The 144,179-nt window shown below is 39.4% G+C and overlaps 2 protein-coding genes and 1 long non-coding RNA gene across 7 annotated transcripts in view; 1 reads left to right on the top strand and 2 right to left on the bottom strand.

Moving 5' to 3' along the window:
- The window catches only part of POPDC3 (popeye domain containing 3), a 14,840-nt gene extending 2,126 nt beyond the window's left edge, over window positions 1-12,714 (bottom strand). Inside the window, exons 1-4 of one of the 4 annotated variants that reach the window (XM_053939004.1) lie at window positions 11,027-11,179; window positions 10,367-10,543; window positions 1,846-2,587; window positions 54-162 (exon numbers count right to left, since the gene is read on the bottom strand). In XM_053939004.1, the coding sequence (XP_053794979.1) occupies window positions 54-162; window positions 1,846-2,336 (600 nt within the window). In that variant the 5' untranslated portion in view covers window positions 2,337-2,587; window positions 10,367-10,543; window positions 11,027-11,179. Of the gene's footprint in view, window positions 1-53; window positions 163-1,845; window positions 2,588-2,694; window positions 2,736-10,366; window positions 10,544-11,026; window positions 11,180-11,637 lie in introns of those variants that run through there. The other 3 variants (XM_053939006.1, XM_053939005.1, XM_053939007.1) reach the window with 3 other exon arrangements.
- A 22,835-nt stretch (window positions 12,715-35,549) lies between these two features.
- PREP (prolyl endopeptidase) lies at window positions 35,550-123,685 on the bottom strand. Of its 2 annotated transcripts, none has more exons than XM_053937916.1 (15): window positions 123,476-123,685; window positions 122,123-122,197; window positions 118,125-118,258; window positions 115,234-115,364; window positions 112,708-112,917; window positions 111,329-111,450; window positions 101,304-101,409; window positions 85,428-85,619; window positions 76,308-76,505; window positions 72,615-72,718; window positions 52,741-52,877; window positions 47,008-47,102; window positions 43,875-44,006; window positions 39,484-39,640; window positions 35,550-38,697 (listed from the first exon to the last, which is right to left on the bottom strand). In XM_053937916.1, exons 1-15 carry the CDS (start codon window positions 123,518-123,520, stop codon window positions 38,403-38,405), a joined length of 2,133 nt encoding a protein of 710 aa, XP_053793891.1. In that variant the 5' UTR covers window positions 123,521-123,685; the 3' UTR covers window positions 35,550-38,402. The 2 variants fall into 2 exon arrangements, with proteins under 2 accessions (XP_053793891.1, XP_053793892.1); XM_053937917.1 differs by lacking the exon at window positions 123,476-123,685 and adding an exon at window positions 122,974-123,037.
- A 312-nt stretch (window positions 123,686-123,997) lies between these two features.
- On the top strand, window positions 123,998-131,442 carry LOC128785985 (uncharacterized). Its single transcript, XR_008430128.1, has 4 exons — window positions 123,998-125,041; window positions 129,871-130,006; window positions 130,525-130,763; window positions 131,241-131,442. It is a non-coding gene; the product is annotated as an uncharacterized LOC128785985 (long non-coding RNA).
- Window positions 131,443-144,179: the final 12,737 nt, after the last annotated feature.

The raw sequence follows: 144,179 nt of genomic DNA, 5'->3' as shown, positions 1-144,179 counted from the left end.
AAAACCCAACCAACCAACCAAACAAACAAAAAAAAACAACCTTTAACTTTTACCTGAAAAATTCCTTCTTCTGTGGGCCTCAGTGAATCCCATTCAGGAGAGTCCAGAAATTGAAGAGGAAAAATATAATGCAGAAACTCCCCATCAACTGTCACTCTGATCCTACCAAGATAAGATGTGTCAATTTGTTAGCACTACCAGCAATGCTATTTCTGTCTGAGGAATTTAAATATAACTCTGAAAGCATGAAAAAGCAATCAATGGCCAACATTATCCTAATTATATTTTTGAACCCAACTTGCTCAGGCCAGTTGAAGGAGAATACAAGACAATCATGCAACTGAAAGGGAAATCTTTCCAGGCCTTATTCAAATCACATTATTCTCTCTGTGGTAGGGCTGTGCAGTGATGCACAAGCTTTGCCGTTAAAAGGCCATCATGCACTGGGGAGGTGAAAGACCAATGCCGAGAACAGCATTATCTGCTTCTCCTGAAAACCATGGGATTTATTTCTAGTTTTGGCAAATACACATTTTAGAGAGAACAAAGTGGCAAAAACTGGGAGTGGGAAGCAGGAGTGCCCCATGGCAGCGGTCAGGTTGGCCTCTCTCCATGTTTAACAGGAATTAAATGGCCACAGGACTATGTCTGGAGCCAGAAGAACAGCCTGGTGTTATGGGATCTCTGTGTAAATGCTGTGGCCTTCTGAAGATGCCAAAGAAAAACTTAATTTCCTTGCTACTTTTTAAATAACATAAAAAATTTGAAGGCACACAAGCAGCCCTGTACCACATGGTGATGGGCAGCAGGAACTCTGGGTGATCACTAACTGGCTGGGCATGTAGAAGGATGGATACCTCTCCTGGAGAGCTCCCAAGAGTGCTGTGAACCAGGGTGTCACTACGGAAAATTGCCCACAATCCATATTATTCATTGCAGGTAGTCCTAAATCAAGTGAGTGTCAAGCTGCCTAGGTTCCATCTATCCATGCAGCAGGCTATCAAAAAACACCCATCAAGCATTCCATCAAGGACAGTCCATGTCCATCACCTCTGGGTGTCCAACCTACTCTTGTGGTGGTCTGGGACTGCATCCTGCTTTGCATACAGTACAAAAGCTCATGTTTCCCTCCAGGAAAGCATCAGCAAGGCTGCCAGAAGGTTCTCCTGGAAGCAGGGAGTACAGGCAGGTGGATTTACTGCCTCAGAATCTAACACAGGGCTACAGTATACAGAAACTGTAGACCCAGGTATGCAAGTCTTGATAAAGCTCAACTGCATCCTCTTGTAATGAAAGGGCACTTTTAAGTCTTCCCTGTTCCTTATCGATACCCTTCTCCCACCCCCTTGAAAGCAACTGAATACAATCTATATCAAAGTCAAGATCTCTATTAAACAGAGTTTATCTCAGTATATTCAGTTTTGTAACTAACATTTTGTCCCATTTCAGATGATACTAGTAAAGAAAAATAGGACAGATGCTATGCTCATCAGCTAGGCAGCAGATAGAAAGCAAGCCATAACCTGAACACTGAAAATCCACATTTATTCCCTTTATCTGCATAACCTGTTAAATTATATGATACAGCAGCCTGCAAAAGAATGACTTCAAATTTTTTCTTTATACTATTACAGATTCTGTGCTTAGTGGTTTTATGCTAGTACTATCCTAGACAAGTGTATTTAACCTATTAATATTTATATTACTTGCATTAATATTTAATCTGTTGTTCTGGAAAATAAACAAACAATACAAAAACCAGGCTTTATCCTTTTTTTCTTTCATTTTCAATAAGGAGAGGAAAATAAAGACATTTGCAGAAAACCTGAACAAAGCAACACCAACCTGCCTGACACAAGCAAGGACAGTTTGTCAATGGGTGTTTTGCCCTGCATGGCGTAACAATGCTCCTTCTCCAGGGTAATCACTTCTGCATCACAGCACAAGACGATCTTCCTGTACACAGTCAAGGAAATTCCCAGAGGCTGGAAGAGAGCACTGTAGAGTTCCTGGAATTCTCTGTCAAAGGCAACACTCCGGACTTGGTAGGTAACGTAAACGAACTGGACGAAGCATATAGCAAACAGTACAAAATTCCAGGAGAATATGTCAGCAGCACACACATCCAGCCAAGCCCAAACAGAAGAGCAGAGAAAGCCCAGTCCAAGCAAGCTGAAGACGTAGAGGAGACCAAAGAATCCACTTCCACCCATGAAGCCCACAACAAAGAAAATGCTGGCTAGGTGGTAGATAGATCCCTCTGCCTCCTGCTTCCAGGTCGTACATGTAGGATGTGCATATATCAAACTTTCCCAAAAACTTGCATTTTCTCCCATGGCTGGAGTAATTTTTTGATTCAGCTGAATCTTAAAAATTTTTATTTATGAGATGCAAATAGTTTTGGTTTTCCTTTGGTTTTCCATTCTTGCAAACTCTGCTCAATGGTCACATAACATCAGGGTTTCTTTTAGTAGTGAAGTTGCACTTAGGATTTCCAGCGTCTAAGCAGCTAACATTCTCAGCGCTGTTTCTCATCAGTTCATGCATTGTTTTGACTTTGGTCATGTCATCTGTAGCTTCATCTGATCTGGACAAGTGAAGAAGAGATTAATTACTTATAAAATGATTTTCATAAATTAAATTTTATCAAAGTTTTATTGCCTAAAACCACAGACTACATTACGATCCAATTACCTTTGAAGCTCTGTGATTCCAGGATCAAACTTTAATATTAATTCAGCTGAAGATCATGTTTTCTATATCTGTGATCTGAGTAGCAACCACTGAACTGCCACTGAATCCATGTAAAGCTGTGTGTTGCATTCACAACATCCTGTGACAAGCCTTTGTACAGCCTCACTGCTGACAAGGTAGTTGGATTTGCTGGTCCAGTCCCTGCTCCCTGAGAGGCTTTTTAAATGTCCTACCCAGCTCTTTAACAAGAAGAGACAGTGAACTCTTCTTCCTTGTTCACCTCCTCCATCTCTCTGGATTTCAGTCAAATCATTCTCATGAATGGGTTGAGCATTCTCTCAACTCTCTGCTCTCTGTTCCTGGGGACAATAAACTCCATCCCCAAACACCACAACAAGGGAAACCCAAGTGTCACAGAGGATGGTCTTTTCTACTCCAAGGGTAACAGGCAAAAAAAAACCCTGTCATATATAAGGAAGAATACAGAGCTTAAAGGCATCCTGATAGAGATTATGTTATTAGAACATGAAGTGAGTAGTCCTGCAAAATACAACTCAAGGGACATTTACAAAGCAATTTTATAACATTCAAAGTTCTACATCATAGAATGTCATGCCATGGATCACATAATTTTATTGTTCAACACTCTAAAATGTGAAACATGCTATTCATTTTCATATGGTGATGTATTCCTAAGAGTTTTCAAAGGAAAACAAAGAACCAAGAAGTATGAAAGAAACTCCAAAATAAATCTAAAAACAAAAAATCAAAACCAGCTTTCCATATCTGTCTTTTAAAATAAAAATACATACTTCAATGTGAGAATATACACAGTAGAAATTGCAAAGCCAGAATATATTAGTGGTATAATCAGTATTGAAACCTTCCAAAGCCTTACTGTCTGGTTCTTTTCCTGGTAGAACAGCATGGAAACTAAGAACTATCTTGTTATCAAAATTATTAGATTCTTTAGAATATCAAAGTAGTTTGGGTTTTTTTCCCCCTCACAAGAGCCACAGAAGTCAATACTTTAAAAGCACTGCTGTTGCATTGAAGCATCCAACATCATTCATCAGAGCTTTCAGTGGTGCTTCTTTTACAGCGACAGGTCTAAGAAATTAATAAAGAAAATTTGTATCGTATTTCCTAGCCACCACAGCATTACTTCTTTTAAGTTTATTCAAACCCCAACATTAATTCTATGACTGAGTAACACTGGTGCCAAATAAAGACATAAAATCCCACATAACTGAGCAGCAAAGCTCAGAAGAACAAGTTAGGAGGAGACTCTCACTCTCTGGGACTGGTGATAGGAAAGTCACTGGCCCATAAAAATACCACAGCTAAAGAGCACAGAATCTCTCCAAATTACAGTGCTCAAAGTCCTCCCACAGTGTAAGAACCAGCATTACAAGAATAAGGTAGTTTACAACGAAAACCTTTGCAGTTTGTTTCTTTATCCAAATACTCTCCTCTGGTACAGGATTCCCCTCAGATGTAGGATTTGTCCCTTGGAGACTGGGAGATGGAAGCTGCATCAGTTATAAAGAACTTACCTAGCTATGGTAACAGTCATGAGGAATTTTAGGTGGTGCTTCTGTGATCAGAGGGTAAGATTTTTGAATCAAAAGAAAATAAAACTGACACATGCAGTTTCCAGACCTTGTGAATCCAGTCAGTATTTCCATTACAGAGTCAGAAATCAGTGGCAGAAGTCTTTTGTTTGACTGATTGTTTGTTTAAAACAGAATCACTGATAATAGTGATTTTGGATTATTGTCAATACTTCTGCTCTGCTGACAACATTTTGCTCTAAGCAGTTTTACTGAAGACCCTAATTTCTAAATGAAAACAATAAAAATCGGTGTTTTTAAGGGAACCATGACTGAGGAGATACACTGGAAACTGTATGCATGCCACAAACAAAACCATGGTGGAGCAGTAATTTGCTTTACATTACCAACATCTTTTCATCATGTAATGCCACACATTGCAATAATTTGACACAACATAATAGTAATTTCACAGAATGTATGCACAATTTTTAATTCACTTACTGCTTTCTCAGTCTGCCCACACTACAGCTCACAGCATTTCTGTAAAACATCTATTATGACAAGATGGGCCAAATGATTTGGAAAGAACAGCATATCACTAGGACATGGATATAGGCTCATCATACACAAAAACAAAGTCCTGAGAAAACTGTTCTGCATTTGTTCATTTTCAGAATGGGACCTGTCTTCCAAAACCAGTGTGGAAAATTCCCACTTATTCCATTAGTTCTACACAATGAGAACTTTTACTGTGCTGCAGCATCTCCCAGACTGAAGAGGGACTCTCTCCTTCCAGGCAAGAGGAAGGACAAAGGAGGGAGGCCAGTGCTAGCCCAAAGCACAGCCTTACTAACACAACACTCTCCTGAGCTACACAAGGTGTGCAGGCAAAACCAAACCCTCTGGAAATACTGGCAAAACCCACTCCTAAATGGGACTGATTTCTCAGGGCTATGGCAAAGAGCAGGCATGCTTGCTACCAGTGAACTGCAGGTGGAAAGAGAGGATGCAGGTCTTCTCAAATAAGAAATTATTCTAATGTTTGGGAGCAAAAAATCGTTGGCAATTGTAAATAGAGCACAGGCAATAATAGTAAAAGGCCTAAGTATAGTAAAATTTCCAAATTTGAAGGGTATTTAATGCTAGATGAGGCCTTTCACATTTTTCTTTATAGTTCCTGCAAGTCCAAAATTTAAACTCTTGAAGGTTTCAGAACAGTCACTCTAATTAAGCCATTCATCTACTGCAAGTGAGGTTGTGGGGGAGAAAAATCCCCCAAACCAAAAAACCAAACAGGTGTGATTCCAACTGAGTCATCCTCCACAGCAGAAAACATTACCATTTGTAAAGCACCTGGAGGAGACATCATCCTGTCACTGAGGTGCTTTGGCCTTCTGCTTTGTTTGATGTCCTGCTTCAATTGCCCTGGCTGTGGTGAACAGCTATTGCTACAAGTTCATCTGATGGTGATGATCCAGCAGGCAGGAAAGTGCATTTAAAACACGTGCCTTGGCTGATAAAGCTGAAGAACTGTGCCTTCCCAAGCAAACATTGAGTACTTTCTACTCCACCCCCTGCCCATGGAGAAGGAGCACCGTGCACGGCACACTCCCTGCCAGGGACTGCCGTAATCAGAATGACACACATGGACATCTGTAGGGTGCCAAAACCCGAGCTTCATGCAAGATGAGTCCTCCCAGCTCGGGAAGATGTGCCCTGCCAACACAGCCTGAATTACCAACATGCTTCAGAGTGTCTTGCCCCACCATGCATCCCACCTTCTCCAGCAGGAGCAGATGAAGCGATGTGAAAAATCAGCGCACGCTAGAGATGTGAGCAATATACAGTGGCATGCACTCATTTAAAATAAACAGCAGTGCTGAGAAGACAAAGTTGCCATCAGAAAGTGTTGAAATCACAGAGTTTGCTGGAGTTTCAAAGCAGAAAATGGAGTATTTAATGTATATGCTACCAAAGAAATACCTGCTGGCAACTTAAAATGTCATATAAACAGTACACTGAACCAGTCAAAACAGAAAGAATTTGAATCATACAAATGCACATTACAACTTTCCCCCTCCTCAAATGGGTGTTTCCCCCCTACACTGCAGTGTTCGCACGAAGAATTACCTATTATGTACATTTTTAATTTGCTCCATGTACTTTACCCCATTTTTGTCACTGATGATTCAAATTCAACTCTGAGAAGCTCTGAGCGTTAGTTACTGTGTCTGGATCACAATAATTCCTGCAAAAAAAGAAACCCTAAAAGCCCAGAGGCCACCAGCAGTTCTCTCTTTGGTCTTTTTTAATTAAATCAAAAGTAAAGCTATTCAGAGTTTGAATAGTCCATTCTTTAGCTGCCTTACCCCAAGCACTCTGAAAGCACTTTCACATGGTACATGTGGACATATAGAGTTGTACATGCTAGTCATGTAACCAGCCTGGGTGAATTGTTTGCTACTGGTTTGGAAGCAAAAGGAAAGATTTTCCTTTATAGCATATGCACATCTTAGCACAAAATGAGATATGATGGATTTAGCACACTACAGTGTGTATGTTTACACATGAGCTAGGAGTCATAGCCTGGCTTGACACTCCAGCTACTCCAGGGGCAAGGCAGTCCCTCCAGCTGGGGGGGGGGGGTCCTCCTGGCCTAGACACCCCCCACTTCCAGAGGAATGAGCTCCAAGCATCCCCTCTAGGCTTACAAATTACATCTGGTCTAACATCATTTAGATTATAAAAAGAAATTGCTCTTTAATTTCACCAAGTAGTTTCACATGCAATGTAAAGGCATATGTCAGTTGAGATGCCCCTTCCTTCCATTGCCCCTACATCCCTGGAATCCCCTCTGTGGCCCCTTCTGACACCTATGGCTCCCAATCCCTGTTTATGCTGCATACTTTCCCCGAGCTACTTTCCTTCTGCAGAGGGGCTAGACAGCCCAGGGATCAAGAGAACCAAACTCTTAATTGCAATGCAGCATCTAACTCAGGACACAGAGGAGCTCTGCACCTACAGAGAGCTATGGCTACGTGCCTCCAGGCAAGTATGGGCAGGTAAACCAGCTATTTTCAGTGATCAGCTGTCCCCAGACCCACTTCAGGCTGAGAACATGCATGCAGCAATAAGGACAGTAACTAACAACACAAGCTACATTACCTTAAACTTCTTGAGACTATATCCTAGAGAAAGCTGTAATTACAATACTGGAAAACACAAGGTTTCCCCAACAAAAAGCAGCCTGCAGGAAGGTGGAACGAAGGTGAGTAAGAAAAGGACTATCCAATCTAAAAGACAATGGTATCAAGAAATCAGTCACTATCAAACTAGAAATATTCATATTTCAAAGACACACAAGCATACACAGCAAAGGTAATTAATTAGTAGAATGGCTTTAAAAATTTCCTTTGCCAGGAATTAAAGAAGTTAAGATGCTGCCTGGTCCCTAAAAGAAATCTGGGTACACTATTATTAAAAAAAAATATTTACTACGATTCTATTTTTTATGCTACAGGAAATCACATTAGATGATTGCAACAATGTCTCCTGGAGTTTTGTCTTGAGTTACTTGATATAAAAAAGTTGTATATACCGAGAAAGTTTTGGAGCTGGTCTTCCCAGAGAAATCCAGAAGCCTATCTCAGATACCAACTTAAGAACTACTTTAGACAACAGAAAACACTGAAGACACATATATCTCTGAAATTATTCCTCCTGTACACATTATAGATGAAATCTTCATCTGTGTGGAGCCAGCATCCCTTCCTGTGAATGTGTTCAAAGAAAGGGATGTGAATGCTTTACTGTGGAGCCTGTCTGCAACCCAAGCAACCAAGCCTCAGGATCCCACTCCCTGGGTGGGCAGAGTGAAGAGGGACTGCAGTGCAGTTCTGTGTCCCTTCTGCACAACAGCACAGCTGCAACAAGAAGGGCAGCAAGGGACCCACCCACACGAGTCAAAATGAGCCACTGGGAGCACGCTCGTGGGAAGAGAGAAGATGGATTAGCACTCCCTTGGGTTGAGGCAGGCATTCCGTGTCCCATTCATGTCTCATCGCTGCCTCACCCACTGGATCAGCGCTCTGAGCGGAGGCTGTCACATGGAAGGTGAAGTGCCTCAGGCCTTAGGAAGAGCAGTCAGAGCACACTTCCAATCCTTCCAGTACCCGCCTGGGCTGCAATTCCCAAACTGGACCCGCCACGCCGAGACCCTCCCTGTGACGTGCTACCTCCCCAGACAGTAATCCTTCTGGGAATGCTCAGAGCTGCAAAAGAGGCAGCTGGGGCACGTCCAGCCACCAGTGGTGCTTCACTGCCTTCAGGGCAGCTCTGAGACACGACCACCAGCCAAGCAGGACTTTCCAGGACCAAAGCCCTGCTCTCGTCAGGCAGAATTTAGGCTACCATGCTTAAGGTTGTTCAACCAAGCAGCCCCTTCAGCCAGCTGCTGCCCAGCCCTGGAGACACCCCAATGCCACCTCTACACTGAAGTCAACACTCCACACAAAGAACCCACCCAATTTCTAATCACTGTATGCAGTGCTTCTATTGAACCTTAAACCCGAGTTTAAGGCGCATTAGGAGCACTGCATAGAGTGAAGCTGGTATTATTTAATCTTGAATTATTTAAAGACCAGCTAACTATACACAACTTCCAGTACTCCAACAATTCCTCATTTATCACTGTAAAATATACAATGCAGCCCTCTGTGTTTGCAAAGCCAATGTTGAAGATGCTATTTTATCACCTAGACAGTGGCTGAAATGAAAAGAAAATACATATTTCTTTCAAATTGAATCAGAATTAATGAACCATAAGTAGATGTAATAGTCCCGCCAAATTAAGAAGTATAATTCTTTTGGTTTTTTTTTTTGCTCCTAGAAATGGAATGATAGACTTTTTTTAAGATCACCAGCACTTGAATAAATTTGAGCAAGGCTCTTAAATATTGAATGGCATTACCAAAAACAATTCAAGAGGTCTGTCTTCTTGTGTTTTAGAATAAAACTTGAAAGAAAATACAAGTTCAAGCTTCTCCCCAGTTCAACTTTTAAATTAATAGTGGAGAAAGCAGCCACAAGGCACGTTTCAAAAGTGCTTTAAAAGTGGGTTAATGAACTACAGCTGAACTCTGCAGAATTCTGCTTAATTGAGTTTGTATGGTGCAGTAGTGCCTTTCAATGGGAATGCAGTCCCATGAAACCAGCCATCTGACATGAACTTTATTTCCCAAAAAGGAGGCTTGGTGCACCATACCTGCAACTGGCTTACAGAGATGTGCCATGATCCAAGAGTCTAAACACATAAACCCAGGTTGTCTGTCATCATCTGGACACACTGACCAGAGCTCTTCTTTGCAAAGTAGGGGAACACACTAAAAGTGTGGATAAAATCTCCCCTCTAAAGAATCCAGACACTTAATAAAAAGATCAAACATAACTTCAGTTAACAACACTTTTTTTTTAATCCTTAATAAACTGTTCTCAACTTTTGTCATAAAAGCTTTAAGATATCTGTGAAGGCAAAGTTTGTGTCAGGAACCACAACTGACCACAGTTACAATTTTCTTCTGTTTCACTAGAGGACTTGCAGTGTACTTACTATTTTGCAGGCAAGGCATTTCTTTAAAACTTGACATTTTAAGCTACTTTATTATTTGGCACCACACAGAACTTTGTGGAAAGCCTGTACAGGACCAGTTCTGCAGAAGTGGAAACCATCCCTTGTTTTGCTGTGGTCAGTGAAGACATTTTAACTGTATGTGTACAATCATATTCCCATTAAACAACAAAGTTAGCAAGAAGCCCTAGCTCTGGAACCCAGGTTTCATCAATGACATCTCTGTAACGCTATCAGGTAGTCCGTGATTCAGTATTTAACTAGAGATCTACGACATAAAATATTTGTCCATAAAGTGACAGTCTAAAGACAGTCTAAAGACAAAGATTTACAGAACAGATTAAGAAAATGTGATAAAATATTAGAGTTTGGAAGAATGTGTTTGGCAAAAACGAATTGTAGTTTGGGGAAGGGAAGTGCTTTGTGTGGTTCGTTCTATCTTCGGAAAGGAGCAACTGCAAATGAGATTTCAGAGTTCATCTGCTCTTACCATTAGTTGATGGAGAGGGAGAAGAACCAAATAACGCCAGCCTACGAGGCAAACCTCCAGCCGGAGGAAGAAATCCCCGGATCCCGAGGTGGTTTTGTGACAGTGGAGTTAACTCCCCGAGCCAGCTCTTCTGTCAATGAGCGGCAGCACCCAGGCAGAATCATAAACTCCGCCGTCCTAAGGGACAAACCCTAACCTGAGACACACAGCGAAGGGTCCCACTTAGACAGAGCCCTGGCGAGGAGCAGCGCCGGGCACCGTGTCGCGCTCCTCTCTAGAGGGGACACGGCAGAGCTCTCCAACTTCCAGACAGGGCTGACTCGGGAGCTCCGGTTACCCCCGCCGGGCACGCAGGGAGGGAGGGCTTCCCTCCCGGGACAGTGACCCCTTGTAACCCTGCTCAGGACGCTGCCGAATCCTCGGGACGGGCAGCGCTCCCGGGACCGCCGCTCCCGCCGCCGCCGCCCCTGCCCCGGCGCGGGTGTCCCGGAGCGCGGCGCTGCCGGAGGCGTCCCCGGCCCCGCTCGCCCCCGGCCCCGGGCAGAGCGGGCGGCGCTCCGAGCGCTGCCTGGCTGGACAGCGCCGGCGGGGGGCGGGCGGAGGCAGCGCCGAGGCTTCTGCCCGCCCCGGCTCGGCCCTCGCCCTGCCCGCGCCCCTTACCTGCCCCGCGCCCCGGAAAGTTTCTGGGCCGCCCGGACAGGACGGACTCGGGCTGCCGCTCGTCGCCGCTGGCGGCCCCGCGTCCCGCGGCGGGCACGGAGCCGCGGCTGTGACTAAAATAGGCAGAGGAGCCGCGGGAGCTGCGGGCGGCGCCAGCGGGGCCGGCACCGAGCGGCCGCAGCGCGCAGGCGCCTCCGCCGGGCCCGGGGCTGCGGGCGCGGGGCAGCCCCGGGGGAGCCCCGGGGAGCCGGGCCGGGCCGGGCCGGGCTGGGCCGGGCCGGGGGAGCCGCGGCGGCGGGAGCCGCCGCCCGTCCCGCAGAGCCCCTCCTGCAGCGGCGGCCGCGCTCCCCCGGCCCAGCCCCGCTCCCCGGGGCTCCCGCGCCGCCGGTGGGCGCCGAAGCCGTCGGGGGAGGGGGTGACGGGGGAGGCCGGGGGACGGCAGAACCCTGAACTTGGGCACCCCAAAACCCGCTGCGGGCGCAGCCCAGGTGCCGGGCTGGACGGGCACGGAAAACCTGCTGCTCCTGGCACGGCTGTCTGGGGTTAAACTGCCTGCAGCTGCTGCTTTGGAATAAATGAAATTACAAATCTCTTCTCTTTCACCTACTCACCCCAGCAAGGTGTTTTTCAGAAGGGAGATGGACGCCTTCAGGGACGCCTTCATCACCAGGCTGGCGCACCATTCATACCCGGTTTTCAGTTCGTTTCGGAGGAAGCAAATGCCTCCCCAAGAGCACAGAGGTGTCGGTGCGTGGGCCTTTCAGTGTGCTACCTACGCACTTGTTCTGGTCACTACTTCGTGTCTCGCGGGGAGAGAGTTTATTGACGGGGGCGGAGGAGGAGGCAGATTTACAAGTTGTTAAGACAGAAAAACCCACAGCCTATTAAATGCGCGATTCCTGTTACTACAGAAGCTATTTGTCAGTAACTGGAGCATAAGCAGTAACATGTTCTAAGTAGCAAGAGTGGAGCAGCCTGTGTGTGTGCCGGTGGCCAGCTCTGAGGTCCCACGGCAGGCTGGCACGCTCGTCTCGTCGTGCAGCAGGGCGAAGCAGGGCAGGGCACTGGCGGCACCTTCTCCAGAAGTTAAAGGACAGAGCAACCTCTCCTGCTCTAGGTAAAGGGATCAACACTTCTGAGAACTTGCTTTCCCAAGGGGGTTCTTTATTTTCAAAGATTTTTTTAGCTCCATGTTTGCCAGGGAAGAAGATACATGCATTTTTGGAATAATTGATTCTCTTAAAACTTGAGAAAGCAAGGAACCAGAGCACTCTAAGCCATCCTGAGTTACATATATTCAAATCTTCGTTATCTGATAGCAATACTTATTTTTGTATTTATTATTTCTGAGGAAAAAAAGTATTTTTATATATCTATTAGAGTACATATTAAGGTTCTTGTAATTAATGAAGCATTTAAAAGGGTTTGCGGTGTAGCTCCAATACTTACCTTCCAGGCATGCTTTTTCATAACTAGTTTATGCTATTTCACAACTAGTTTAATTTTAGTAGTATAAGTTGAGAGACTTCTATACTGGCAAAACGGAAGCAATACTGATTCATTGTTTTCCCCCTTTTTGTTCTTTATACTTGGGTGGAGTTGAAAGCACTTACTCAGATTTATACCCAGTTGCATTAGGCATAAATTTGCTCATTATATTTACTCTTCACTGGAATGATAACAAAGGGATGGGGAAATACATAATAAAAAAAAGAAGCCTAAAGTGTTTTATTCAATCTGTGTATCTACTGAGATTACATTATTCCAATAAACCATCAATTAAATTATGTTCCCTCTAATCACCATAAAAGAAGCAAGGAAATACTGATGGCATATCTGTAAGGTACTTTTTGAGTTGTACTTAGTTAGGCCATCATAATCTTCCACAGATATATAGATCACCAAGGAACAAGAACCACTATCATATTTTTGATTTTAAATCAGTCAACTCCACATCAATATTATCTAGTGCTGTAAGACTGAGACTACAAATGATCTTCTCAATCTAGCCTTGGAAATCAAACCTGGATGAGAGACCCAAGGCAATAATAAGATGGCAAAGCTACCATGTGGTTCAAACAGACTAGCTCTGCCCAGTGTGCTTTGAACCAACCACTTGAGTCATCAGACTACACTGGTATTTTTTAAACTGCTGGTTGTACTTATATAAAAAGTCTATTTCTAAAAGGTCAGATAATCTAGTTAGTGTAAAGCCAAATTATAACCATTATTATTCTTTGCAGCAGTATGGCAAGATATAAAGGTCATACTTAGAGGTAGACTTACAAGGGAGCCTGTGGTAAAGACTCAGAAATCCAATATTGGACTCAAGAAGCTGTAGCAGACTTTGTAGCCCTGGATCAAGAGAGAGGCTCAGCTGTGGCAAATGCTCTGCACAGAGGGTGGGAAGGCAGCTGGCCAAGGGGCCTCAAGGGCCAGCTGGGAATGCATAGCAGAAAGAGCAAGATTAGTTCCAGTTGTGCTGGACAGGAACCTGAACACTTGAACAGGCATCTTTGGGCCAGTCCCACTGCTTAGCCATGAGACTGGGCATCGTGAGCTTCTGACTGTTTGTAAATAGCTCCCTCTTCTCACACCTGCTCTTGGATTTTTGGACCTGAGACACAGCAATACCTGGACATGATTCATCCTATGAGAAGCTCGGCAGCCCTATAAAACGTGCAGAAAGCCTTGCTGTTTGTTGGCTTCTCTGCTGCCCTGTCTCCAGATGCCTCTTGTGCTGTTGCTGCAGCCAAGGCAGGATTACCCAAGCAGGCATCCAAAAGTGCCCCCTTAGAGCTGGCGCCAGACCTTCCCTTGGGTGTGCTGGCAACTTCCCCTAGAGAGAGGGAAAAGAAAGTTCAGTCTATGATTTCACTGCCTAGAAAACAGGCCCATCTATTTCCTCAGCAAGTGCTTAAGGAGGGTCTGACTTACAGCATCAGATGGCTGCCTTCTGCATTATCTCTGAAGTAAAGTAATGGTGTTCCCTACATCATGCTGTCCTCCAAGAGGAGAAGTTATCAATAACTGTTTAATGGGAAGATTTTTTCTATTTTCTTAGACTTTTTAAATGTTTAATACATCTCTACTGCATTTTTCTTTCCCCGCATTGTCCTTGGTCAATAAAAATAGGTTATGAAGAATGGGGACATGGTAGCAGGTGGCATGATGAATTACCTCTTTAAGAAGCGATGTTCTTTTCCACTATGGATGTAATGTTCTTCTCAGGTAGTCGTAAGAGGGCTCTTCTGTAGGAGCTCTTAGTCGTTTTGGAAAGAGAATTAAACTCTCTGTGTACTTTGAAAAGGTTTTGGCAGACTTATGTATAGTTAAGTTCTAATGAAACTCCTCCCTTTATTTGTGAGTAATGAAGTAAATAGAATCAGGTTTGCATTTTTATAGTGAACTAGTTTTTCTGGCTAACACTTACAAGCAAGACATCATCAAGTTGTGCCATAACACAATGTAATACTGTCATTGCAATCATATCCAGCCTGCAGAACTGAAAAAAATTCAAACTGGAAACCTTTTCTGAAATGTTGTTCAACTAACAGCATTCCCTTCCAGGTAAAGATAAAAAAGTTTTAATTTACAGTTTAAATGTAGGGAAAAGGCACTTTTTTTTTTTTAACACATCAGTAAAATAAAATGCTAAATAGTACATTTAAGTTTTTATCTTTCCACGTGTAAAGGCTCTCAGATAATAGATTTGGAATTGAGTATCTCAGTACCTTCAGCTTAAGTGTGGAGTTAAGGTGGAGAGCCTTAGCTGCTCCTTCACCCAGTTTTCCATAAGGAAGAGTCTGGGGGACATAGCTCACTGTCCAAGTGGCCTCATGCCTTGAAGCAGCCTGACCTGAGATTTCTCCTTCTGGAAACTGGCTCTTCCCACCCTGATCTCATTTCAAACACTACCATCTGTAAGAGGTGGAAGAAGTATCCAATGTAGGATTTAGCTGTAACAATCCCAGTCAGTGGCTGCTGCTGGAGGAGGTGTTTAAATTCACTTAGTGAGTGCTTTGTTGTGTTTAGGTTTGTAAATGGCCTTTTCTGGTTTCTGTATGTGGCCAGAGTTACTCTGCTCAGGGCACTTTCCACAACCCTTGCTGGGCTGGACCACGGCAGAACCAGGGTTTAGCTCAGAGCCTTCTTCTCTTGCCCTCAAAAATTAGAGCCGTGCAAAAATTTCATCTGATGTCAAATGCAGGAACAAGAGAAGGCTCTAAGAATTCTCCGGGACAAAAAGAAGGGTGCAAAAACCAGGGATGTGTTGAAAGCCCAGAGTACTCAGTGTGGGAAAGACCTACATTTTTTCAAGATTCTCTCCACTTTGCAGCTAATATAGTTTAATGCCAAGTTACAGAATCAAATTAGGAAGCTAGCACGAAAGCTGGACTGTGTGCCAAAGCCACTGCCCCATGGCATCCCTGCCTCATTCAGGTACATCCCACAGACACTGGCTGTGTCCAGGTCAGGGTTAGGGTGTGCAGAAGCTGGCAAATAGGGCACAGTAAGTGCTTGTATGGTGAAAAAGTGATTTAGATTTTAATTGTTCTAGACCTCCAGCTTCTTGGATAGGTGCTTTAACCATGAGTCTGTTGGGGATGTGGCTGAATCATGGCTCTGTGAGACGAGCTGCTTCACTGGGCTGATGTTTGTTGGCATCGCTGCAGAGCTGCAGTTTAGTTCATCCCCCGAGTAAGGTGTCTGCTCAGGAGTGAGAATGTAAAGTTAAAAATACAGAGTGTAAACCTAAAAGCTGTTCAAAGCATTATGTAACTGTGGAAGATATCAACTGTGAAAGTGAAAAAGTTATATTATAGTCAGGCAAATAAAGCAGGTACTTTCCATCACAAATGTTTAAAGACTTCAGGAGTGGAGATTATTTCTGTTTCTGGTACTCTCTCTTGCTGAAGTTCTGAGCTGTCATCAGCCTCCTACTAGATGTTGCTGGAAAAAGGAAGGAAACCTTTAATTCCCAGCCTAAGCTTGCATGTCAAATATTTCAGTAGTTACATAAAGTTTTCAATAGTTGTTAGATTTACACATTTTATTTTTAACTCTACGCTCTCACTCTTCATTTTGCTTTTTCACCTTCTTCTGGCTCACCCTTCATCTGTTCCCAGAAGCCTTCTGCCTCAGTCCTTACCAGTCAAGCTACTTTCACAAGCCCTGTCATTAACAATAGATAAAGAACTTTTAAATAAATTATTATCTTTACTTCGAAAGATCCAGATGACCAGATGTGCTAATGCAAGAGATCTGTTTGCCTGAGGGAGCCTGTATTCTTGTTAAAACCAAGTTGGACTAGCTTAGAGTCACACCAATTTTAGCTGCCACACACACAAATGTCATTTACCTCTTGTTTCATCCACTGTAGCACTCTGTTCTGATGGTGCATCTACAAAAACGTGTCAGATTAATTGCAGGGGGAAAGTCTGGGTAACATCAGTCACTGAGCCCTAGCAGTGAACTGAACCAAGGTGAGCCTTAGTGGGCAGACTTGTCATGAAAGCTTATGAAGTTTAAGAAATGCCACTCAAATATTTGTCAAAAAGCCTCCTCTTCAAACCAAACTTTTTATCTTGAAGTATTCAAAGAGAGAAAAATCATGTAGCATACCAAGCTCCATGTAGGTACAGAAGAGTGACATGGTACATGGAGAATTCTGCCCATATCTGGACCCATTGAAGTGCAGCTGGAGTATAGAAAAATCATTGCAAATATCTGTTCTTGCACTAGTTTAGTTTTAGACTTACCTGCCAAGGGGTTATCAGTAATACTGAGATGTGGGACTGAATTCCACCATAAATTCCATATTTCTGATCTGAATGGTTGAACTCAATAATCTTGAAGGTCTTTTCCAACCTAAATATTCCAATGGTTCTGTGAATTGTGGTCATCAATACAAAGAAGACTCCAACCCTGTAAACACGTTCCCCACACGATTAACTATCTCCATCATGATCACTGTTCTTACATTTTGCTTCAGACACAAAGCTTTGCCAAGAGCCACAGATAGCAAGGATGCAGTTGTATTTAATTCAAAGGTATAAAAATAGGAAGTGAGCATTCACTTCATTATGTTTCTAATTAATTATAAAGTGTGTATCATCAAAATAAATATTCTTGAAATTGCTTCCTAATGAATCACTTACACAATGTGCCTACTCAGTTGTGTCAATGATTAATTACATTCTTGCCTCCTTCCTGGAATACAAATGCTTTTATTAAAGCAATCCAACATCAGTAAGACAACAGACTCATTCTTATGGTCATTCATTTGGTTGTGGATTGATAGAGTATTCCTTTCAGCGTCTTTAGAGCGCATCTGAACAGCTGCAAGTGGCTGTGACATAAATGAAAGTTCATGTCACCTTAAGCAGAATGAGATGAAAGACAGTCTATTCATCCAGTTTCAGCTTATCAGTGCACAGTCATTAAATACTAATATTATCTGGAGCACTGTGATAAATACAGAGCGTACTGTGCCAGCTGCGGGTGTCATCAGATGAGAGCCTTTTTACAACATTCTGATGCACAGAGGTGAATTATTCCAGATTATTAAACATTTCATTAGTTCTCAGCTTCAAGATACAGCTTTAAAAGTGGCCAGTCTCACAGAAAAAATCATTATCACAGAATGCAATACTTACAAATTGGTATTTGTGAAGTTCAGCGACTGCCACTATGAAAGAGCCTCAGAAACCTTTGTGTAGGTGAGTGACATCGTTCTGCAAGGCTGAAAAGCAGTTGCTTATTTGCATAATGGCATTCACATCATTGTTGAAAGATTAGGATTCATTTAATGAAAGTGGTCATGGGCAGAGAAAAATGCTTTTGTACTGAATTTAAATAAGCCACTCTTGAGCTTAGGTATTCCACTTTGGCTTCCTAGCACAAGTCACATGGAAAACCTTGACTGCCAGCTGTCCTTGACACTGATGGGCTTCATGTCAGTGAAGATAGTTAATAATGTTGTTTCTTATGCCCAACTACTTAGATGTCAGTAAGCAGGTTACTTTTATCTAGTAAGTCAACATCTGTAATTAGATGGAAAGAAAGGAGCACTGGAGAATTCATTTAGCACAGTCTGTCTTGCACAGTGCAAAGTGACCAATTTACAATGGCAGGAAATGAGGAAGGGTGGTATTAACTAGAAATATAGCACATGTAATGGCTGTGGGGTGCAATACTTTCAAGGTATATGGTTTAGCTAAAATTGATGAAAGATAAAAGAAAAAACAAAATACAATTAGGCCAATTTGAAGAATACCCAACCATAAAGAATCCATCTTTTATGTACTCTCTGTATTAAAAACTTTTGATTCAAGTGAAATTTTAGTAAAATATGCTCAGAGTTACCTTGTACATAGGCTGCGGCAAAACAAAATCGGTAACTTACAGAAGAAGAAAGGAAAGGTTTTTAAAAGATGAATATTTTGTAAATGCTTTGGATGACAAAGAAAAAGCAGAGTGCCTGAACCACAGCTGACTGCATTTGATAGTGCTCTTTTTCTTCAAAGTCCAACAATTACATGTAGGGAAAATGGCATTTAAAAGAAAAAAATACAGCAGAGAAGAACACAATTTCCTTCACCTATTAACATTCTTCTTTCTTGGTTCAATACTGCCTTTGTTTTTGCACCTTCCTCTCACTGAATTTAGTTAGCAGCCCTCTGGATGACCCCTCTCCAAATCTATTATGGAAAAGGAGACTCTTGCTGAGTTCAGGGGAGTTTAGGGGTAGTTCTGGACGAGGAAGAATTTGGCGTAGGTCCTACTGTTGAAAATCACAGGGGGCAGAACCATGTCCTGTTTGCACTGACTTTGTCCCTTTCAGCAGTGAGGTCCCAGACAAGGCAGGCTCTCACCATGGAGGTGGCAGGACAGTGGTGCCTCCCAGGACTGTGCATGGTGGGGAGCAAGTCCTGCAGCATGTGTGGCAGGCAGGGAGGGAAGAAAAAGCCAAGTAAAGGCTCTGTCCTTGCAGTCTGCTGGGCAGAGCTGCGGCCGGTGCCTCCGTACTGCGTATGGAGCCACGAGAGGGAGGGGAGAGGTGCTGAAAGCAGGGGAGCAGCCTTGTCCTGGTGCCATGCCCTGACTCGGTACCATCTCCCCAGTTTGCTTGGGCAGAGAAGCCCTTGCAAGAGCTACTCGGCTATTTCTGTCAAAATCTGTTTTTCCCTGATACTGCCAGGAAGTGCCTGGCTAGCCGGGCTCATTAGCATGAAGTAGCATCTGTGACCAGCTTCCTGACACATGAATTTGCTCGTGTCTTCCTCATTTATTCAGGTACAGTTGAAGAAAGATACAAGCACTGGGGAGCCAGCCCATTGTCTGTGTGGTGTGGCATCAGGACAGCTGCTATTTCCTCAGAAAAACTCACCCAGGGCTTCCGTGGCACCAGAGACCATCTGGCTCCTGGACCATTCCCACAGATCTCTGTCTCCTCCTCACCTCCAGATGCTTGCCCAGACTCTGCCCATATTCAGGACCAGACTGACCACAGGAAGCAGCCAGAGAAGAAGCAATTACTGGGTTAATGATCTCTGTTGTGACTACAGAAGCAGAATTCTGGTCGTGGAAATCAGCAGGAAGGTACAAGTGCAACAGGATATGAAAATTAGTGAGTACTGGTATGTCAAGGCTTGGGGACTTCTTTTCCTCAAACAGGAAGGTGCTGCTGTTCTCACTGCCAGCATGTCCGTGAAGCACCTCTGCTGGCAGTGTATTAGCTGTACAAATATATTACCAGGAGAGCACAGTGGGGGAGAAAATGGATGCATTAAGGGAGGATGGAGTTCAGAATATATATACTCATACCAGGCACACATACACAGGCTGAGATAAGAAAACGGATAACAACTGAAATTCAATTAGGGACTTCATGGCTTATTTTTTCTGGAAAGTGTCATCCACTTCAACATATTCCTTTATCTTGTTCTTCCTTAATAAGGATATTGTCTTTCAATTGAGTTAACTCTCCTTGTTGCTTACTTTAAAAGAGGATCTCAATTAATCTTTTCATGATCTGTGGTCAGACATGTTTGCCTCCACTTATTTATAGCAACTGAGAAATTTTTTTCTTTAGTCTTTTCTGGCATTATCTTTACAATTTGCAGTGTATGCTTTGGCTAAACACATTCAGCCAAAAGAGTAGCACAGACAGATCTAATTGTAGACATATATGTTAAAATGTAGCTTCATTGGGATTGCTCTCAAAAATGAAGCTGTTCAGAAGTATTTATGAAAGTGTCAACTGACTTGTGTTCCTGAAGGCTGGAAATTTGGGAAGGTCATTCTGCTTACTAATGTGGATTGTCTGCCATAATGCCAACAGGCTGTGCATCACTGTACACGTAAAATTAATAAATGCTGCTAAAACCTGTACTGTGCTTTTCTGCTACATGCACAGAAAACTATATCTGTAAGAGTACCTGGGCATGGATGACATGCTCAAATACTATAGTGATTGGCTGCATATAGAAATCAAAGGGGAATAAAGAAAAAATACTGTGCTATTATTTTTCTTCCTGCTTCAGAGCTTTACTTTCTGAAGTAAACATGTGTGGACAGATACATATCAGAGATTTATCCAAGTTAATTTTCACATCACAGCCCTCTGAGCATGCTAATTTACTGTGCCTAATTTACCATTTCTGTCCAACAGCTGTAAAGCAGACGTACCTGGTTTACTGTGAAGCCAGCTCAGAGCTGTCTGTGCTTGCTTAGTCCTGCAGGCACATAGATGCACTACAAATCATGTCCAGCAGTTTTCAAGAAGCAAGATGGAACCTAGGAGGTTAATATTTTACTTTTTTTTTTTTGTTTTGTTTTGTTATTATTTGCACTGGTTACAAAGTATTACACAGGAAAAAATAAGACATAGAAACATGATTTACTATACTGCATTATACCAAATGGTCTGTGGAGTAAAGCAACAACAAACTAAAAAACAACCTCGAGAGACTGATATGGCAGCAGAGCTCCAAAATATTTCCCAGTGTGCTGATCAGCTGATGTTTATCATTAAACAATACTGTAGCACTAACTGTAATACACTGAATAACACAAGATTCAACTTGAACAGAGTGAGAATCTCATCCTGCTGCAAATTGCTAGGAAGGGAAGAGAAAGGAAGGGAAGAGCAAACTAATGTGAAAAACATGCAAAGCACAAACATTAGGCTAGATTTAGAGAGCTGCAAGTTATTTTACCAGCATAATAAACTGGATATTTTGTCATTTAAATGAAGATTTTGAGATCTCAGATAGCTTACATTATAACCCGAGCATCAGCATTAAAATGAAGTTCAGTAAGTGCTTGAAAACATTTGCAGATAATCTAGTCTCAGTCTTTACCCTCATGTGCAGGCCAAGTGCTGCTGGCCGGTGATGAGCAGGAAGCGGCTCCTCCGTTCGGCTCCACAGCCTGCAGCTCCTCCTGCGGAGCGGCCGATTCTCCTGCTAACGCACCCTGCAAGCTTCGTGCTTCTCTTTGTCAGATGAGGCTCAAATTAAGGAGCATCCAGAAATAACGGGATCACCTACTACATTAGATTTCATCCTGGTCTTTTATACAGAGATAATAATTTATTGCCTCATTCATGAGCTTCAATATCCCTTCCTATACTAGTGGAAAACAAGGAGAAGAACTTCAATTGTGGTTGCCAAACCTTTGGAGTCTTGCTGACTTCTTGATGTGGGTGATTTCCTCTGGAAATGAGTTCAGGATAATAAGTCATGTAGAAAATCATCTGTTTCCTCAGTGATAGATTCCCTGCATTGTCATTTCACCAAGGAAATTTTCTTGGCTGGAATAACAGCAATCCTTTTTACTAGAGAATAATTGTTATAGCTTTTATAGATGAGCATCACCTTCTCAGACCTTCAGTTCTTTGAAAATGTCAACAACAATTGAATAAGAAAAAGCTGGCTGTGCTGTCTACTGTTATCTCCAAAAGGCTTTCAGCAAGGTCTTTCACCAGAAGCTTTTAAGGAAGCAAAGCAGCTGTGGGGCAAAAGGAAAAGTTAATGTGTGAATAAATAATTTATGAGAAGAAAGAAACCAAAGAGTGGGAGGAAATGGTCATTCTTCATGGTGAAGTGAGATTGTAAGGGGAGTCTTGCAAAGAAATTCTTACTGGCACTTGTGCTTTTCAACACTGTCATACAGGACATGGAAGCTGGGTGAGGATTTGCTGAGAATATGAAGTTAATAATTTATTCTGGACAGCAAAGATGATTATGCAGACTTGCAGAAGGAACCTGCTAGATTGAGTGGGCAATAAAATGACAGATGAAATTTGATGTAGACAAATACGAAGGTGGGGGAAAACCAAAACCAATCCTGTTTTCAAATATAAAAAGATGGTTTGACTGCTTCCCTCAACAGCAAAAGCTCTGGGCTACGATAGATAATGCCGCAAAAACTATTCATGCGTGTTATCAGTATGCAATCTAACAAAAAGCAAGTATTAACACCTGACAGAAAAGAAAGAAAGAGAAAACTGGACATCATCATCATGACACTTCATATGTCCATGATTTCTCATTCCTTATATTCTGCATGCAGTTCTGATCTTTCTTCCTCAAAAAGGTGTAGAGATGCTGAAAAAGTTTCAGAAAAGAGCAACAAGGATGATCAAAAGTATGAAACTGCTTTTGTATGAGGAACAACAAGAGGAAGGGAGCAAAACAGTCTAAAAAAGAGTCAATGAAATAGGACGGAAGGGAGCCAGCTCAAAAGTTAATGAAGTCATGAAAAGCATTGAAAGAGAGGATCAACAGAACACTCCTGGTAGAGGAATGGGGCACTGGCAGATGGAAGTAGTAGGAAACAGGTTCACCTGACAGCACCAGAGATTGTTCCACCCTCAGGGTGTCCCTGGGCTGTGAACTCCTGCTCACAGTCATGGATGTCCAAAGTTTGCATGTACTCAAGGGGCAGAGGACAAACTTATGGAAAAGAGCTTTTCTGAGGATTACAGCATGTTGTCACTTGCAGTCACTGCTGGAGACAAGGCACCACCTTAAGAACCCTTCTGGTCTTACATTGCAATCAGCAGCTTTAAATGTTGAAAAAACAAAAACCGATTTTTTTTTTTTTTTTTTTTTTTTTTTTTTTTTTTTTTTTTTTGCTTAGGAGGAGTGATTCCTGATCTGAAATTTGAAAACAGAAACCTACAGTGAAAAGACAAATGCTGTTTGACCCTTAACATTTGAGCCTGCTGTTGCACCCTTCCAACTTATTTTCCTTCCTCGTCTGTACCAGATGTGAGCACTCATGGGGAATCCCTTATTTGAATAAAAGCCATTTTTGTGGCCACTGTGGTCCCTGAACTTGTTTCCACCACTTGACTGTAGTACAATGCAATGTTACTAAAAGCATTTGGTTTTTCAATAATGGTGGGATTCCTTTGGCCAAAGCCACATTAAACATGACACTGAATCAGCCTGGGAGCTATCAAAATATCCCTATCATTTTAGCACTCCTGCCCAGCTCAGTGCACAGTGCTACCTATCCTTAAGAAATTAGCCAAGAAAATGCAATTGTGTAAAAACTACTGAGCATGATTTTAAGCTGCACATGAAAACAGATAACACTATGAATTGGAGTAAAGCCGTGCTTTTACTTAGAACTAAAAGCAACCTAATGCTAACCATGAGTTGGTTAGACTAAGTGCTAGGCTGTGTTTAATGTTGTGTTTTAGCTGCCATTTGTTATCCCACTACATTTCCTTTGTGAAGGAGAAACTTCAGTCTGATCAATTCCTTTGCTGCTAATGATGGACAAGGGATTTTAGAAGGCATCCCCAGGGTACAGAGAGCCCTGCTGGGCTGTTTGCCTTCCTCCCAGAATTTTCCTGTGGAAGGGTACAGTATAATTCTTCGGATTTAGCAGTTAATTCACATCTGTTGCTGTCTCTCATTTGTTATTCCTACTCCCCACGCCTGAGACTGTCGTACTTTGTCCTTGGCATAATGGGTTTCAGTGAGTGTATATAAAGTCATGAAGAGGATTATTAGCTTCTAAATTATGACAAGTGAGAGCAAACGAAGACTTAAAGCAAAGATATCAGTTCTCTGAGAAAACTACTAGAATGAAATTAAATCAGATAAGAAATTTCAGAAATTTGGAATAGGAGATAGAGACAAAATTGTTTATAATTAGCTCATTGTTTAGGGTTTTTTTTTCCTGTATAGACTACATGTACTTTGCACTATTTATAAAAGAAACTAATTACTCCTCTGTGAAGCAATCTCTTTGAAAGCAGTCAGAAAGCCTTCTTTGGGATCACTGTTGTATATACCATGCTGGCAAACCTGGCATGCTGCCTGGGAAGCTGCCTTCACCCATGTTACACCTGGGACGGGGCAGGTGTCCACTCTGGTACCACACCCCAGGTGTGTTTTCATGCAAGGGTTTGTGAGTCAGTCTTGTAAGACACAGCTGTTTAGGTATGGGCTAAACTCAGAAGCTGCATTTGCAAAAGATGACATTTGAGAAATTTGTGCATTTAAATCTGCATGCTTGTATGATAGAATTGGAAATAACCCAAGATTTCCAGTCTATCTAAGCATTGCACCTGGGGGGTCTGCATCGACAAAGCTTGGTGCCCAAATGCCTTTCGTGGATCTCTGTGGCACATCAAAGCAGGTGTGGAGTACACAAGACTTTTAACCAGGTGTAGGATGAGATCTCTAGTTCTGATCCAGTGAAGTATATTTTCTTTATTCAACAGATGAATGTAAAAAACATGAGTTCAAAAACTCAAGCCAGTTATCACTTGGAAGCCAATATACAGCAGCTTCAGTTTTCAGGTCTTCAAAGCATTCATTGATGATTTGTACTGAAAAATGGGCATATGAAATAAACTCTGATAGCAGAGGCAGCATCTGAATAGTTGAACTAAGCTGCCAATCTTTGAAGTAAGTCCTAAACCACCATGAAGTCCATACTCACACCAGTAACCAGAAAGCTTTGCCCTACAAAACTTCAGATGCTGAGACCTTGCCCTTGAAAAGAGTTAAGTTGGTATCCCACTATAATCCATTGTCATCTCAGGAGAAAAAGCATTTGAAAATAACAAAATGCCACCTGATAAAGACTATATCAATATTTGTAGTTGCTGGATGGTTTCTATTTTTGAAGCCAATTGAGTGAGTAGAGTGTAACTTCTGTATTTGTGGCGGCACAGTAGTACCAAGACATATTTAAACACTTGGACTGTAAAGTTATGAGTAATCTCCTCAGAACAGGGATATTGGTGTCAGAGATGTGACTGGGCATCCTCTTTCAAGCCCTGCTCTGGCAAAGAAGGTAAAAATAACTAAGTTTTTTTTGGAGGGTGGCTAATTCTTGGGTGACTCAAGACTTTCCTTCCAGAGTGTATCAGTCTTACTATCCACGTTGTGGAAATAAAGTGCACTTACATGAGCTTAGATAAGGCTCCCATTACAGTCCCAATGTAAGAAGGTTGTTCAGTTTGGGATGCCCAAGGGTTGTCTGTGATATCTCAGCAGGGCTGGCACATATTTCCCAAGGCCTGGGAAACTGTCCCCTTTGGGAGAGCCCCTGGAGGCTGAGGCAATGCTCAGGAGAATCTCAAGTGCCATCAGATATGTGTGGGCAACTGAACCACTCCGCTGGTGACACACCATTGATCAGGCACTTCTTAGTAATCACACATGAGCTCATCTGACACAAGGGCTATGCCAGACTTAATAGGTTACTTTTCTAACGATCTTTTAAAGATGTGTATTTGTGGAGTTTTTTGTTGTTTTCTCTTTTTTTTTTCTTAATTTTTTTTGTGCATCACAGAACTATAAAGCACACACGCTTGCTAGCTGAATTACATTTTAACAGGGTTCCCTAGCAGACTTCATGAAGTCTCCATTCTCTGATTTGTTTATCCATAATCCTACCTTTTACTATTCCCATTCCCTGTTCTATTTATGAAAGAAAGTGTGCTGAAAACACTCTGGAGAAGTGTAAATCATTGTAGCTTGCTTGAATTTAATGAAATTAGAAGAATTTTTGTTAGGGAAGGATTTTGCCTTTTCATCTTCAGTTGTCATGGGTTTCTTCAGCTATCTCTGCGGTAAAACCCAAGGGGTACAAACTTATATGATGAAACAGTATTGTGTAGTTCACTGAGATGGTTGTGATTTATCTGTTCATTATAAATCACAGATTTCTGTTCAGAATTTATTAGGTTTAAAGATTTTGAGAAAAAAAAATTCTTTGTGATATTTTGATTAAGTCTGCTGTGATATGAAAGTCCTCATGTGTCTTCCATAGAACACACTCCCATATTAGATGAAATAAAAACCTGGAGGGCAGTAATGGATGTGTGGTCCAAGAGTAACTGTACTGAAGTGGAAAAATATTCTTTGTGCAACAGAGGCATCATAGCCTTTAAGACATCATTTTTTTGGGTACATAAAATTGAAGAAAACTTTTTCCTTTCAGCATAATGGAATCTTGTCAGGAATTATAAAACACATTTTTTCTTTTTCTGGTTTTAACACATTGCTAAAGAAACGGAATTTTTTGCTTTTGACAGAGACAATAGCTAATAATTCACTGTGCAAGAAAATAATACCAAGATTGGACAAATCTGCAAAAAACATTGTTAACAGTGCTGACAATTGCCATTCATCTTAACTTTTTTTTTTTTTTGCAGCTGGCAAACGAAAAGATATTTTCCATTTCCCTCTGAAGATGTGTCTATGAGATTCATTGTAACACTATAATAAGTGGGCAAGAAGAAACTAAAAATGGGATGGTATAACCTGAATTGTCCAAAGGGCTTAAGACAAGCTTTCCAGTAAGTTCCTCATAATTTTGTGCTGAGCATCTTTAAACTGAGCTCAATGCACACGTGGCTCCCAGTAAAGTTACTGGGAAATACAGCATGACAGTGACAGCATCCCATTGTCCATGTTACTGCTGGAAACATTCCTGCCTTTCCCTGCACATTCATGGCACCTGCAGCATCCTTGGTGTTCCCGAGAGGAAAGGCAGCCCTTGCTTGATGAGGCTGGGTGGCCACTGTTGGGAAGTGAAGGTGAGGCAGCCAGGCCTGGATGGACGATGCCTGGGCACGGCGGGGCTCAGCTGCCGCAGAGGACCACAGAGCCCTGGCGGGGCTGGTGGCTCCTGTGCCGCTGCTGCTGTGTCGCTGTGAGCCAGGCTTCGTTTCCTGAAAAATGCAAACGATGAAGGAGGCTGAAACCCACAGCTCACTACTGTTTCAGACTTGTCCTCGAGGATCAGAGTTTTCCCTGCTGCCTCTGTCTGAGACTGTGAGAGAAAGAGAAAGCAAAGCACGCAGAAAGGGGAAATGGAGAAAGACCATTCACTGGGCAGAACCATTTGAAGATGAGACTTACAGTGGAGCAAAATCTTGCACCTAAATATGAATTTAGGAATACTAAAATGTAACTGCTACAAATCTAACAGAAGACACAAGGGGAAGTCTCTCGATCCAGGAGAACTGTCACTGCAGTTAAAATAATAAGCAAGAGGTCATTGATTTTGAATTGAGGCTGAGGAATAATCCCCCAAGTGCTGTTTTGAACTGGCAAGAATTTGGCAGGAGGCACTGATTAATGCTATTATGCTCTAGCTCCTTTTGAGAGCTTATGTGTTTTCAGCAACAATCTGGCAGAAAAAACAGAGGAGCAGCAGCAGACCTGTTCTTTGAAGAAACCTTATAAAAGTAAAGGTGGAACCACACCAAAAATCTCTCCCATGCATAAATGCTTTAGAAACAGCACGAGAGTTTTATGACAATGTAGGATTATTTAGAGCATGAAGGACAGTGAACAACAATTTGCTCAAACAGGACTCCATATTTTAGGACCACACAGTGATGTGTTCATGACACATTCAGTGGAGTGTTGGAAAAGAGGCTCACAAAACATTGGCAAAATCAAGTAATTTAATTTTCAAATTTCCTCCCTTTTGTGATAGATGTGCTTAATTTTTTTTTCCTGGACAAATGACAATTTTTCTGCAATTAAATAAGAATTTTAGGACATGCGTTTCAGTGAGGGGAAAAAACCAAACAGCAAGACATTAAACCCATTATATATGAGTTTGACCAGAAAACTGAAAACCACATTTTGCACCACAAATAGCAGAGGTGAAAAGTTGAAGTGAAAAGGCCGAGACTGCTGGCATCAATGTCAGTATCTACAGCACAGTCAGTTAAATAAGAAGAGAGAAGAAAAAAGAATGAAAAGATCTCAGGTTAATTGTCAGTTGTCAATCCAGCTTGAGTAGTGTGAGTAGAGCAAAGCTTGAGTAGTGTGAGTAGAGCAAAGGATGATTAAAGGCATTTCTAGTAACGAGCTGGCACCAGAAGCTTGATTTTGTTTTGATCAGAAAGCAAAGAGCTCAGGAAACTCCTTAATAACCCTTGCATGAATCCAAGTAGTAAGGGAGTAGTAGTAATGAGCAGGTACATACATATTCCTTTGCATAAAACCATCTCTGATCATTTTACCTGTGTCTCTCTTTCAAAACACTCTGCTGCTCAACCTTTCTATGGGCCAGCAAAGATCATCACAGGAGATGAAGACACACAAGGACTGAGTACAGAAGTGCATTCCCTTGGTTGAAAAATCCCAGCAGTGGTAGGGTGTCACATTCAGAAAACATGTGGTCTTAGTCTTTATAATCTTATTCCTTTTTATATCTTAAATGGCTTCAGACTGCAAGAGCTGGAAAGGGTTTAAGAATGAATGAAAATATTTCCTTTTTACAACCATTTCCTCACTTTTCTCCCACCATCTTTCTAGTGTGAACAATCTTCAGGATGTGTCATGGAGACCTGAGAACCATGATGTTTGGACGTTTTTTTCCCCTTCAATTTCAACAGTAAATTGTACATAAAACTGATTTGTTCCAGTTTAGAGGGGATTGTCCATACTTTTATGGTAAGGTTCAGACTTCCCAGGACTTGAAGTGAGCAGGTGCAGCAGGGTCTCAGGCTGCCACTTCTCTGATGCTGTGCCTGCCCCAGGAGCAGGGCTGAGAGGGAGATGTTGTTAGGAATGCTGCAGGGCTCCCTAGGATGAGCTTCTGGCTTGGAGCCAGGTGGGGAGCTTCCTGGGGATAGGGCACAGCTCTCTGGTCTCATCCCTTTGCTTCGTCCCTAACACGTGTTCTCACCCACCCTGTCACTGAGGGTGACTGTGATAATTAATGACCAGCAGTTCCCAGACTGTTCAAGGACTCAGTTAAAATTTGCAGTGGCAGAACTACCCTAGTGAGGTATACTGAAATATCTCAACAGGTATTTGAGGGCTCTTTCAAACCATCTATGCTGCAGCTTCACAATTACACTAGTGTGAAAATTTCCCTGCTGTTTTTGGATCTGATCTGAAAGTTCATTGCCAAAATGGGAAGATTCACACGGATTGTTGTGCTTTGGATGAGGACTGCCTTCTGCTGCCAGCCATTTTTCAGCTTCCAGTACCAAAAATCTTGTGTTGGGGGGATGGTGTTTCACTTTGAGGAATCCCCAAACTCCTCCATTCTGTTGGATTTTGTTTGATTTAGACCCTGCTGGCTGTGTTTTCCTGAAATGAGAATAGGGAAATGCCAGACATATTATTTGTGTGTCTGCAGGAGATGCTGTAATGAAAACAGCACGGAATTTGCAGCAGGAGAAGCCCACACTGTCCTGGGGGCCTGTGTCTCTGAGACAATTACTGGGACAAGTGACTGCTGTAGAGGTGCAATCATCATCAGGGCCGAAACCTCTGCAAGCTGCCCATCTTCCAGTGTGGAAAGCATGCACAGGCAACATCTCTTCATTAGCAATTTCAAGGAATGAGATGGAGGAGATGCACAAGAGGTGGCAGCAGTCTGTGGGGACAGCTTGCCCTGGTGAAATAATGAGGGAAAGGAAAAAACAACAGAAGCTAAACCACAGCTAGTTCCAGCTAGAGGAGCTGATTAAACAGACCAGGAGGAAGTTCAGAGCAGCGGTATGTCTTGGACATTACTTGTTTGTTAAGTAAGGACATCCAATTATCACAGAAGCAACTGGAGAGGTTTTTCAGAGAGCCGCAACTTATGTTCCAAAAGTGTTTCTTTAAAAATCAACAGCTGGAGTTTGCAACAGATGGTGAAAGCACAGTAAAAGCAGGGATTACAACCAGAGGGCAAAACGGGAATTTCAATGCTAGTACCAAACATTCCTGACAGGAAAGATTCAGTTGTCTGTGGATAATAAGCATGCTGTCGCAGTCCCTGCTGCATCCCAGAACTAAGATTTGAGTGACACTGTCCTTAGGAGGGCCATATTTGTGGCATCCATATGTCACCCAAGGAGAACAGCTATTCTTCAGAAACTGGCTCAAGGGATTTCTGAATTGCTAAAAAGTGATCTGGAACAAAGAAGAAAGAAAATGAAGCAAAACCCCAAGGAAAGGTCTCTCTCTGCATCTGTGTTAGCCAGCAGCTTGTTTGTTTTGCCATAAGCTTTGCAGACATTCTCACAAGCTGAAGCTCCAGATAATTCAGAGAGCAGACAAAGTTGAAAAGCAAGAAGGCCAAAGAATGAAAAATGATCAGATGTAATGTGATTAGGAAAGATGAGAACACCTTTTGGAGCTCAAAGGTGAAGAAAATTATGTATGCCTGTAACATGCAAAACTATAGAGAGAATGGGATGGGAGAATGAGAAGGGCAAAGCTTGTTGCTGTAACATATGGGCTCAGAGTCAATAGGAGGATCTATGTCAGACAGGCTTTAGGTTTTTAAGTCTAAAGCTGTCATTCAGAAAACCCTGTCAATTCATTGCTTCCCTCCAAAAATATCTCTCATGCAGGCCTGAAATCTCTCTTGGTAGCTGGAGGTCTCTGCTGTGCCAAAGGCCTGACCTGAGCAGGACTTCTCCTGTACACTGAATGACAGGCCAGGCTTAGTTTCCTGCCAGCTTCATGCTTTACAGGACAGCAGGACAGCTGAAACAAATGAGCCAGTGGTAGAATTTTGGTAAGCCCTGTAGAAACTGGGGCTCCCCAGCCTTCCTTGCCTTGGCTGCTCTTGCTGGTCCAAGGAGTCTCCTGCTTATGGCATCTCCCTTATCCATAGGTCTGTGTGGGTCCTGGGTTGGCAAGCCACAGAGACCAGCTCCATGTTTCTCTTGCAGGGAGGAAAACCCCTGGGAAGCTGGCTTCTAAGCTAAACTGGTATTTTCATCAAAATCTGTGCTGGAGATAAAGATGACATGTTCTCCCAGAAGGTTTGTGCAGCCTTCGAGGGCTTGACAGAAGAGTAATTAGCTTCCCTAGATGTCTGCTGTCATCCTGAACAGTGGAGAAAATGCACAAATGAGATGAGCAGGCTAAAAAACTTGGAAAAAACCAGCTTTGATTGCAGATGTTTCAAGGAAGAGAAAGGCAGCCTCTGTAATTTGGCAGCATTCAGGTCCTCTACTGAGGCAGGGCCTCCGGTGGTCCTGGAGACCTCAAATTCCAAATTTATTTCCCGAGTTCCTATGTAAACCCATTTTTCTCCACAGACAAAACCCAGATCACAGAATCAAGCATCCAGAATCACTTGGGTTGGAAAAGACCTCTAACCTTTGACCTTGTCAGCTACACCATAGCACTGAGTCCAGCTATTTCTTGAACACCTCCAGGGATAGTGACTCCAACACTCCCCTGGGCAGGCCATTCCAATGCTTAACAACCCTTTCTGTGGAGAAATTATTTCCCATGTCCAATTTGAAACTCCCCTGGCACAGACTGAGGTAACAACCTCTGAATTTTACCATGGCAGCCAAGCAAAAATGATTAACACCAGACTTCTTTCTTGAACTTTAATTCAGGAGAGGCATCTCCCACTAATCAGATCTAACAGGGAACAAGTATCAAAAATAATGAAAGCAATCCAAAATCTCCAATGAAATGTTCTTAATAACTGTCTAACTCATTAGTAGGAAGCAATGTTGTAAATTTGGTACTCCTCCCCCTCATTTGACTTCCTCTGGCAATCAGAGTGGCCCTGGAAGGCTCCACCAGGCAGGAAGAATGGGCAGCAGGCCCATGGCAGCAATCTATTTAATGACTGGGTTGTTGTGCGAGTGACTGTCATCTGTGAGAGGAGGATGTTTTCCAGTTTGTCCTTGGCAGCCGAAGCTTTGCTAAAGGATAACCACATTGCAGAGACAGGGAATTTCAAGAGCTGCTTTTGCTTTTAGGCATTTTGAGTGATGTGTACTCTTATGAAGTTCAGATTTGGATCTGTACTTCCTTGAAGCTCAAGGAGGGCTGAGCATCTCTAATTAGGAAAAGTAATCCCTTTAATTTCAAATAACAGTGGGAGGCTTGTTTACATACAGTCAACCATAGAGGTTTCTCAAGACCTTCAATTTACAGGCAGTGCTCATCTACAGTTATTTTACTGTTATGTGAACTTTTTCTAGTTCTGTGTGGAAAAAAGCAGCTTTGGGCTGACCTGATTATAGCCTTTCACAGGTAGGAAGCCTACAGGAAAGATGGAGAGATAGTTTTTACAAGGGCATGTAGTGACAGGACAAAGGGGAATGGCTTCAAACCAAAAGAGGGTAGGTTTAGATTAGATATTAGGAATAAACTCTTCAGTCTCACAAGGTGGTGAGGCACGGGAACAGGTCATGCAGAGAAGCTCTGAATGCCTCATTCTTTAAGTGTTCAAGACAGTGTTGGATGGGATCCTGAGCACCCTGGTCTAGTGGAAGGTGGCCCTGCCCAGAGCAGGGTGGTTGGAACTAGATTATCTTTAAAGTCCCTTCTAATCAAAACCATTTTATGATTCTACCTGTGTCTACTCAGTGACACAAAATGAAAGGTTTTCATTCAGGAGCTGAAGCTTGGGTCCCCTGTCAATGGTCTTACATCTACAGCTTTACAGCCCTTATGATGAAAACATGGTTTTAATGCTGAGAAGCTTTAAACTAAACCAAAAAGCAGTTTCAGTGGCAGAATGTTAATTATGGACACTAAATATATGAAGTATTTAACGGCTTGGCCCAGCTTCTGAAAGAAGTATCTGCACACCTACATCACAAAGCTTGTTCTATTACAGCAGAGCTTCCTCTGAAACAGCAGTACTACCAGAAAACAACATAGTTTTTTGTTTTGAAATGACACTGTTTCATTTGAAATAATCAGAAGACAATAAGTATTGTTTATCTGCTTCTGTTACTGTTCCAAAGGAAACTGAAGAGTGCAATGCCCAAGCCCTTTATTCATTTTCTTCCTCAGGAAGGAAACAACAGTCCAAGTCACAGCATTTTGTCACTTGGTGCCACAATGACATGCTCTTTTTGCACACCAGAAATGGTCTAAAAGAATAAATCAGCATGGATAACAGTTTTTCACCAGCTAAGCACTCCCCAAACTTCGAAAAATTTGCCTAAACTGGTGTAAAACTAACTAATGAATAAACTCCTCTGTTATTTAGTATGTTCATGGTTGTTCAGTAACTGCTAGGTGGCAGGTTTTTTTTTTTTCTGCTGCTCTTGTCTTCTGACACTTTCAATGTCCCACAGCAGAATATATTTGATGGCATCACTGAAATGCAATGTGTCTTCAGGTTCATCTGTTCTGCTGAGGAGATGTCAGAGGTTAAATACAGCTCTTCATGGAGAAAGAAAAGCACCATAAAAATCATGGTGCTAGGAACTAAATGAAATTATCACCTCCTGTTAGTTCAGGTGCTACTGCTGAACTTCTCCTTTTCTGATTATTTCCCCACTACTTTAAGAGTAAGGCTAAGATAAAAATTACAGATAATATTTTGGGCCTAGTAATGCCCTGTATAGGTTATAGAGAAGTATCAAAATTACTGCTTAGTTAGCACTAACAGATACCTACCTAGGACACATTTTGCTTATAACAGCATGTCCCCCCACCTTAGGGACTTCAAGAATAGTAGCTCCTTCCTTTTTGCACACAAAAGGCCTGGGAGGCATTGAAAGTAGTGCACAAACACAAGTAACAGTTTTCAGAGCAGCATGTGGCCAGCTGGTAATGTCACCTTTGCAGGGATGTCATCCATCTACTGACTTCAGCTGCCATACTGCATCAACTGTGGGAGCTGGAAATGTTTAGTGAAGTCACCACACACTGACTCTTGCTATTCAGACTTTCAGCATTAAACTTCCACTGCAATGGGTAAGGGCATGAACACCAAGTTTGTTCCTTGCCTGTCTTACTCCTGGTTACAAGGCAGAGGGATGTCTTCAGAAAAGAGATTCTCACTAATACATTATTGCTTAGCTTTGGTTTTAAATGTTGAATTTTCAGTTATTCTTATGAAAAATTAGAAGAAACAAATTAGAAGAAAATTAGATTAGAAAGTCAAATCACAGCCCTTCTAGTCCAGAATTTCAGTAAATTTCTGTGCCAGTACCTAGTCCAGCTTCCCCTGAAGGACTCCGTCACAAGGATTGCTCTCCCATGAATACAATGAGGATATGAGCTTATTCAGAATTTTCTATTCATGGATAAAGTTATCTTGAGGACACACTATAGTTATCTTCAGGGACATGAGAATTGGAAGGCTACCCTACATCACTCTTCTGCAAGAGTAAGCTAAAAAAAGCCTGAGCAGTTTTTTTTTTTGTTTTGTTTTTTTTTTTTCCTCCTGGCATGCCATATCTGAAGGCAGAAGTAATTAACACAAGGAAAAATGAACAAACTTGCCAAACCTGGCTGTTCAAATCAATAGGACCTATCCATAATCTGAGAGGTCTGGACAAAGAGACAATTACACAACAAAAGTGGTCTACTAAAGATTTTAGAAGTAGAAGAGCTTGGCAGAAAATTGTGTGATTATTTATTAGTCTGGCTTCCAAGTCCCTCTCTTGGCCTTCCCCCTAAATCCTACTCAGCTTGGGAAACCCCTTTCACAAGAGACTGTCAGGAAGTCTATAAGCAGATCTTTAGGCAATCCTGAGGGGCAACCTCAGGCTAAAAATAAATAAATGACCTGGCAACATTAATCTTTGAATGCTGCTGCTTGCCATACTGAATCCAGAAGTACTGCTGCTCATGTTTCTGCCTTCCTACAGACAGATGGCAAAGTAGAGCCAAGTCAAGAAAATCCTGGTCCAGAAGCTCTAGGTGCCAGGTACAGGTATCTATCTCCAAAATCTGTCTTGAGCACCCTTTATTCTTACATACCCACAGGCTAGCTGTTCTCTTCCATCTCTAGGGTATAGAGTGCAGCTCCCAGCTGAAATCAGCACATACATACACACATATCTATCTATCTATCTATCTATCTATCTATCTATCTATCTATCTATCTATCTTTTTTTGCAGCTACCAAAATGTAAATTAACTCCAATGCAAAGGAATTCAAATCTCTCTCTCTGTAAAGAAGATCAGCTTTTAAAAATACTTCTGACCTTTTTCACATAAATCAAATCTAATGCAAATGTACATTCATGGGAGGAAAGACAACGAAGTTATCTTTACATGAGTTGTGAAGACTATTAGGAGAATTATATAAAAAGTTCATTTATTTCCAAATAAACCCATATTTTTCTTCATGTAACATAAGCCTCTTCCAGGGCTTTTTTGGGGGGTTGGATCTTGCTGCAAAACATCAGTATTTATTTTTCTAAGGTGGTTTTGAAAAAGCAAGGTATCTGGGAGGTTACCTTGCCCAGCTTGTGAATTTTGCTTCACATACTGGAAACAGACACCATAAAACACAATAGTATCTTCATAAAATAGCGTTTCCACTATAGAGAAAATAACCTTGAAACTAGACTAACAGAAATTTCATTATGTTTTATACAGCAGGAATGGTTTGGCTCCAGGTCTATTTAATCAAAACCCTGAAGGTTGAAATCCCACTATATTACAAGAGCATTACTCGCTTAGACTTAATTACAGATTCCACTTGGAATATGACCCTGTCTGCCTCAAAAGCAGCAACTCAGATAACAGGACAGCTTTGCAACATCATTTTTTTGGCACCTGAATCCTGAACTTGGCACAGCTGATTAATATCAAATAAATGTTGACATGATGACCCTGTTACAGAAACACAATGCCTTTCCAATACTTACCCCAGCATGCCACAATAGATACTCTGGAACATTTACTTTGTGTGTGGTGTCTCCAGCAACTAGCTCCACTTTCAGTACTACTGATTGCCACTCAGAGAAATGTTTGTTTCCAAAGTCCCCAGATTATGGGTCTTAATCTGTCATGACACTGAGTCATTCAGGGAACTTAGCTTCGACAGAAGGCTTCAGGAGGAAAAAGAGTTACTTTTAACCTGTGCCAGAACTTTTGTGCTTGAGCAACTGGAGAACAAGGAAAAGCATTTTTAGGAACAGACCTAGAGGTGACTGAGCTGGCTGTACTCAGGCATTTGCAATTCAATGCACCAACATAGTTCAGCTCTATTTCTTGAATGTCTGAGGACGATGTTTCCACACACCCTATCCTGCAAAACTCTGTGTCAGAGGTGAGCTGGGTACTGCCATCTTGACAGAAACTGTAAGTTCAATAGAAGGCTACATGCCACAACTATGAATATTTCAAACGGAGATGGCACAGCTTTATATGCTTTGTTTCTGCCACGTGGGAAAGCTGTTGAAAATTTCTAGATGAGCAAAGAAAACAGTTCATATACCTCTGGGAAAAGGGGCTGAATCTGCGGAATCTGTACCTCATTTTCATAGCCTGAAAGGAAAAAAAAAAATCAACCCTCCCTCAACTCTCTATTCTGATTGTTTAACTTAATGATGTGATCAGAGTGTAGAAGTTTACAGAGTATCTTGTAAAGAACTCTAATGCCTGTGGATCCTAAATAAACCCCAGATCACATACAGGTTTTAGGTGTGGTATTTCATATGAAAGCAGAAATAATTTTTTATTTTCTCCTAAAGTCAAATTAGCCCTACATAATAAGCATGATCACTCCTGGACTCCAGAGAGAATCAAAAGAAGTCCAGATCATGAGGGAAACACAGAGTGACTCTGGTACAAATTTATTTTTATTTTTGCCGCTCTTTAGAGCATCTCCCTCTCTTTTAAATACCACTCCCTCCTCTTCCTGCACCAAGACATTGTTTGTTTAGAGATAAAACTCCTGAGCCCAGAGTTAAAATACAGTCCTTAGGGTCTAAGTATAAATGCAATGACAAGCATGAGTCTGTAAAATTACATCAGTTCATCCAAAAATGAGAAACACTGATATCTTCTGGAGGGGCAACGAGACTAATATAGTTGATAGAATACTTTTTTCCCCTGCAAAATCAAACTGTAATTCCTGCAGTGCATCAGAGATTAAACAGCAGGCAAACACTCACATCTACTTTACAGCCCTACAGCCTAGATGGGAAAAATGGCAGTTCAAATAATGTGCTTGTGTCAAATCATAGGGGAGTCTGACTATGAGCTCTTGCTGTTTTGCAGCCAAAACTAGGTTATATATGCATGTTCAGATTTTGCCTTGTTAGAGAATGTCCTGTGAGAAGCATCAGAAAAAACCTGAACCTGAATAATCTGGACAAAGCTGTGCCTTTGGGTTGGGGTGGGTTTTTTTATTCTGTTTTGTGTTATATCTTGTTCATTTATTTAAATCAGTGCCTGGTCTACTCTTCAGAAACAGTCAAAGAAATAATTTCACATGGGTTGTTGGAGAATATCTGTGTAGCTTGACTGAGATTACGGTGAGAATCTAAGATTTCATCAAGTTTTTCAGCCTCCAGTCTTCTGTGCGGAAATAAATGGCAGAAGAGAACACTGGTGACATTTTGAAGTCTCTTTGGAAAGAAAGAACAATTTAGCAAAATCATTATTATAGACTGTAACGCAGTTATGAACAGAATGTAATATAAGCTTTTTAATAATATTTGACATAACTGGATTACTGTCTCTTCAGTTTTTCGTGGTTATCACTGAACACCTTCAGTTTACATTCTTAAATAAATTACTGTGTAAATAAAATATGCTCAGAGATCTTGTATGTGAACAGTACTTACATTTAATTACAAACGATCTGGATATGTTTATAGGTGAAATACATTAAAATTGTTTACAGGAAATAAGCTCAAATAGCACTAATTTTGAAATCTACATTTTCACAACAGTACTGAGAGTAGCTCAGCTATTTTTTTGAACATGCTTTTCAAAATGGAGTTTGGAATGCAGTAGAAAAAAAATCAAAGAAATGCCAAAAAGAGGGAAGCACAGAAGATCAAAACTCCGTAACAGGTTGGATCAATAAAATATTAAACTGCAGTTCTTAAATGTAAGTACTACACCAAGTAGTAGTGTGGCTGTTCTTAAATGTTAAAGCCCTTGTTTTCTAAAGGAGACAGTAATAAGCATTTTTCCTATTCAATCCACTCAAGATTTAGACATCGTGCTACAAAAGCGAACATATCTGACACTTCTTCTATAACTTTAGCAGTTGGCTTTCCTGCTCCATGCCCCGCCTTGGTGTCAACATGGATGAGAAGTGGATTGGTTTGTTTACTGCTTCGGCCCACAATGTACTGCAGGGTAGCGATGAACTTCAGAGAATGCAGAGGGACCACACGGTCATCGTGGTCTGCTGTGAGAAGTAGTGTGGAGGGATACTGGATGCCATCTTCTTCTGGTAGTTTGACATTATGAAGTGGAGAGTACCTGAGAAAAACACACAAATGTTTCCATATCTTCTTTCTCAAGACCCAACAAGAAGGTCCTTTCCTACTGAAACCATCACAGTGGCATTTGTTAGCACTCAGAATAGAACAGTTCTCAGTTACATTAATCAGAATTGTGCTAATGGCAACTGACACACGGTAGTGGCCACAGATCTCTGGCTCTGAAATGTGAAGCAAGTACATTTCTTTATTTTCAAGAGAGATGTATGTGTACATCTCACAGGAATGTCCAAAATATCAGGAGAAGCCAGCAGGGGAAGTGCAGCAAAATCTGTCAAGTCCATAGCAAGATCCATCCTGCTGGCAACAGGGAAATTGAGACTCTCAACAGAAGCTGAGAAATTAATTAAGATCTTACTACGGTCTAGCGCCATTCAATTCCTACAAATAAATCCAACCCGCATTGTATAATACAATTCACAATGGTGACTGTATCTCCCTCATGGTAAAATGCAATTTATGTAGTGGTCCACTTGAGAATATTCTGTTGTAATGGCCTAAAAGAGTCATTATTCAGAAAGAAAACCTTATGAACTGTTAAAAGCTGCTAGGAGAACAAGGTCTTTGAAAACAGGACCATTTGATTCAACAGAGCTTTGAAGATAGTCTTTGATTCAAAACTGACTTGTAAGGAAATGCTGAACTCCCCAAATACAGTGTGGGAAAGGATGAAGTAATCACTAGAATAGATATTGATCATGACAACAGAAACTGTTGAGCAGACTACGCGTTTTAACGACCACAGAAAGTATTTAGAGGCACTTACTTGCGCAGCCATTCAAACTGCTCCTTACAGTCGGAGCAACCATAGTCAGTGGTCCAAGCGTGGCCAATGGTGTACTTGTGGAATTTGAGCATGTCCATCACTCCCACTTGGGCAATAGCACAACCAAACAGGTCAGGGCGCTGATTAGCACAGGCAGCTTCAGCAGGAAAACAATTCCATTAGTATTCAAATCTCAAAGAATTTAGTTCAACAGTAAAAGCTTCACTACCAACTTGTACTGGGAGTAGGCTGTCAGTGAAAATGAAGTCAAATAGACTTTCAAGCAGAACTGTAAGCAAATACACAAATGGATAAAAACCGTAACTCTGAAATATGGTATGTTCAAAAGAACTTAAGAGCCATTTCTGTGCTCTTCAGACACCAAACGTCGTTCTATGAAAACTGCCTTTCAAACCACCAAATTGGGACTGAAGGAGAAATGAACTTTTAAAGCATGTGAGATTTTGAACTACTGCACTGAAGGTACCTAAACCATTCACTGTTTAAACTTTTAATACTAGTCTCAAGAAAGAAAAGGGCATTAAGGATCAAAAGCCCTCCATTTACTGATGAAAATTGTCTTCCATAATTACTATGTAAACTCATAAGAAAAGAATTTTGATAAAAGCAGACTGTTACAAAACAGTGGAATAACTTTAAATTAACGAAGTGAATTGCTGCTGTATTTTCTTGTTTTATGTTTTTTATCTTCCTACCATTGGAAGGGACAATTTCTTTAAGAATAATGCTTGCCTCATATATTTTAAAAACAACTGCAGTAGGCCCATCAAGCTCAGTGTTCAATGTATAAGAGTGGCAACTGGGAGATCTCTCCTGTAAATTATTATCTGATGAACTACTTATTTCAGTTTTCTCCGAGTTGGAGTAATCTTCAGCCATCCTATTAAAAAGCCATCAAAACACATATCCTCTGTAAATACAACTGTTTCCTCTCTTACTGTTTATTCATCCACTGTTCATCATATCTTGTAAGTAAGTTCTTCAATTCCAATTACTGTTTCTTGATTTAAACCTTTTCCCTGGTGATTTTACAAATTCCCCTGCCTTTTTTGAATTTTAAGAAATAAGAGCACTGAAATTATCACATAACTACTACAACAGATCCCAGAATCTCCCTTAATTAATTCAGAACTATTCACTGTGCATCCCCATGTAGGTATAATCTCTCCCAAATTCTTATCTCCTCATTTTTGTCCATTGTGAAAACAGATTGATTATCGCCACTCTTTGCCTCCTGCTAACCATGACATTGCCATGACGTGACTTTGCTTCCAGCTCAGCAAGGACTTTCTTTCACAGCTTTTGAAAATCCAAGAATAGCTCCTCACCTAGATCACTGTTACAAGCCCCATATGCAGCCTGACTCCTTCAGATAGCTCTAACACATTTGAAAGCTGCAACTTCAGCCTGCAGAATTCTTTCTTTTATGTCAGCTATTATTTATTGGTTTCAACTAGCTTGCCCATTAGATAAGTCAGATTTACTCAGCTGCAGCTTGTGGATCACCATGAACCATTTAAAACTTGGCATTACACTTGCCCCCTTCTGTTCCTCAGACATTCAGGCTTAGTAGCCTGCGATTTCAAATCGGAGTTCACTTAGGATCCTGCATGTGCACCATCTGGTCCTAGCAACACGCTACTTTTCATTAGATTGATTCATTCTGAAACCTTTCCTGCTGATGCTTCAACTGGAGCTCCCCAGAATATTCCCCATGAAGACAGACTGGTGCAGGGAACCCCCAACCCTCTCCTCAGGAGGGAACATCAATACAAACAGACCATTTAGTTGTTCTGATTTGCAATTAATTTTCTTTAATGCTCATTTTACATCTCACTAACCTGCAAGCCCCACAGATCATCTCGCCAGCTTCCTGCCTCTGACGTACATAGAAAAATGTCATTGCTAATCTTAATATTGGAAGCAATTTTCTCATCATTCTCCTGTGGTCTGTCTGTCCCTGCCAAGAGTTTACACTATACCCTATTTTCTTGATTTAAACATGATTTTTATTTTCTGAAAAATGAAATTTTACTTCTGGTCATCTCTGATATGCAATTATGCTAACTGTTCCTTATTTATGAGTCATTTCCGTAAGGTACATATTAAAGAGATGCTATGTAAAAGATCTCTAGGTTTTAACATAAAAATCAGATCCCTCCTCTTCAAGCTATCTTCTTTTATGAACATAAATGGTATTGTGGTAGGAACAAAAGTCAAAACAACTAATATAACATTTTGTTTTAATATTCTTTATTTCAGAGTGTCTCTTGAAGCACTGTCTGTTGCTCAGGATTTTGGAAGAAATTGCTCCTTAAGTAGTTACTTCAGTGAGAAATCACCTACGGAGACACTCATCCATGCACACTGCACCTTTTCAATTAGCCATAATAATTATCTGCATTAATAAAGTGTAATCTGGAACAACAATTTATTTGTGAATTTTATGCCCCTACACATAACTTTGAGCTTTATAATTCAGTACAAAAGTAAGCCTTCAAAACGTCAGACCTGGTTTTGTCTAGGCAAACATGAGAGGTCAAGCGCTGCATTTGCACAGAGGTTTTCAGCTCACAGCTGTGCTGCTCTGCTCAGCTTGGGGATCACACTGCAGGACAAGGAAGTCTTGTTTTGCAGTTGAATGAGGCAAGATGAGCTCAGGGCTCTGCAGTCCTCAGAGTCACCTCCTGCTAGTCTGACTGAAAGGAAGCAGTATTTTGGAGGAGTGACAATACTCTTCCTTGTCAGCTTTTTCTTCAGTAAATAAGAACAAAGAAAATCTGGCAGTGGGTCCTTGAACCTACAGGATGAGTTATGATCTCTAATGTAGCATCAGCAACTATTGCAAAATTTACTTTTGCGTTGATAAAAAAGACCTTTTAAGAATTTCCTGAATTCACCTAGTTCTACTCAGTCAAGGAAAATCCCTATCTGGTTCATCAAGAGCATGGAAATCCTGCTTGACTGTAATCTACCAGTAAATTCAAGGGAAGGATTCTAACAAGATTTTTTAGAGCAGGGAGGTCTAGATTCCTACCACCTGTCTCCTACCAGAATGATGTACTTCCTGCAGTTGTCACTTGCTTCCCTTTATTGACTCAAGGAGCCCAGCTGAACAGTTCAGCCAGTAACCCAGGGGGTTTTCTTACTGAAGCTGGGTAGGATGAATCTCATCCTGACTGAAGTCCCCATAACGATAAAGAAGTATTTTCAGAAGAAATGTAAAATATTCAAAGTTTAATTGCATTTCCAACTATTTCCAACATAAAACTGACTTGTACAATGCTTGCATTCCAAATGGAGTACAAACCCTTTAATCCTTTATCATATTCACCCATTTCTATTTTAAATGGAGAAACACCTTCTGCCAATTGTTATTGAGAAGCATATAAGCAAAACCCAAAATAGAGCTTTACAAGTACTCGTTACTTCATCTTTAAAACAATTGCTTTTTAAAAATAATAATGCAGGTCTAAGATGGCTTAGACCAAAGATCTGTGTAATTCCAAATCCTTTTTCTCATGCTGGATGCCAATTCACTGAAAAGTAGAATAAAGTCAATAGAGTCAGTATAGAGCAGCAGATAAATGCAAAAAGAAGAGTAAGCAGAGTGGGCCTAGGAAAACTGCTTGTTTTCTATCATTCAGTGGTTTATGAACTTGTGGTGCCTTTTTTACCTCCTTTTCACAGAAGTAGCTCAAATCTATCATACTGTCTGTCACCTTTCATGCTGCTTAAAAAAGGCAAACAGAACCTGATACTATTACTTTGTGTCTCCTTTTCCTTTCAAAATTGTAAAAAAAAACCCTTCTTTTTTCTTCTGTTACTTTCAGATGCCTTCAGATAGGGATCTTATCAGAAATATATTTTGTAACTCTCAGACTGCTCAGAATGAAATCTTTCTGTGACAAGACTTCTGTTTAAGTGGAGGCTATTAATTTCCTTGAATTTAAGAATACAGCAGTGAATCTGAAGTGAACATGATGCATTTGTAACAGACCACACACATTTTCCCAGTGCTATATGAATTAATAGTTCAGTGCTAACTTTGTAATGGTTAACCTGAAAAAAGAAAGATACCCTCCCCCCCGTCTTTTAAACCATCCTTACTTTTTGTGTGATTCTACCACAGGGTTAGCTCTTACCACTCAAGACTGTGTGGTTTTTAACAGTCAGCCTTTGCCAGAGACTGCAGAATTCCAATCTTCTATGCAAATAGCAAATGAAGTCCTACTGTACATATTTAACACCTGGTATACATTAATGCACTGACATACTGGCAACTTTTGACAGGCTGATCTCATCAATTTTTGTCTGGTTACTTTAATAAGCCCAGCACCAAATCTGGGAAATAGACAAGCAGTTCTTACCAACTAAGAGGCCCCCATTTGAGCCTCCATTAATAGTCAGCTTCTTTGGGGATGTGTAGCCTTCCTTGATGAGGTATTTGGCAGCACACTGAAAGTCATCAAAGCAATTTTGTTTGTTGGCCAAGATACCACCTAGTACGGAAACAAAATAAATCAATTGATACCATAAAAATCCTTTTGATACCATCTCTTCAGAACAACATGTGTCCAAAAATACCTGGGAACAATTCCAATTTCATGAATATTTTAATAATTGATGCAGCTCAGAAAAACAGCAAAAATGAAAGATTCTGTCAACACAGAGAGGCTATAAGATGGTTCTGTCAATAACTCTGATGCTTTCAGAAACTCTGAATAATACATACCTATACTGTGGAGTAAGTGCCAGGTAATGTTCCTAACCAGTGAAAGGAAAGCTAAATGCTTTGCACAGCAAAATATATACAAAATGACCACATACAACACACTTGAGGTTTGAGTTAATGGGACTTTAAATCCTTAAACTAAGTGACAGTTTCTTAAGGCAATAAAGATTCAACTTATAAAATAGGCTATGTAAAATAAGCACTTCTAATTTCCTGGATATATAATATGCGGCTGGTAATTTATTCTTTTTTTCTATTAGTTGTTTTCAAACCAGATGATATAAAGCTATGGTCAAAAAGGGACTTCACAGTTGCTTCTTGCTTTGAAATTTTATTAATTAACTTTCAATATGAAAATGCTTAAGATACTGTCATCATGTTGAATGAAATTCCAAAAGTCATCAGATGTACAAGGGAACAAATAATGACAGAAAATGTTGGCTCTGATGACATTATTGGTAAGATCTCCAGGTCTAAAAAAAAAAAATTGCAGAGTGGGATAGGGAAGGAAAAGGATGGTTTTTCCCTACAATCTTTCAATTATTTTAATAGAAGAGTATCAGCTTCGAGAACTCATAGTTGTTCAAATCTTGGTTGTTTGGCAAGAGACTGAAACTAGATCCTCAAATGTTATCATACCTAAAGACCATGGTAATCTCAGGCAATTAAATGCTAGTGAGAAATGGGAACTAGGAAGAAAATCCTTGCATTCCTGTAGCAAAGGCAGTGGCCCAGCCAGGCAAACAGGGCTTATAGGATGCAGAAATGAAGTCCAATTTCTTCTACTTTCTTTGAAAGCTGGATGTTTATTTCAAGCTGATTACCTAAGGTTCCCCCTATGATCCAGGAACCTCCAGGACAATTACTTTTACCCTAAATTGAGACAAGCTACAGTCTGGAGGTGTCTCTTTATCTCCATTCTCCATCAAGTGATCCTAGACAACCAGTTTACAATGGTTGCTTTGCTTCTATGTCACAGATGTTTAGCAAGATAAGTCTGACATTTAGTCATAAAGAACTTGTAGAACTGAAACCAGTACATTTGTAATTTTTTGTGTTTTTTTTTTTAACAAATACACATCATTCTTGTATTAACAAGACTGTTGAAGAGAGACATACTGGGATGACAAAAAAGTCTTCAAGCAGGTGGCAATAAGGGAGAAATAAATCTTACTCCTTGCTCAAAACACCAGGCTGGTGTAAGGTCAGAATCCTATTTAAAATTAAACCTAAGGGAAAAAACTTTTGGAATTGCTTCTGGAATTAAAAAGGAACAGATATATATTTTATTTCAAACTGCAATAAAAGACTTGGGTCAAAATCAAGCAGGAAAGAGGTGGATCAAAGAAGCATTATCATATTAAGATAAATTTTATTAAAATCTACTGCAAATCAATCTGCAAATTAAAATTAATGAAGAATATTTCATCTTTAGCAATAATATCCTGTATCTGCAAGCAAATACAGCTTCTATTTATGAAACTATTATGTAATTAACTCAATTTTGAGGAAATGACCCAGACAAGTTACCATAGATGAAATACTAAAATCAAGATGCAATGATCTGGAAATACCATTTTGTCTGATAAAAAGATATTATGGATTACTGCCATGGCAAATTGCTAGATCATAAGCACCACTGTTTTGGTACATTTGCCTTGCTGACAACATTCCCAGCAACTTATGCATCAGATTCTTGGAATATGAGTAGAGGGTCATGATTAAATAAGGATAGGTATGTTCCTGAGATAAGAAGGACTTTTTCAAGCTTCTTCCGCTGGTGGAAGAATGTGGACAGTTGTCAACAATAAGGCAAGTAGACAAAGACAATGAAATGATTAAGACAAGAACTTAATGGGAAAAACCATGGACAGAAATACATCAAAAGTGTTAAGAAAAGGGGAAAAGAGATTGACAGAGCTTTTCAGTGTTTGACTGAGTTTCCCTGTGGCATGACAGTCAGCTTAAAAAAAAAACCTAGAAAGACAAATGGTTGCCTACAAGTTGGATACCCCAAGAGTTTGGAGGGGATGATGTGAATGCACTTCTGGAGCTGACAGTTTTCATATGAACTTCAATCACAGAATCACAGAACCATTTAGGTTGGAAAAGACCTTTAAGATTACCAAGTTCAGCTGTTAACTCAGCAGTGTCACGTCCCTAAGACACATCTATGTGTCTTTTAAATACCTCCAGAGATGGTGACTCAACCACTTCCATGGGCAGCCTGTTCCAGTGCTTGAAAATACTTTTGTTGAACACGTTTTTCCAGTCACATTCATCAAATATTAAAAAAAAAAGTCTATTCATAAATTATGCAAAAACAATATAGAAAATTTATACTCTGAACTCAAGAGTTCACACCTTCCATGTTCTGCAATTTTTTTTGTTTTTGTGTGTGTGTGTATGTGATACCAAGAGAGCCTAAATAGTTAGTTTTGTTGTCTTGGGGATTTAGAATTGGGCACCTGCAATAATGAAAGAGGTATGTGAAAGCAAGCCAGGTATTTTACAAAAGACAGACATTTTTTTAAGATCAGTTCAATATAAATAGCTGCATTTTCCAGTGTTTAAGTCCAGGGAACGTGATATTGCTTAAAAAACCACAATGATTTTCTTGGGAAATACTGTCTTCGTACAAAATCCAATTTTTGCAGAATAAGTAAAATGCAAAAGGAGATGTGAGCACAGGAGAAGGAGTGAAAAGAAAATGTTGCAATTTTCATTGCTAAGCCTGCACCTTTGTTCCTGTGCTTTGACTGACTTACCTTTGTGCCAGGTCTCCCCATATTCGCCCCCGCCCCTGATGTTCGCCACTGCTAGAACACCTCCCAGGTGTCGCACAAAAATAAGCCTTGACACGCTGAAAAAGCAAACAGATACGAGGATTATTTTTATTTTCCAATTTTTATACACCTACCACTTCTGCAAAAATACTTTGAGGGAAAGATCTCTCCCAAAATCAATGATGAAATTGTGAATTAAGTCCCTCTTGATAGCGAATCTGAGTAGTTAGGCTTTTTTTGGTGGTTATCCATGGAAATAAAACTCCCAGCAGCTTTAGGAGAGGAAGGAGCCAGTGCTGGTCTGTTCTTCCTCCCTTAGCTCTTTGGAGGAGAGTGGTCAGTGGTTTGGCCTAACAGACGACCATTCAGAATGTGTCACCATTTACAAAAATTATCTTCAAAGCCATTAGTCTGCAGACTAGAGTTATGCAGTACCACTGGTCCTCCATAGCTTTCCGAATTGTTCCTCCATCATGGGACCTCCACTTCTTCAGAGAGGAAAGGAAGATTTAGCCCAAAGGAAGAAATCAAAGAATTAAGACTTAAGATCAGCACTTGGTCTTTGTTTATGAGCAGGTATTTTCAACCTAACTTCTGCTTAATATACTTCTTTTGGACCTTTGCAATACTCTGTTTACAAATAAAAATTCTGCATCTACCATTCTTTTGTGCCATGGTCAGCAGTCACATCAGCAGGTGGCCAATCTCATTCTTATTCAGTTTTCTCTCATATTGCTAAATACATAACAAACAGTGTAACATAAAATTACAGGTTCTGCTTCCCCTATCATCTCCTGAACCTGTCTGAAAGCCAAAATAGCATATTTTTTAAAAATGCCAAATTGCAAAAGCATCAAAGATATTACTATCTTTTTCAAATAGATTGAAGTAATTAAAATTATATTTAACAATTAAAAAATATTAATTGTTGATCTGCAGTTGACACAGTAGCTTAATATAGCAGAAGCTGCAGAAGGCCAACCACACATATGCTAAGGAGACAAGTAAAATATTAAAATTTAACCTCAACAAGTCTTTTTTTCCCCCTATAGTATGTTTAAATTTCTAATTTACTTAAATTTTTTGCTCATCCAGAAACCACTGTCTGCAGAAAATACATTTGTTCAACCACAAGGGCAAGGATTGGGTCTTTTTACCTTAAAGTCCCACTAATCAGAAATGGCTTGAAAAATGGTATTCTTACAGTGTGTCTCATGTGGATGTAGTATCCCAACAGGTGAAGTTTTCATACCTCCCAAAGAAATTACCTATGTACTGGCACAAGTTCTTGAAAGTATATATCAAGGAGTAAGGAAATGAAAAGAAAAGCACAAGGATAACTGGTAAGAGATTTCTGTATTTTTATAACCATCAAAGGAAAACCTTCCATCTAGGCTGGTTATCTGGCCCATCAGATGGCTCAGGAGCCATGAATTATCTCAGCTTCTGTAAAATGAATTTTTAAGACCATCACTGTGAATTACATGTCCTTTAGACTGCTGTGACATACTGATCAAATTCAAGATTGATATTCTATAAGCACATTGTGCAAAGGTCAGAGAGTATTACTCTGTCAAACTCCAGGACTCTTAATTTCAACAGGTTGCTACACAGATAATGTGGAGTAACCTAACAGAAGGTTGCTTTATGAGACTGGCTTCTTAATTTTTGGTATATAATTTTTGGTACAAACCCTCCCAAAATATTCTGCACTTCTTTTCCCTGTCTGCCTCAAACTTTGGATCTCTTGGGCCAAAGTTCTTTGATTCCCTAATAACCAGAAGTAACAAGTAACAATTAGAAGTAAGATAAGAGCTTGCTTCCGAAACACACTGCCTGAGAATACTTTAAAAAAGAAGATATTCCACAACAGAATCCATCCTCTTCCATCTACTGAAAGAAACTGTGCCTGTCTGAAGGATCATGGTGAGTCAGGACCCTAACTTGACCAATGTTTTCAGTATTTGTAACAGACTTTCTCAAAGCTTTTCTCTTGAACTTTACTTTAAAGTTCAAGAAACCAGGTTTTACAAGTATAGAATCCAAACTCATTACTTTTTTAAAAAGTGAAAATTCTAAGTAATCAGACAGCACAAAGCTCAAGTTTTACACACAACCCTATTACTGCCTCCTGTATTTTTCCAGGTGGATTCTTGCTTCCAGATTTGATTTCAAGTCAGCTTGGCATCTGAGTCACAACAAACTGCCCAGTCAACCTGCATGGCTATGAAATGTCTTATTCTGCAAAACGAAGTCTGGCTCCCTGCTCTTTCCAACAGTCTGTAGCCTTTTGCTCATTGTCCCTGTTCTTCCTTCTCTCCTGGAAGCAGGGTAAAGGAAAGGGCAACAGGATCAAGATGGAGTCAGTGGAAGGATCAGAAGATAGTTCCTGCTGTGGAGAGTTCCTTCCAGACCCTCTAATCACTCTTAAGGAGCATAAAACAAAAAATAATAAATCAGATACTGTTTTTTACAGTAGAGAAAAATGTGAGGAGCTGTGCTTCTCAGAGCAAGAACATTTCCCCAGAATTACTGATCTTTGTGAGGTATTAGAGTTGACAGAAAAATGCAGGCTAGTGCACAGGTGATGGGGAAGAAGTCCTGAGCCACTGGACTTGGTTGCTTTTTAGGCTTTTGTGGACCTGAAGAGAGCAGTAACAGAACAAGCAAAAGGCATAATCCTCCACTCTGCACTGAGGGCTGCTCTTTTGCCTGACCTTTCTCCAGGCTCACAATCTCTCTTCCCTGCACCACCTCTTTGCTTAAAGGCTGGGAACAACGTGGCAGTGATGTGCAATTTCACAGTCTGCTGCACAACCAGCTGTATTCCAGGATGACTTAGAAATTGCTCCTCCTGTACCCACGCAGGCACACACAGAGCAGTGAAGGGAAACATGTTGGTTTCTCCAGTGTAGTTAGCCAAATCTGAGGCATTAGTGGTGGGTTTGTGATGGCATTTCCCCAGCAGCTCTCACAAGCCACTGGTATCAGCTCCATCAGCCTTCACTTGCACTTGCTATGTGGGCTGTATAATTAATGACAGTGCTCTAGCAAGCACCATCTCAAAATGCCACCAAACGAAGTTCCCCAGTCCAGAGAAGCATCTGAAAGATGCATGCTTGCATTCAAAAATAAACTACTACTGTAAATGACTTAATGACTTTGGCCTATCATTCTTGCAGTTATTTCTGGATCCTGTAACCTGTTGGTTAGTTTCCATTGCTTTCAGTGAAAAAGATTTTTTTTTTTCATTTTTGATGTGAAAAGGAACACCAGTTTGTGAATTAAGCAGAAATAAGTTCCTCAAACCAGAGAGCTGGCTCATGCTAATGGGTGTGAAATACCAGTAATAAAATACAGTACAGGCTGGAAGACATACAGGACAGAATTTAACCACTTGAAAGGAGAAAATGGAATGTTTTGTGGAAAGTTTTAAGAGTCTTAAGTTTAAGTAAAAAAGCCTAGGAGTATTTAGCCAGGAATTTTTTTTTTTTTTTTTTAAAGGTAAGCTGTCTCTTACTGGTCACATTTCCACGGCTACATCTCAGCTCAGAATTGGGTGAGTGATGTGGCAAGCCTCAGCCTTGGCCATCCTGTGGCTGTTTTCTAGCACTCATGCCTGTGGTCTTAAAAAAAACAAACAAACACACAAACCCAAACAAACAAACAAGCAAAAAAAAAAAAAAAAAACAACCCACCAAATTGTGGTGTTGGGCTGTGGATGGAACAGCACTTGGATTTGGGAACTCCTTGTGGAGTACTACTACATACTGGAGTATATAGTAAAAGGTATGGAATAAAACATTAGTGGAATCTGCCACGTAAAGGGTGAACTGGACATCCTGCCTTTCTGACATAAATTCCCTCTTAAAATTTCCTTTCCCTGATTTTGCCTGCCTACTTTTGTAACACATTCCCTCACCAAGTACTCAATTCTCAGGTTTTTAGTCATAACCATGTATTCGAAGGCTTTGGCTTTTCTTTTCTTTTAGGAAGAGAAAATTGAGAAATTAGATCTTGATATTACAGGGAGAGAGGAAGGAGGGAGGTGTGGCCAGTTATGTTTTATTTACATTGTCAGTGGGATAATCTGGAGGTCACTGATAGTTCTCTGTGCATTTACTTTTAAGGGACTGTTACAGATTCATATTCTTAATTTATGAACTGTATAATGAAGGGTTCAGGAAAATATAGGTCACTGCTCCTAACTCCCATCTTCCTTCTCTTCTAAATGTCAGCTGCCCCCTTTTGCTGCTGCTTGCTGGACTCCTACGAGAATCAATTTTTAGCTTGCCAAAATGGCAGAAAACCACCCACTCCGTTTTGCTGGGATAGTTTTCTGTCATTCTTGCGAGGTAAATCAGCTTAGCAAAAGCTCCAGCAAGCACCAGGGCCAATGGATGGGAGATGGAAGCAGGGACTCTGAAATACCTTCTCCTTCTGCCAGCAACCAGCTCTGCAGTATGTGAAATTTTACCTTAAATCAATAGATACGTAATATTTATTTTACATTCTTTAAAAATGAAAACATGGTAAGTTTTATCACAGTTTTCAGCATCTACCATAAACCGTAATAAATTAGTGGTTGAACCTAACTAGAAAAGAATTTTAAAATTATGCTAGTTATATAATTATGTCTCTCAAGAACCACAGGAAATTAGAAGTGTAGCTTTATGAGGCAGATAAAAAGCTTACAAATAATCACAGAGCACAAGATGGGAGGTCCATTGTTAGACAAGGTATTTGCTAAAAAGGACAAGAAACAGTAAATGCAATCACAGCAAACAAGAAAGGCAAGCACTATAAAGGATTTCTTGAAATGTGCAACTTTAAAGCAAGACTGGTAGGTAACAATCCTAAACTTAATAGGATTGTTTCATAATAGATTATTTTTCTGTGGTGAGCTGCTCCTCTGCTTCCTGAAAAACTATTCTCTATTCAGCCCTTTCCATTTCTGTTTTCCTCTGCCTCACCTAGGAGCATTTCTTAGGTATTCAAGCACTGCTTTTTGGCAAGTCTATTCAAATTGCCTTTCTTAAGAAATAAGCCTTTTCTTTAAAGAGATCATCTATGCAATAAAGCTCATGGCTTTTGAGAGCTACAAAGCCTGTTCTGAACACAGCATTTTTGGTTTACAATGTGTTGCTTTGCATTTCTGAGGACAGTATTATTTGCATCTCAAGACACAATCCTCCTTCCCAGGAGGGACCCAGAAGGATTTTGTTTCCGATGTAATCCCAAAAGTATAATATGAAAATGCAGCCAAATTTAAATTATTTAAATTAATTTAGTCAAACATTTGATTTTCTATAATATTTAGACATAGGTAATTGTTTAACTTGGAAAAAAGAAAACTTCCTATGCTATTAGTTCACCAGTGGGGTCAAATATTTCCTTTAATATATTTGTCCATGTTTTTCTGTTGAACTCAGTGACAGAGCAAGAAGAGGTTAAGGTGTAATCCTAAGGGCAGGGTGACTGCTGTAAACATCAGGAGAGCAGAGCACTTCTCTGCTCCAACACAATTCTTCTGTGAGCCTCAAATTCAGAACTAACGAAGTAGACAAATGATGCCTGGGCAGCCCCTATGGCTCCCATCTTGCTTCTTAGGAACCTGAAATGCATCCTGTCAGATTCATGGTCCACCCTGCCCACAGTCTGTGACGGCTGTTAATACCAGAAACTTCAGAAAAAGTTGTGAATCACCCTGCTTACCTGTAGCTTGGTGTAATTGATATGTTGAAGCCTCCATATCCATACAAGAAGGCAGGATGAGAACCATCCAATTTAATTCCTTTCTTGTGAATAATAAACATTGGGATCTTAGTGCCATCTTTGCTAGGGTAGAAAACCTAAGATGAGAGAAAAAGAAATACGAAATGCACTTAGTGCTGTAACTCTCCACAAGTGCTGTTAACAAGAATCTGAGGTGACTGTTTCTATAGGGTCTGATGGGTAAAACCTTCTGAGCAACTTGCACCAATTGCCCAGGTGGGGTTCAGTAATGGGTACCACCTGCTTGGTTGCTTAGCAGCTCTGGAAAATATATCAAAATGAGACAATATAAAGGGTATGATGGCATCACCTTTAGGTAGCTTATCCATCAATTCTATACACAAGAGGGTTTAAGAAAATGTTACAAAAAGAATACAGTTCTCTGCAAGGGAAGACTGACAAAACACAAGGGCTGCGTGGTCCATCACATGTGAAAGGAGCTGGCACAGAGAACAAACAGAACTAAAACCAGACTTCCTGCACAGATGAATTCACCGAGACAAGTCTGTATCCAGCAAAAGTGGACTAAGCATTGCCCAGTCTTTCAGGTTGTGTCATGGACACTTCAACCTTGTCAGGGTGGTAACACAAGCCATGACAGAAACTTTTGTAGCACTTTGGTGCATTTTCAGACATTACTAGGCAACTAGAACCAGGGGACCCAAGCTTGCAGAATCCCCAGTCCACCAAGTAAGACAACTGAACTGCCCACTGGCTTTCTTCCTGAAAGGAAACCAGCTCCCAAAACACCAAGTATCCACATAGCACATGCTTTCATACATCTTTCTGTTGTTGCCACAGCGCTGTGTGAAGTTAAAAGCTGAACTCCATGTACACAAACTAGACTGCAATTGCTTAACACAGTTCCCACATCTTCTTGTTTTGATGCATGTCTCTGCCTGCATAGTCTAATTTGGGATCCACTGTGTCATATTTTGCCAATCAAGAAAAACATGTGGCTGTGAATGCAGTCTATTGCTTTTCCTAAAATTCTGGCTGATTCCTTTTCACTGCCTTGCTTTAACATCATTGCAACTTTGAATCTACTTAGAACAAAAATGTAGTAAATGAAGAATGACACATTCTTATAATTTAGTTGCATGTTTACATTCTCTGCTTTTAAAGGAAATAGTCCCACCATGATTTGTAAAGCACATAATCAACAGGTTCTATTTTTACAACACATGAACCTCATCAGTAATATGAACCTATGCAAAACATTTATTCCGAGCATTGCCTGTAATGTGAAACATGTAAATCCACATGGCTGAAAACAAAGTAATCACATTTAATTTTAGTTTAATCATGGCTAAGGAAATGTGTGGAATTTCAAATGAAATCACATCTACCTCCAAAGGACTTACCAAAACCTCTAGACATATTAAAGATAAAAATTCAGCATTTCACAGTGCCCACAGTAGATGAAAAAAAATTAAAAAACCAAAACCAAAAGCCTAAGGGTGTTTGTACGAAGATAAAATCACTGTTTCCAACTGCCATAACTGTATCCTAACTGACAAAGTGCTTGTCAGAACAGTAGAGTATAATGGATTTTAACTTTAAATACTTACTTGAACATTGTAAACAAATAAAATAACTGATGAACAGGAGAACTGCTGAGGCTGATGATGAAGAGTTCCAGAGACTCTTCCCTAAAACGTCATCTGTCAACTCCAGGTGTTGCTGGAAATTCTCAGGAAGCAAGCACCCGGCCTTTATACATTTCTAGAAACTTACTGCCGTTGGCCAGTCCTTTCCTGATGATTAAAGTATGCCACTAATTTTACTGCTGGTTTCTGAATGAGGACTTTATCTTTTATATAACAACTCCTTGAGAACTGACTTCTGTAGGGCTTTTATTGTCATCAGTTAAGATAAAATAACATACCATTAAATTAAATCTCAACAGAAAAAAAAGACGCATGTCAAGCTGCATGTCATTGCTTAAATTTCCAGTTTAAGGGTTTTCAGTCCTATCTTTGCTAAAATGATTATTACCTCTCCCTCCAAGAACACACAAAAGAGGGGGCAGAAATCAATTCAGTGTCACACTCAGATACGTGAAGCCATTTAAGCTTCTCCAAATAGACTATTTTCAACAACTGATTCAATCTCACCTTTAAATTAGCTGTTATCTCTGAAGCAAGTCCAATGGTTTATTCATGTAACCAATAAAGGGATGTGCTTCTGTCTCAAAGATTAAGGTAAACTGCAAAGGCCAAGCCCTAAAAAGGATTTCCCAAGATGGTGTTTCATGCTTAACTTTAGATGCTGTCAGCTTTTACAGTGGTAAATGCTCATTAAAGGGTACTACCTTTTCCTGCTTTATCACAGATAGGAGACATCCACTTGTGCCAGTCACATTATATTACTCGTTGTTCATATATTTTCCAATAAGGTCTTAAGTCACTAAAGTCAGCATATATAAGAAGAGGATAAGTTAGGAAAATTAATTTGAAGGGAAAAGGATGGAGAAAAACACTTCAGAAATATTATTATGAATGCTGAAACTCACCATTCAAGGCGAGGCATGCTAAAAATAAGTATCTTCAGCCTTTAGGAATGCTAGAGCAATGCTGTGTGGTTGACAGGGCACTCCTGCTGCGTGCAACCCTTGGTGCTATTCTAGGACTACAGTACTGGAGCAGTAAAGCAGCCCTGGAATAGTCCTGACTTTTAGTCTCACATTAATGTCCCTGTGTCGCATGGCAGTGGGGTCTCAGTGCCAGAATCACCTTCAATTCTGATAGCAGAGCCTGAATTATACATTTATAGCCTCTAGTCTACTTATTGTGATGGAAGGCGAAAGCAACACTGTTTGCACAGCTACTCATTGCTACAAATTACATGAAAATTAAGCTACATAAGCGAAACAGAGCCCAATCTTAATCATTCTTCTGCAGTGCATACATATGCATTTATAGAGTAGTGCATTACTTTCTTTTGATTTTTGAACTTAGCATTTGAAACCAATTTACACTCCATTTTCACCAGAAAAAGTCAATGGATGTTTAGTCAAAGACAGTTTACACAGTAAGTTTTACAAGCAAATACAGTCTGTGGTCTGGCTTGTAAATTTACTTAGGGGTTAAACAAGATAAAAAAGTTCAGTACATTCATTCCTGGGGAGGTCTTTGTCCTCCTAATTATCATCTGCTTTAAATGTGCAAGTATTTATTAGGTGAATCTTCACTTAGAGAAGAGGGGAACTATCAGCTGGCATTGTGGACACAGACCTAAATTCAGAAAGGCTCTATATTTATCCACCTCTGCCTCTGCAATGACAAGAAGCATCCTTTCCATCTCAAGTCACCAGGAGGCAAAACAAAGTATTTTAGAAAACCAAAAGGTCTGAAAAACAGAGGCTGCAGAAGAAGTTTTTCTTTCATTTATCTACAGAGATAACATAGCCAGACATTGATACTTACACACAGAACTAAAAATAATTTTGGCAATCATCAATATGCACTTCTTTTGTAAATCAGTACCTTAAAGAAAGTGACACAATCATCTCAAGAAATAAATAAAACTAATCTGTCTGCATACTCGCATTGTGCCAGGTAACTAAAAACACCTAAAATTACTTACATTGAATAGAAACTTCAATTTTTAAAAATTAAAAACCTCAGCAACTTCTGAGTATTTAGTTTTACTTTTTCTCCCTTTCAGAACTATTTATCTATTTATATAATGGAGAGATTAAAAGATGTATATAATTATACTTGTTTGGGTAAGAAAAGTGCACCTTAAATCATCTTGCTTTTACAAAACCTGAAATCCTTCTACACAAAAACCAACCCCAAACCTTTACACATTCAAAATTAACCTTCTAAGGTAAGCTTCAACACAGGTTTTGAAAGGCTGCTGTAAAACACAAATCCAAAATAATCTTGTCCATATGGGTCTAATGTATATATTTTTTTAACTGTGAACAATATCTGAATGCTTACAAATCTTTTATCATTTGCCTGACTTGCTCATAAATGGCAAATCATTAAAATCCAGTTAAAAAGTGATCAGTTTGTCTTGTCAAAAAAGAGTTATGCCCTGTAGATAAAACATGAATTGTATACACGAGAAGAAACTTTAATTTCTGAGACTTGAAAACACCCCCTAAGTCACAGTCGGCTAATTATTCTTAGGAAGCCAGTAGTTATTCTAATAATATCTCTCCCAAATTCTCTTTCAAGATTAGGTATTACATGCCAGAAATAGCAATTGTTTCCATGTCTATGTGTGCTTGATCAAAACCAGGTAAGAATCACCCTTGTCATTAGACTGATAACCATTGTGTGAAACACCAAAAAATTTGACAAAGAGCAACTAAACCAGCATATAAATCAATTTGGAATGCTCCTTATTAAAAATTCATGTTCAATAATTTCGGTTTATTAACATCACAACAATGCCTTCAAAATAGTTTTTTCCAATGTCTCCTATGTAGTTTTTCTGAGACAATCCATTTTCATTTGGAACAAACACAGGATTTAGCAGTTTTGTGGGATTTAGCAATTTTTTTCTACTTCTAGGTAAGAGCAGCTGCCCTCACACTGCTGCAGCCACCAGAAAGTTACAGACAGCACTGGGAAGGCAAAACACTGTTCAGTCCCAGCAACCCCTGGCACAGGGGCTACAGGGAATGACTACTTGGAACTGAGTTTCAAACATCCAGTTTCACATAAAGTATTCCCCTTGTTAAGTGAAGATTTCTCATCACACTTACACCAACATTTGAGTTTTGAGATTTGGGGAAGAAAAGTATAAGGAATTTATACTAAATCTCATAACATTGCCCACATTTTGCTAAATGTCAAAAATGCTTTGTTAAATAGTCACTGGTTTAAAAATCCCACACCAGTATGTTTGAAAGGTGACTGGAACAGTAAACTTAAAGGAATAGTCCCTAGAGAAAGTCTTCCTTCACAGATGGTGGCATCAAAGTTTTCAAACCTATATTTAGGTACAGAGATAACAGTGTCAGAACAATGCCACATAGCAACATCTCCCACTGACAAGTCCTAACACTTGGTGCTTCAGGAAGGCAAGTCACAAAGACCCTACCCTCACACAAGCAAGTCTGAACATGCAGTGCTGGCATCCTCTCTTGAGATGCCAGGGCAAAAAAACTCACTGATTCAAACAGAATCATGTGCTACCTTCCACACCATCTGTCCATTCTCTTCCTCATCACCTTACAAAACAGACACTAGTCTGGGGTTAAAGATTATAGTACATCACAAGCTCCCCATTTACTGCAGCACTGGCATGGACCCAAGTATATGCAGTGGCTCCATAGGCAGCTCTGGCAGCCAGCCAATGGTCACACATAAGAGCAATTCTTACTAAATACTAGTTTTTGTATTCTTATATAGAACATGAATCAGAAGTCAGGAAAAATAGTCATGAATCAGAAATCAAGAGTCTATAGTGGAATCAACCACTATAGAGTAAATCCACAGGATCTGAGGTTTCCTTTCTTCAGAGGGGAATCCTCATCAATCTTCTTTAAGCCTCTTAAATTAGCTTCAAAGCAATTCTGTGTGGGTTGCAAAGCTTGCTTAACACTGAGCTGGAGAGGGGCCAAAGTAACTCAGCACAGCAAAAATTCATGCAGGTAAAACCCAGAAAGGACACCCACCACAGACATTTGCAAAAGCACTATGAAAATAATCAAGAAACTGCTCAGAAGAAATTATTTCACCACCCACCTACCAGCACAAAAAGCAGACTCATGCTGACAGAGGCAAAGTGCCAGGAGATGGTCTTTTAGAGGAAATGTCTCCTTGTTACTAGGTTCAGCTGCCTAACTGCAGAGAGGTATCTCACAGGGTGATGGGAGGATGTAGGGAAGACAAGAAAAAAATACAGATGAAAGATGAGAAACCCTGCAAGACTGGCACGGCAGAAACTGCTTTTAAATCACTCTTTTCTAGGTAAGTTAAAAGGTATCATCCCCCTTACATAAAGCCTTAGTGGTAAATGGGATCCAGTGAGACTCCCATACACCCTCTACTTCTGCAACCAGAGAGGCTTCTTGCCTCTTCTGTTTATCCTTTGCCCCTTTCAGTACAATATCAGAGCTTCCTGCAGCAGAATAATTAGAATCTGCCAAGTACAGTTATTCCTCTTCTTTCATCATTTTGCCTTGAAGTGTAGAGACAGAAAGATATGAGACAGATAAATTTACCTTTTCATTTAAATATACACTGTGTCCCGTTAAACAGAAGAATGTCCCAGGGGCCTTTGTAAGTTACAGGCTCTTTTCTGAATTACCTCTGTGTTTATGCATTTAGGAAATGTACTACTGTGAAGTAGTATAGCATGAGACAAGCAAAAGGATGGCTTGATGGAAGTAGCACACCATTATGAATCAAATCACAAATAACAGCTGCTGGCTAGTCCATTTTCTTTCATTAAATCAAGCTTTACTTCACTGAGTAAACTGCTCTGACAAGAGACAACTCACTGCAGTAGTGTGTAGGCATTAGAAAAGAAACACTACTCATTTTTACCAAGCTGGAAATGAGTTCAAATTTAATGAGAAACACTCTACGAGCAAAAATACACAGGCAACTTAGCATGGGGTAAGCAAGAGGAAAAACTTACTTTTTGCAAGCTACTTCACAATAACTATTCTCAGTTATGGTTTTATGATGTGGTAGATGCACACATATGCTGAGAGATGAGAGAGATACATTCACTCATACTAGCTACTAATTAGCTAACTAATTAACATTCACTAGTAACTAGCTAATTCACCTTTCCTGGTTTTGACTCCATCTTGCTTCACACTTTCTTGGTCATCTCAACACAGCCTCACTGCTGAGTGTTTTATAAGCTTCAGAAAAATGACACAACTACTGTTGGATTTTCTCCCTAATCTAGGGGCATCTACACAGTTCAGGGTGCTCAAATTTCACCTGTAAGCTCATATCCAAAAATTCTTGCACAGAGAAAATTCAATCTTGACAATGGGGATGTCAAATGTCAGCTTATGTCAAAGCCTCAAAGAGGATCCATGCATTTGCTTACATGGCCAAGATGCTTTGTTCATGACTTTCAAAGGCCAGGCAACTTCAGAAGGCTTTGCTCTCTCTTCCTTAGAGAATCATACCACGTTTATAGATGTCAAGTTGGGTAGCCAAAATCATAAGTGCTATAAATCACTAAACACCTACAAAACCTGCATGAGGCTAGTAGAATATTAAAAAATTCATTAATGGTTTTTGCTTTGAAAGAAAAGAGAGATCTTCTACACCAGACAGTGCATGTTTCAAAATCAGTTCCAAATCACTTTCCTGTGAATATTTATTCTGAAGTACTTACTGAAATAATTGGTCATTAAAAGTATTGTGATGCAGTTCCATATACATTTTCCCACTCAAATTATAGCTTAATATAATTTACTTTCTGAGATACACTTTAAATTCAAGTTACTCACTTGTGCCCCTACATGACTAAAAACCACCAAAATGGTAGCAGAAGGGGAAAAAAATCCCTTGAGAATGGTCAAGGTAAAACTAAAGTCCTGTAAAATATCTATGGTGCTATCTTAGAAAAAATAATTCTAAGGTTCAGATGCTATTGATTTCAACAGTTTCCTCTGGAGACAGTACTATTGTTTTCAGATTTGTAGTAGTCATTTGTACAATGAAGAAAAATCACTCAGTGAGTAGCCAGAAGCAAAGAGGAGTTTTCATTCATTGTTGTAACGATGCTTAGGAAAAAAAATTATTCCAAGTCTAATATAAAGCAACCCAGCAAACATTTCAACTGATGGTGCAGTTTCCAGACAGATGTAAAAATTAAGACTTTGAAGGGACTTCATACCAGGAACACTAAGGAGTGTGCTGGAGCACCCTTGTAATACTCTTGGAAAAGGGCAGGAAAAACAAGTAACAAAAGAGGAACATTTTTTCTTTTAAAGCCCTAAGACTAAGGACAGTTTGCAGCAATCTTTCCTTTCTTAGGCAAAACATGAACAAGACAGCAAAAGCCAATAAATTTGTATCATAATCCACAACTAATAATCAACTATCAATGTAGTTGATCAATAGATCAAGTTTCTAATGACACCAGATCAACTAGAATGAGAGCTATCAGTTCAAAACCCATCAGTAAGCAGAAAGAAAAAGTCAGGGAATGTCCTTACTGGCAAAATACGACTCTGAGATTTCAGGTATTATGCTTTGAAGCTTTTCTGCATCCAGACTATTTTTAGCTGTTAGCAGGGATCTCTGTACACTGGTTCTTTCAAAAATAATTGACAAATTGGATGAAGAGCAAGCAGTTCAGGGAGTTGTCAGGGAGAATTTATGTAGCAATTTTTCCCTGTCTGTGAGAATAGAAGCTGGAACTAAGAAAATAATATCTTTCTTTATATCATTCATCTACACAGTTGAAACACTAGTTACTGTGAATAATAATAGTTCTTAGAGGTTCCCCATGTCCCATAAATCTCCTGTGAGATGACTCAAGGACAGAGCAGAAATAATTAATCTAAGGGAAGATAATATTTTATCAGTACCTATGAGCAGTGTTGATAAAATCAAATCAACTGCTAAATGAAGATGCAAACTAGCTTACCATTAATAAAATTGCCACTGTTGAATTTGTGCTGCATCATAAGCAGACAAAAGCCAGAGAAAATGAGTGATTTAAATGTTTTTGCGTAGAAAGTGAGCTGAAAAAAAACCTATCTTTATTTTTCTTCAAAAAAATTTCTTTCAGAATGCACCAAGATTTTGTGATTTTTAAGTTTTTACTACTTCAGTTTTTATACTGAGGACAAATAAGAGAGGTTTGCAGAACAATTCCACTCATGTGTTTCACTTACACAATTCTGCAACTTTGCATCTCTGGATATTTATCAAAGCACTTTATGTTTAGCTTGTCTTTTCAGCAGTGAACCCAATTTAAGAAAAAACAACCCACCAAATCTGTTGACAAAGCACTGACTAAGCTTTTTAAGCTCTGCCTTACTGTTCATAGTGCATTTTTTCTCTGTGTTTTTTATAAATGGAGTAAATGGAGACTATGCCCTTCAAAGTGGTCAGCAACACCAGCATATTACTAAGATTGTTTGATTGTGCCATCAAACACTGAATAGAAGTTCTCCAAAATCCCCTCACTGCTATTTAGCAGAAATTATTTTCTCAGTATAAACTGAACTGTTCATAATATTATGTGATCATCCTGGTTAATATGCATCCTTTGCTAAGGTAATCATGCTCACAGTGAATGCAAGAGTTGTAACTTTAGGTTACAAGACTCACTATTATTTGCTTCCCTTTTCCCCTTTCAATAGCAGTCTGCTCCAAGTAGTGGCCACACAGATTCAATAATTTTTCAGAGGTTTTCATCTTCCATATGTCTATGTAAGATCTCACCAACATCTGAAATTGTTGTTTTCCACTCTCAACTCTGTTAATCTGCTTTCTACCATGATGATGAATATTAATTAACAAAAAGAAAAACCCTAATCCACCAAGCAGTTTTGACCCTGGATGAAGACAGCAAGTATAATTTTATTGGGCTGCAGTGATTACATGTGTATATATACATATCAAGATTTTATCTGCATTTTTTAGCAGTTCTAATTTGGATTTGTCTCCTTTAGGTAGTTAATGCATAGCTATCATTATCAATCATCCAAATGTAATTTATTCCTCTGTTCTGCTTCAAGCTTTGGTTGGTAAGGGCCCTATGATGGTCTGCATTTCCATGCTGTCCAGCACACTGTTGAATGTGGCCCATGATTAAGACTCTTAAAGTCCTGCAATAACCAAGCAAATAAAGGAGCAACAACCTTCTAATTTATTCTCTGCCAGCTGCCCTACCTCCTTAAACCTCTTTGTAATAGTTGCATGCCAAGCCTAATAAATAACTGCATAAACTAGTTATGAATTTGTGTGTGCCTGGAGGCCTGCAACTCTGCAACACAAACCTCTCAGCTCTGCCAGAGCCACTGCTATTCTGAAAACACTCCGTTTCCAGTTGCCTACAGGGACACCATTCAGAATGAGAGATGCATCCACTGTAAAGTATTTAAATGGGAGTATGGAGCTGTGGTGAAGCTTAATTGCTAACAGGAAACACGGAGACACTGCAGAAAGAGGGGACAGGGGAGTCCTTTTTGAAAGGAGTAACAAAGAGAAGCCAAAACTACCTGAAATACTAAAATGCAATCCAGCAAGGCCAGAAATACAACATACTCTATAACCTGACAGATACAATCACATAAAGAACAGTGAACAACTCACTAAAAAGTAATTTAGAAAAGTACCTTGAAGATGTAGACATGCCAAACTGAACTTGAATGATGAATTGTTGGGGAACAGCCAAACCCTACATGAGGACATAAACCAAAGTCTCACCCACACTGTGTTATGAACCCCCCCTGTTGTATTCACATTTGCAAAGCTGGAGTGCTGTGTTCAGCTGAAACCATGGCATACCATATACTGAGCATCTAAACAGATTCCAGGAAGAGGATGCAGTGATAGGAGGCCAGGAAATAGAATCCACTAGAGAAATTGAACAGAGTGCAGATTTTTCTTTTGTTTTGATTGTTTTTAGCCTAAAGGAAAATAAAATTCAGGGACACACAGTGTCAATCTTTAAATATGCATAACTTGGCTGTAACCTGAAGAGAACCAATTGCCTTCCACGGCAGTGAGGGACACAAAGCAACACATTTCAAACTCAAGAAGGGAATTCAGGTGAGACCTTTAGGTGGTATCCCCCTCTTCCCTGCAAAAGCTTTTTAACAGTAAACTCAGTGAGAACCTGGGACAGATTGCCTAGGGAGTGTGAAGGTTTTTAAACACAAGGCAGACAGAAACCAGACAGGATTGGTACAGGCAGAAGTACCATAGTGACCACGACAGCTCAGTCATGCCCATGTCACCACCACATCCAAACACATTCAGGCATGGTAGTTTCTTCTTTTTCCCAGTCTTTTTGCCCCTTGTTTATTACAGCAGCTCTGCTACAGGTTTTTCTGTTCACAGCTGCAGGCACCTGTTGGGCAGTAGAAGTTGGTTTCTCTCTTGCAAGAAAAGCCAGTATCCTACCTCCTGGGACTTCAGTAGATAAGATGAGCTACTGAGATTGTTCGTACACATATTTTATGTGATTTCAAGAAGAGAAGCTTCAAAAGCAGAAGTGAAGAAGACAGACTCTAAAACAGAACAAGTACCTCCCTTCTCACAGACTTCTGCCTTTCATAAAACCATGAAACTGAGAAATATGAAGGCCATCCAGGAAATTTACATACATAACAAAATCTACAGGAACAGCTGGTGAGAACAGAGATATATTCAAGAATCCACCACTTGCATTATGGGTCTGTATTAGTTAAACTTGAGAAATGGAATAAAAATTTAAGTATTAAACATTTACATGTTAAAATCAAAGAAAACATTTTTAAAACTTGCCCATATTTATAACACAGATCTGCAAACACCTATTAAGAGTGCCCAACATTTTATTTTCAAGTAATATGAGCTTCACTAACAAATAAATTACTATAATTGCTACTGTTCTGGAAATTTGTTTGGATTTAAACACTGTCCTGTGGCACAGACAGATACATACCTGGGTATGTAACTCTTACTAAGAATAAATCCCCTTCCTAGGAAACCTAAAGACTATTAAATGCACTCACATGACACAGCTAGCACAGCACTGAAAAATACAACCAGAGAAGTCTGGTTTTCTTGAGGCCTAGTAAAGGCAGCCAGTGTTCCTCCCTGCTAGGTCAGTGGCTGGAACGCTGGCCTACGCCAGTGATGACTGACAACTGCAATCATCGAATGATCTTTTGCCAGCTGAATAAAACTCATGATTGTGGTCCCAGAGCAATCTGTCCTCAATACAGCATTACCACCACAATTAAATCCCACCCCACCAGCCAGGCTCCATGAGGCAAAATGATGGGTGGGCAGATGGATAGAAATATTCCCATTCTGCAGAGGAGCATTCTCATTCTGAACAATGCTGGCATGCCAAAGTTTGACATTTATCTTCTTAGTGAGAAAAGGGGCAGCCATCACTTTTTTCTTTCAGTAGAGGACTATGCTGAAATGTCCCATTTTTATGACTACTTGGTTTAATCAAGAATTAAACAGTTATAAAGAGGCTTTAGAGCATTTTTTCCCGTGGAACCATTCTATGTTTGACCCTCTATCATGGAGAGTATTGGCCATTCAATCTGCACTATATAATACACACAAACACTATAATGATCAAAAGACTGTGTGCTGTCAGCCTTTATTACTATTAGACATATCAAGAGGGGGGCTTTTTATTGATGCTGAAGTTCTCTGAACTATTTGTGTAAGATTTTAATAACCATCTTGATTAGGTTTTCAACCCACATCTGAAAACTCAACTCTGAGAATCAGCAAACCACTGCCATTAGAACAACAAACCATATCCCCAGAGTAACACCTCATCAGTGTGAAGCCATGGACAAATTTCATCCTGAATGTTTCTGTTCTTGTAGAATGAAGTTAATAATATTCACTACCTTTGAGAAATAACACTGATAAGCCTATACAAATGGGAGAAGAAAAGTTGGAAGTAGGTTTCCACTGAGGAACATTAAACAGAATTCTTACTTACTCTGTAAGAGAGTTAATAGCAATGTGTTCATGCTTAATTAGTGGAGGTGAGTTCAATCAGAGGAGTGAATATGAGAGTTGGAAGAAAAATAGAAGGGAAGAAATTCTTCAGTGACTTTTTAGAAAAAGAAGACAAACCTCAAGTACTTTTACTACAACAATATAATTTTAATATCTCTATATCAGCAAAGAATCTACCTACTGAGGTTCCTGAAGACTTCAACACATGTGTTCGTTTAAGGTGTCCGACTGAATAACTTTGTAAATATTTTTGATGGCAAAAGGTATTTTTCCATTTACTGCAAAAATCAAAACTATTTTTTATTTACAATCAACAATGCAATCATTTAAGACACGTGAGGCAACCCTTTAAGCTCCACTACAATTCCTTAAGCTCTTGTTTAAAACTCCTGGGTGCAAAGAGGAACTCAATTCACTACACGATGTTTAATGGCTACAGGTCCGTGTTATTTTGCCTTGTGTTTGAAGGAATTCTGAGAGAGCGTGGAATGCAGCTTGGGATTAAGTAAGCCAACTAATATATCCCTTCACTAGAAAAGTGGAAAACAAACCACTGCAAGTTCAAACCAAAGTTTTACTGAGTAAGGCACAAGAATAGTATTTCATAATGAGTTTTAGTTAAACTACTAAGCAATCACTTCTCTTGTATGCTTGAAACAAATGAACGTTTCTATGAAGTCTAGAGCATGAAGGGTCCACAGATGCTTCCATTTTACGAAGCTCTCCACCTCCCTGCATACTCAACAGAAAAATAAACAATTTATTATTAAAAGCTTGGAACTATTGAATCTCAAAGCCTATAAGACAATAAAAACAAGCACAGAGAGTGTTTTAAAAAATATTTTAGTATTATTTCCCACATTGTGTGGTCAGTAGTGTGCTAATTCTTCCTAAGAGAAGTTTTGCACTCCCCTGCATCCCAAACTGTAATTTCCATTGTTCTACATTCTGCTGAACAAAAGCTCCAACTTTGTAAACTATGCATCAATCCCCAGTGGTATATAAGAAAGGGATAGAGAAAATCCAGACATTTAGACCTAAAAATAGGATTTGAACTGGACTGGTGAAGAAAGCAATGCAAAGTCTATCGCTTCATCCCCTTATTTGTAATAGAGAGATGTGGTTCCTATTCCAGATATCGAAGGAATATCTGAATTGCATTGGATGGGGCTACTTAAATTATAATGGATATAGAGCCAACTGCTATTCTGCTACTCTGGCATATGGATTTCAAAGTTCAAGAGCATTTAAGGTCATCATAAGAAATCCATCTCTTCATACTCTATCTAGATGTAAAGTCCTTGACTCTGACAATTTCCTCCCTTAAAAAGGAGTGTAATGTGGCTGCGAATATTTAACATATTTAATATAGAATCTCTTTGCTTTCAAGAACTAAAAGGGCCTTTAAACTAGAAGACTACATTTTCAGTGTTTCAGTGTTTCTTCACTGACCTCCAATTAGAAGAGGTAATGGTAGACTAATGTGGTGTTTGTAGCAATCCAAGGGTGTAAGATACTATATTTCACAGGCATCCCACCAATGCTGTCCCAGTTGTCACTGTGATTTTGTTGATGTCCTCCAGAGTGAGACTGGTGCCTTGGTGCCAAAGCACTGGGTGAGATCAGAGCCGAAGGCTTCAACCTCCTTCCTAGGAGCTCTGAAAGAAGTGGCTCAAAGCTATTTTCTCCCCTGCAAGAGAGCAGGTGTCTGCCATACTGTGGCAAGCACTAAAACTGTGGTGTTTGTCCCACTCCTTCTTCCTCCCCATATTTCACAGAATCACAGAATAGGCTTAGTTGGAAAGGACCCACAAACATCATTGAGTCCAACTCCTAGCCCTGCAGAGGACCATCCCCAAGAGTCACACTGCATGCCTGAAAGTATTGTCCAAACACTTCTTGAACTAATTTTCTTCCTTACTGCAATACAAAACCTCATGGAAATAAAAAGAATAAAATAGACACAAACAACAATAAGCAACTTGTTTTCCCCAAGCATTAATTCTATCCTCCCATTCCATGAGATCAAGGCAGGATTCAAATCCCAAATACTGTGAGAAGAAAGTTTGACTCCTCAAAAATCAACCCCTTTTTGATTGTGATGGATTCTTAGGAGAGGGATGAAAATTATGCCAAAATTAATACTCCTCTGTAGAAAAGGGGAAAATTATTTGTCTCTGTTCAGAATCAGTTGCACGTACATGCCTTCAGTTCTCTGGTATGAGAGTGCTTTGTCTCAGCAGATAGATTCAAAGCTACTGAACTTTTCTCCAACTTAAAATGATCAATTAATATAGAAAGTTGAGTTCTGGTGAATGGGGTTGGCATTTGGGCTGCCGCTGTGTAACACCTTCGTCAGCAAAATGGACACTGGGATTGAGAGTATCCTCAGCAAGTTTGCTGACACCAAGCTGTGCAGTGCAGTGCAGTGGACAGGCTAGAAGGAAGGGATGTCAACTGGACATGGCAGGCTTGAGAGGTGGGACTGTGTGAACCTCATGAAGTTCAACAAGGCTAAGTGCAAACTCCTGCACTTGGATTGACACATTCCCAAGCACAAATACAGGCTAGATGGAAGTGGACTGAGAGCAGCCCTGCAGTGAAATACTTGGGGGTGCTGGTTGACCAGACACTCAATGTGTCCCAGCCAATGTGCACTCACAGCTCAGAAAGCCAACTGTGTCCAGGGCTGCATCCAAAGAAGCACGACCAGCAGGTCACCACTCTGGTGAGGCCCCACCTGGAGCACTGCATCCAGCTCTGGGGTGCCCAACATATGCAGGACACTGGCATGTCAGAGCAGGCCCAGAGGGGACACACAAAGATGATCAGAGGGCTGGAGCACCCCTCCTATGAAGACAGGCTGAGAAAGTTGGGGTTGTTCAGCCTGGAGAAGGCTCTGGGGTAGCCTAATTGTGCCTTTCCAGTATTTAAGAGGGGTCTAAAAAAGAACCGGAGAGGAACTTTTTACAAGGGCATATTGCAATAGAAAAAAAAGGAAATTGGTTTAAACTGCAGAAGGGAAGGTCTAGATGAGAGATTATGAATGAATTCTTTACTGTGAGGGTGGTGAGACACTGGAACAGGTTGCCCAGAGAAGATGTGGATACATGATCCTGAAGTGTTCAAGGCCAGGACGGATGGGATTTTGAGCAACCTGCCCACGGCAGTGGGGTTGAAACTATATGGTCTTTGAAATCCCTTCCAACTCAAACCATTCTTTGATTCTATGATATATATGTGGGTAAGGGGCAGAAAACTATGTTAAGACCATCTCTGTAACTACAATGAAAAATTAGAGATAATTATAATATCAGCTCTTGCATTGCTTAGCAGGTTGAGCTTACTACAGTTTTCAGAGGACACTGCTTTCCTCTGTTATTTTTATATTAATGAGGGAATCTAATGCTCACGGAATAATACCACCAGCAACAGCAAGATCCAGGAATAGCATGGGCAGGTGCTGGGCACAAGTTTCTCTGCCAATCAGTCTCAAGCCTCAGTGTTGTATTGTCCTGAAGCAGAGATTAATCACTGTGCCAAACTGTATGGTGTAAAGTTCCACTTGGAATGAAAATGACTGTAGACAAATTTTCCCTATCAGTGCCTCATAACTTGAAATCAGTAGTGCAAGGATTTAGTGATGGGAGTGAAAGACTAAGCAAGAAAAGAATAAAATTCTCATGAAAATTACTTCACCTGCAAAAGTAATTTATGCAAAAGAAAGGTGGAAATTCATCCCAACCTGAAGAGAAATATGTTTTTTAAGACCTGTGCTTCTTGCATCTGTGCTGCAATATTTAAACAGCAGCTGCTTTTTAAATCAAACTAAGTTGTAAAACCAAGCTGTGTTATGAATTTCACCTTTTGCAAGAGCTAATCCAAAGTGCATCTGTCAATAGCAACATCTATTCTTGGTTCATCTCAAAGTATTTTAAGTACTGGAGGGTATTCAAAGAATGGTAAAAGGAGCCAATCAACATTTTTATTGTTGCAATTTTAACACTTAAAAGCCTACACATCAACCTTAAAGTAGGTGTGCTGTGAGCCACACCAGAAGACTGTTTATCCATGATCAAGTATCACTGTGAGGTGCTAACATGGAGAGGCATATAAAAACATAGCTGGCAACTTTACAGAGATAAAATACTTTTATTTAAATAAAATGTTTTTATTTAAAGCAACAGTTGAGTTATTAACACAGTAAACATCTTAGGGCAAGTGCTGTTTTTAAGTTCCTGTAAAAGTGGCTTTTTCCTTCTGTAAAGCCCATCCCAGGATATTTCCTGAAAAAATCTGTCATTGTGATAGATGGAAGTACGCAGGGAAGAGAAACCAAATTTCAAAATTGGCAGAGAAAGAGTAATGAAAGCAACTTAACGTATTATTTAACAAAAGCAGCCAGGAAAAATTTTTGATGTGTGGCAACCATTTAAAACAGTTTGACTTTTTCATGAAGGTCACAGGGTCTTTCAAGATAAGGGCATAAGTACAAGCTACAGCACAATAAATTAGACTGTATTTGCAGGGTGTCACATGGAGCCAATAACTTACAAACATACTCCCACCCTAGTGCAAAAGTCATGTGTGTTGAAACAGCTCTCCCTTCAGTGCAAGTTGGCTAATTTGTTCTTAGTTTTGGCTGTCAAAGTGTAAAATCTTAACCCTAGGTGCAAAAACAGCAGCAGCTCTACCACAAATTTTCTTAGTGTAGTAAACTTTACTACTAGTCTACCCTTGCACTTTACAACATATACCAAATGCTGTAGATTGGATTTGAAAGACCAAAAAGACGGACTGTGGCAATTTTCCAGTTGCCATTAATTCAGGTTTCATATACATGAGACTGCTTGCATTTCAGTTCAAATCTTGACCCTGTTATATTCAAAGACTGTTGAAGAACAACTCAATACAGTTTCATATATGCTACACAGCAAAGCTGGGAATATTGCTAGTATTAGTAAGTATTTCTTCAGGTATATGAGAATAAAGACAGAACCTTGGCAAGACCTGCCTTTCATTAAGGACATGGATTAGGACAGTCAGCAACATTATCCTTTATTACTCAGTAATTCTGATGGAAATTAAAATTATTAAATAGATTCTGCAGCATTGTTCATTCTCCTATAATAATCAGGGTTTGCCTACTTTCAGTATATTTCTTGCATTCTTATTTTTGTTTTTTTTTTCACAATTCCCTGCAATGTTGGCTGTGTTTTGAAATGGCTATGTATTCATCTAGGTTGACAGCCTTTCATACCTTGCTTTGATACCCTTCCATCCCCTTTCCCTCTTCCAAGCAGAACCACTTTCAAGGCTCTAAGTGGCACCACACAAATGGAAACAAAGATGAGTTCATCTGACCTGTGCAGCACTGACAGGCTCAGTTACTACAAACTTGAGCAGGCAGTTGCAGCCCTGACCTTGACAAACAGCCCTTTTCACAGCTCAGCTAAGATTTCTCCATGGATCTGAATGAAAGACATAAAAAAATAATTTCCAAGAGGTTGCCATACTGAGATCATTTGCTGGTATAAGGCAAAACTGGATGACTGGTGAGCCAAGAGTGCTCTTTATAAGCACTGATCCCAGTGTATCCACACAGGTCACATTTCCCTAGAGCTGGAACTGAGCAGAAGCTGAGTAAGGAGAAAACCAGAAACACTGATACTGACTTCCACCACATTACAGCCTAGCAGTGAATCTCTGCCAGTGATTTACAAAGTGAAGGTTTCCAAGGGCATAGCAACAGTATCCTTTCTCCTTGAATTATTTGTATTACTGTTCTATTTTACCTTAGTTTATAATGTAATTGATTTAAGTGTAAAACGAGATTTTATTTTTCCAGACATTTATTTTATAAAATTTGATTTACTAGAAAAATACATTATTTCTAATTTACAGCAACCTTGTCTATATCCTTTTTAATTACATGGGTATTTGTGTTTCATTATTATCCTTCTGGGTTTGATGGCAGCATCATTACAATTGCACCAAGCTCTTTCCTAAAGAGACTGCATTTTTCTTTTTCTTATCCAGCTCACTCTGCCCTAAAGTTATCCTGAGGAAGTCCCTTAATGAATTTAAGTGAAGTAGCAAAAATGCATTCTCTGTGAGAACATTTCCAGGAAATTATTCTCTACCACACTCTTATTTCTGTCTGGAGATGCAGAGACAAACAGATGGGGCTGTTTACAACCACCCCATGTACACATACTTCCGTCTTTATGCTTTTAGACAATGTGCCTTGTGCATGTGTCAGAGGCAAAATTAAAAATAAGATATTAAGAGAAGTATCTAATCTCTTTCGAAGACTCTAAGCCATGCTGTCACATGGCTTTATGTTGCTTACCTTCTACATAATTTCACCTTTTTGGAGGCTAAGCTTATTTAAGTACCACTTTTGGCACTAGATTTTGTTATGCCTTTGTCTATAGAAAGAAAAAGCCTCTATTCCATTCTTACTCTTAGTCAGAAGATGAAAACATCCTACATATAAGAAAATGAATCCACCCTCCAATATTTATTCTATAAATTGCAGGTCTTAAATATGCTAAACATCTAAATATAATGACTGTTTTTCTTGACCCCTAATGATTTTGGTTGAGTCACCATCCCTGGATCTTTTTAAAAGACAAATAGATGGGCACTTAGTGACACATTTAGTGATGGACTTGGCAATATTAGGTTTACAGTTGGATTTGCTATTAAAAGGTCTTTTCAACCTAAATGATTCTATGATTTCAACAAATTTCCATGAACTCTCTACAAGTTCCATACCTGTCTTAAAAGTCCTGACCAGGGCATAGTAGTTTATCAGGGTCTACCCAAAGCAATTGTCTGTGAAGAACCCTGTATTCTCCTGAACCTGTTTCATATAATCTGTAGCTTACACTGTTTTCCACTGAAGTAATTTCTCTTAACTTTATTAACCTTAAATTTAGCTAATTCTTATACACCTTCACTATGTGTAATAGGCACCTCCAAAGGAGTCTCCATGCTACTACACTGAGACACTTGTCTGAGCCTTTAGAGCACCTACAGAAGTATTCAGTTCAAAACCAAAGCATAGTTCTAAAGCAAGCCTCCTCACTAATAGCCAAGTCCAGTTGTCTTGAGCTCTTGCCTAGGTGATTAGAGCAAGACAGCAGGGTTCATGTTCATTACCTGAACTGTCTGGTAAACCGAAGGATCAAATCCTTTAACAGTCACTTCTCGGAAAACTCTTGGCTCCAGTTCCTCTTTGGTCAGATCACAGTGATATATAATACCTAAAATACAGAATACAATGCAAGCTTGTCAGCTTAGTATATATCCATCACTAAAAACATGCCAATTGAGGCACTGTGATGAAGTCATGAATGGGAAAGGTAACCCAGCAGGGTGAAAATCAGTAGTTCTGGACAGATTTTTTCATTTATTATACAATTTAACACTTACATACATGCATTTCATCCAGGGAGGGTGCAAAGGCTTTTGTGCAGAAAGAATAATTCTCACCACTCACACAAAGCCAGGAGGCTTAAGCAAAATAGGGGAAAAAACCCATTCACAAAAAGTTAGAAAGGACTTATGGAGAACAATAATGTTAGAAGAAAGAAATGTGAAGTCAAATTTAAAACACTCCCTTTTACAACCATCAGAATGAAAATAAATATATCAAGAATTTTACTCAGGTCAATGATTTTCGCTTTATGATAAAATATTTGAAATTAAAATTCAAATGGCCTAGATAACAGAAAGAGCTAAACATCCACTTGAAATTGTGGCAGACTAGCACAGATTACCTATGGAACTGATCAAAATCTGGTCTTGTGCAGCTTGATCCTGCAGGTTTGAAGCAAACTGCACTTGAGTTGTACATATGATTTCCAAAGGATTGTGCCCATAAGAAAACTTATGTCTATAAATAGTACAGAGTTTCTAGGTTGCAGCAGAGGCCGAATCACAGGGAATGCAGCTATCTAGACACTACACAGGTGTGTAATTAGCCAAGAATAAATTTGCCTTTAAACTATAAAATGTATTTCCTGTCATTCAACCCTAATAACATTTGAGTATGTGTCATACAATGTGACTGTCGTATTTGCACATTGGCTAACATACTAAAAAATCCTAATATTCATGCCTGTACTACAGATACATAAGATACATAAACTAACTGGAGTGTTAATTATTCTTTGTTTTTCTCCTTTACAACAAGCTGGTCCCTGCAAAATTTGGAACATATATTAGGGAAAAGAACGCTAAAAGGTATGACAGTAAACACTCTACTGGGATTGTCAATGTAATAAAATTAACCAAGGTGGACAGGACTTGATTGAAATCCTGCTGTATTGTGTGCATTGTAGATACATTCAGGAAATAGAAGCAACTACTACAGAGGTTATACCCAAAAAAAATCATACAGACTAAAACATGAAATAATGAGGAAACTTATCTGATACCAGGGAATTGCCTCTTTAAGTTAGTTTTATAGACTGGAAAATCAGGAAGATAGAGATTGGTAAACAAATGCAGATGTAAACTAACACTTCTAGCAACTGATAAAGCCTTTTTCCATAACGGTGAATTAACAGGGGACTAAAAGTAGGACTACTCTAGTCTGCTGCGATTTTTTTTTTTATTTATCACAAAATGACTAGTAAGCCTGATCAGGTTGATAGGCGCAAACCAGCATTAAGGCACCACTTCCCTTAAAGATCAGGATCCAGAAAATGGTGTGGAAGTGGAGTGTAAAGCCGTCCAGGCAGCAACAGCAGAGCAGCTGTTTGACACACAGGCAGCTGCCCAAGCTGGGCAATGTACTGGCAAACACTGCACACAGCGCAGGCAGAATTGCCACATCTTAGCAAACCACATGATAAAGAATAAGCACGGTCACAGACTGCATTTCCACAGCAAATCAACCTAATGTTACACTAATATGCAATTCAACCCCTGCTACTGCATCTTTTGTTCTGTTGTATTTTTACTGTCACAGAAGTTAATATAAAAAAACATTGTAATATTTTTAATTGTTTTGCCAGGTACTAAATAAATGTAAAATACCAGAGTGGTCACCTAAGTATCTGACCAGAGTGGACAGCACGGATAACCATATTTTTCAAGGAATACCAAAAATTATTTTATGGTCTCTGCATATATGGGTTTAGAACTGCTTTATTCATTACTTCATATATATGGTTATTATTACTTTTGTTGTAGGTATTAAACACGAGTATGTTGATTTGTTTCTCATTAGGAAAAAAAGAACAGTCCAACCTAATACAGGTGCAAATTATACTGATTTCCAATAGTAAAGTATGAATATCTAGGTTAACCAAGGATCAGCCCCATACCTTTTGTATGATTATTCCTCTGATGAGGTGAATGGAGGTTGCACACAAACTAAAATAAACCTACCTAAAAACTACCTCTCTGCTCTGTTTTCCTCATTCGTTCCTTATCTTCATTCAGTCTACCTACATGTCTTACCTCCCCTTTTTCTTCCAGATTCCAGGTCACTCTGCCCCAGTTAACAGAGCTATGCCATAGTGAATTATTTGTAGATGCTAAGGAAATTAATGAAAAGGAGGAAAATAATCTGCCTAAGCAACCAGCAGGCAGCGAGAGCAGCTATTGTTGGCCAGCTGGAAAGCCACAGGCTAAAATAGATCTGGGCTCTTCCCATACACATTTTTAGCAGCTGCAGAGACTCTACTGGCTCAGCTGAGATGAATGGTGCAGGACTGCACCATTCTGGCCAACTTCTGGCCCACAATGTGGGCAAGTCAACTATGAACCATCAGGCTGGACGAAGTTAGAGATAAATGCAAGAGAGTGCTCAAGCCACTCTCCAGCTGCAATGGCTGCAACAATCTGAATGCTGTTTAAAAGAGGAACTGAAAATATATCATTTTTCTGTTTATGTAAACAGTAAGACAATAGGCAATTCATCACACTTCTTATCTGCTAAGATCGAAACCTAATTTTGATAATTTGACATGATCCTTTGTAGCAAAACCAGCAAACTTATCTAAAGTATTTTACAGCCATTTTGCAATGTAATGTTACTGGGTTCTTACTGAAACAAGCAAAAACATAGGTCAGATGTTATAATAACATTTTTATCCTCTTATTGTACAAAACCTTGGAAGAAGATAAAGATGCTGAAACCTATCTGCCCCTTCATATTTGAATCTTGTGATGCATTAGATATTGATTGTTTGGGACATATGGAAACAAAAAAAAAAAGAGTGAACAGTAAATACATTTTCTTGTCATATACTAGATTGACAATTGTGTAGAAAGTCCTTTCCTATGCAAAATCCTAGAATATTTACTTTTTTTGCCACACCTGTATTATGTAATGTTTTGGACAGCTCCAGCCTTGCAGGACTGTACAAAGAATATTCCTATAGCAATCCAACAACACCAAGTACTGTAAGGACAGATAGTAAGGATGCTCAAATAAGGCTATGCATAAACAAATCATAAAACTGTCAGAGGACAATTTCTGTGACTTTTATTAATGTTCTTTAAAATTGTAATTAAAAATCATATTAAACACATTAACAATTATCTTTTACTGAGGTTTTCATCTTCTATCTTGCTGTATGAAGCAAGAACTGTGAGAATGCTACAAATTTATCTCCAGTACAAGTCAGTCTTGAGTCTTAATGCAGGTGTCTCAAATACTAGCAGGCACATTATTTAGGCTTGATAGATCAAAGGATACATTTTTATGTGCACAATCACTGCTAACACGGATGGAAGCAGTTTTATACCAATATACCAAATAACTACTAAGCTACAAAAAATGAGAAACACACTGTTCTCAGGAAAAGAACAATAACATGAGACAAAAAAAAATCTTACCTGGAGATAAAAAGGAAGTAAACTGGTAGAATATTTCAGTGTCCTTCTTTTGGCCACTATATCCCACAATACTACCAACTTCTAGGGGAAAAGTCTTGAGATGTGCACCAGTGGCTAGGTCATGAAGCTGCAGGATATTCTTCACATCATGCAAGTAGCACAAAACCAGGAAATTGGACCTCACACAAGCAACCCATTCTGCACAGCATGGCAAAGAAAAACAAAGCCACAGAAAACACAATTAAAAGACATGAGAAAGAAAACAATCAAACATACTCTGATCCTAAAATTCTTTAGCATACCTAAATGCATGCAGCAAAATTTCTGACACACACTGCCTTTAACTCTTAAATCTTTGTAAATGAACCCAAAATAAAGTCTGACATTCTCTGGAAATGCATTAACCATGCTGCTTAAAGTTAATTTACGCAGACACAGGAATAAAGAATTGCTTAATCAATATGCTTATGCATTTAGGATATTTATAGATCAATACTGCTCTTAAATATCACATATTTCAATGCATAACCCAAGCAGAACATTTATCTTTGCCAGCAATACTTATGGAAAGTCATGAAAATCAAAACAATCATTATGATTTATACTCAAACTAAACTCGTAAGGAAAAAAGACATGGTCCTGTATTGCACATTGAGATACAGAACCTAGATGTTACTATTTGTCTTTGTTCTTATTGCTGAAGTAATCAGGAGACTATTCTTGCAAGCAAGCCCTACTGGGTATAAGAAAAGGGCTATTCTGGAGTGATATTCTCATCATGCCATTAAAAAAAGCCCTCAAGCTTATTCAAGATGCTAATGTTGCTAAACAGCATTCTTGAGACTGTAAGGTAATAGCAGCAGGATGCAGCCCAGTGAACTCAATGCAGCAAAAGAATCCAGGAACAAATCCCTTTGCAGAGGTTCACTGCCTTTATGTCTCTCCTGGCAGTCCTAGTTCTGGTCCTGCCATGTCTGTGCAGCTGTGCAGGAATGAGAGCTTCTGCTCTACAGAACTTTTCCCATCCTGAGTTTTTTCCTTGGAATAATTACTAGACATATGTGAACCTTTATTTCATGGCATGCCAAGTTTTCAACTGCACTTAAAAAAATTAAAACCAATAAAAATAAAATATCTGGGTTGGTAATTTCTAAAAGTCTCTGTGGTTCTACTGACTATCTCACTTTAATCTCCATCTCTATAGCCTGTAAAGTGTAGAAACTCTTTGGAGCTCCAGTTCACCCATGATATATAATGTAACATATTCTCTTCTGTCTTCTGTGTCATTGGCTTTAGATCTCTAGTGACAAGTCTGTTTATTTACTCATACAGACAGGAGAAAGATTAAAACACCTTAATCTTGCTCCATATTTCTGTCATTTAAGAAATTATTTTGCAACAAAAGTATTTTAACTTCTCATTAATTCACAAATTGAATACAAGCAAGACAAAATACAAGCAAAGTTAAAAATCAAAGAAAGTACCCTGAAGAAGGTAATGTAGGACATTTTTATTTGTTTGTAAGACTAGATGAGGAGGTGATTCTTTATTCTCTTCCAACTACATATACACAACTTCTTCTCTGACAATGCAGACTGGAAATCTAAATCGTGGGCAAAACACCAGTGTTGGAAAATGGCTTTTTTTATCTGCTGGAAGCAAAGAATGAGGAGATGAACCAAATGAGCAAGAAATTTTAGGTAGGACAGACAGGGGTACACTGTAATGCCAAAGTAGCACTGTGAGATGGAGAGTCTAATGTGACAACATTAAAGGAAAAAATATCAGAGCATAAGCATATAAAAATTGATGGAATTTCAATTTTATGCCATTTTATGTTATTCACATCTTAACACCTCTTTCTAGTTTCCCCAAAGTCCTATGAAACCAAATAATTTGAATTCTCAGAGTTGTAAAGAGGACAGTCCTATAAATGCATCTTTGCATATTCAAATTCCAGAATAAAAATTCCAAGTTGTATGTTGTGCCCCTTTCATTAAGGGTAACAAGTTTTTGGAATTGAAGGTCAAAACTCGTTATTCTGAAAGCATCATATATATGCTGTCATAGAGAGTTCAGGTCTGTCATGACCCCTAGAGCTCAGTGACCTTCAAATCCTTTTAGCTTGTTTCTGAAGGACCAGTGAAATGCAATACTTGTCTTTCTAGACATGTGAAATCATGTTTCATAAACACCTAAATAAAGCTTTACTACTCCCCTCTTCCCAAACACCACTATTCATATTTTTTGTACTCTCAAGGTTTCCAACTCCCTCATGAGCTTCTAGTCTAAATTTGGGAATTTTCTAACCAAAGCCCCAGAGAACACTAACTGAAATTCTAGCCATGACCTGAAATAATAAGGTACAGCATAACATAACACTGTTTATAAATTAGTAATCAATGTGTAATTTTAACTCTAGGGTGGCAAAAATTTCTTAAGTGAGGCTAGAGAACATAATAAACGTTTCAAGTTAATAGTTCTATTCAATCACATATTTTGAAATACAGAATCACTCTTGACTGTTCTATTCAATCCCATATTTTGAAATACAGAATCACTCTTGGCTGTATACACAAGGAAAATATGTAGTAATTTAAATATTTTTTACATTGTCGCTGCACAAATTTTCCATGCTTTATGAAATTCATACCAAATATTAATTTAAAAGTTAGCATCCCAACAGCAACACACCTTTTTTGCATGCAGAATTATTGCCTTTGCAATGAGTAGGAGATCCCATGAGCTCCACTGGTGTTCTTAGCAACATCTATAATTAAAATGTCCAGTTTTACTCTCAAAATTTCTTGAAAAAAAGTTCCACAAAATGGATTATAAACACTCTCAGATCAACTTCAAATGTATATAATATATAGCTTTGCCTCAACAAAAAGAAAAGGGATTTTTATTTTAAAATTATGTTGTGGTGATGCTTTAATTCCTCACTAATTATTTGATTAAACAGTTCAGTTTAATGGATTTTTTCTTTAAGAGCTGATGTTCATTATTACTTTGACTTACATATTTATGAAGACGTATTACTCTTTTTATTAGAAAGATTCAATTGCTCAGGAGAAAGGCTGCTGGCTTATGTGGGGATTTCTGCTACTAAGGAACTTGCCTAGGAAGCAGCAATATCAACTCTCCATCACCTCTTTGTTTTACAAATTAAATGCTCTCAGGTGGAGATAACAGATGAGAAGCCAATGCAAAATGTTTTTAAAACATTCCATGAAATTTAGGAACACAGCTTCTGTGTACAGTACCTGTATTATAACTGGGTTTGGTACACAGCTAACTGCCTCCAAAACTTACAGTAATGGCAGCTACAAAGAAATGCAAAAATCAAAATAGAGCAAAACATTGAGGCAGACTTGAAAGACCAGAAGTAAAACAAGACACTAAGAACCAACACTTACATACACAGCAAGCTAAAACAATGCTGAATTATTAACAAGAGCTATTTTTCAACTGCAAGCTTTAAGCTGAGTCTCTGTTATTCCCATGCTCAGCACTGAGAACCACAGATACTGTTGGGTGTGTTGCATTAGCAGCCAACCTTTTGGTTTTGCTCGTGCAGTGCAGAATGCACCCTGCATGCCTTTGTATTTCCTAGGAACTTTTAAGACTGTGTGATTTCAAATCTCCTGTCTAAGCCTGACACCACTGCTGTAGGCACCCTTTATAGACAAATAGGGAGAAGAAATAAGCACCTTTAGAGTGCAAGTGAACCATTTCTTTTGGATACCCCATTCTGGGATACTGTGAATTGCCTGCTGAGCACTTTCACACACACAAGTGATGGTTTTTAAAAAGCTAACTATCCAAAACTTCACCAATGTATAGGTCAATTTATTTTCAGTTAATACCAATGAACAGAGCAGTTACTCTCCTGGATGTACCTAAATTTATCAACCTACCTACTTCCAACATCCATCAGGCACAGGATTTATATTACTACACAATAAACACTAAGAAGTTGCCTTCTCCAACCTGAGCATCTCGCTTCAGGCATCAGAGAGAGATGAACACACTTGGAGGCAGTACTCTCCTAAGTACTGAAAGCAGGTGTGAAGAGTTATCCTTGGTACTGGCCAGTTCTCTCTGAAGAGTACAGTGACCACTTTGGTGACTACAATATGTTACAGACAATTCTTCAATAGCTAAATTTGGGCTAGAGGAGATACAATTCTTAACAAGGCCTAGAAAACTGAGCTCAACTGTGTCTAGAACTTCTAGTTCAACCTTCAAAAAATTCATACACTGCTACTTTCCAAAAACTTTTTTTTTTTTTAATTTTGACAGCTTTCATTAGTCACAAAGCCACTAATATGGCACCTGCAATGTTGCTATGAACAACTTTTTGAAATAGTTTCAGCGAAAAAAGGGGTTGGGTCCTCACACAAAACATCTGTGCCACTAACCTTAATGACTTAAAACAGTTTTGACCTTTCTTTTCTGCAGCACTAACTACAGCATGTGAAGTGTCTGAACGTAGAAACATGCTTTGACAGATGCAGGCTGAAATGCTGATGCAGAACACACCCTGCTAGAAGAGCCAAGCAGCCATAGAGCATCAGCAGTTACTCAGTTACTTGATGTACCCTGTGCTTATGCACCCACTCAACGTGTGTTTTGTTGAGTGAGAATAATTACTGTATTTCAATGGACAGCCAAAGCTGTAGCTGCAAGACGGACCTGGAAGGTCACGGTGGCTATTTTTGGTCATCACAGACAGTGACCATAAACTTCAGTGTCTCTGCAGATTAACAGGTACCAATGCTGATCTCAACTACAATGAGCTCTAACCATCACTCAAGGCTACTTATGGGTAGCCTTGCAGGTAAAGCATGAGCAAAACAGAATAAAACATGAATAATTCTGAAACAAGTGTGTCGCTGTTGAGGCAGGAAGGGAATAATGAAGACTCCAAATCAGAAGGCAAGAAGAGAACTAATTTATTTCAAATACACTGCTCCTTTTATACAGCACATCGTGCAGACCAATTTCATTGTTCTTAAAGTAAAAACATCTCACGCCATCGGTGCGCTGTGAATAGCGCACGGTGGCAGAACATATCTATAAATGTGAACAGCAAGAGAGATAATGAATTGTTTACATTCCTTTCAAACTCTTTCCCAGGCTTAGCCTGGTAGAAATCTCTCCTCTTCTCTCTGACTGAACTGAGAATATCCACATGAGTGAGTAAATGCTGACAAGCCCTCACAATACAAAGCATATATCTTCTCACTGAAACCCTACCCTCAGTGGCAGCCTGCCATGTTAAAGTTAGTGGGAAAGCTTCAACCAATTTCAAGAAGTCAAGGATTTGGTGTTCTTTCCAGACTTTATCTCCTAGCTTCACTACAGTGCCAAACCACAAATTTCAGCTGCAGTAACTCACCTCCCCATCTCTCACATATTTATGAATTAGTTAGCAGGTTAAAGGTATAAAGAAAAATACTATTTTCCACTTGGGAATTGTAGCTGAGGGAAGGGAAGCATTTTACATGTGCTGAGTTTAGGTGTGCAGATGTGTACAAGGTACAGGGAGCAGTGCCAGCTTTGCCTGTGCTCGTTAAATGGCCAACTGAGATTCAAGGAACTGTTCAAGATCCTCTCATCTACAACATATTCAGGAATTGTCTTATTCCTCAGCTCTTCTCACTCAGGAGATCTATTCTGCTTTTCACTGCCACAAGGAAAGGGCTGGATACTAACTGCTGCTCTCCAGTTGCCCTGCTCTACCACTACTGAGCACTCTGGGTGCAATAGAGGGTGTAACAGTTCTCAAAAGAAATCACTTAACCTTCTAAACCCAGCAGGCCTTTCCTGTGCCTTAGAACTAGGGTTGCAGGTCTGTTATGGACAGTCTGCATTTATGGTGTCATAGCTGCCTTTCAATTCAGCATGCTTCTTGCAGCTATGTGGTCATTTAAAGCACAAGTTCAATGTCAGATGTGAATCTCTCCTGTGGTTTTACTTCAGACTCCTTGAAAATTAAAACTAGCTCTTTATAAACAAACTCCAAAAGGTAGGAAATTAGTCTCATCACACTACAATATGCTCTGAGGCACCCTCTTTAATTTCCTTTTAAAATAGCTGTCATTTATTTCTTCCCCTCAGCTCACAGAGTAGAGATCTAAATTTACCTCATCTCTGTGTAAAATCCCTGCTGACAGTTGTAAAATGAAGTGCGTGTACAACCTCACTGCAGGGATATGCTTGAATTTTTCCTTTATTTCCCAAATTATCTCACTTATAAACAGTTCTTGAAAAAGAAAGGGTCAAAGCCAATAGGTAAGTCTATCTTAAAGAACAGGTTGAGGAAACCAAATGACATTCATCCCATCATGTAGGCATGTGTGTTTATTTCTTGGTTAGATTGTATTAGCTGTAGCAACTTTCTAAGAATATAATGATACTTTGTGGAACATCTCTTTGTGCCAGTGATGGACACTGGTAGAGATTCTTAATTCTAAATCCTGATTATTATTTGTAAATAAATCTATTTCTGTAACTGCAGCTTTTATGAAATTGAATCAAAGTTAAGACACAGAAATGAAAAGGCTATGTCTTCCAGGTAGGTCATACCAGAGTAGGATCCATACATCCCAATAAAACACATTTGCGACCTAGGGTACCACTAACTATAATGCTTGTGAAGAAATACTAATACAGCTAAATTACATCTTGTTAAAGTCACTCCCACACATAAGTAAAAAGCAGTAATACCCATTTACCCTCTGAATCATTGCTGTCTTAGCTTTTGCAGAAGGAGCTTCATTACACTGTCATCTCTTTATCACCCAAATCAAATTCACTTGACTCCAAGGTTTTCAAGAATGAATTATTAACTGTCATCACTATAATTATGTCTTCCTTAACAAAGCTTGTAATGATTAAAAGAGCCTGATATGGAGACTGGCTTGCTTGCTGGCTACATCAAGTGAAGGAGTGAAGTTTTTTATTTATTCAGGACTACAACTTCCTGAACATGATAAAACTCCCATGTCTTGGTGCAAAGGATACAACACTAATCTGCAAGTATCTGTAATAAAGAAGCACCTGATGAATTTAAATTTACTTTGCTGTAAGATCTACTATAGATTTATTAAGATCTACTTAAAACTCATCTTCTAATGGAGATGCTTTCATTTGTTCAATCCAATTTCTTTACATACGATTCCAAAAAGCTATAGAGGGAAGTAGACATATGATTGTCTGTTCTGGCTTCACATTCAACTACAGTAAAAGATTAATGACACACAACATATTCCTCAAAGTCACCCTGATGGTTTTATATGACAGATTATGTTTGCTTTCAAGTGTTTAAGAGCTGAATGCCTGTTGGGTTTACAATCTAAAGGCCAGTGTCCTCAGCAAACCCATTCATCTGAGCTTTCAGTTTTTTAGAGCAGTTCTTGTTAAGTCTGTACTGTCAAGGCTGTCATGTATAAGCCATTAAATGAACATTGCATGCATTAATTTTTTTTTGTTTGTGCATGAACATGAACTCATCATGACTTTGCCTTTAGAATTAAACAAAAATGGAGTTGAGCTAAATACCACGGTGTAGGGAAGAGCAGACTTGGCATTTATCTTAGTGAGAAGGAATAGATAATCAGTGCTTACAGAGCCACTGGTCAAAGCTCCTTTGGCTGCCTAGACCACTTTCCATGTAAATACACACATGGTAGTCACATTTCATGTCAGCCACAGGCTTCTGTCCCATTCTGTTTATACACTCACCATATCCAAGTGAATTTTTCAATGTGGTCCCACTTTATAAACTGCTGTGCCTCGTAACTTAAGCATAGCTTAACACTGCCTGTGTATTTGCACATGTCCAAAATTAAGACTTGGAAGCAATTTTTCACTTATATCTGTTACTAATTCTCTGCTTAGGACTTGAAACATATTTCATTTAAGGTGCAGGTCGCTCCTGATTCAAATAGTTCCCAATTTTAAGAAAAGATCTGTGCCTCACCAAGCTCTAATTTGCTACATTTCCATTCACTAAAATTCTCTCAATATTTTAGACCCCAGTCATTTGCAACATCACTACAATTCTGGATAAGTTTAGAATCAACATTTATGTCACACTGGGGACACCTAGGCTGTGGCAGAAATCACACGGCACATTGTGAACTGCAGGCAGAAATAAAGATTTTTTTTCTTTAGGTGACAAAAGCCTTAAGATGACTTTGGAATAGTAGTAAAATAGGTTTGTCTCAGTGAGGAAGGAGAGAAGTTACTGTATATGCACATATGAAATCAGATACACAAAGAGAATTCTACTTATTCTACAAAGCAGCTCTTCACTGGAAAAGTAGCAAACATGAAGGAATTTGTATAAAAATTGATCAATAAAAAATTCAGAGTATTTTTGAATAACTAATTATGCTAGTCAGATAATTAGTACCTTGTACATAATTGTACCTTCTACTGTATGGAGAGCAAACTACACTAGGCATCTGTCAAAAAACAGCTCAGAGGAGGGTCTTCTGTATTATCTGAACCTAATTCTAAGCTTTCATAGAACTTTCTGGAGAATTATGGGATTAAAAAATACACCTTTATTTTAATTATATAAAAAAAACAAATATTTATGTTTTGAACGTGCTTCTATACTTCAAGAATTCCATGCCCTTACACTTTCCTGAGGCTTTTTTTTTTCAAGTATTGTTTACTCCTCTTATTCCAGGAACAAATGAAATCCTATCTCAAATTCTGACCAATTCTGTTCAAAGCATGCTGCAGTACTGCCAGATTTGCTCTTTCCCTTCTTTCTGCTTACAAAGTCCCTCTTGTTTTAATTCCTGATTGTCTAGTAAACATTTATTTTACTGACATTAGTTTCCCCTCATTTCCTACAAACACAGAATTAAAACAAGGACAGATGAAGCAACTTTACTAGGGCCACACAGGACGACAGAGAGAGAAAGAGATATTCTGAATCACTTGTATCTCAGCAAGTCTTTTAATTGCAAATCCTAAACAAAGTTTAAACACAGGAAAAAAGCAAGAAGGTCTGTAAAAGATAATTCAACAGACTAATTACTGAATTAATTTGGAAAAAGCAGAACCTAATGTCATTAACCTGACATGAACTCTTACCTAGAACATCCTTCTCATGTTCAGGGACGAGAACTTTCCATTTGGATTCCTCTGGATCACTGAAGTCAATGTTGATTAACCGGTAATTTGGAGAATGGCGGTTTGTCTTGAAAGTGAACACTGTTCCTTCATTGGTGACATACTCGTACTCAGCCTCAAAGTTATCTATCAGCTTCACCCATTGAAGAATTCCTGCAAGATCAAACAGAATGTCAATTCCTCAAACAAAACCTTTCTACACCTGAGGGCAAGGTCTTCCTAACAACTGCTGTAGACTCTTTCTTGAACAATGCTGGTGACCAGTACAGTTATGGAAAGGCCAGAATGTGTACCAGGTATTAAGAACTTCCAAAGACTGCTCCAGATCAATAGGCTGCAGTGGAAAAATGCCAGTTCACAGACATGTTAAGATGATTGGTTTGGAGGAATTTCTGGCAAAATACTGACAGAATTATGGCTCATGTTTCACCAGCTTTCCTAAGGGGCTTCTAGAGAGCTCAGATGTTTGCCACAGCAATGCTCCTACCACAGGGGCTGCTGTGAAGCCAACGCCGCCGAGCGCATCAGGCTCTCGTCAAGGGAGCTCACAAATGCCCCCTTCTACAGACATAGAATGAAGGGCTGCAGCTGAATTGAAAGACTGCACTAAGCTTTCAAGTTCAATTTTATTTTTAACAGCTTTTCTAAAACTACTACTTAATTATAAAGAAATGTTTGAGGATTTTAGTTCCTGCAAAAAAATTCACTTTGAATGGAAGGTTTTCCATCCTCCTTAAAAGCCCAAAACTTCCCACAGAATAGAAATTATGCTATTGGCATGAGTACAATAAACTTCAAAGAGAAATTTCTCTTTCAACTCAGAAACAACATTCCTGAAATGCTGTTCTGCAGAAATTTGTCACCATCAAAGAACAACTACAGTTAGCAAATGTGGATTTAACAGCCTGGTCAGAGAGCCAGAAAACTAGGTAGGTTTTCCCAGAATTGGCTTGTGAGACTTTTGAAAGTTGAAGATAAACAATGATAGCTTGTTATTATAAAAAACCTGCAGGTGTTGTTTTTCTACTCTCTGTTTTCCTGCTTTTCTCAAAGATTGTTTATAAGAAAGTTGTTTTGTTAATTAGCCAATCAGGTGAATGTATTGATTAACTGACCAATCTGGTCTGTCTGTATCAGAACAGTGCATAAAAGAGAGAATTTTCAAGTAAAGCGTGATGCTGTGCAAACCAGCCTTCTGGTGAGTCTGTGTCATTTCTTACTCAACAGCGACAAGCAAAACCATCAGGGTTTCTGAAGAAAGAAACTGCATTTTGCCTATCAATCTCCTAGAATATCACACTCAGTAAAAGAAGTGGACTTCTCTCAGAAATGAATTGCCTCGGTTTCAGACTGTGGTACAGAGTGGGCAGTATTGACTCAACCTGAAGATGGGATTTTAAGACTTCACTGCCTTTTATTCACATTTTCCTGATTTGCAATAGGTTGAGAGGCTAGTAGAAAGAAAAAGTAACAAGGTTAGATATGGGAGATATTTGTTATACGTACAACCCAACCTATCATCCAAACTTACTACTGCAAGCATCATACATCAGCTATGCCGAAAAATCAGAATCCTTATTGATATGTGAAACTAAAGTTCTTATATCTTAAAATAACATTTAGTGCACTGTCTTCCACTTTCCTAAAGCTACAAGTTAGGTCTTTGCTTTTAAGTATAAAAAAATAAACTGTTCATAAATCTGTTTGTGAAACTCTATAATGCAATGTTTGTATCAATAAAAAAGCCTTTCAGCTTATTTTATAATATTAAAAACTGAGCAGAATAATGCAAGTAAATCATAGCCAAGCTGTAATTACTGTAAATTTAAAAGAAGAAAAGAATAATTGAGGAAGCAGTGAGATGACTAAGGTCATTTTAAACCCATTAGATGTAATTACAGAGTATAGTCAGGCCTGGTACATTCATAAAGTTTGTATCTCTTAATTGCCATTTTGGTTTAAAGAAAACCTCCCTGTCTCTTCATGCAAAGTGATTAAATTCCACTTTGTGTACTGCTGTAGTACGAACTTTCCACACAATCCAGTCAATTTAGTATCCTGAGTGAATACACTGCCCTTTAAACTTGACTTTTCCTGAGATCCAAAGTTTTGCCCGAGAGATTTCATGTTGAAGAAAAATCCTGCTAAGTCACTCCAGTTGCTGTGAGTTCCACAGAGAAAACCTGCTTTGATGCCCAGTAAAAACAAAGCAAATCCATTCTACAGCAAACCCTAATAAACAACATGAAACAGTTTCAAGATCCCAAGTCACATGGCATTTTAGTAAATAAAAACTCTAACTGCAGAGTAACACCATAACAATATTGGTATCTGACAGAATGAAACCATCATACTGAAGTACAAGACTTCATAAAAAGAAATTGCCAGACTGTTGAAAAAACACACTTTTTTAATGGCAAATGTGCACAATAGTTGTAGTCTCCACAAGTGCAACAGAACTTGGATTCCATGAAGAAAAAGGACAATAATGTGACACTAGGGATTTACATTGCTTCCTTGCAACTCATTCATCCACTCCCAAGTGAGCAGCTAGTAAAAAAGTGAGAGGGTTGATGTTCTGCAGGGGTACACTTAGTTGTTATCATACAAAAACAAGAGCATCCATCTTATTAAAGTGGCTTTCATGCAGTCCTTAGAAGACAAATATTGCAGATGAATTACCTCTAAACCACTGTCTTACTGAAGTGGTTAAATACGCCAACATCTAATCCAGGATCAGAGGCAGGAACGAGGCAACTACAGGCAGCCCTTACATCAGACACATCATTGCTGCACAGAGTATGTGCTGCAGTTCTTCAGTGAGAGGAACAAATCCTTTGCAATGACACAGCTATCAGCCATAAGAGGATGCTTCTTTATGCTTGGTTGCAGGTGACCTGGTTGTGGCTGTGAATGAAAGGGATATTCTAGCATTGCTTCAGATCCTCCTGCTTAGCCTTCTCCTTTGGGCTAGAAATACCAACCTAATGACAAACACAGGCAGTTCACTGGGCACTTACATGGCTGAAAAGTGATGGGGACAGACACCATTTCTCCCTAGGTCATGCCAGTGGCAACACAAGGAAGGTACAGTTCACTAGCATGGCACTGCCCCCATGTCAAGCACTCTGACCTTGCCTCCCAGTAACAGAAAGAACAGTACGTCTGTAAGTTATGACTTCAATAAGTACTTGAAAAACAAGGTGAAGGATAGACATTGAGTCCATTCTTCATAAAAAGGAGAGAAAAGAGTTGAAGAACTGGATCTTGATAAGGCATTTACAGGTTTAACCAGCAGCCCTCTGAGAACATATGTCTTTGAGAAGAATCACTGAGAAGTGACATTTGGATAGTCTAAGGCTACTCTTAACACCTGAAACGCTGAAGACTTCCATTTAATCCACATAAGCACACAATGAGACAGATTTATTATATACAGGAAAAGCATGACAGTTTCCTGTATACTGCTGCTATACCCTAATCCTTTCCCCTGCCAGAGTTTCTATTAAAATACATCACTGAAAAGATACAGACGGTTTTGCCTATATGTTTTATACCAATCAGTTGTTCATCATCACATAACTGCATTACAATAGGAACTGCAGGTAGAATTCAGTGGAAAATAAAGCCATACTACACAACAGAAAATCATAATCTTACAGAGCTAGGCTTCTGCAAAAGACTAAAGCAATATTCAGTGTACAGACAGAATTTTTAAACAAAGTTTTTGGATCCATCGAAGATCAAAAGAGAAATTGTTTCAGTAAGCAACACAGAATATGCCCTCAATCTTCTAGTAGCCTCTGAACATAGTCTGCTGAGAGCTCTGGGCGATGAAGCAGGTCTGTGAATGACAGCTACAGGAGAAGGAGAAGCTAATTTGAACAAATTGATAAGAGCATGAATTATCACAAGGTCATGTTACTAACACTCTTTAGACAGAAAGGATAGAGCAGCTGAGAGTCACTGTTAATCACTTCACTACATGTTCTTGATATTTCCATATTTCATGTTTCATGGAAAGGCCAAACAATCAATTAATGGCAAATAACCTCTGTGTACTGGAGAGAAAGAGTTTAATGGTAGGATTATCTGACACTGGGAAAAAAAGTTTTCAAAAGGCAAACACATTTCGCTTTTTTCATGTGCTCTAACAGTCAAAATTACCAGGTGAAGATATAAGTGCTCATCTCCATAAATTCCATTCTGTCTTCTCATTTTTTGCAAGACAGCTTTTCCACAAATGGGGCAGTGCTGAGAAAACTCAGGAAATGAACCAGGAGGCTTGGTTCATAACAACAGGACAGGTTTTCTAACCCAAAGAATGATGCCACATTTTATTACATTACACACATTAAGTAAATAAACTTCTACCTACAGAAAGATAATGATTTTTTAATTCTTAGATTTTCATAGAAACGCTGAATGATTTGGGTTGGAAGGGAGCTTAAAAGCCATCTAGTTCCAACCACCCTGCCACAGGGATAGGGTCGTTTCACTAGACCAGGTGCTCAAAGCCCTGTCCAAGCCAGATTTGAATACCTCCAGGGATGGGGCACTCACAACCTCTCTGGGCAACCTCTTATGGTGTTTCACTAATCCACACTAGGTTTTACATTCAATAGAAGACAGAATCTCATGGTACACAGCATACATCAGACTGGAAGAGACTGTTTCAGGGCCCCTGTGGCACGTTTGTAACGTATTCTGGGAACTCAGTGGCAAAGTCCTTCACTCAGAGATCTACTTCCACATCAGAATCTAATTTTTTCTTGAATCATGCAATATTCAGCTTGCTCTCAAGCCCCTGCTCTGAGCAAGGCAGCTAGGGAAAAGAACTCAGTTTTTTTTTTCCTCTTTTTTTCTTCAAAGCCACAAATATTTAATTGTCTCACTCTGATCTCCAAAGGCAAGAGAGATTTTCAAACAATTTGGACTCTCTTTAAAAGCAAGATCTCTCTATATCTTGGGACTTGACTTCATTTATAAACATCTGAGGGAGGAAATCCTGTAAAGGAGATATTAAGATGTTCTTAAAAAGAATGCAACTTCTGTATTTGTACTGAGAAGGTACAACTCACTTTGCAGATGATGGATGACAGCTACTCAGTGATCATGGAAAGCTAATGTATTTGCCCTCTAAAATACAAATAAATGGAAGGAAGCAGTCTTCATTCCTTGGAGTCAAAAAGTTCAGATGTGTCAAGATATATTCAAAGATTAATCCAGAAGACAAAAATCAAGCACTTCTATGAACAGACATTTCTCAATCAGTTTCAAGGCTCCAATTTTACTTCCACTGGGATAATCACTCAAAAGACAGGAGAAGAGAATATATATGATTCATTTTGAGAGTTATAGCTCATGCCCTCAGACAGCAGAACATAGCAACAGAAAAGCAGGCATCAAAGCTAATCTCTCTCCCTCACACTACACTTTCTCTAATATAAAACAATGAAAGCACAAATACCTCCTCTAAAAAATAACTTCATTATGAATACTATTTACCCTGGTGGTGTTCAAAGCCAGCTTGAATAAGGCTTTGAATAACCTGGTCTAAAGGGAGGTGCCTCTGTCCAGGGCAGGTAGGGTTGGGACTGGATGATCTTTAAGGTCCATTCCAGCCCCTCATCATTCTATGATTCTGTGATTTATAAATGTAATGTCCAGTCAGAGAGTAGCAGCATGAATGTGTCCTTGCTCAAATTAACAGCAAGCTATTTAATTTCATAGAATAGTTTGCATTTGAAGGGATCTTTAAAGGTCATCTATGCCAATCCCCTTGCAATGAGCAGAGACATCTTCAACTGGATCCAGTTGATCAAACCCCCATCCCACCTGAATTTAAATATTTTCAGGAATAGGGCATCCATCACCTCTCTGTGATGTGGCAACCTGTTCAAATGTTTTAACACATTTATTGTAAAAATCTTCTTCCCCCTGTCTAATTTAAACCTACCCTTTTTTTAGTTTAAAACCACTACTGTTTTTTGCATGGGAACAAGCCCTGCTAAAAAGTTTGTTTCCCACCCTTCTTACAGACTCCCTTGAAGTTGTGAGGCAGCAGCAAGGTCTCCCTGAAGCCTTCTCTTCTCCAGGCTGAACAACCACAGCTCTTTCAGTCTTTCCTCACAGGAGACGTGCTCCAGTCTTCTGATCTTCACCATGGTCCTCCTCTAGGCCCGCTCGAACAGGTCAATGCCCTCTCTGTGCTGGGGTCCCCAGAGCTGGACTCTGTTCTGGAGCACTCATGAGTGCTCCAGATGAGGTCTCATGAGAGCATGGCAGAGGCACAGAATCCCCTCCCTCATCCTGCTGCCCATGCTGCTTTGGATGCAGCCTAGGATACAATTGGTTATCTGGGCTGTGAGTGCACATTGCCGGGTCATGTCCAGCCTCTCATCCACCAAGTCCTTCTTGGACCCAGCAGGGCTGCTGTCAATCCTTTCAAGCTGCAGCTTGCATTGAAAAAGGGAGTTACCCCAACACAGGTGTAGCACCTTGCATTTGACCTGATGGAACTTTATGAGGTTCCCATGGGTCCATTCCTTGAGCTTGTCCAGGTCCATCTATATGGTATCCTGTCGTTCAGGTGTGAAGCACCACTCAGCTTGAAGATGTTTGCAGCCTTGCTGAAGGTGCACTCGATCCCATTGGCTATATAGCACCGCTCCCCGAGTATGTATGGTCCCATTAGACCATAGACACTCATTGCCCCTGTCCACTGGGACACTGAACTGTTGACATCCCCTGGGATGTGATCATCCACCAAAACCTCACCCACCCATCAAATTCATATCTCTCCAGTTTAGAGAGACGGATATGGTAAGGGATCACGTCAAAGGTCTTACAGAAATTCAAATAGGTTTAAAAAGCCCATAGTACTTTTTTTGTCACTAATTTTATTTATTTTTATTGCTAATAATTTGCCTCCAAAAAGAAATACATATGAAGTATAAATTTATGTATAATAAATAAAAAAATACAGTGAAAGCAAAACTTTGAAATTGACATTTAAGGGATATGAAATATTTTTCTTAAACGCTCTGTTGTGGATCCTTCCACATATTTTTCAAGACAACTAATTTTTTTCTCCCCATTCGTTAGGATACAACAGCCTTGTTTTGATATTCATTTTTAAAACTTTTTTTTTTTAAGTTACTTCAATCACAGTAAAGTTTTTCAACACATGGAAGAGTATTCTCCCTCTCACCACATTCCACTTTATAGATGATGTCTACTGTCACCTCACTGTCTCTTGTTCATTTTCATTACAAAGTTTCTGATCCACTATTTCAGTCTACACAGCACATACTGACTCATCCCTTTAATGTTACTGTATATAGCACTGTTCATTGCTTATTTATTTATTAAGAGAGCCTGCTAAAATTGCAAGACTAAACTAAAACACAAAAGGCCAAACAATCCTATTTTTAACTCTGATGTGGACAAACATTACCTTTTTCCACCTGCCCTCAAGTCACATACATGCTTTTTTAGTGTGGGGAAAAAAAGAACAACATTCTAAACAAAGAAACAGCAACAAAAAAAAATCTGACTCATAGCCTTGCTCTTAAATTCTTTCTTGCAACTGTTCCCTGCCAGTCTAATACAAAGCAATTTGAGCTGACAATGACTAAGCAACCAGCAAGCTATGAACTTCTGTGTTTGCTCCATTTTTATCACATCTTTTCAAGACAGTGGTTCTCAAGTATTTTTCACTAGCTCCTATTCCTCTACATGTGTCCTTCCACCACCTCACACTGTTCCCACCAGACACAAACCACCAACCTCCAAGCAGCCCAGTACCCAAGCATAAGAGCCCCTATCACTGTTCTCTCTCTAGAAAGCCCCTGTACCTCCTATTTAAAACAAATCTGTGTTTAGCTTCCTTTCCAATCCAACAACTCAGTTGTGCTTTCCAATTAGCCAACCCTCTCAGTTTTTTGCATTCCAGAAATCACTGCAGCTTTTCATTAAGGCTATGTTTCTACACACCCAAAGATTATAAGAAGAGCCACCACTTCTGCACCCCATGCTGGTTTATATCCCTTTTTTTTGCCTCTGCTCTCATGCTTCAGGTCCCCCAGGAAGAGTAAAGTGGGGCTCTGCCTAGAGCTCTGAGTCAGTTCTGAACTCAATCATAAAACAGTTCTACAGTGGTCACAAGAGGATGCTGACTTCTTCATTAGGCTTCCCAGCTACTACCACAATACAAAATAAAGAAAAAGGTCAATACTAAGGACAACTTCAACAAGTCCAATAGGCCATGTCATGCTGGTCTATGTTCATAGCCAAGGGTGATTAAACAGCTTTCATTTATTTCTTGCTGCACAACAGATTGGTGCTAAATTCCTTCTTCACAGCACCAAATCACGTATTCAAAAGAGTAAACAGTAAAGACTGACAATCCAATAAAAAAGAAACAATCTAATTTTTCAAAAAAAGGGAAAAATAAAATTATTACCAGGCACAGAAGCATGAAGAGACATGCTACATAAAAAAACCACTGTTTTTGTGGTTTGGTTGGGGTTTGGTTTTTTTGATTGATTAGGTGTTTGGTTTTTTTTTTGTGTGTACAACAAGGTTTACTAATAAATAATTGCTTGATTACTGTGTATCCAGCTGTTTGGCTACTGTGAGGCATTTTCAGGTATACGGAGAACAGTTAAGCGAAGTGATCCATGAGAAGTTTTCTTGTTTGACTGGTTCAACAAACAAGCAAACCTGAGTGCTGTCTGTCTTGTCAAGATTAATAAAATAGCTACCGAAAACTGTGCCTTACAGTGCTCAGCTACCGGGTAAATATGTGGTTTTTTAAGAAATACTTAGCATTAGATCACTTTTAAATACTTGTTACAGGAGCCAAGAGTTGAAAAGCCTATGATCAGCTTAGCAAGATAAGTAGGGAAATCTGGAGTACTGAATGAGGGAATAACCTTCTGGTCATGAACCCACAGTGCCGTCCTTTCTGACCCAACAGGCACTGCACTCCTGCTACTGATTCATAAGGCAGAAGTAAACCTTATCAGCTGGCTGACAGAGTGGTCAAATCTGGACAAGAATCCCATAATTTTGTCCCTGACCTTTCTAAACCTCACCCCACAAGGAGCTAGGGTGGCAAGCACAAAGGGAAGAGCTCCCATATCCACAGTTACTTGAAACAGTACAGCAAGGGTTTAAAGAGCAGCCAGCTGTCTTCTCACAGCACTGTCTTGCTACAATACTGTGAATTATGACCTCAGGTCTTGAGAAATAGAGTATTTGTAAAACACTGATATGAGATAAACATATTTTTTAAAGTGTGTTTGGTTAAGTTAGTTGTAAACATAAAATTCAAATTGGTAAACCTGGTTATTTCTAACACAAAGAGTTTTGTCACAAAAACTGTGCTGTGAACTGGGTTAATCAGATGGGATTCACAAAACACCTATGGTGGTAGGGGAGGAAGGGAAACGATATCTCCCCAAATCTCTTATATTTTCAGACTAATTTAAAATCCCCATTAAAATGAAGCTATTTGTCATAGGTTACTTACCACAGTGTTTTTCTATTCTAAAAAGGAGCATTCTTGGCACAAGTAGCTCACAATGGCCTGCTTAAAAACCTAGCAAACAACCTAAACATTTGAAGAGGAATATGACTCAGTCTGTATACAGTAGATACCCTGTGAAGGGGGGAAGGAAAGCATGCAGAACATTTTAGCTAATCTGTAAGGCAGAAAAGATGCTCAGATGCTCCCTGTAATGATCATGGAAAAAAACAGAAACACTGCTGTGCAGACTATCTTCTGAGGAAAACAATCTGACAATGAATGTCACAGGAGACTGCACAGCAAATTTGATTAATCTATAGCTGTTGACAAAAACATCATGACATACAGTAAAGGGGGAAGATCTATTGACACACCTTAATTTTCAGATGCAGAAATAGACAAGTTAAATCCTCCTGAACATTTAGAAATAGTCTACTCTCATTTATTAGATGTGATCTCCATTCAGAGACTAAGATGATTCCCACTCAACACAGGACAAGTTAACATCCACTGACTCACAGCCTGAGAAATACATGAACAATCAATGAATGCACAGGACACAACTTCCTTCAGTACAACAAAATTAATATAATGTTCTCTCTTCCAGAAAGTCTTTGATGACATCATTATCACCTCACTTATTATTTAATGGCAGTATATGCAAAAAGAAGCAATAACTCATGCTGTGCAGGAAGGTAATGAAATGAATTAACTCAAGATTACTAAAGCAAAAAATAAGTGACAAATATTGGACAAACCATATTTCATAAAAAGATAACTTATGAGAAAGTTAAACCAGAGGTTTCCTCTTCTTCAAAGCAATTTACTTTAGATTGTTAGCAAAATCATTCTGTTCCATTTCTTGATGATTCTTGTGGAGCAATCTGGATCTTCCCTTTCAGTTTCTTGTATTGAAAAGGTGCAAATTTACTTTTTTATTTGCATTGTCTAGACAGACAGCAAAAGTGGGACAGGCACATAATTGAGCATAAATATGGAAGAAGTTCACAATTTAAGAAGGCAAAAAGGGTTTTACAGCTTTGTTTTTTCAATTGAATGAGCTTATCTGGTTGGATTAATCTTTTCAAAACAGCCACAAACTGTTGAATTTCATTTGAAATTTAAAAAGTAAATATTGTCTTGCTATAAAAACATGCCATATATAAGTAAGAGTAAAAATGGAAGATTACACATTTCTTTCCCCTATTGGGAAAGAGGGAAAGAGTATATAATTTCATATGTCCAGTATTTCCTACTGGGGAAAGAAATATCTGAGCTCCTGTAAGCTTGTTATGGGCTATATTGTGTTGCTTGATGATTCCCACAGTAGCTGACTCATCCCTGAATTCACAGCCATCTTCCAAGTTCTACCAGGAAGATATTTATTAAGCATTTTTTATTTCCACACATGAAACATACTGTTTAATTTTGCACTCCTGTTTCTTCTTTCTTTTCCCAAGATGGATAACCTTTTCACTCTACTTCCCCACTCTACCCTGCAAATTTAAGCAAAATAATTCAACCAGCTACTGTGCTCTTTGATGGAAAAGGCCTTTGTCTCTCAGACAGACAAAATGAACTTTATTCTGAGCAAGGTCTCCTAACATATAGGTAGAAGTATTTTTTTTAAATTGTGCCACCTTTCTAACCTACAGTAAGTTAGAAACAAAGCCCACAAATCAGCCAGCCAACCTTAATTCTAACAACCCTTCAGTACAGTGCATTTACTCTTTCTAAATTATGATCTTACAATGCAAATAAATTCAGAGTATGAGAAATTTGTTGACAGCAGACATGAAATATTTAAAGAGTATATAATTTCATATGTCCAGCTGTGTACAGAAGTAGACTAGTTCAACTAAATCAAACAAGTCTCCAAAAATTAAAATAATAAAAAATTAATCAATAAAGTCTACACATGAAAGAGAAGACTTAAATTTTTATTTGATCATACGAAATTTGCCACATACCAACCTCTATATATCCAGTGCAATATTGCCAGATTGCATGAAGTTTTCAAAATCTTTTTCTTCAGTCTCAGTGAAATGAGAAAATTATAAAAACAATCACTATTTCTAAATAAGCTGTACAATATACTATCAAAAGGATCCAAACTACAAATCACTTCATAGAAACACAAATGGCTCTCACTGAATCCAAGAGCCTCAACCTAGAAACCATGATATTGCTATCCAGTACAAGAAGAGCTAGTAACACATAACTGGACTATAAAATACCTATACAGGAATAGTTTATGATTGTGATTCCTTCATAGTTGAGGGAAGTCCTGACCTTTGTTTTGCTCCATCCAGACAAGGGAAGTCAGGTCTGCCAGCCAGGATGCTGCTGCAGAATGACGCAGTCAGTACATTGAGCACAGGAGCTTCTACAACCATAGCGTGGCTTTAGTCCATAAATACACACATGTGCATTTATCTTGACCTGCTGCTCAAACAGCACTTAAATTCTGATTTATCTCATAGAAATTAAACAGTATAAAGGACACTTTTATAACCAGCCTTTGTGGGATTTTCAAGGACAGGTCCAAACACTGGAAGTGATATAAGGAACACGGATACAAGAGGTCTATTACAGAAGGAAGGATTAAAAAGAAGAGGGGGACAGAACAACCTAAGTACAAAATTACTACAAGATTGTTTGTAATACCAGTTGTGTTCCTTCAGTTCTGAGGTACATTTCGTATATTAGGTCCTTTCCCTTTATATCAGATGTGTTATCTGCTAGATCCTAGACTACCTATGATATCATCCATTTTCTTTTATTTTTCAGTTTCCCTCATTTCCCCCTTTGCCAGTCAGTACAATTTTTGAAGTAACTAATATTCACTTACATAGTCCTGAAACTAGTTCTTTTTTTCTGATAGCTTCTTCACAAACATCTGTGTCTTAATCAGTTTATTTTCTCTCTCCCCTCAACTTTGTACTTTTTTTCAGATTTCCTGCTTTAATTTTTTCCAGTTGCTTTCAGTTTTGAGGTATTTCTCTTTTCTTTTTCTCCCTTTAATCTTGGAAGCATGTGAGCTACAAGCCACTTTTTGCAATCAGCACAGAAGTCCAAATCTGTCCAGAGAGATACTTGTGTTTCACATGGACTGAATCATCCTGAGGGAGCACAGGAGAGCAGGAGCCTCAGCTAACAGTCTAAACAGATACATTCAGTCCATCATCTTATCACACCTCCACCTAGTCTGGAGGTTATTCTCACTTTGCCTCCAATACAGAATTTGGCAGCAAGTAGAGTCCTTCATTATAGCACAAGGTAAGAAAATTCAATCTCATCCACTTTGGATCTCAAAGCAGTGAACGATGTAACAGCTGTTGGATGAACATGGCTTAGACTAACTTAGCCTTGTTATTACATACCCAACTCAGCCAATAGCCCATTCAAGGAGATGGATTTACGAATTTAAAACCAAACAGAATTACTCCACTTGTCCACCCTATGGGTCCTTTAAATCACACACCTCCCCATCAGCCAACATTACAATGCATTACAATGCATTTCCCCATTTATTTAACAGTCTTCCCTGTTGACTTTATTTCAACTCTGAGAGCACACTTGTCTAACACACTATGAATTGATCTATGACCTATAGACAGCACTTCTGAGAAAAATCAGAATTAAAAACAGGTTGTTTAAGGAGCTCTCTAGAAATGTAGCTATGCTTATAACTGTTCCTTCTAATCCACAAATGGGTTCTGAAACTTCATCATCTCAGGTCACCACAACCTCCCAGTGATGACAAAGCCCTGCTGAACACCATAATGATCCAAATAAACAGATGTACAGGAAGGGTGCGTCTTAAAAGTCCTCTGAAGTGAGTACAACACACAGACAGAGTCTTGTATGCAATGAAGAGACATAAGTCTCTGAACACTGGAAACAGCGGAACCTACTGGTGTATGGGTTTGTATAAAGTCATTTGACATTCTAACTTAATTATATTAAGATTCAGCATAGAGTGTCATCCAAGAATTCACATAGGAGAGAGCTGTTATGAATATCAAAGTTGGAAGACAAATCTTCATTGACTTTCATATCTCTGAGAATCCACAGGGGAGAGAACTCTGACTGAAAGTGGCTCAAGTCTAAGATGAGAAAAATTTCTTCCAAAGCATTCTCCACATCTCAGGAATCCATAAGGGTGTCCATTTGAGCGAGTCTTCAAGATATAAGAAGATTAAATTTATGCCACAAGCTTATGGTCTCACATCTGCCTGGCCAGCTGACTTTCCACACATTCTTGTGAGGGTTGGACCACTGCGACGCCTGCTTTTCCATTACCACTGATCGCATTTGGGAGCCAACGCTTCCAAAAGCAAAGTGGGATTAAGCATCTCTTATTTCCCTGGAAAGCACGCTACAAATAAGGAAGAGGAGACATTCACCCATACACATCCAAGAGGAAAATCAATGATTTGGCAGCAATTCTAGGTTACCCCATTCTGTACTATTGCTGCACTGTTGTCCACTGGATTAAGCAAGGCAAAAGGATCCTTGCAGGTTAGACAACCCAGTAAGCAGAGCTTTTAAAGCAGAAAAAACAGGAGAAAGTGATTCCTCAACAAGTAAGGAAGATGTGGATGGGGTAGGCAAGCCAAAGGTCTTGGTGGTAAGAATGAAAAAGACACAGCAATTCACAAAACAGAGCTGAAGTGAAGTCTCTCCAAGCACAGGCATGTAAAGAAGGAAGTGCTTGCAGAACAGCCTCATGGAGAAAGCACTCAAAACTCTACTGAGGAATCAGCGCGCTTGGGTGCCTGCCTGAACTGTCTCTACACTGATGCACACAACATGGGAACAAACAGGAGGAGTTAGAAGTCTGTGTGCAGTTTCTGGACTATGACCTCAATGGGATAATAGAGACATGGTGGGATAGCTCACACGAATGCTGCGCTACCATGGATAGGTAAAGGTTGGTTAGTAAGGATAGGTTGGCAAGGTGAGGAGGTGAGTTGTCTTTTATGTGAAAGAACAGCTGGAAATTGTGGAGTTCAGCCTTGGGAATGTTCAGGAGATGGTAAATAGCTCATAGGTTAAGATTAACAGGCAGACCAGCATGGGTACTACTGGACTGTACTACTGTAGTGGTATATACTACTATGTGCTATAGAGCCCATAGTAATAGTAGTAGTCTACTAGTAGTCTACTGTATGTAGTACATAGTACATGCTATGGACTTTCTAATTAGGAAGAAGTAGATGATGCCTTCTTCAGACAACTGGAAGAAGATTCATGTTCACACGCCATACTCCTTACACTGGAAATTCTAGCCACTGTGATGCCTTCTGTATGGAAGGACAATTTTATCTAGGGTTCAAGCAATCTAGAATTCTACAGCGCCTTGATGATAAGCTCCCAAGGTGATCATGAAGTCAAAGAAAGAAAGGTGCCCTGCCTGACCTGGTATGTACAAATAATGAAGAACTGGGTGTGCATGTGAAAGTTGCTGAAATTTGGTTGCAGACAAGTCGGTAGCAGTGTCCCTTCCTTAGCCTGAAATGTGCTGTTAATAAACAAGAGAACAAGTTGAGATCCAATAGTCAACAAAGAGCTACTGCAGTATTTATTCTGCCATATGGTGTAGAGTGCCATACTTTCAGTTCATACCATTGTGGCTACACAAAAGCCAAAGGCTACTCCAACTAGAAGGCAAGAAAGGAGCACTTCATGAAGGCATATTTGAAATACGAGTTGATACTTCCACTGTAACAACAATGATACTACCAAATAACACTGGAGTATTTTTATTTCTTAGTATTATACATAGGAAAAAATGTTATCTATAAGGTAGTCACTTTTTGTAAAAAAGTGCTATCAGCGCTTGCAGGGAGATATGTGAAGTTTTTAAAATATGAAAAAAAGTTTTAATATGGAAAAGTATTAGTGGTGCAGAATGAAATGGAACATGCACTGGTACAACTGCTTATACTATACCAACTTTTCCTTGTGACCTTTTAAACAAACTACAGAATGAAGAATGGAGTTTTTAATCTACTGATGTATAACAGAAAATGGAATGCTAGCAGTGCGTATTTTATCCAATTTCTGCACTAAGGTGGTTAAGCAATACATGTATTTGAATATATATATATTTCAATATATGTATATATCTGTATTTTCATTCAAACATAAGGTATTTCCAATCTCATATTGTCTTAGAAGGAAGCAAACTTACAAAGCAACACATATATGTATATATCTGTATTTTCATTCAAACATAAGGTATTTCCAATCTCATATTGTCTTAGAAGGAAGCAAACTTACAAAGCAACACATACCTGATATACCCTGAGACTCCTTCTGTAGATCACAGTACCACAGTCTGTTCACTGGATCACAGCCTTCTCTGACAGACAGCAAGACATATCGACCATCATCCGACACCTGTGAGAAGTTACAGAAAAATTAAAGATAATTCACCCTTTGGAAAAAATAAGTCCATGAAAAGTGAGTTCACACATGCAGAAAAATCGAGTGCTGCTGTTAAAATAACATTACAAGCTACAACCACTTATAAATTACCTGATGAAGCTTCTTGGTTTGTGTTTGCACATGCATGTACACACAACAGAAATCTGAAATGGTACCTGCTAGTACAGAAAGTCATTAATTAATCCTTCTTGCTACTCAGGCTGTGCAAACACACTACATTTCTTGACAAAGCTTTTGAAAGTGCAAGTCTAACAAGGAAAGGCAGAAAGTAACAAGAAGTCTTAGAGTCTCCCTCTCCTGACTGAGGTATTTTGAGCATACTTGAAAATTACCAAATTTTGATGTTTTAGTAACAGAGTTCATAGAGAAGGCTGTTTACTGTCCACATTCTTATATGACTTTATCTAATGGAAATTTAAACCCCCAGTCACAAAATACAAATCTGGGTTCTGGAAATTTTCCACTTGGCACTATACACAGCTTCAAAACAATTCTTACATTGTAATTACTTCTTAGATATATTTCAGTTTATATTTGTGACATTTGTTATGCAAAATATCTGTAGAATGAATTGTGCAAAATAAATTTCAGAATAATTAGGTTCTAATTATACTGCTATTCCAACAGACACACAATTTAAAAGACACAAGAAAGGGACCTAGTAGAACAGAAACAAATCTCAGTGTATGAAAGTTAATAAAAAACCCCAACAACCAAACACTCCTTGAAACAAAAACAATCCCCAAAAGAGTGCTTCCACATTGTATTTTACAGGCATTTTGTTAAGATCTAATTATACCACAAAAAAAGTCCATACAACCAAAAGCTCACAAGACAAATAGAAAAGAACACCTAAGAGTCACACTGTAGCCAAAAAACTACTCCATTATATGAAACAGCAGAGATATCTTTAACAGGGCACCCTGCACCTAGGAACAAATATATCCAGAAATGGAAACCAAGATTAGGTGATCTTTCTTGAAAGATACATCTTCAGTGGTTTTAGATAAGCAATAACTGCAGGTGTAAAGTTTAATTAAGAAAATGATTGCAATAGGCTGCTTAAACATCTGTCCATACTTGTGAAAGCACCAAGCTCCCTTCACTTCCTCACCAACTGAAAAAACATAACAAATAATTTTAAGTTGTATACAAAAATACAGATTTCAGTTATACTCAAGAATATGACACACAAAACTCTTTTAGTCACTGTCAGAACCCGTACAAATTTATTCTTTGAATCTGTGAGTAAAACAGTTCAGAGAAAACTGATAACTTTACCCAAGAAAGAACAGAGATGTGCAAATTCCTGATGTTGTTGCAGGGGCAATTCAGAATCTCTGATGACAGCAAATCTGAGTATATCTAAATTTTCCTTCCATATTCCCAGCTGGACTAGTTAAGAGTTGATAGCAGTTTATGTTTAATTTGAAGTAAGAACTCCCAAAACATCTTGCTGGTGGGATACCAATTATGTGTGTCTCTATCACTAAAGCTATTCTTATACCAGTGAGTTCTACAACCCTAAGGATTTTGACAGAAACAGGACAAGACAGCTGACTGCAGCATGCTAAAGTGTTCAGTATTATACTGCAGATTTAGACATCTACATTGCAAAGTTACAGTTTGATGAGCAGCAACATCAGCTTATGCAGTCTCCACCTCTAGCTCTTCCTACTGCTATAGCTGCTTGTGTCCATATAAGTTTATTCCCCATGTCATGCCAGTACAAGCATCCAGCATTTGTGAAGTGCATCAGTTCAGGGAACTGATACAACTGAAAAAATAGTATGTTCAACAACAACAAAAAAATTTAAACCTCCAAGAACCAGAAAAGAAGAAAGAATCCAGAAGAACAAAACACCCAAACAAAACAAAGAATCCAGGAGGGGGAGGAGAAAGAAAAAGAAAAAATACTTAAACAATCCACAATAAAAAAAAAAAAATAAAAGAAGCCCCTCTGCCAGATTAGTATCTCAATCAGTTCACTGTTCAGTTGCACAAATGGCCAAGTTAACACACAGCACCAAACAGCTGGAACATGAATAACAGGGGTAGAGATTGCTTAATGCAGCTCAGATTGCACACTGATGATTGTGTAAACACAGCCCAAATGCCACTGACCCTACACTGTAAACAGACAAGAGTCTGGTTTTCGGGATGGCAAAAGGAAATAGGATTTACCAACTATCATTTGAATTATTCTTACACTGCTACATCATCTTCATGAGCTGAGCTGCAATCCCTGCTCTTGGCTCACAAATTTATGAACTGAAACTTCATACTAGTACCTCAGTCAAATCTCAGAATGCATTAATGGTTTAGCATAACAGGGACAGCTGCAATGTCAGACCTGATTTCCTACATTTAAGATGAAAAGGAAACATATCTCAAGAATTTCTGAGAGAGCTCTGGAATGCCAGTCAGTGCACACTTCTCTCATTAAAATAATTATTATCATTTCAAACAACACCCACTGGTAAAAGGTAAGCAGGCTATAAAGCAATTTCACCTCTTAAAACAACATTTAGTATCTGTCAAAACAGGACAGAAGAAATCCTGTAGCCTTTCAACTGGAGCTTTTGAAAACCTTCAGCATAACAATGATTTTACTGGCACAACACAGCACTAATCCCTAACTCAGCACCAGTAAAGGAAGGTTTATTTCAAAGAGCTGATGGTGGTATGTAGCTTTTAGTTTCACTACGACTGTCATTCAGTCAGTTGGCAATTTTAAGTTTGTTAGATCTACTATTTCTTAAAAAATTGTTGTGACCATCATTACACATACAAACACACACAACAGTATCACTAAGACAGCTGTACTCCTAAGTACTATTTTATCTAGTCTTTCAAGCATCAAAACCTTTAAATCCTCCTTCATAGTAAGAGTTCTGGTTTATAGTGGAGTGTTTTCTCTGGGTTGTTTTGCTGCCTAGAGATTTTGTTTTAATGTTATCTGTTCTCTCCATTTTGATGAACAGTAACCACTGCTAAGACAAATATTAACAGAAGGAGCGGTTTACCTGTAACTTCAATATATCAAAAAACACCAAAAAATTATTTGAAGTCTAATCAGTAAGAATTACCTTCTAACCACTCAAATCTCATCTTTGTTACAAAATACAACTAATTCATTATACAAGCCATATATAAGGAACTGCAAACAGTTATGAGGATCCACAGCAAAAACAAAGTGAAATATTTTGTCTAGCAGCAGCAGCAGATTTCAGACCAAAAACTCATACATAATTGAACAAACAACAACAAAAAAGAATGAACACAAGAAAGCTGTTTGGTTTTTAGACTTCCTGGCTTTATGTATCGCTCAACTAAAATACCAATATGAGACATATTAGAGTACTCTACTTCCAAGTAATTTGCATACTAACAGTGAATATTAATGCAAGCTCTGTGAACAGTACCTGGACAGTCACCACTGCCAGATTCAGGATAATGAAGAACTCTCTATAGTCAGTTCACAAATAGGGGCTCTTAGAGTACATCGTATTCTATTAAGGCAACTATACATACACATCATTCCTTTAGAATGATTTATAATGAATTTAGAATTAATTATAATAATTTATTATCCTATAGATAATAAACTAAAAGCTTTACTACTTTTGCTCTTTTTTATTATCAAGGTGGAAAAAACCTAATCACTGCGTAATTTATTTCTGCGCAACAAGGTACTAAAAATAAAAAAATAAAATTCAGTTATTAGATCCTATGCCTGTGTTGAGAAAAAGATAAACCCTCTTTTTAACTGCAGGCATTAACATTGTAGTAATCTACAACCTGATCTGCATCTGCAGTTATTTCACAAACTACCGCTCCTCATGCACTGGTGCCCTTTGCACATGAAACTGAGCAATTGTCATTGCTATCTAATGCATTTCCAATGAAGCACAGCAAATGAATCATATACAAAAAAAAAAAAAAAAAAAAAAAGCAAAGTTCAAAAAATCACAGCCAGAAGCAAAGCTAAAAGGTCAAATTACTAACTGTAATGTATCCAGCCATGAAAGATCAGATCATCCAGAAAAAGAAAGATGTGTGGCAATAAAGATGCAACTGTGCAAAGCATGGAACTAGAAACTCACTGCATCAATAAGCTGGATTTTAACACTGCTACAATTTTCACTATATGCTATGGACGTAACAGCTTAAAACCACCCAGAGTGACTGAATAGATTTTTTAAAAAATATTTATTTACGAATGTACCCAGTCACCACAATAAAACAGATTAATGACAGCAGTTACTTCATTTAGATATATGCTACACAAACACTTTTGCATAACACCACTGACCATGGATATGACTCCACTAAGAATAATTTACATGCAAGAAACATTTCACTTGCTGCAGAAATTACCTCTTTTGTTATTTATGAGTATTTTTAAGCTTTTTATCAGATGAACAAAGGAAAATATTAAGCACAAAACTCCACAAAGCACGTTGGTTCTACAGAGATAAAAAAAATTACTGTAAAATTTGCTGAAACATTTGGCAAGTAAAGAGCAATTACACTGTCTGAACAGCCTCAAGTGTTCTACCATCACAGATGTGCACATGTGCCTGTGCTGCAAAGATCTGCCTGCATGATGACAAAGAACCCCCACAGTAGTCTCTTAGCCTTTCAAATTCCATTTTTATTATCTCACATTTATTAGAAAAAACAAAACAATTTTCTTTCCTAGAATAGGAAACTCTTTTGTAAAGGGTTGTGGGGTTTTGTGGGTTTGTTATGGGGGTTGTGGGGTGTGGTACTGGTTTGTTGTTTTCTTAATGAAGGGAACATACTGCTATGTTCTGATATTATTTTTGCAATGGTGCCAGAAAGTCACTGAAGTTTGCAAATAGCTCCTATCACATTTTATGTTCTTGCAGTCTTTTAAGACATTGAGGACTGGGGCATGAACTCCCTCTCACAAAGCAACCTCTTGGGACTGTCTGCACAATCCAAGCCACCTGAAGCTGCTACTTTCAGGCTGTAGAGGCACTGTTTTGTTTTCTGTTTGCAGAGTACTGGTTTCAAAATCAACCAAATTTCAGAAGCCCTAATGATGGGTGATCACAGGAATGCAAAATTTCAGGATGAGGTCCAACCGAATCCCCTTCCTACATTCTGAGGCACAGGCCTGACATATTTTATGCAGGACGTGGACATGGTTATATGCAAACAACATTCTGATGTGTTCTATCCACCCACTCCCCAGGTTAGAAAACTTTCTCCAGGTATTAATTCAAATCTCTTATTCCAGCTGGGTTTTTATTCTTGGATTTTAGATACAATGTGCTGGTATAAAGAGCATTTCTATTCTGACCATATCCTTTTGAGCCTCTGCTAACTTTGGGGTTGAAGGAGCCCTACCAGAGCCAGAGAACAGGGATTTTGACCCTAGATCATCACAGCAATATATACACATATTTACATGCATTCTCTTCCCTAAGTCTAGCACAGAACAAAATCAGTAGCCTTTTGGGGTGACAAACATCACACACTATTTTTACTGTGGCTTTCAGCTTGCTTTTGAGCAATGAAAGCACCAAAGCATCTGAACCTGGTTATGTAAGAGATTATCAGCTCCCATAGTACCATGTGCAGCCACGATTACCTGCCTCTTTCTTATGAGTAAAATTCTCTGGGCCTACTGCCATCATACTAGTCTTCAATAGAAGGGATTCATCCTTGACTAAGACAGCGTAAGGCTTTAGAAAAATTCCTACTGCCCTGTTTTACCCAGCAGTATGTCTCACTTGAGTGAACTGGCAATGTTTTCAGCCCTCCATGCTGCTCACTCTTCCCCTGTGGATGCTTCTGTGTTGCTGCAGGGAAACCACTATAGCCAGAACACATTTGGCACAGCCTACTCCTCTGTGTTTTGAATTTCATGTTGTCGTGGTTTGACATGGAAGTGAATTTTTTCCAGGAAGTTGGGTCAAACCAATCAGTGGTCAGGTTTGGATATTGGCACCTGGAGTGACCACTGAAAGTATGGACACGCCTCTGAGAACACAGGGGGTTAAAAGCAAGAACTCCCAGGAGAACTGTCTCTTTTGGTTCCGGTCGTCAGAGAGTGCAGACTCCCCCCCTGCCCAGCCTTAGGCTGGGTGGGGGAGGGAAGCCACGCGGCCTTGTCCAGGTAGGCCGAGGGGGCTGAGGGTCTGGAACCCAGCCAGCTCCTGTGGACGGAAGGGTGGAGAGAAGCGGAGATGCCTTTGCCCCCCCCCATGTGGGAAAAAGAGACGGAGAGCCTGGCGGCACCTGGAAATCTGCCGGCAGAGGAGAAGGAGAAGGGGGGGGAAAATGCCCAGCGTGGGAGGCGGAATGCCGGACTGAGATATCGGCCGTCCAGGGAGTCTGAACTTTTAACCCTTTCGAGGGAATGAGGGCTTTTTGAAAGTATTACTCCTCCTTGATTTGTAGTGGAAGAGAGATAGTCCGGGACCTGAGATGTTAGAAGAAGAAATATTTAGGTGGGAGGAGATGATGAAGTAGCTTTTTAGCTGGACTTTTCTTGTTAACCATAGACTGAACCAAAATCTCCTGCAATAGAGACTGCATTTTAGGGGGATGCAGTGGTGACCCAGGGAGACCTGTTTCAGCTTCGAACAGCACAAGAATGGCGAGAAACGAAGAGAGCTGAAGAGGGAATGGTGATACCCTCTGTCTTCGGGAAGAAGATGAGTCCTGTTTTTGGACCCCTCGGCCCCAGGGGAAAATGGGGGGGACTGTAGTCCCAGGATGAGAAACTGAACTGTTATATCTTTGGGTCCGTGGCAAAGCATCCTTAAAGGAGCCCTATGAGCAGTCTGTCCATGCACGGTGGTGAGAGCACTGTGACATGGAAAGGAGAGTGTCACACTGGCAGATTTTTCTTCCGGGCGGTTGCCATGTGTGACAGGGAAACACAGGGGGGCAGCTGTGTTTCCTGGGGGGCCTGTGGTGCAAGAGAGACTTCTCTCTCCCTTGATAGTTTAAGCATAGATTACCTGAAGGGTGGTAATTTGATCAAGAATCCCGGGTGATGTTTCATGGCTGGGTGTGTTTGGAATTGGGAGGAGGAGGGGTGGTTTTAAAAGGTCTTCATCCTGGATTTAGTTTATGTGTTTTCTGTATTAGTAGTAGTTTAATAAAGTTTTTTCCCTCTGTTATTAAGCTTGTGCCTGCTCTGCTCTGTCCCTGATAACATCTCACAGCATTTATTTAGGGAAGGTGCATTTTCATGGGGGTGCTGGCATTGCGCCAGTGTCAAACCATGACACATGTGTAAGATCACCTCCCTGGTTTAGAACCAGTGATGTTAACTGACAGCTCTAAATATAAAATCAAGAATTAAAAAATAAAATTGTCAATTCAGAGACAGTGCACAGTGTTTGTTAGAAAACATGAAAAATTTTACTTATTTTACTGCAGGCAGAATTGGGATGGGAGGGTTCCTCTCACCCACTCCTTTCTGTTCTGTTTACTTTCCTGCTGGTACCATAGGGACTTCTCACACTACCAACTGTGAAAGACTGTTATATAACTTATTGTTTAACTTTGAGAATAACAGTCTGCCTGTGAGAGATATGTTCAGTCAGTCTGGAGAAGAAGCAAGAAAATGCCACTTTAACAGAGAAGCATGGGAAGCTTCTAATTTCCCAGAGTACCTATGACATTGCCAAGGTTTTAAAAATCTTCATACCAGACTGCCCTCTGCTGGGCTGTAATGCAATTAAATTCTACCCCTGCTCTTCACAACTCTCCCACCATTCTAGAATCTGTACCAGAAATGTTTATGCTTTTTCTAAGCTAATGAAAAGATTTGACAGCCTCTTTTTCAAAACTTACATATCTGACTAAGAAAAAACAGGTTTTTTCCTCAGAAACAACCCATTCAAGTGAAGAGCTGGAAGTGCATCTGTATTTCTCTGCCAACACCACTTTCAGCACCAGAGATTTTGTTTAAATCGAGCATACTTGGGGGTGGTGTTGAATGTATAACAAGAACCCTGAAGCTATTTGCTTGCATATTGTCTTGTAAATATATTAAGCTGACAAAATTTTATACAACCCTCTTTTGTCCTTATGAATGACCTAGTTTCCTATCTCCATTGAGAATACACACTACTCCAACTCCCTACAGCACACCTGAGATTATTTTTTCTGAAGTATCATGGCAACATTATTAATTTTGCAGTCTCTGAAGGATCTCCTTGTCAGGTGCTTTTCACTTGCAAGCAAAGTACTTCTCTTCCTTGACAGTAGTTGCAAGGTCTGCAAATTGTGTTCAAACCTATGTATGAAAGTTCAACTCTCCCCCTACCATAGAGAAAGGTTTGGTACTTAAGACTAGAACACCCACACTACAATTCAACTGTTTTCACTGAAGCTTATGTAAAACATAATGCCTCTAGTCAGCAGGACTAGCAAAGCTGGTAAAATAAAACCAGTTTTTTATTTATCTACCAGAAACACATGAAAGCATGCATTTTATAATGTTGAGCTCTGCAAAGTTGTATTTTAAAATCTACAGCAGCATCTTAGCACCAAGGAAGTATATTCAGGACAGCACCAAACAGCCATATAATTTGATTTTGACTAATGATATTTTAATTTTTCCCCCACTACTTTGTGGTCTTGTACTTTCTTAAACACTTAAAAAAACTACCAGAAAATTGTTGGAATGGCCTGAAAAGAATATTTCTGACCCACTGCACAAGGATGAATCCACATTTTGCAATTGCACTGTTTTGGTTTGGGTATGTTGTTTTTTGGTTGTTTTTTTTTTTTTTTTTAAATTGCAGAATATTTTTCTCCTGACTATTAAAAGAACCTTTCTTTTCTGGCAACCTACAGTAAAGATACCTCTAACATTTTCATGGGTTAATGTGTTGAAAAGTGACACAAACTGATGATCACATTTTTCAAGAGAGGTTTTCGCACAGAGAAGTATTTGCAGGAATTGAGTACCCCAAACCAGGATAAAACCACTTCAATATTTATCACAAGTGTCAGAAAAAAAAAGACCAACACAGAAACAAAACGTACTGATCAAACATAGTAGGCAGGAGAGTACAGAGTATTACAAGTATTCATCCACAGGGAAAATGTCATTTCCCTGATAAATAGAATGACCATCACTACATTCCAGCAGCACTTCAAGTAAGTGCACTCAACTGCACATTGCTAAATCTAATATGGGGAATAAGACACATTAATTACAAAAGGTTTACTGGGATTTTGCACTGTATAGTAGTTCCACAAAATAAGCTTAGGAAATCAATTCCATTTCCAATAACACAGTCTGTACCATATGTGTACTGACAAAACTTGTAGGGAAATTGAGAGTTCCCCAGTTATACACAGAGTATTAACAGATTTTGACCTGTATATCTCCATTCCGCAATTATGCGGATATATTTATTTTTCAGGGAAGACATTGCAAAATTAAATATAACCAAATAAATACGCAGCAGGGAATATCCAGACATGCTGGCTATTAGAGTAAGCTTTTTGTGCAGAAAGTAGAAGCTGGGGATAAACATTGACCAAGAAGAAACAAGAACAGTGACACATTGTCAATCAAATGATCTTCTCTGTCTTGGAATGTGTATCAGGCAGAATGACCTCAGTGAAGAAATAGGGGGTATGATTGTGTCATTGCAGGCTGGAGGAGTGATTTAAAGCAAATTAGGCAGTCTTATTTTCAGGAATTCTTTATCAATGATTCTTAGTTCCATTGTCAACTCTACAACACTAATAAAAATCAAAAAATCAAAATCAAAAAGTAAAAAAAAAAGTTTTCAAATTAATATCCACTATCAGTTGTTAGAATCTGAAAAACAGAATATGATAATGGTAAGGATGTTTACCATACCTCAGCTCCCCCCATCCATTTTGGTTCATCAGGAAATTCAGCACATAGGATATCTTCTGACTGGTTAGTTCCTAATACGTGATAATACAGCTTTTGATGCAGATTAGTGGAGGTCTCAGTGCCTAGTGAAATGCAGATATTTAAACCAGTAAGTTCTCAAAGAAATGCAACAATCATATGAAACCCTTAGAAACTTGTGTATCCTTTTGTATATAAAAGAGAAATTCAGAAGAGAGAACTAGGAATGGTTCCAAGCTACAGCCATTCCCCTCCAAACAAACACCATCTTACTAAAAAAGATAAAACTTCATGCTGGAAACCTGTTTAAAAAGTAACCCTTTCCTTTTATTGTTGATAACACCTTCTTCAAATTTGAAGATTTATCATTTCAAGCTTTGCTTTCTAGAAATAAAAGCAAGCAAAGTGAAGAAAAACAAGAATTTCTGCCACCCTCTAATGACATTTTCATTTCCACTTCACCCAGTGCAACTAAGGGGAGATTTACTGCTAATTAACATTCCTAGAAACCTTCGTACTTCCATCTGCTGAAAATATAAAAGTGATGTATTTTAAAGCACTGCATGAGGTGCCATTTGATTTACTTTTTTAAAAAAAATTCATTCTTTCAACGTTTTCCAACACTTCAGCTATTAACTACAAGCAAGAGGTAAATAAAAACCTCAACAAAACAAGGTCGGTGTCTATCTTGCAAGTCTGGCAAAATTAGAGGCTTCAAAAGCAAATACAGAGGCAAAATTCAGGCTCTCTCCTGTTTAATGAAGAGCACATCTCCAGAAGAAACTTTTCAGTAGCTCTGCCTTATAATAAAAGCTGCTAAATTCATTCCCCAATGATGCTCCTCCACAATTTATTCCACTTTGTGCGGTGCTCCTTGAATTTTGCTAGCATAAACATTTCATTTTGCTTTGCTGTGAACCACACATGAATTAATCTGGTTGAACAAAAAAAAAGAAAAAAAAAACTTATGCCTCACATTGCTATTCATCAAAGTCAATCTCCTAAAGCAGTTTATCTATGCCCACACAAATGCATAAGGGGAAAGATCTAAGTAAGCTTCCACCAGGCATCAAATTCCAGCCAACACCACCAACAATATGGAACCTAAGTAAATCATCCCAGAGAAAAATAAAGGGAGTAGCAAACTTTGATGAGAAAAAGAGGGGCAAGCAGACAAAAAGTGATTCACACTAATTGAACACAGGCTTTGGCAATACAAGACATAATTTGATCTCTAATTGCACAACCAATACAGCCACTTATTTCAATACAGATTTGTAGAACTAATTATTTGTTGCACCAATTCACTGCAAAAATGATTTTGCTTCCACATAGCATGCAATTAGAACAGTCATACCTACCATCACTTTTCCCATCTTGTTTCGGGTAGCAATTATAGAACATGCCTTTTCCATCATGGGTCCATGCCATGCAACTGAATTTAACTCTCTCCAGTGTATCTGGGAGATCCTCAGGACCTTCTACTTTCATGAACTTGATAGTAATCCAATCAGAGCCACTAGAACTCAGGCCATATGCAAAGTATTCACCATCTTCACTGAATGCATAACCTAGGAAAATGGAAAGAAACAAAATGAAGAGAGATTAAATTGGGATACTAGTTAAAGAAACTGTTCACCAAACACTAAGAGAAGGTTTATTTTCTAAAAACAGTGCAAGACACTACATCTGTTATCACTTGAGATTCACACCACTTTTCCAGTCTCTGTGGACTTCTCAATTAATTCACAGATCCAAGTTTAGGCACAGTAAGTGTATCCATGTTCAGTAACATAACTTATGCCCAACCAATTATGGTTTGAATCATGCTTCTTCTACTGCCCTGAGCTTGGCAAGAAGAGCTAGAAAATGAAAATAAACACAGGTAGAGAACTTGAGTGAAATTTTTAGACAGAAAAGAAGCTAACAAAGATGCAAGCTATGTATCCTGAAATAGTGTAAATACCACTTAAAAAATGGAGTCACTGAAAACTAGACCCTTTAAAACCCTGAAAACTGAAGTAACTGGGAAACTTTACCACTAGCATGCAAATGGTTAATTACCAGTATTCTCAGTCAAGACCTGTGATATATACTTCATTTCATCCAAACAGTGAGGAATAAAGAGCTTCCATTGTAGTTGATGAAGATCAAATTCATGCTTGCAAATCAAGTCAAGCAAAGAGACTGAATTATCACAGGCCTGTACAGACCTGAAAGTATCTACCAAAAAATTACCTAAGAAAAAGTTTAATTTCATAACCATGATAGTTTTGAGAAGCACCACTGTGCCACACCAATATATTCTCTCTCATAAGAATGTAAGAGTGGCAGTTCTGGTTCAGAACAAAATTCTACCTAGTCGTCCTCAGGAGTAACCACAGTGTGATACCTACACGAGTAAGAACAATCTCATAATCATGGAATGGTTTGGTTGGAAGGGATCTTAAAAATCATCTAGCTCCTACCCTCCTATTGTAGACAGGGACACCTTCCACTAGACAAATGTTGCTCAAAGCTCTGTCTAATCTGGCCTTGAATACTTTCAGGGATTGTACATCCACAACTTCCCTGGGCAACCTGTTCCAGTGCCTCACCACCTTCACAGTAAAGAATTTTTTTGTAAATATCTAATCTAAACCTGTTGTCTTTCAGTTTAAAACCATTCTCCCTTGTCCTATCACTACATACCCTTGTAAAAAGTCCCTCTCCAGCTTTCTTTTAGGCTCTCTTTAGGTACAGGAAAGTTACTATAGGGTCATCCCACAGCTTTATCTTTTCCAGGCTAAATCTCAGCTCTCTCAGCCCTTCATCACAGGTAAGGTGCTTCAGCCCTCTAATCTTTTCATGGACTCCTCTGGACTCCCTCCATGTCTTTCCTAGAATGGGGTCCGAGTGTTGGATGCAGTACTCCAGGCAGAGTCTCACAGGAGCCCAGCGGAGGGGCAGAATCCCATCCCTCACCCTGCTGGCCACGCTGCTTTGGACGCAGCCCAGGATTAAATCGGCTTTCTGGGCTGCAAGCTCACATTGCTTGCAAGCCTCTCATTCCCCAGGACTCTCAAGCCCTTGTTAGCAAGGATGCTCTCAATCTCTTCATTCCCCAGCCTGTGCTGATACTGTGCAATGCAAGCACAAGAACAACATGCAGGAATAAATGCAAGAACAATGCAAGCACATGTAATATTTCCCTCAAATATTCTTATAATCTCCAACCATTTTCAGTTTAGCAGACTCCGTTTCCAATCAGTAGCTGGCTAATACTCCTGAATGCTTCCCGTCCCCTTGATTATGTCCAGCTTGCCTTTTTCCACCACCACCATCCACTGGTAAGGGATAAAAAGGCCATAAAAAGGCCATATTGATTCTTTTCAGCTAGGTCACTTTTAGAGAAAGATTCACTAATTCCAATGGCTGTTTTTATTAACTGTCCTTGAACAGACTTAGAGGACTTTTAGGTCCAAGAATCTGCTTCTAAAAATGAGCAAGTAGGGAGTGTGAAAATTGACAGCTAAGAGAAGTTATAGCCCTAATGAACACAAACAATCTTGTGATCATAGAAGTTAATGCTATGTTCCTTCACAAGTCTCTAACTTGTTGGCTTGTGTTAAAGCTGCAAAATACAATTTTAAGAGAACTAGTTAAGATAAATACATAAACTTTTTTTCCTTGCTAGGGACAGCCTCAATAGCTGCTCATATTTCACTGGAAACCTGTTACAGAGTTGTGAAAAAAAGCACTGGGAAACTGAACCAAGTTAACTGTGGATACAATGTAGCTTTAGAAGCGTTCTTCTTACACACAGGGCTATTGTAATTACTTAGATTAAATTTTCAACTTCTGCTGAAGACTGAGACTTACTCAGCAGGACCTGCTGTCTCACTAACCTCGTAAGGCCACGGTGCCATCATCAGAAAGCTTATTTGGATCAAGAAAGACTTTGGCATCAGCATCTAAGGAATCTTGTACGTATAAAACTCGCTGATTCTGGAGCCCAGTATTGTAGAAGTGAAAATACCTAAAAAGAACACAAGAGGGAAAAATTGAGTAGGAAGAACTCTGATTTTCAGTTAGGCAAGCACAAAGAACTTGTATGAAGTTGTCATGAAGTGAATAAAAGACAGATGAATAGGTTAGGGAAACACAAGTTTCACAGCAGAGTAGGAGTCATGGCTAGGATGCATCCAAAATATCCTTTAAGAATAAAAGCTGCATTTGCCACAGTACATTTCAAAGAATTCTAAGTATACTATAAACTCCACATAACTGTCTATGTTATCGCTGGCAGCTGCAGCATTTTTCTGTTACAAGTACTGGCACAGGTTCCCATGCCTTATGTTCTCAGCTTTGTCATTCTTACAGCTGCTTTCAATCCATACTAGGTGACAGACTTATGTTCAAATCAAACAGAACCAAAACCGTTTGAATGTCCCTACAAATGTGTGTTTGAAAAAGTTGTAAGAACAGACAAATATAGAGCTCTCTTTAGTGAGTGATACTCTTCACATCCTAAGACACTACAGAGCTCACAGAAATTAACACCCATTTTCATAGTGCTTTACTACACAAACACATGACTTAAAGAACCAGCGGCAGCTTCACCTGGGGGAACAGGAAATTTACAGAGCAACATTCAAATCTAAATATAAGTTCATATATTCCCTAAGACTGACAAGTACTTGGCAACAAACATTGGAACTTGGCAAAGCCAGAAGGGGAAAATATACTCACAAAGGCCTGGTTAACAACATCAGCTATTAATATGTTCAAGTAATAACAGTAATGTTCAGCAACTGCAAAACTGTAAGATTAAAAGAAATAGAAGAAAAAGAAAAGTAATTTTCTATTTGATCAGCCATTTTCTTGCCAATTTCACCTCTGCAATGCTAGGCAACAAGCTGGGAAGCAAAGGTCAAGCAATGAGACAGACACAGCACCTCCCTAGGCACCCTTCCTTTCTGCAGACTCTACAGAACAACTCTTCAGATACTGTCCTTTAGCAGCCATTCTTCATCAGAAAACCAGACCAGTTAAATTTAAGGATTTCTGAGTGTCATGAGAAGTTCAGAAAATTCTTCAAATAGAATAGTTCCTTACCCCACACCTTACTGAGTGTTATTTGACTTGGTAGAGACCTCTTGATTGCCTCAAACACCACAACATAGGGCTTTTCTATTCTATTTGTATTATATTTTAACCACTTCGATTTAAATCCAGCACATGCCAAGAAATGGAGTATCACTGAGAAAGACTAATAAGACATCTATTAAAGTCGAAGTAAAGTGTCATGAATTAAAAGCACATCAAGCTCCTGGCACAAATGTTCTTCCTGGAGGACAGTCAGCTGCATTAAATTAAGAATTTGTATCTACTAGCAGAGACTGTATTTATCACTGCCATGAGCCCTTCTGCAACATTAAGCCTCAACAGCACTGAAGGTAACAACACCCAGATATGTTTGCACTGCACAATGGAGAATGGGTCAGAGAATCCAGAGCAGTCACTGACCAGACCTGGTCACCTGCTACATCTGCATGAGCATCACATACAAACTAACAAGCTGTGCCTGACTCACTCAATAAGGCATATTTCCCCAGGTGCAGCATTGTCCTAAACAGCTCCACTGCTTCTGGGCTTAAACCTCACACCTCTACACACTGGTATGTTGTGCCACATCCATGACAATTAAAATCCACATTAAATCCACCAACAGCTTGGGTTCACTCTCCACCACATACCTTCACCAAACCTCACACAGTACAGAATTTCCCTCCCTTAGTAGTATCAGTGCCTTCCTCACAGCACAGATCACTAAAACAAATCCCTCTCAATATCTTTGTAGAAACCTTAAGGCAACAAGATATCCTCTTTCTCATTATCTGTGGATGATGGGGAACACATACATAGCATACCAGCTGCCCACTCAACAAGGACAAAACGAATTGAAAATGTTGAAAAAGGTTATCTGTGTTTTTCCCATGATTAAGAGTGGCTGGTTGTTTGCACTACCTCTTTTTCAACTGCTAAAACAATCTTTAGATGTAGTTAAGTCCCTTTACTCCCTTTCCCTAGAAGCTAGCTAGTGTTTCTAAAAAAGGTCACATTAAATTCAGCAGCTGCAGTCTCCAGATCTTGGGTAAGACACAGAAACGCCATCTCTTCACTTAGCCTAGGGATATGAGTAGATTAGGCACTGGAATATAGCAGGATTTCTTTGTTTCTAAGAAAACAGTTGCTTTAAGTCCTCCAAATGATTTTTCCCATATATCCTGCAGCTACAGGAACAGTTTTTCACAAGGGAATTTCTACTGCTTTTCACTGGCTATGACTAAACAAAAAAAGCCTACCAGCTGCTCAAAGAATGACCAACGTAAGAGCAGTGTTCTAGCAAATATGTGAAACAGAACACACATGACAGGCTTATGCTGTTTTCAGACAATGTGCCTTTAACTATACTGACAGTGACCAAGCCCTTCTTAAAAAAACTCCTCTAAGCTTTACTTTTACAATTATCCTCCAAAATCACCTGAGTTCTGATAAACTCACAAATTCTTCTTCTTATAAAAGAAAAGCCAACAAAAGAAGAAGATAATATGATGGGAACTGGAGAGAGTGAAGTACCTTGTGCTCTGCATCATCCAACCTCACATTAACATTGGCTTAGTTTTTTTACTTCACAACTATAAAAAAAATACAAATATAATTTGTTTTCCTAATTAATAGTTGCTTCTGACTTGCTTCACATTCATCACCACCTCCAAAGACATTCCTCACATACCTTTTTCCTTTCTTGAAGTGGCAGCTGTACTTAGGATAATCATAAAGTTCAGTCATTCGTTCCTTGAACAGTCCTCTAATAGGACACTGCTCAAGAAAAGGTACTGTGAGCTTGTTCTGAGCTTCCACAAATGCCTGAAAGAAAACAATCAAAAAAATATAACCTGAAGCAGAAATTCCCATTTTCTACAGAAAACATTTTCAGAAGCAATGTATCACAGAAATCTTTCCCCCATATAGATTATACAATGTCACACATGAAGAATCCAACATGCTTATTTGCATTATGCCACAATTCTTTAATAGAACTCAACTTATATCTTGAATAATGACTCTCCAGGGCATACACTGGGGTAACCAGCCAAGAGACAAGACAGTCCTGCCTTTCCCCTTAAAATAACCCAAAAGAAAACTCCAACAACCAAAGAAACTCTAAACAAACAAAACCCCAAACAAACACACAAAAACCCCCAAAACCTAAGGTAACAACCTACAAAAGCACACCATGCTTTTAAAAACTATCATATTTGCCTAAATGACAAATATTGCCCACAGACTGCACTATTATTTCAGGAGCTGGGAAAAGCTTTAAGATGACACAAAATGTTATGTGAATCATCTGTTCATATTATTAATATACAAACAGAATTAGTCCCAGCCAGTATTTCATGATAAGTCCAAAGTATTGTTCACAGATCAGTTCTTAGGAAAAAAATACTAACTTCTGAAAACTTTGAGAAGTCTGGTTTCTTTAAAACACTCCAGCTCCCTGTCACAAACACTTAAGGACAGTGATTAAAACCATTACCACTCCAGCTGTTTGTTGCATGCATAGAAAACCTGGTGCTCTGTTGGTGTTTCATCATCCCTATTTATAGCATGGTACATTAACCTAAAATTAATACCTAAGCATCTTAAGGTGAATCACAGCTACTAACAAGCAGATGTGCAGGCTTTTCTGTCTCTAACATGAAGCAGGTAGGACAGGACACCGTTTATGGCTGTAACTCACAGCCAAATGTCACAGTGGCAGCTGCAGTGTCACCCTTGGACTCCAGCATCTCACCTCCAGCACAAAATCCCATCCACTCATCCCTTGCTTACACAGGGCTCTTTTCCAGGAGAGGGTTTGAAAGAGCCTATTGTTTCTACCTGTCCTGAACCCGTCACAGGGCAATCAGATTAACACACTTTAACATCTGAGTTACAACTTCACTGCAGGGCATGACCCACAGGAACAGCAGGGCTACAATCCACATTGCACAACTTGTGCCTCACAGATCTTCAGAAAAGCCAGTGGCTGTACAGGCAGAGTACCTGGCACACACTTACCAGCTGCTATCAGGGTTTAGTCATGCATTAATTCTTCAGGGGAAGAATTAATATGTGCAAAGCACATCCCAGTGGTAAGTCATGCAGCCTCCACATTGTATCCCTATAACCATCCCCCCATCAGATGATAAAAGAACCTAATCAAATTTACCCAGGAATTATGTCCATCTGAATTGGTTTCTCTAAATGGAAACACGTGTATTTCAAAGACCACATACACAAAAATATGGACGTGGATCCTGTACAAATAAACTAACTTCTTCCAGTCTGTGACATTTTCAGAGAAATGGTGACTTATAAAAACACGTGTAAGACCATCCAGTGTATAGGACAGCCAAAAGCACTTTCCAGTTACATGTAGGGAACAGAAACTGGCACACATCTTTGCCTCATCCATCAATAACATGACCAAAATGACAACATTGCTGCAAAGGTATACTGGAACTGTGTGTTACCCACTTTTAACTGCATAGACACATCTTACCACATCTGCTTTCATTAGTGATATTCAAAGAAGAAACACAGGCTTTTCCTGACAAGCATTTGTTGCCCAAGAACATGCTTGCAGACTAATTATTACACTCACAACTGCATCACTTGTAATTTTGCTTTTACAGAAAGTTAATATATTTTTCTCATTTTCAGTTAGTATGCACCAAAGATTCCAAGCTTATTTGTAAATGGAATACCACAGTTGTATGAAAAAGGAGCAAGGAGTTACCTAGTTTGGTAACTTTGTGGAGTTACTCTACTCCACAAAGAGTTTTGTGGAGAAGAATACAGTCCACTTTGGAAACTTTCTGTTTCCACACTTTTGAGCATGAAGTTGCACTCATGTTTAAAAAGCAATACATAATTGAAACATTGCTCTAGATAAAGCACAAGAACATATGTCAGCAGAAACTCTCACAGTAAACAACTCCACCCATCACGTTGAGCTAAACAGATGCCACCCAGGCATCTGGCTAACAGTAACTGTACACCTTCATGAACCTAGAGAGAAAGATTTTTATTGTACCTGTAGATATCTGCATCTGACAATGTATCATAAGCCTTGAACCGGGGCAGACATTGCTAGCAGCAGAAAGTATAGAATAAGGGTCCATGTAAAGCAACTTCTTATGGCTGTTTTGGAAGATAAGGTAATTTGAAAGTACAACAATTTTTAAAACAGTGTACTACCAGTAGAGATGGCCTACTGGAGGCTGAAGTGTCTGGTCATTAAGTAGGCCAATTGTCATTATAAAACAATAGTGAAACTAAATTTCAGCTAAGAAACACATGCCACAAATTCATTTTAACCATGCTTTTCTACAATCTATAACCTTTCTACATTCTACTAAGCTACTCGATCAAGATAATTATTCCACTGACAGTATACTTTCCAAGAAAAAAAACTCAGAATAGAAATTGTTTTAACATGACCAGTCTTTGTTATTACTCTGCAAAGCATTTACAGTTCATATATATATTCAGCCAAGGGTAGTTCAGTGCAACTCCTACAAGAGAGCACATATCTTTCCTAAGTATTACAAAAAAAAATTTATTAGAGTTCTTGTGACTTCCAAGTGCAATTGGAAAATTTTATCAAAATGTGAATAAAACACTGGTCTATTATCAAACCCATTTAATTGTAGATTTGAGAGTTTCAGTTCTAGTCCTAATTCAAATATACACATGTTCAGAATAGTACAACCCAACCCCACGTGATCCCTGCTTTTTCATCACTTGTCCATCCCTCATGTCTGGAACAAGCTCAGCATTACTGCCTACACTGTCAGGGAGTTAAGGTACTGTACATGACTAACATAGCAGCAAAAGGCTTTGCTGTAGCCTAAAAATGAGCTTATTTCCCACAAAGTGTTAAAACAAACCAAGAAATTGAAAGTCCAACTAAGCCAAAGCCAAGACAACAGTGGAAGTGTGGTATTGCAGTTGTGGCCTATGTCATTACTAGAAGTGTTTTACCAATGTAGCACATTTCAGCTATGCCAGGGATGTTTCCTCAATCTGTCTTAGAAGTCAATGGCCAAACAGCAGCAGACCATGAACTCACATTCTGCACTTCCTTTCCCCAAAGTGAGATAGGAACTTCCCCACCTGACCATGGGTTTGTTTTTATTACATTATTATACCTTACATATCTGGAGGAGGGAGTTTGGTTGCTTACAGCTGCCCTTGACTGGTCCAACCAAGCACACACAGGGGAAAAAAAAAATGAATGCTTCTCTTCAGTATGACACCACCCACCACCTTGAACATTCAAACTGGCCAAGAGAAATAGGAGCAAAGATAAGCATGGGTTTAGTTTTAAAAATTCTGTGATCTAAGTTATACCAAGTACTTCAGACTTTCATAGAACCACAGAATGGTTTGGGTAGGAAAGGTCCTTGAAGATCATTTAGTTCAATGTCCCTGCCATGGGCTGGGACATTTGTCAGTAAACCAGGTTGCTCAAAGCCCCATTCAACCTTTCCCCATTAAAACACAGGGGCAAAAAAATGGCATTGCTGTTGGTGCCATGAGATACCACATGAACTACATCTTTGTTCACTATGCAAGTTTTCAAAATGCACTGGCAGGTTCCTCAAAAGCAGAATACCAGTGCATCTGGTCTATAAGAGAGAAGCATGTGAAAGCAGCCATTCCCATGCAAAGAAAGGTTACCTTCGTCTCTTCACTATCAGGATCTTCAAGCCAGCAGTACGGATCGCTGATTTTACATCCATGGTAATCTGACACCTGAATTTATAAAAAACAGTAATTTTAAAAAAGACTTGCACACAAGCAAACTCTATCCATCAAGGAATGACAGTCAGCACGATGAAGGGCATTGGGAGTTTCACAAAAGTATACAGTGCTAAGGAGCAAAGACAGAACCAACACATTGCTCCTAGGTAAGTTATTAGTATTACCATTCTTTGGTGATGGCACCACAGCAGCAGAGTAATTCTCAGAAAAAAACACAGAGCACCAGAAAAAATGGTGAGATGCACATAAATTCCTTCCACAAGACAGATTAGTAAGCAAAAAAGAAACCCCACCAACCAAACCAAGACCCTTAAAGGTTTTCAAGCCAAATTATAAAACCTGATTACTGGATGCACCCAAAGCATGGTTCCTGGTTACACAAACGGTCTCTGGTTTAGCCCTCCCTATTACTGTTGCCCACAAATATGTGCATAATGTGTATATATATAGATCTTAATTTAAAAAATCAAAAGCCCACCCCCAAAACAAACAAAACAAATAAACCATAAAAGATGAATCCACGTGGTTGAATTTACCTGCTTCCTTCCTCGAGTACATAAAAAAAGACTAGATACTTGCTACTAGGGCTTGCACAGTTCAGGCTTACAGTCAAATAGGAAAATAAATGCTTCAGGATTTTTGCCAGCTTTGGCTCATACCGGCAAACAGTTTGGTTTAAATGCAATGTAAATCTTTCCTGGTCGGTGCACAATGCACAGTGCTTTGAGGAAGTGAAAGAAAATCGAACCCATTTTAGCCAAACTTACACTGTAATCCCTTGTGTATCCAGATACAGTGGAAACACAAGGAGATGAGACTATGTTACAGATGTGCCATCCTATATAAATAGACTATTCATTCCTCCGCTGACGCTGCTGCAGCCCGGGCGGAGGCCTAGGTTTCCCTGACACACGCACCGGCACCGGAGCTCCGGGATGTGCCGTGCGGTCGCTGCTCCCGCACCCCCGGTCCCGCCGCCCGCCCCGGACCGGCTCCCGGCCCCGCGGGCCCCGCACACGCGGGACGCGCCCGGAGGCACCGGCGCACGGGCCCGAACCCCGCCCTAACAAGCGCCCGGCAGCCGCCGCGGCCCGCGGGCGCGACAAACCCGAGACCCTCTGCACGGAGCACGCCGGGCGTTCCGCGGCCGCAGCCGAGCAAAGCCCCGAGAGCCGAGCGGCCCCGCGGGGAACGGCGAGCCGGGTGCCCCGCGCCCGGGCCCGGCGGCCGCCGCACGCCGGCTGCTGTCCCAGCCAGCGCCCTACTCACGGCGGTCTCGTCGCGGTACACCTCGGGGTACTGGAAGGCCGGCATGGCGGGCTGCGGCGGAGAGGGCCGGGAAGTAGAGGAGGCCGAGGAGGAAGAGGAGGAGGAGGAAGCGAGGCGCGGAGGCGGCCGCGGGGCTGGGGCCGTGTTTTGGGTCGTGGCGGCAGCAGCCGGCAGCAGGCGCGCAGCGCGGCACAGGCGCAGCGCCGCAGCCGCCATACGGCCGCCCCCTAGCAGCGCCGCGCGCAGCGCCGCGCAGCGCCCCCTGCCGGCTCCCGCCAAGCGGGCGGCAGCGGGGCCGGGCACCATGGCGGCGGCTGAGGGGCCGGCCCGGCCCTGCCATTGCAGTCCCGCCGCCCTCGGTCTCTGCTCCCCCGTCCCGGTCACCGTGCTCCGGCGTGGTTGTGGACCCGGCTCCACCTGGGTTTCATCCTCCTTATAGTAAACGTTTGCAAAAAAAAAAAAAAAAAAAAAACCAAAAAAAAACAAACAAAAAAAAAACCCAAACCAAAACAACAAAAAAAAAAAAACCCAAAACCAAAACCGCAGGTTTTCATATTTTTCCCGCTCGGCTCCCCAGCCTTGGCACGCGGTGAGGGAAGAGGCTCGGGTCTGGTTGCAGAGGTCCGAAATCAGAGCTGATTCCTAGGTGGGGCTGATTCTTTGATCCTAATTCTGTGGTGCAGGCAGCTCAAAGCCAGGTTACAGAATCACAGAATCGATTAGGTTGGAAAAGACTTCTGAGATCATCAACCTGTGACAGAACAGCACCTTGTCACGTAAAGCATGGCACTAAGTGCCAATCTTTCCTTAAAAACTTTAGGAATGGAGACTCCGCTACCTCTCTGGGCAGCCCATTCCAATGTCTAATCACCCTTTCTGTGAAGAAATTCCTCCAGATGTCCAACCTAAAACTACCCTAGTGCAGTGTAAGACTGTGTCCTCTCATTCTGTCACTGGTTGCCTGGGAGAAGAGACTGACCCTCACCTGGGTAGAAGCTCCTTTTGGGGAGTTGTAAAGAGCGATAAGGTCACCCCTGAGCCTTCTCTTCTCCAGGCTAAACCTGGCTTGGTCCACTCAAACCTTTAGTGGTTGCCGTCGAACATAGCTCTACAAGTTTCCAGTGACTCCACTTCACCCTAAAAGTGAAGGACAAGTTGGCCATCTGGTCCCAGTGAAGGTGGCCACTCCAGACCACCAGCCCAGCTGGCTGGTGCTTGTCACCCTCACCCCCAGAGTCATGGTGTGTAGTTCCACGCCAGCTCCCACCCTGGCCTGCACAGCCAGTCTGGATGAAAGGGCACCCAGTAAAGGTGTTTCAAGTAGATGACTTCAGGCTCATCCATGGCGTGTTTATTTTACAATAGGATTTCCTGGGTCAGAAAACCTGCAAAACATTTTTCCTCCAAGGAGAGACCAGGTATACTACTCCTGCACAATGGAGGAGACAGGAGGCAGTTTGGCAACATGGCTAAACTGCTTTTCTTCCAAATGAAGGTGCTGCCCACAGCCTTTGCCACGCTGTCCTGTCAGCCTGGGGAGGACTTCACTGCAGCTCTTCAGCCAGGGTAAACTCATGTGTGTGTGTATGTGTGTGTGTGTGTGTGTGTGTGTGTGTGTGGTTAATGGCACCAGCTGGAGACATGGAGGTTTGTGTGTGGCCTTTAAAGGTCTGGTAAGCCCAAAGAGCACTCATGATTCTTAATAAAGTGAGCACCTGGAATGACAATGACCTAAAACATTTTGGAAATGGCATCAAACCTTTATAGTTACCAGCTCAGAACTGTGTCTTGATTGCCTTCTCTTAATAGAAAGAGTTACCATCTCTAGTTGAACATCCTGTGTAGTGGCTAAGTGTTGTGTACATATGAAATATGCCAGCCCCGTAATGGTCACTGTTACTAAGTGACATAACCATGCTCATCGTCTTTGCTTACATCCTAAACAACAGCTATGTGGCTTCTTTTTTCTCACCCTTTCTCTTTTGGTCATTTTTCCTTCTTACCTTGTTTCTTTGTTAATCTTCTCCCTTTGCAAGACAGCAGGACAGCTGCTGACTACAACTATACTTTTTGTTCTGGAGCTCAGGAACATGCCACCAGCAAGGAGGTTGATGGCAATGCCTTGACATGCCCAATGTTGATAAAAGCTTGCTAATTGTCTGAGCAACTTGCTTAGGTAGATACTTGCAAGCCAAAGGTGTTTCTGTCTAAAGCTTCCCAGACAGAATTGTATATGCAGACAAATTTGCATCATGGGGAGAATTATTAGCTCAATACCTCTGTCAAGTGTTCTGCTTGCCTGTGTGCAACACAAACAAGCTGTATGTCCACAGTGTGTCTGGGAGTTTTGAGCAGCTTACTGCAAATTTATTTTGTAGACAGTAGAAGCTGTGCATTTGATTCAGAGCTGCAGTTTTCCTCATGAAAATGTCTTTTTCAGCCTGAAGGTATTGTCCGGGATGAATGTATTTATGTTTAGAATGCCTGACTGTTCAGCAGCTCGGGCAAGGTTATCTGTCGTATATCTGACTGAAAAGCCTACGTCTCAATATCCTGAGCATTTCCACAACGTCTCAGAAGATCAGCTTCATGCTGTAAAAGCAGCCAGTCTGAGTTGTAGTGGAAGTTTTGGGCAGCTGTGCTTCTTCCACACAGCTGGAGCTCCCTGAGCTGGCAGGAGAGGGCAGCCTGGCCACGCGGGTGCTCCGCCCGGAGTTCCTCCGGCTCCAGCAGCGCTCTCAGAGCAGGGCAGGGTAACTCCTGAACGGGCTAGCAAGCATCCAGTAAGCACAGCAAGTGTCCATCACAATACCTTTCAATTCATCCTGGATACGGGACGAAGGTGGGAATATACAAAAATCCCCCAAGTACATAGCGGTCCAAGGTAAGATCTCTGGACCTGTAATTTTACAAGCAGTAATTTTCTTTCAAAGATGAGCACCAGGGACTGAAAGTGAATTTTCTCTGTACTGTAAAGTTCTCCCTTGCTTTTGGGGGGGTACTGGGGGGAGAAGGAAGTGAATAACAGCAGAAGGAGCAAATCTACACTGTTGGATCTTTTCTTATCAGGAAAGCAGTTAATACAGGTTCACATAGTGTCTGTCTAAAACACTGCGCAAAACACATCTTTCTTACCAGACACCATGCACACCCTGTACAAATGAAAGAGAGTGCAGTCTACAGTCTGATAACAGAAATCCTTACAATGAAAGGTGTAGCACTCTTCTGCCCTTTTCGATATGTTTGGTTAACACAAAATTAAAAGTTATTCACATTAGGACTGTGCTATGACTGAAAATTTGAAGCCTATTTTAATTGTTTGTATTGTAGCAGAAAGTAAATTTCTACTAAAATTTTACCTTTTCTTGGGCCTAACCAACATTAACAGAGTTCAGCTTTGATATTTGCTATCTTTTGAAGATAAATTGCTGAATAAGGAAAATTTTATCTTCCCATATATAAAACAAAAAGTTTGAAAATCTCTCAGTAGTGTTAGTCATCTTATCACACTCCCATGTTAGCGTGATTCTGATCATTTGCAAAATAGATACTGGTCTCTGCTGATATTAATTATAATTCTGCTGATCATCCAGTCATTAGCAAAATCTCTTTCAGCTTAGTCAGCATCTCCACAATGACTCACTGCAAGTAGTATATTGACTCAGTAGGAAGTGAACTCATCATCTTGGTCAGGGAAGATCTGACAAAAAATCTAGCAGCAAATTTTGTTTTTACCTTTCCTTGTCGCCCTTTCCCCAGCCTCACTCACATTATGACTTACCAATAACTGGAAACTTTTCTGTTATGGAATGAAGACACGTCTGTACCTTTACTCCTGTTTTCTGTATATGTTTTTATTTCATTTACTTGTGTGACATCAGTTCTGCTGTTCAGACGTTTATCAACAGGTGTCAGCAGAACCTCAGTCTTGTGCTACGATGAGCGTGTGCTGAGGTGTACGAATAACTCCAGTTTCGGAGGAATGTGACTCTCAAATTGTCTGCCCTGATGGGTTTCTATTTTGGAAGCACTGACTCAAGAGCTTAAGTCTTGTTGATTTTCAGTGATCCTTTGACTCCTAAATTATGTTCATCTAGCCTACACATTATGATAATTTTATATTGTTAATGGGTAATTAAAGGATTGCTTGGTTTTGAGCTGAATTATGAAGTGGCTTACATAATAAAATATGATTTTATTATCTCAGTCACAGAAAATTCTATGTGACATAGGTCTGGTATACATCTGAAAGTACAATCAAGCAAAACAATATTTCATTGTGGTAAACTTCTCTGTAGGCCATGGGACAGGATGGGTTCATTGAAGTCAGTGTCACACTGCAGAATCATCCTCTAGCTTTCCCTAGGTATGTGCATTGGTGTGCTTACATGTGCTTACTCTGCTGTGGAGTTAGTTCAGTGATGTAGTGATGTCCACAAGAATTAGCATGGCATTGCAATTACAAAGCAGTATTAAAAGGTATTTCATCAGGTAGGCAATCTAAACCAACATACCTAAACTGTTATAGGTGGATGAAAACAGAGATTATAGTAAAAGTACACCCAATCCAAAATCACTTTATGAAGGAACTTTTTCAGACAGATGAAAGTTAAGGTGTTTTAGTTTCATCTTTTCCTTGTGCAGTGATCTGAGGTGAAGAACGAATAAAATTCTAATCGTAGACAAGACTGATGACTCTTTATTATTATTATTAAATTTTAACATTAAAAGAAGGATTTGCCAAAAACCAGAGATCACATAGTAGAATCTGTGCTCTTGTGTCCTTGGGTAGACAGTCAATACTCAGGTCTCACTGCATGTGGTGTGCTTGGGTTGTTTAATAAGTTTTCACAGAGAGCTTCAGTATTTGCAAGATTTGTAGGTCTGGTGCCTACTTATGCACCAAATCACTGTGTTCCTGATACCTAGACTATACTTACTTCAGCATTTCTGGAAATTAATCCTAATCTTATACAATTCAGCTGGAACTCGTAGCTCAAATATTTTGCCAAATTCTTCTTAAGAAGATTCTTGCAGAAGAAAAGTTAGAAGGAGTTGAACTTTTCTTGCTACACAGTATTTTATTGCCACATTGGGGAGAAGGGTGTGACATAAAGTCCATCAAAGTCAATAGAAGTTTTTCTGTCTACTTTTTCCCCACACCTATTTCACTGACTCTTGAATCAGCCCTTCCTTCACCTCCTCCCACCAAACATCACTCTGAAAAAAATAACTATATTTACAAATATAATTTTCTATCTAAAAAAATTATGTTCATTCTTTTGTGTGGAAAGGTAGCAAATATATATTAGTAAAATGGAGATATAAGTGTTAATTTTTAGTGTTTGCTTTTGCCTTTCTGAAGTATCTTTTGTTGTGGTTGTTATTGTATGCTGCAAAAACACCTTATATGCTAACTCCTACTTTCAGTGTCAAAAGCAGCTAAGGTAATCTTTATATAGAAAAGGATGACAGTATATATAATTCTTACATGGCAGTATCTGGAAATGGAGATAAATATGAATTGGAGGAAGGATTTTCATTCTTTTCCATTCTGAAAATGTAAGGAGAAAAATTTTCTTGCTTTGGATGAAATCTTCTGCCTATTGAAGTCAAAGGAAGTTTTGTCACTGATTTCAAGAGTGTAGGAATGTCACCCCTAGTCTTGGCAGTGAGCAAATCAGTAGGCAGCTTCCTGTTAATAGATTATGACATGTTGACAGAATTTGAAATACACTAAACATAGGGAATCTGATATATTTTTCTTGGAAAGGAAAAGAGTTTTAGCTCTTTTTAAAAGACTCCACATCTAGAAATAATCTTCTTCTGCAGTCATCATCTACCCATGTTTAATGTGTTTTGAATGTATGTGTTCAAATGGCTTAGAAACAAAATTTTCTGTTATGCCTCAGGAAACATTTGGTTTGGGTTATAAAAATATAGAAGTTATAGATCCCTGCAGAAAGAATAAACTTTGGAGTCAGAGCACCAGAAATGTGCTTCCAAGAGGGACTTGCACATGCCTTTGAGAAGAACCTCTCAATACTTGAGAAAGAAAGAAAACTATATATAATTCAGTAATCACCAAATCTGAAATTCAAATTGAATTGAACACTGTGCAAGGTTATCCTACAAAGTAGTGCTTTAGCCACCCTAGCAATTAATTTAAAATATTACCTCTATAATTCCACAATGAAGGCAAAAATAAGAAGAATGAAAAAATTGCTTTTTAAGAAAGGCACCTTATTTCAGTAGATGCTAAATAATTATAATTCACTTTTTAAACATTTAGTAATAACTTTAGCCTCCTCTCTGAAGTAGTGTGAGTCAAACCTAATCCTGAAACTGAATAACACATTCCAAAGTTGCTGAATATCAAATCTCTGTATTTCTAGTGCTGCAGACTCTGTGCAATTCAGATGGGGACCAGGGCATCACTGTGCCATTTTCCACACATGGCCAGGTGGTCCAGGTGCTCCATGCATTTATGATCTACTGCTTTCAATCAAAGTGAAGAACACCAGACAACAGGTAGCTTCAGAGACATGGAGGAAAATAATGTGATGTTATGGGTCACTGTGCATGTAACACTTGCAGCATGCCCACAAGCTGGTGTTTTGTAGACTGTGAAAAAGGAAAGCTCCTGGGGAAAGGCTGAAGGTGCATAATGGCAAAGTTCTGTATGTTTTTACAGAGGGCTTCACCTTGACTGACAGAGCAATGTAGCAAGATGGCATTACTGATGTGAAAGATTCTTGAATGTGTGATGACACATGGTGCCACAGGTTGTCCAAGATGGCAGCGTGGCTGCAGTCTGTACACGGGAGAATTGTGTCGTGCTTGATGTCGGAGGAGTGGATGGGAACATGGGAGGAGAGAGGAAACCTACTTACAGCTGTGGGCATGGAGGAATGAGCAGGAAATGGGCTCCATCCAAATCAGGGAGAAGCATCTTGTGGTGAAAGAATGAAAGCTGGACTGGTAATTTTAGCTGTGTGGAAGTATGAGGAAGGTCAAAGCGCTGAAGTTTTGTGTATCAAAATTTACAGAGAGCCTCGAGAGTCCTAGACTGAAGGTGCTGGACAAGCTCAAGTCCAAAGCAACAGAACAGCCAGTGATGTTAACCACAGTGACTGGAAAAAGCAGTAGCAAGGAGAGCTTAGAAGACAGATTAAGAGCTCTGGTGAGCCATACTGAGCTTGAGCCGACAGCGAGACATTCAGAGAGAAGCAGACTGAGCTTTGGGCTTGGACAGACTGGAGCAGACAGGTGGATTTGAGTGATCAGGGTGAGCAGTTGGGCTTGTGTGTACAGATGACCTTCCCCAGAGAGGAGGTGCCCTTTCCAGTGGGAGGAGGGAAGCTGACCAAGGACAGAGCCCTCTGGAGCTCACAGAAAGCTGGAGAAAAATGAGGGCATGTTATTCTCCTGTTCCAGTATGCGATTTGTTGATAAGAAAATCTTTTAATAACTAATTTCAAACCATACAACCAAAATTTTTCAAGAGATACCTTCTAAAGTAGTGTGGGGCTGGTACAGAAGCCCTATGTGGTTTATTCTGTAAATAGTCACTTTTGTAGAAGAATTTGAAGTTTTTCAAGTTACAACAGTATTACTGAAAATTAATGTCTTTTATGAAATCTGTTATTTATTTCTCTTGGAGAATTGTGCGGGAATTTCAATGATTCAATGCATATTAGAACAAGTTAAACATTTTTCTTCAACTGGAAATTTTAATTCAATTTTTGCAAACTTTTCTTTTTAGGCTTTTTTATCCCTGTGGTTTCAAATTCTGACAAAATGTGAAAGAGGAGAAATTGAGAGAAATTTCATGGAAATAAATTCATCTTCTGAATATTTTTATTAGAAGTTCTTCCTTTGCCTTGAGTCTAGACAGAGGAGATATTTTTCAGTGCCTGGAACACGTTCCTGAATGCAGCCAGAAAACATGGAGCAAATCAGAGAAATTGCAGAAATAGGTATGACACATTATTTGTACAAAAAAATTCCACAAAAAAAATCCTCACAAACTTCCCTCTAATTCGTTATATCTAATTAATCTAATTTATTTTTGCCTCTTGGCAGGTCTCCTATTCTAAACTCTGTACATGCCTGAGAGTCATCAAAATGCACAGGACAGGGCCAAGGTAAAACAAGGCCTCTGCCCTATAATTTCATAGACCGACTATTCCAAAGCATTGCTAAAATTACCCAGGCCAGAAGAACCCTTTATGAATCTTGGTAAAAAAATTTAAACAAGCATTTGTACTAAATAACAGTCGTATTATTTAGTACCCCTTCTCCCCGTTCCTCTCATATGTAGTGGGATTGTGATGTCAATATTCTTCACCCATTTTTGATGTTTAGCTTCTGTAGAACCAATAGGCAACTGCTACAGGTTATTTGATCCTTTACAAAAATTATTTAATTATCTACAATTAAATATTCTAGAGGAAATAAAAGTACTTGGGAGAGAAACCTAAATGAGAGAAAAACAAGAATTAAAGACTAGGACACCACATCTTCTGCAAGAAGGGTCTTGCTTGCCTTGTAGACTTTCTTTGATCTCTAATTATGTTAGATGTTATGTTGTTGATGTTAGTGCTGTAAATAATCCCTCTGAATTCACTAATTAAATTTTTTAATATTACTCATTCCCTCCTACCAAAACTTACTTAAGTAATTAAAAACATCATGGTAATTTATTCTGACCGTATGACTATTTTGTCAGTTATTTATTTAAATAATTTTATTTTATTACAACCTCACAAAAATGTGAAAAGCCAAAAGGTATTCGGAGTTAGGCTGTGTTTGTTCACTTTATTTATGTGCTTACTCTTGCGAACTTCAGGGCATTTACAAAGGTATAAAGGGTAACAATTTTTACCACACCAAGTAAAACTTGCAAAATATCTCCGTTTGCTTCATGATAAGCATGTTATCTAAATCTTGTAAGCACTAAAGAGATCAGAGAAAGAAATGTACCTTTCTCTTGTGTAATGTTACCTGGATTTTATTTTTGTCTCGTGGGGGACTGGTATATTGCTGTAAACCAGCCTTCTTAATCACTTCTGTACTCACTGCCCTTTTACTGATACCACTCACATGGAGAAAGACACATTTCTACACAGCTCTTAGGATTTCTCTTTTACCAGAGCTAACTGAAGGTGGCTGCCTACGTAAGATCTTTGCTCACACTGGCAGCTCTGAGGTGGGGGGTTTCAGCCAAAGACACATTGGAGCATCAGACAGACTTGCTCCAAGACTCATACCTTCAGAAAAAGCACAGTAAATTTAGTAACCATGCCCCTGCACCTACTAAAGAAACTGAGTTTGTCTTCTAGTTTCAGGGTAATAAAGCTAATAGCCTCATTTCCTGGAGGGTGCTGAAAATAAATTCAGCCAGACCCCTTGTTCCAGGGAGTGGAAAAGTTGGCAAGTAGTGTTCTCCAAGGAAAATCAAACAGAACAAGTCCCTTGGTTGGAAACACAGGGCCGTCTTCCTTTTTCTTTTTGCAGAGCACAGAGCTGAAATTGTGGTTATCTGAGTTAACCTTTTTTTATTCCCTGGAGGCAGCCTGATATGCAAAATAGACACTGTGCCAACCACCAGGCTGGAGCAGGTAGCTTGCCTGCTGAGCCATCCACTTCCTACAGCCCTCCATACCCAGGGGAGGTCAACTCCCCCTGATTTGCTCCTCTTAACTTCTCCTTTTTAGGATGATTTGGTCACCAGTGAGGAGAGGCACTCAGTGGTCAGACAGAGCGTTACAGCTGAGCCTGACACTTCACAAATCACATTAAAAAAAGATTTATCCGTGTCTACCCCACAGCCATTCAACTCCTCCAATCCCCCTCATAATCTGTCCCTGAATGGGCAAAATCAGGTTTGGAATGAAAGCAAGGAAATCAGGAGAGCCTTGACTGCCCAGCTCCCTGGGAGTCTGCCTTAGAAACCACTCAACCAGCCCACAGCTCATAGCTGCACTAGTCAAATTGTTGGGATCATGATTATAGGCAGGTCTTCCGTGGAACCTCATGCTTCTGTCATTCCACCAGGTCCTCGCCTTTCCTCAAGTACATCAAAGGACATCTTCACCATAGGTGAGCAGAAATCTTGTGTTACCTTATGTTGTGTTGATTAAACTACTTGAAGACCCTTCTGGAGTGACTCAGGGAGGACCTCACCTGGTCTAGGAACAGGGAATTCTGGAATGGCACCACTAGAGGACCATCAGCAGGTCTGTTGTCCAGCTTGCACCTACAAAGCAGGTGATGAGTAACTAGCAGGACTGAACACATAGCCATTTTTCTGGCCCATATACCTAAACCTTTCTGCTAACATCCAACTTAACTGTGCATCTTTCATTGTTTTGCTACAAGTCTTGCAGAATCCGATGCTGTCCAAAAAGCATGCCCTGAAAGCTCATTTACCAGTACATACTATGCTGTCTGGTATGGTAAAAAAAATGCCCAGGCCAATGAAGTCAGGTCCCCTCCTCCTTTCCCCTGCCCTTGCATACCTGCACACTCAGCACTTCCCTCACATAAAGCATGATCTGCTTGTAGGTTTGCTTATCACAGTCTCAAGAGTAAGTACTATGCAAAGTTAAAAACTGTTGAGCACAAGGGCATTTGACCCTGACCACAACCTGCTGTTCCTTTAACAAACAATTAAGACATTCCATGTGTGACAAAATTTGAAAGCAAACCCAAGAATTAACCAGCTTGTTTTAAATAGGGATATAAATAAAAACCAGCCCAGCCATTGCCTAAGAGATAAGCCAAAACTTTGGCGTTCAATAAAAGTTTAGTCACTTCTGAAGCCTGAATATTTATTTAGGGAACAGGGTCATAATTTAGGGAAAGGGTCTTTATTTAGGGATTTTAGGGAACACAATGTCCCCCTGAATCTCATTTCTATTTGAGTAAATTTCCTCTGAGTATGGATGATGCTAAAGGAAAACAACAAAGCCAAATCCATTCTCGCCTAGCACAAAAAGTATTTCTGTAGGACTTCTAATTCTAGTGTGAAGTAGCAACAAACAAAATAGTCACAAAGGTATCTGCATAACTCTGCATTATGTGTCTATCTCAAGGCTTATGAGAAGAGAATGCAGTAAAAAAAACTGCATTTAAATCAGGTTTGTCATAGAAGTTTTGCTGGCATAATACAGATTATCTTTTAAAAAGATGCTAACAAAAATACTCAAATTTTAAAATTAGTGGCACATTGCTTGATCAATTTCATTAGAATAGCAAATACCATTTCTTAAATGAAATGGTGTATCAAATCCTTGAATAAGCTAATTGAAATACATCTCATTGTTAATATAGTTATATATTATATATGTATGATATGGATCATATAACTCAGGAAAACCTAAAATAGTTTTAATGTTCTATCTAGGTAACAAAATGCTAGAATAAAACTGCATGTATCAGGAGAATTTGAAAGTTGCTTTTTAGCATGAAAATTTTCTCTGTGGCAGAAAAACATGTAAGAGAACTTTGGTTCTGCTTAGTAGTGTGAAGTTAAGAGAATCAGTAATTAAGTAATGAGATCATGGAAAGTGACTATACCCACACATTTTTCGAGGTGATATGGAGTGCAGAGAGTTCGTTTTTCAGGGTTTGTAGATTGAAGATTACACATTAACCACTAACCTAACTGATAACTCTATGGACAGAGTCCGTTCTTCTATGTAACATGGCCTCACTTGTCCCATGCAGGATATTTTATGAGAGCTCTAAAAGTTATACTTGCACTGTTTTCTTGCAAATTATTTTCCATGTAGGTCAAAGGAGCCTTTCCTAAAGGTTTCAGCAAAATATCTAATGATTTTCATGTAGATAAAATGAAACCTTACATGGAAGCTATTACAAGGAGAAGTTTTACTTCAGAATAAGAAAGTGATAAATTTTATTCCTAATCCTGTTGAATTTGGAAGAGCGCTGCTGTTTGTCTAAGAATTGCACACTACAGCCTATCACTGCAATGTAAAGCTTAAATGCTTTAAAGTATTTAAGTATCTAACAAGTATTGAGATTTCAAAGAGACTGGGTACATGAGCATTTTTGAAATCTTAGTACCTTCTACATAAAATCAAGGGCAGTAGCGAGGTCAAGGGTTTTTTGTGATGCTTCTGACACTTCTTTTTGTGAGAGATTTTCTCTGAGTAGCAGAGAAATTTTTAATATGTCTGAAGTTGCTGGTTTAATATTCTGTTTTAACATCAGAGAAAGGTAAGCACATTGTTACAACAATTAGTACAATGTTAAGATTTGTTTTGAAAAGAAGGAAGTTTCCATGCAATATTTTAAAGCGATGTTTCGTAGCAGTATCAGGGGTCAAATTGAAGTCAGAAGATCCATTTGTTCTGTTAAACACAGGAAAATATATAAGCACATAATGGTGTTATTATCTTCCTAATTAAAATCTTTAGTGTCTCATGCTACAACTGACCTAAAATTGTGTAGCCATTATGGTAAGTTAACACTCAGATACAACACAATGGTATCAATATTGAATTTTATCACCCTGTAGATCCTTTGTGATAGTTTTTTTCTTTCAACCTTATGTAAATAAAGTGAACACATACCATTCATTAACTAGTACATATTTTTCCATATGCATTTATAGCATTAGCAAAACATTAATTTTCAACCATATAATTTTATGTCTTTTTTCACAGACATGCTACAGAAGTGTTTCAGTCGCCATGATGTTCAGGTTTTCTATTATTGGTAAAAAGAAATTGTAGTTATTTTGTTGAAATCAAAAGGATTCAGAGCATTTCAATATCCGTATTTCCAAGATGAAAGTTGTACTGAATCTTTTGACTCACCCAGTTGCTCCCACTTCACCATCCTAATTTATTTTCATTATGTGGCAATTTTATTAATCATACATTTAATATGTGCCTACTATTCCAAATCTACGAATACTATGATATTTCAGCAGGATTTTCAAAACAAATCCCCAAATAATTTGATTGCTTTCCCCCAAATTTCCGCTTTTCCAAGAAATTTCAAATTAACAGCTTTTCCACCATAAAAACTGAATGTCTAAATGTAAAGAAAAACTTGTCCTAAAATAAAGTTTTCTTTTAAAACTAGCAACAATAATTTTCATTTGAGTAATTTTAAAATGCATTTCTTCTATGTAACATACAACAAATAGATTGAGTTTTCGCTCAGCTGTGGCAATAATTGTCTTTTTGAAAGGCTTCAAACTCAAAAAAAATTTAGAATTTTTTTATTAACTTCAGAGAAATCATATATTTTTGATTTCTTGAAAACTCCCTTTAAAAGGCAGATAATACTTTCCTGTTTGATTTATGCCTCTTTTGAGGAGCTTCTTAAAGATCAGAAAGTTTAGAGGTCAATGAGATGATCTGACCCTTAGTAAGTGAACCCCTAATTATTCTGAAAGACTGAGGCATGGGGGATCTGGGATCTTCATTATTCTCCGAAATGCAGTGTTTCCACTGAGCTCTGTTGAGAGATCCCTTTCCTCAATCAGCTCTTTGCCTGCCTAGCAATTCTATACTTTACATTCTTGTTTTGCAGATAACACAAAATCTGTCAAATGAGATATATACTTGATCTTTCTTATCATATTGTTTTACCACAAATGATGCAGCGCATGGTATACAATTCTAAAATAGCACCAGAAACTATTATGTTCTGCTTCCAAAGTGAGGCTGTCTGAAGTCCACAGATGCTGGCAATGTCTTTTGAAAACCTTCAGGAGCTTGATCCAAAGCCAGCTCAAGGTAATGAGACATTTTCAACTGACTTAAAAATATTGCTCCTCAGAGTGCAAAACGTGTTATGAATTACAAAGTAATAGGTGCATCTTACTTTCACGCTTTTTAGGGTGTTGTGGTGTGGAGGATTTTTAAACAATCAGTTTAAAGGCTAGTTCCAAAGTCCACTGGACTCAGAAGGCTGAATCAAGCTGAAAATTCTGTTCAGTGAGTATTAATATTTCACTAAAGTAAAATTCAGCTCATAAATACACCCATTACTTACCTAGCTGACTAGATCCTTCCTCATCCTGCTTTGCCCTTCTATTGAATATAAGCTGATTGGTGCCCATGTTTGCAAAGAAAGACCCTTGTACTGAGGCAATTTGTTCATAGTTAGATTTAGTGACCTGTGCTCCTAAGCTGTAATGATAAATGATACAATAATGCAAATGTTTCAGGCTCTAGACCCCCTTTTCTTTGGGTCTTATATGAACAAAATGATGAAGTATTTTCTGACCCATACTCTGAAGATGCCCATTTTTTAAAGGAATTTTCTATAACACACATGAACCCAGTTAAAATTAATGAGAAATGGGGAATTCATTCAGTTAAAAATAGTGACTGGCCAGGAGTGAGCTCCAGTTAGAGCTCTGCGTGAGTTAAGTATGATATTTTACTTCTTCACCACTATACACCGCAGTGAAATGTGTTAGTCTTATTACAAAGAAACAGATTTTTGTCTTTCACCTATTTTTTACTGCAGGTTCCTGTCTTTTAACTTGGATTTGTGTAGCTGCACTGTCTGCTGTGTGCTGGTGTCCCCACAGGATCCTTTGTTTCCTACCTTTGAAAACATTCAAAACAAACAAGACCCTTTCTCTTCCCATAGACAGTACACATAATATTAATGGTTATCTACCTGTGATAAGCAGAGCAGTATCATTTTACATGACTTGAAAGGGTCATCCATATCGTCAAGCACAATTAACTTGTCTTACTCTCACAAAATGGGCTGGGGGAAGTAACTAAGAAGCCATACTTCTTCACATACCTGGAAAAACAGTTCCAGGACAAGGAGACACCCAAAAGGCACAAAAAGATCCTAAACAACAAGCACAACAGGCTTTCTATTGAGAAAAGAAGCTATATTGCACCTTTTTGATGTGATACTCTCTGTGGTGCCTGTGTGTATTTACTGAGATGAACAGTTGCATACAAGTTTGAACAAGTCGAGCTGCAGAATTTGACTTCCTGCTTATCCCACTTTTAAAGAAAGCAAACTCTTTGAAATATTTTTTGAAAACAGAGTGAAAGTTGTTTTGAGGATATATCCAGACTTCAATAAAAAGTGGTCTGAAATGTCACAGAACTTGTACTGTTTCTCTATTTAGGTTTTGGTTTGCAGCCTACCTAGATCAGAAGAGCAAACTAAGAATGAGTAGTAACTCCAGTTCTCTGAAGGAGGCTTTCACACCCTATGGTACCTTTCAGTTCTCAAAACTAATGTGAAACAAAGATTTTGCTTAGAGGAGAAAATGTCCAAGTAACCACTGTGTGGAGAACAATGTTTGTAATTCAGCATGTGAGCATATCCCCTCTGAGTCAGCACTGAATCAGTGTCCCAGCTGATGTTTAGGGTAGTGTCATACTGTTTAATTCAGATGTAATGATGTTGACCACTTGGGCTATGGAGAATGGCATAGCAGTTGTCACAATAACACAGCTATTAACTGTGTGACGTGACCAAATGCCATATCAAAGTACTGCTCTAGCCACATACATTATTCCTGCAATTAAATGAAATATATTTCACTTCCTGTCTTAAATAACTGGGTTGTACTTCTGCCAACAAGGTGCTGACTTTTGACAGAAAAATGATTGACTGTCAATAGCACATCCATTATCCTTTAGAGTTTTTTCCTACAATGCTTTAGGATCCTTTAGGAGAAAGTGACCTGGTTAATACAAATTTTTTCTTTATTAATAAAATCACAAGTTTGAATCTGCCATTTTCTTTTTACTACTAATGAAAAAATCTTTACAATGCCAATCATGTTGTGTCTTTTCCCCATTTAATATACCTGTATAGGGAGAGATGGTCAGAATAAAGCTAGCCTTCCTTGCTCAGATGAAATTTAAGATAGAGAAATAATTGAACAATGCCTATTACCTGTGTTTTTAATTAAAAAAAAAAGTAGATTTATTTTTGTCAGCAGAAAAAAAAAAAAAGTCTTGAAAAGAAAGCAACAGTATTCCCAAATAATTCTTGTCAATTTTAAATTATTCTGTGATTCCGTGAATCATTTCTATGACCGTTTTCACCTTAATAAGAAAAGGAAAGTTGGAAATGCTTCAGACATCCATTGTCTTTAATCCAATGATTAAAGCTAGACTGGTAAAGAAATTAAAGCTTCCTTTCCTCCTCTTACCCTGTAGTGTCAAATTTTTTGCCAGCCCTGTGCTGGGCGAGCGCAGCCTGCATGAAAACGGGGAGGTCCCAGGGGTTTGGGAGCGGCTGGATGAGGAGGGTGGGTTTTGCCCTGCAGGGAGAGCGGAATCCCCGCGAGGCAGCGGGGGCTGGGGACGGACCAGCTCTGTCCGTGCTCGCAGCCCACGGCTGCTGTAACATGAAGCTCGGGAAAGGTCAGCGGCCGCGCTCTGCAGTCGGCTCTCTGCCTATCTGTGCCATCTCTTGAAATAACAGCGACTTCCAGGACTCCTTTACCTTCTTCCCTCTCCGGCCCCGGCATCCCTTCCCTCCCCAGTCCTTCTCTGGCACACATCCTTCAGCACCACTCTCTTTTCTTCCTTGAGCTTTTCCTGTTGTCATCACCAAGACCTCTATGTCCTCTATTGTACTGTGTCCTCTCAGGCTCAAAGGCTATCTCTGGCCCTGGAGATAAAGTCTCCACTAAGAAGGATGGAAATTTAATTTGGAAAGAAAACACCATAAAGGGTTAAGAAAAAGAAACATGCTGGTGCCCTGTTTTGGGAACAAATCCACTCTCTCTGTTATTTACTCACATAGGTAAAATCAAAAATTGCTCTTAATTATCTACTCTTTCCTTATCATACCCAAACTTTGTGAATTTCCTGAAAAATCTATTTATGATCTGTACCCTTGAAAACTTGGAAGCAGTTCATTGGAGAGAAGCTTCCATATTGCTCTGCCAAGTGGATTACCAAAATAGACCTGCATTGTTATTTTTGAGCATTCGTGATCCTTCATTCATTTGTTTGTTTTAAGGGGATTTTTTTGATTGAAGCTGTTTTGCCTTGGTGATAATGAAAGTTGAAAAGGATGTTTTAAGCAATAAAAAAGTAATTGTTTAAGTTTGCAGTGCAAATTATTTCAGAGTGATCTGTGTATTTGAAAGAAGGAGACCGCTTCTGTAACATGCTATAGTATGTAGTAGATCAGGTACTAAGAAACTTCACTAACCTGGAAATGAAACTTTGGGTAGAAAAGTAATTTCTTATGTACTTTTAGGGCATAAAGTCTTGATTAGATTTTCTTCTGAAATGAAGAAACCATCCTTCCCAAATGAAGAAACCTGCTGCAAGAGCTGTGCTTGGGGCTGCTGGGCCACCTGTGGCTCCTTTTCCCATGTGCTTCTCACAGATGTGCCAGCAGTGTGTCTTTTGCTGCTGGGAGTGTTTGTCACTAGCAGGGCCTCCTCATCACCTGCTCAGCTGGGGCACCAGCCTGGTGACTGGCAGGGGAGGGGGAGACAGACTTTTCTGTTCACAGACACCAATCCTATGCAAATTAAATGGCTGTTTGCAGAGAGATACATTGGTGAGTAGCTGAGTCCCTTCTCGTGACCATACACGTAGCAGAGAAAGCACCCTGTGCACTGTCACACCACAGCACTGATGGCATTGAGGAGTTATAGCAACCTCTTCTTTGCATTGCTGAATTGTGTATGCAATTCAGCAATGCATTGTATTGTTTTTATATATAATGTATTGTTTATGCAATACAGCATAAACACATCCAAATCATGTTCCTACCTGAAGAATGTTTCACATTTGAAAAAAAAGCAAGCAAACCAAGTGAAGATTCTTAACCTAATAGAAATATGATGAGCAGTGCACACAATTTAACAGACTTTGTAATTAACTGTTCCCCAGTGCCTGCTAAAATATTTGACCAGACTCTCCAAGGAAATTCAGTTATGAGTAAGGAAGAAAGAGAGTAGGGGCTATTTAAAAGGAAGGTGTTTGTAGTAAAATACCTTAAAAATGTTCCTAGGACAGACAGATAATCTCTAAAAACATCCATGCACTTTGCTACAATGCTGCTCCTGGTTTCAAAAAGACATGTCTCCTTGTACAAACAAAGGAATCAAAATAAACTCTGATTGCTGAAGCTATGTTACCATTTAGAAGCACCCTTACATCCACTCTACTGAAGATAAACTCTCTTCCTCAGCCACAACTACCTGCAGCCTTTCAGGACCGGGCATTGAAGTAGTGCTCTGAACACCTTCTCAAACATCATGGTACCTATTTATCAGTGGTTCATCTGCATTCCTTGCTCTTTAATTTGCTTTTTAAGCTCCTAACACTCAAGGTAGATCTGAGCTCAAGAATTACAGACATGTTGTGTCCTTCCTGAAAGTTTCACTAGGAGATCTCTGAAAGAAAATTGTCAATTTTCACACAGAGAACATGTATTCCTTGCCCATAACCAAATGGATAGATGTCTGACTATACCATTGTAAAATGCCATTAGATAAACACCCCTCTCATAAATCTGGTGGAATAATACGCCATTTGCAAGAACACCTACTGAAAAGTAATATTTTAGGTCCAGAAAGAACTACTTTTTCAAATGGTAATCTCTTAAAATTATGGATTATTCCATAACTCCAGTGAATAGACATACTTGTAGGAATATGCATGCATTTCTGTGCCCCAAATCCTGTGTTTATCTTCTAAAAATGATGACCAAGACATTGTTGTCTCCATTAAGGTAAGTGGTAGGATTTCAGGTCAATAAATTAAGCTAATATCTCACTGGAGGAAGTCCTAATCTTTACATCTCTTCCACTTTTCTTTTACACTATTTCTACCAGAATAGCCCATTTATTTGACAGGTGAAATTATAGTAAAGAGTGATTGATTTGACATAAAGTCATACCAAAAATGTGTAAGTGAATTGTAGAAAGTATTTAATGGTTTGTGGCCATAGTAAATAATTCTCCTGGCTTTAACAGCTTGATGCAACCTAGAAATATTGTTATAAGTCCAGCTCATCCTACATGGCATCACAGCTGCCACTTTTCTTTGGCAATTGATGTACACAGGCTTTTGAAGCATCAGATAGCATGGGACACTACAGCATATAAATTATCTAAAGCTATTGGAAAACTTTTCTTTTTCAGCTTCTAGAAACCATTACATTTGCAAACCAAGAGATTCCCATGCTATTTGAAGACCATGGGCAGCAAAACCCCTCCCCTGCTCAAATGAAACAAAATGTAATAAGGATGATGGTCTTTGAGGAAGACAAATGATCCGATCCATGAGTGAACTCCTCGCTAAAGAGTTCCATCAACTTCCCTTCCAAGGGCCTAGCACCTTGGGGCCCATTTTTTGGATTTGCTTGCCTTACATAATCATATTTGGAACAAATATTAGAACATATTTTTCAACCATTGAAACAACGGGTTCTGAAATACCTGCCAGAGTTGATGGAGAAAGAATACAAAATTACTTCTAAGATAAATTTAAGAATGGGATTAAACAGCAAGACATAATGATGATGATGTCCAAACATGGACATTAATATTTAAGCCATCAGGCTTTGTTAGTTTCATGTCTGGACCTTCTGAACAGCACTAAAATAAATGTGATCTCAGTTCATGAAATGAATTGTGTCACACTAAGGAAAGGCTTTACTTTTCTGCTGGCCACTAGCAGAGACCAAAGATTTTTTTTGTCTTGAAATTAAACTTGACTCCAAATTCTTTTTTGTGTTTGAAGATAATTTCTTCCTACTTCTTTCTGCAGCAATAAACTACCTACAGTAAGAAAAATGATATCACATAGGATGTGCTGGGGCTCCTCTCTGCTCTCTTGGGTGCATAAAGTAGCCACCAGATTTGGGATCAGAAACGCATTTTCCCTCATGCCCAATTGGTGAGGCCCATAGGTGTCTGGAAGGAGTGAGGGCTTCTCTACAGAGGCATACAAATCAATTCCTGCAGCCCTGGGAGCAAACCAAACAGCAAACATAAACAGGACATTGCCAGTGATCTTGATTTCCCTTGCTCCCTTCTTGTGCCACTACGTGGTCCTGCAAGAATCTTCACAAATCTTTTTTCTGTGGTATGCTGGGAATTACATGGCTTGTGGTAGATGGAGACATGTGAATACATGTGCTCAGCATCCTTTTAGGCCTTTTTTTCTGGGCCCCAGTCTGTGTGATAGTCTTAGATCCCACAGTATTTTAAAGAGAAAAAAGTCCCGGATTTTGTAAACAGAAAATCCAAACAATGCACTGCATGCCTCTCCTCTTGGGAAGAGGGCAAGAAAACATTTTGTGTATATATGATGAACACTACCTGTGCTACTTAATGCATTAATGACAATTACTTGCAAACTTCTGGCAACTGAGCTGTAAGGCTGCAAAGCACAGACTAGAATAAAGTATGGGAAAGTAGCACAGACAACCAGAGATTTCATTGTATAACTCCATAAGTATTTTTAGCATGCTAAGCATAAACTACCATCAATTACATAGATGGGGGAACTCAAAGGTAAATGTAATTGTTAATATTCCCAGCATGTGTATCTAAATTATGTTATTTATTGACCATTTGTACTATGAATACAAAGAATACAAAATTACTTCTAAGATAAATTTAAGAATGGGATTAAACAGCAAGACATAATGATGATTTGTATTATGTATTTGTATAATGTATTATTCATTTGTACTA

This window comes from Vidua chalybeata, chromosome 3 (assembly GCF_026979565.1).
Source record: "Vidua chalybeata isolate OUT-0048 chromosome 3, bVidCha1 merged haplotype, whole genome shotgun sequence".
NCBI lineage: Eukaryota > Metazoa > Chordata > Aves > Passeriformes > Viduidae > Vidua > Vidua chalybeata.
Note: the sequence above shows the minus strand (reverse complement) of the source record. Positions and strands in the feature narration are given on the sequence as shown.

Bases quoted from the DNA above. Each gene is read 5' to 3' on its own strand.
- PREP (XM_053937916.1), bottom strand. From the start codon at position 123,520: ATGCCGGCCTTCCAGTACCCCGAGGTGTACCGCGACGAGACCGCC. The intron at 44,007-47,007 runs GTAAGTCAGTCA...TTTCCGTACTAG, and splicing joins TGGGGAGACCTGGCACAAAG to GTGGTATCTTGGCCAACAAA. The intron at 38,698-39,483 runs GTAAGTGCCTCT...TGTTTTTCTCAG, and splicing joins CAGTTTGAATGGCTGCGCAA to GTACTCTCCACTTCATAATG.